Genomic DNA, 144,179 nt, shown 5'->3' with positions numbered 1-144,179 from the left:
AGTCAAAGCTATGGTTTTTCCAGTAGTCATGTACAGATGTAAGAGTTGAACCATAAAGAAGGCTGAGGGCTGAAGAATTGATTCCTTTGAATGTTGGGCTGGAGGAGACTCTTGAGAGTCCCTTGGACTGCAAGGAGATCAAACCAGTCAATCCTAAAGGAGATCAGTCCTGAATATTCATTGGAAGGACTGATGCTGAAGCTGAAACTCTTAATACTTTGGCCACCTGATGTGAAGAGCCAACTCACTGGAAGAGACTCTGATGCTGGGAAAGACTGAAGGCAGGAAGAGAATGAGGCAACAGAGAATGAGACTCAATGGACATGAGTTTGACAAACTCCGGAGATAGTGGAGGCCAGGGAAGCCTGGCGTGCTGCAGTCCATGAGGTCTCAGAGTTAGACATGACTGAGCACCTGAACAACAACAAGGAGAGTGTTAGCTCCTGTTTTCCCAGAAGAAACTATGATTGCTGAAGGAAGGGTTAATGTCAATTAGGCAACTAGAAAAGGGCAATGAGAGAATGGGCTGAGGGCAACAGGGAATACATTTTTGAGGAACTGAAAGAAAGCTGGTGTGCCCGTAACGCAGATAGCAAAAATGACCATCAAACTATCATATATTTTCACAGCACTTTCTCTTTTATATGGACACTTATCACAGTCACTATTTTAACTTTTCTTTTTGTGGTCATTGAGTTAATCATAGCTCTTCTCATAATCTTAAGGTAATAAACATATATTTAAAAATGAATAACAGATTCAAGGAATAAAAGGAAATTTGGGAAAAAATGAGGAACAGGAAATAGGAGAGGTTGAGCTTCCTGTTTGTTTTTGCTTACCATTGTATTCCCACTACTCAAACTCAGCGCCTAGTACCCAACAGAGAAGACTGAAGGCTCAGGGGGACTCTGAACCCACAGGGTCTTATGGGCTCAGCTTCCATTTTCATTCTTGTGCCTTTAACTCAGAAATTTTACCATATATGGGAGAAATGAAGACATTTCCCCCCTTTGTTCACTTAGCACCAAGCTCTGAAGGGAGCAGGTGTGTGTAGCAGTTACTATTGTGGGTGTTTGTGTATATTAGTGTGTGGAGGGGGGAGGTAGTGGCCCCGGTGAATAGGAAGAATCCAGCCCAACACTTGATACATGGAACAATTTTAAAGATAAGTTTAAGACATAAGATTTACCAGTTGTGATTTTGTTCTATTATGTCTTTCAGGGGAGCTAAAGAAACCCAGAAAGACAATTCTAAAGTACATATTTCCTGCATTCCTTCTGGTAACTATTGTTTATTTACTGGTTAACATTTCCTACCTGACTGTTCTGACACCCAAGGAAATTCTCTCTTCAGGTTTGTACATGAATTGCTAAGACAGTAAATAATAATAAAGACAGCATATGTACGTATCCCTTTACCAGTTGGAACTGTTGTTTGCTTTTCACTATTTTATAGAGAATCTATTGTAATTTTTGAAAATGACTGAGGGGACAAAGAGTGTGCTTTGGTTAAGAAAAGAGTTTCACATTTAAGCATGGTAATATGTTTTTTGCTAATACGGAAAAGTATACATAATGCTGACATATGATGCAGACCGATTCAATGTTAGTATTCTTTTCATGATCTCTTCTCACCAGAGTGATGCTGTATAATCAGAGCTTATATCTACTAAAACTTTGACAATGTGAATTTTCCAATATTCTTCTAGGTGACATAACGAATGATAAACTTGAAATACAGGACATTAGCAATTAAAATAATAGATGCTAATGGATGCTAATGTACATAGTTAATATGATAAATATTAATATGCAATATAATGTCATTATTTATCATAAGTAACTCTAAAATATATGGTGGCAAAGGGCCCTGAACATATTGAAAATTTGACTAAAAGATAACTATTTGAGATCCCTAATTGTAGAATAAAAAATGAAATAAGAAAATCTTAAGGAAATAAACATATTTAAAAATGAGCAACAGATTCAAGGAATAAAAGGAAATTTGGGGGAAAAAATGAGGAACAGGAAATATGAGAGACTAGCAATTTCCTCAGACCAGCACTGAACTCGGAGCAGCCACCTTCTGTGATAAGCTGTCAGCCAGTACCTTTGGGACTAATCTCTTTTGAGTAGTTATTACTGCTTTAGTAAATCCTTGGGGCACTGGAAATAAACCTAGGGGAGGTTTAATATAAAACTCCTAACACACTTTGCCTTAGGTCTTGTGTTACTGCCATGTGGGAAGTTGTCACATGCATGGTATCAGCGTTGATTCACAGCAGTCTAGCTCTCTTAGGGAGCTGTACGCTAGAAATAATCAAGATTCTGAGAACTTGTAAGAACAACCTGATTGCTAAATTGGATAAAAGCAAGTAGTGTGTTAGTTGCTCAGTCATGTCCGACTCTTTGCAACACCATGGACCGTAGCCCGCCAGGCTCCTCTGTCCATGGAATTCTCCAGGCAAGAATGCTGGAGTGGGTAGCCATTCCTTTCTCCAGGGGATCTTCCTGACCCAGGGATCAAATCCAGGTCTCTTGCACTGCAGGTGGATTCTTTACCATCTGAGCCACCAGGGAAGCCCTCTACTTGGATTATGTAGAAAATAAATTTACAAACCTAGCTATAGATGTGGTCAGGGCCGTCAGTCAGCTGGCTAGCTGTAATGGTTCACTGAAGCTGACATCTGTTATGGCCAGTGCTCTGGTCATAAAGATTGTGAAAAGTAATGAATATCTCTTCTCAAGTATCATAATAGTTGCAAGATTTTTGTGAGTGGTATAATAATTTTGGTATGTGTGGAAGACTCATGAAGTGTTTTGACTGTATTTGATATGATTCTTTTAGACATATTCTCAGATCTTGTTTAAATTCTGAAATAATATTTTTATTGCTAATATCTATTTTTATTGTATTATGAACTTAAGAAAAAATCAGAGCTATACATGAAAACTGTAGGTACAGGGACAACCATCATAACATTATCTGAGAGAGCAAAAAATTAAAGATCACCAAAATATTCAATAAATTTGAAATAAATAATTTCTAGGAAGTCATATAATAGACCATCCTGAGCTTTTCTAAAGATCGTATTTTTGAAGAATGCTTAAAGTAAAAAGACAATAATGAGAGTATTTCATTATATCTAGCACTAATGCCACCTGAGGGCTTCCCAGGTGCCCTGATGGTAGAGAGCCGACCTGCCAAAGCAGGAGACTTAAGAGAGGTGAGTTCGATCTCTGGGGTAGGAAGATCCCCTGGAAGAGGGCATGGCAACCCACCCAGTATTCTTGCCTGAAGAATCCTGTGGACAGAGGAGCCTGGCGGGCTACAGTCCATAGGGTTGCAAAGAGTCAGACAAGACTGAAGTGATTTAGCAGTGAGAGAAAAGGCAGGATCTACATTACAATATATAACAGAAAGTAAATAGTTAATACTGATCTACAGGTGATTTTTGTTTATTCTTTACCAAATTTTCGGTCATGTCTAACATTGTCAAGTCTGTTCAGCAGAGGTTCCTTTGTTTACTTACACAGCTACCGCTGCATTCCAGCATCTTCCACAGTCAGGGTCAGATTTAGCAGCGGAAATAAGAACAGGCAAGTCTTGCTTTAGGTCACAAGTTATACCATCTCCTCGTCTGAAACGTCAGCTTAACTTGATCACCAACAGATTCTGTCTTTTCATCTTCACTTGCATTTAAACTTCCTTTCGGTCTGGATGAAGAAGGGTTTCACGGGAGCTGCTGCTGCTGCTGCTGCTAAGTCACTCAGTCGTGTCCGACTCTTACAGACCCCATGGACTGCAGCCCACCAGGCTCCTCCGTCCATGGGATTGTCCAGGCAAGAGTACTGGAGTGGGGTGCCATTGCCTTCTCCGAGAGCACCCTTTAGTTATAGGAAAGGAAAGAGGCAACAACTTGACCGCATAAAGATACTATTGGAGAAAGCTGGCCTCATGCTCTAATTATCAGAATAGTAAAATAGTCTTGGTTGGCTAAGCATGTTAAAAGCTTTACTTGGATTATCATATTTAGCCCTTCTATTGTGATTATGTAACTATTACTCCATCTAGTCACGGCTATGGTTTTTCCAGTGGTCACGTATGGATGTGAGAGTTGGATGATGAAGAAAGCTGAGAGCTGCAGAATTGATGCTTTTGAACTGTGGTGTTGGAGAAGACTCTTGAGAGTCCCTTGGACTGCAAGGAGATCCAATCAATCCATCCTAAAGGAGATCAATCCTGGGTGTTCATTGGAAGGACTGATGTTGAAGCTGAAACTCCAATACTTTGGCCACCTCATGCGAAGAGCTGACTCATTGGAAAAGACTCTAATGCTGGGTAGGATTGGGGGCAGGAGGAGAAGGGGACGACAGAGGATGAGATGGTTGGATGGCATCACCGACTTGATGGACATGGGTTTGGGTAGACTCCGGGAGTTGGTGATGGACAGAGAGGCCTGGTGTGCTGCAATTCATGGGGTCGCAAAGAGTTGGACACGACTGAGCGACTGAACTGAACTGAACTGAACTGAACTGATCATGATTGGTCAACAGAAAAATAAAAGAACTCTGTATCACCAAAACTAGGATTTAACAGAAAACTTGTAATCACTTTTTAAAATCCAGATGTATATCAGAATTATCTTGAGTTTTTAAAAATTCAAATGCTCAGGTATTGCTTTTTTCTCCAGAGATCCAGATATATCTCTAATGAGCAGTCATATTTAAAAACAACTGGACTGTATGATGATCTTTTACTTGTATCTAGTTGGTTTCACTTTTTTAATTTCATATTCAGCGCTCCCATTTCGTTTAGCTTATGGTCTCCAGTTTCTCCATCTCTTCTTCTTTTTCATTTTTTAAAAATAATTTTATCTATTTTTGGCTGTGCCAGGTCTTCCCTGCTGCTTGGACTTCTCTCTGGCTGTGGGTGCGGCACGCACCCTTCTCCCCGCGGCGGCTCTCCTCGGGGAGCAGAGGCGTGCGGGCCCGGGTTCCGCAGCTGACGGGCTCCAGAGCGCAGGCTCGGTAGTCCTGGCACCGGCTCACTTGTTCCAGGGCCTGTGGGACCTTCCTGATCAGGAGTCAAACTCGTGTGCCCTGCGCTGGCAAGCGGATTCCTTCCCACTGAGCCCCCAGGGAAGTCCCTCTTGTTTTTCTTTTGTTGGATGTTCTTTCTCAAGCCTTTATCAAGTGTGGTGGAAAAGCTTTTGTGTGTGTGTGTATACACACACACACACACACGCACAGAGATATATATAAATATATATGTATTTATATAAGTTTATATATAAATAAAATATATATTTATATTACATATTTATATCATATAAAGTATTTATATATTTTAATTATATATAAATTATAAAATTTATATAATTTATATATGATATATAAAATAAATAATATATAATGTATTTAATATAGTTATATATTACATATAATATAGAATTATATATTATATATAAATATGTATTTATATATAAGTATATATATGTATAATACATATATTTTAGAAAACATGAATTTTTGCCTAACTAAAAAAATTATGACATTTTGATTGCACTTGTTTGACTTAGTATGAATGGAATGCTAGATTTCTAATTGAAAGATGTGCAACAAGCAACAAAGGCTTATTACTGTACAGCATAAGGAACTATCGTCAGTGTCTTGTAATAACCTATGATGGAAAATAATTTCAAAAGTAATATATGTGTATTTGTGTAACTGAATTGCCTTGCTGTGCACCTGAAACATTGTAAGCCAACTATAGCTCAATAAAATTTAAATATATATCAAAAAAGAACAACAACCTAGCGGGATGGGAAAGGGTGGGAGGTGGGAGGGAGGCCCAGGAGGGAGGGGATATAGGTACACCTATGGTTAATTCATGCTGATGTATGGCAGAAATCAAACAAATATTCTAAAGCAAAACAAATAAACCTTATGAGAAAGGGTAAATTTCAATGCACTTTTGTGTCATGGACCGTGGTTTCTCCCACTTGGTCTCTAGTGCTTTGGGGGCTCATGTAGCAGAATACATACGTATATAAGATACAAATCTACATACAAATCCTATTGGTTCTGTTACCCTAATTTTCTCAGGCGACTCAAATGCCCTATATACTGATCCTATCTTTGGACAGCCCTGTCTTAAAAAAATTTTTTTTGATGATATTTATTTATTTATTTTAACTACATTGAGTCTTGGTTGATGCTTGCCGGCTCTTTGGCCGGCATGCGGACTCTCTGTTGTGGCAGCATACAGGTGGGATCTAGCTCCCCAACCAGAGATTGAACCCGGGCGCCCTGCATTGGGAGCACGGAGTCTTACCCGCTAGACCACCAGGAGGCCCCAGGACACCTCTGTCCTTTCTAAAGCAATTTCCTACTATGAAGCTGAAATGTAACCTCTACCTATTGAATGTCTAACTTTCTTTCCCATTACATCCTTTCAGCTTTTTGGTGATGGCCGTTTCACAGCACTGAGGCTTCTATCCTTTAATTCCTCCGGCATTCAAGAGTTGCTGCTTTTAAGAACTTCCATCTCTCTGCCCCTCACTCAGCTCTTTTTATGGAAAGATATCCCTAAATTTTTATGCTGTACTCAATGCCGATTTTCCAAATATGGTCTGACTATGCCAGGGTAGAGCAGAGATGCCATTTCCCTTATTCTAAATATTGTCATTTTGCCCACTGTTTTGACACCACTCCACACTGAGACCTTTTTAATCTTCCTTATCAATTGTGGCTGAGATCTGCCTCTCCTAAGATTATGTGGGTTACCCACTAGGCAAGTGTGATAAATCAATACAGCTTCTCAGGGAAATTTTATTTCACAACAAGATAAAAACAAATTGACTGCTGATAGCAAAAGCCAGAGTTTAAAATTTCCTCTTTCAAGGAAAACTGCAGCATGCATTTTAAATAGTTTTTATACTTCATTATATATTTTTAAAATGAGGCCTTCTAGGATATTTATATAGAAAGTGTTCTGCTTTTTAATTCCCTTTGCATCACTCCTGACTATCACTGTCTTACATTCCTTGAAGAAGAGTCCATCTTGAAACCATTTATCAAGAATTCCTTTGATGAACTCGAGAAGGGGTTTATTTGCTGTACTCTGAAGCGGAGTTAATGACTCACTTATTTGACCCAGACATAGGGCTGATTCACTTAGTTGTACAGCGGAAACTAATACAACATTGTAAAGCAACTATACTCCAGAAAAAAGAAAGAAAGAAAAAAAAACCCCACAAATTAAACCTGAAGATCATATTCAGGTGATCTCTAGAGCTGGATTATTTTGATTCTGATGTCAGGGTGTTCCAGGAGACAAAAAGAGCCCTGGGAAATCTTGACAAGCAAGAATCTTGATATCGCTACTTACACACACCATGTTTTGTGTCTTGATCAGTGATGTGGTTGTGAAGGAAATATTGGTAATTGTGCGTCAGTGGCTCTTCTGTTTTTCCATTAGACCTAGAAGATGGACGGGGCGTCTCAGAGAACGTCACTTGGAGTTGCTGCAGACTGCAGCTTTGTTCAGTTTCTTGTACATGAAGTCAAAGGAAAAAAAGAAAAGCCATTTTGCTTAAGTGTCAGCTTTTTGACAGTGGCTTAAGCCTGATGGGATATTTCCCAGAGTACAGAGTATGTGCTCACTTAGAAGCATGAGAACCAAACTGTCTGAATGTAGAGAAGTCACACAGTAATTTTTCTAGGGAGCAGAGTTTCGGGATTGTAATTTCTAAGTAAGTGCAATGTCAAAAGATCTTCAGTTTAGATCCCCCAGAGAAGGGAATGGCAACCCACTCCGGTATTCTTGCCTGGAGAATTCCATGGACAGAGGAGCCTGGTGGGCTGCAGCCCATGGGGTCACAAAGAGTCGGACACGACTGAGAGACGAACATTTTAACTTTTTCATTTAGTATTCTGAAGTAGAATTCTGAAATTTTTTCAATTTTTTTTCATTATTTTAAATAATTTTAATTATTAAAAATAATGTTAAAATAAGTAACACTGTACACATATTATAGCAATTCTGTGGTGGGACAGAGTTTTAGAAGTGATAGTGCTCAGTCAAAGCATTAATTTTGAGGTACTGCCTGGTCACCCCCCAATAAGACTTCACTACGCACCTAACTCACACTGTTGTATAGGTGTCTTCTCTAGGAATTTAGCTACACTGGAAATAAAACCATCTGGATTTGGCCAAACAAATAGCTCATATATATTCTGTATTTCTTTGCTTCTTAGGGAGGAGGATTACTCTCTATGTATATATAGTAATATATATATATAGTATATAATATATATAGTAATATATATATACTGCAAAGATTTCCTGCAACTCTGTAGCTTTTGTTTACTTTTGCTTGGTTTTATTTCATTGTTTGCAAAGTTTTTTCTTTATGTGAATTGCTTACATTAGCTTCCTAATATTTTACAGTTTTGTTTTTTAAAACCTAGCTCTTTGGTTTATATAAAACTTGTTTTTATGTATATTTGGAAGAAGTCTTCTAAATGTATCTTCTTTTTTTCTGAGATGAATAGCCAATTACCAGTCTGTTTTGTTTTGATAGTCTTTAATTTTAAAATATATATGGATCTATTTCTGAATGATTTATTCTGTTCTATTAATCTATTCTGTGTTATTATGCAGTTTCTTAAAAATAAGGATGCTTTAGTTACCCTATTGGGTTGAATATTGTCTCCGAAAATTCGTGTCCTTACCTGAAGCTCAGAATGTGAATCTATTTGGAGACCATGATTTTACAGATGTAGTTAGTTAAGAAGAGGTCACAGTGGGTATGGGATGGGCACTTAATCCCACATGATGCTGTCTGTGAAAGCAGAGGAGCAGAGCCGTGCAGAGGGAAGATGTGTGATGGGACGCGGAGAATGTCATGGACCACTGGGGCGGCGTTTGGAGTAATGTATCTGCAAGTTGGGGAAAATGCCAAGAGGGGCCAGAAAGTTGACCCTTCAGAGAAGGCACAGCCCTGCTGGACTTCCCACAGAACTGTGGGAGAGTACATTTCTGTTTATTTCATGTCACCCATTTTCTGGTACTCTATGGCAGCCCTAGGGAACTTATACAGTTTTTAATGCTCTTAAACAAAAGCACTGTTGAGTTATCTGGTGAGTAGGCTCCGGGAGTTGGTGATGGACAGGGAGGCCTGGCGTGCTGCAGTCCATGGGGTCACAAAGAGTTGGACATGACTGAGCGACTGAACTGAACTGAACTGAGCTGAGGGTATGTCAGTTTTCCTCAGTCTTGTAAAAAATAAATATTACTGCCTTTTCATATGCCATAGCAAATTCTGTTTGAGTTTTTATTTTCATTACTTGGTTGTACTGGTTACTTCCAGAAGAACTCACATTTTCCAATACTGAGTCTTTCTTTTCAAGATGATTATCTTGCTATTTATTAGGTTATCTTTATGTCTTCAAAGAAATTTTATAATTTTCTTTACAAAGGTCTTGCAAATTTTTGTTTATTCCTATATATTTCATATTTTCTTTCTTTTTTTTTGACAGCAATTATGTTTGGGATACTTTAATCCCTCATTATTTTTTCCAACTGGTGATTGTTGGTCTTTAGGAAAGCCATTTTTATTGTGGATGATCTTGTATTTGGCTACTTAACTGAACTCTCATTATTCCAATAATTTTTTAGATGAATATTTCTCATTTGCTAGGAAGATAATTGTCATCTTCAGAAAAAAATTTTGTTTCTTCCACTTCAGTTTTTAGATATCGTTTCTATGTTTCGCCTTGTGGCGATGACCAACACCTCCAGAACAAGGGTGAAAACTGTAAAGATATTTGCATCCTTGCTCTGATCTTAACTTCAGTGGAAATAATTTTTATGTTTTGCAATTAACAATAACTAATGCAAGTTTATACATATATGCAATCACATAGGTATTTATAGGAAAATTCTTATTATACATAGTGTCCTTTTCTTACAGTGATAAGCTTTTGTTTAGTTGTTGGCTAAAAGAAAGACATGAGGCTCTCATGAACCCTTAAGCGTAGATGTATATTTCTACATTGCACCATCCTTCTATCTCAAGCATTCCCATCATCACTGCAGACTCATCAAAAGAGATGATGGTTCCAGTGACTTTCCTGTGGTTATCTGTTCACTCTGGAGGGTAAGACAGCTCTACGTATGGTCCTCTGCACTTTTCTAAAATAGTTTCTAACGTGATTCACATGAGATTTCCTTTGTCAGTGTTCTGGGGAATTCTGTTTACCTCCACCTGTTTCTTTTGTCCCATGTATTTCTCTTTTTCAGCTGATTCTTCATTTTGGGAAGGGCATGTTATTTTGTAACTTCATGTAAAAGGTAATGGGAGAAAAATTTCATGAGATATTGCAAGTATGTAAGTGTCTATTTTATTTCCTTACTTGGGTGATAGCTTGCAAGTAATAGAATTCTTTGGAAATAATTTCCCTTCAGAATTTTGAAGGTATTTATCCATTGAATTCTAACTTCCAATATTGCTCTTGACATTTCAAAATCATTTTTAAAATTTCTTGTTTAATTGTTCTGGTTAGACATTCTAGTATATTCTAATTCCTAATCTTATATATGTGGCCAAAGCCCTGTTTTTCCCCCCAGTCTGAAAAATATAGGTACATTTTTGGTCTTCAGTATTTAAAAAAATTTAATGGTAATGGATTTTTATGTGTCTTTATTTTCACCTATTGTGTCAGACCTTCATTAGCCTTTTAAAAATGGAAAATAATTTGGTTTGGGGACATTTTCTTGGATTAATTCATTGATAAATGCCTCCTCTCTATTTCTGTAGGTTTTTCTGGAAGTTTTGTTATTTTGATGTGAGGCTCCTGAACTTGTCTTTTGATTTTCTTATCTCTTGTTTCCTATTTTTAGCCTCTGTTTGTTTGCTTGTTGTTACTTTTTGTTGCCATTTGTTGTTCAGCCAAGTCCAACTCTTTGCAACCCCACGGACGGCAGCATGCCAGGCCTTCCTGTCCATCACCAACTCCCAGAGCTTGCTCAAACTCATGTCCATCGAGTCGGTGATGCCATCCAACCATCTCAGCCTCTGGCGTCCCCTTCTCCTCCTGCCTTCAATCTTTCCCAGCATCAGGGCCTTAATGAGTCAACTCTTCACATCAGATGGCCAAAGTATGGGAGCTTTAGCTTCAGCATCAGTCCTTCCAATGAATATTCAGGACTGATTTCCTTTAGGGTGGACTGATTTGATCTCCTTGCAGTCCAAGGGACTCTCAAGAGTCTTCTCCAACACCATAGTTCAAAAGCATCAATTCTTCAGCGCTTGGTCTTCTTTATAGTCCAACTCTCATATCCATACATGACTTCTGGAAAACCAGTAGTTTTCAGATGTTTTGTGAGCCTTAACTGTCTGCTCATAATTAATAATAACGGACCAAAAAGTTGATGGGAAACTCAAAATGTATACATATAGCTTACATGCTATATATATGGCGATCTGAGTGAACCAATTGTTAAGGCATCATCAAAGTCAGAATCTGTACATCTTTCATCTTGGGCTAGTCAGGTTCTCCAGAGAAGTCTTCTAATCTTCTTAAAGGCAGGACTCCAACTTTCGGGTATTGGGAGCTGAGCTGGGGAATGGGACTAGAGAGCACAGTCTCTGCAGTTAGTAATCAATGAATATAAACTCATCTCATTTTCACAGAGTACCTAGAACTTCAAGTGTGCTGGTATCTCCTATCAATAAATCTGCAGTCATTTGCTATGGTAGCACAGAAGTTGCCTAGCAATTAAGACCAGAACTGGATTCTAGATCATTTCCACATAACCTTCTTTATTTAAGTGTTGTAACTGCCCTGGCACCAGTCAGACCTAGTTCCATTAATTTACATGATGCTTTTGAGCATTCTGCAGAGTAAATCACCTTGTTTCTCAACTTCTCCTGCTTTAAAGACCCACATTTGTAATGCATCTTTAATGCATTTGCTTTCCAGTTTACAATATTTTGGAATATTTTTCTCAGAAAAAAAAAAAAGCTCTTCTCTTTCCCCCCTTCCTCACGGGGTTATTTATTTGAAAATTTTCTTCATTCTGGTTTTACTGGGATTACATAAGAGTGAAAGTACAGCGTTTTGGGCAGAATACTGGAGTGGGTAGCCTTTCCCTTCTCCGGGGGATCTTCCCAACCCAGGGATTGAACCCAGGCTCCTGCATTGCAGGCGGATTTTTTTTTTTACCATCCGAGCCACCAGGGAAGCCCAGAATACTGAAGCGGGTAGCCTATCCCTTTTCCAGTGGATCTTCTGCACCCAGAAGTTGAACCAGAGTCTCCTGCATTGTATTGTAAAACATGTTGTATGCCTTAACATATTTGTTTTATGTAGCTGAATTTAAGAGGCTTCCCTGGTGGCTCAGATGGTTAAGAATCTGCCTGCAATGTAGGAGACCCAGGCTTGAGCCCTGGGTTGGGAAGATCTCCTGGAGAAGGAAATGGCTACCCAGTCCAATATTCTTGGGGCTTCCCTGGTAGCTCAGACAGTAAAGAATCTGACTGAAATGCAGGAGACCCAGGTTCGATCCCTGGGCCAGGAAGATCCCCTGGAGAAGGGAATGGCAACCCCCTCCAGTACTCTTGCCTGGAGAATCCCATGGATGGAGGAGCCCAGTGGGCTACTGTCCATGGGGCTGCAAAGAGTCAGACATGACTGTGCGGCTAACACACACACACACACACACACACACAGAGAAGAGTAGCTTAAATAGGGGCTTCCCAGGTGGCTCAGTGGCAAAGAATCTGCCTGCCAATGTAGGAGATGCAGGAAATGGATTTGATCCCTGGGTTGGGAAGATCTCCTGGGGAAGGAAATGACAACCCACTCCGGTATTCTTGCCTGGAGAATCCCAGGGACAGAGGAGCCTGGCGGACTACAGTCCATGAGGTTGCAAAGAGTTGGACACAACTGAGCATGCACTCACGGCTTAAATAGAAGTTTCTTCAGTCTGACATCTTAAACCTAAGACTTTTTTAAAAAATGTATTGCAAAGATTTTTTTAAACAGGTAATATGTCAGTCAAGAAATCTGAGTTAATCGGACTCATTATTATGAATAAAGTTTAAAGGAAAGGTGTTGAAAGACCTTTGACTTAAAAATATTTGTCTCAGTGATATAAATTATTTTAAAACAAGAATGTGATTAGTCTACATTGTCTTGTTTCATGGTATAGTGCAATATTTTCTTCCTTTTAATGGCTGGCCCCATTCTCAGGCTAAATTTGGTGTCAGGACGTTTACATATGGCACACAAGGCACAACTCTACCGAGATGTCCTGTAGTCTTACCATGCTTCAGTTCCACATGCTCAGGTTAATGGTGCGTTCAAAATTTCTATCTCGGTTAAAATCTTATGGAGGATGATGTGTCTAATGGCAAGTTAGAAAATTCCTTCTTACCTGGAATCTTTGAGCACTTTAATATATAAGGGAGATCCTACAGGTTGTCCCCTTTTCCCTTCCCTTGCCTGATTTTATTCAGGTAAAAGGCAAAATTACCCTCATCTTCAAGGGGGTGAATCGTAATTGATCCTGGCTAACCCCTGTAATCTCATGCTCCTTGTCTGAGATTTGTTTAGGAGTGGGTGTGAGACCAGTTTTTGCCAACAAAGTGTAAGAGAGAGTCTGATGCAGGGCTGATGAGAAATATTGCTTTCTCTGATCAAAAAGAGAAGCCAAAACAAGTTCTCTGTCCTTTCCTTTCTTGGATTTTATCATGTAAACGTGGGATGCTTGAGGCTGTGCTGACCATCTAGTAACCCTGATATGCAAGTCAAGAGAACACGGAGAAATGGAACACTCAACTTGTGAAGCTGAAAACATAACCAGCCCTAGAAATGCCTCCCCCCAGACTTCTTCTTATGTGACTTAATTTAATATGCTATGATTCAAGATACTTTTATCCAGTCTACTTTAAGCCAAAAGTATTTTAACTGGAAAAATGGTAAAATGTGAGGTGTTTGGTGGTCATCAAGTGATGAGATGGTAATCAATATCTTTAAACATGTTTTATCATTCATCAATTGGAGTTAACACTCACCACTTGGGGGTTTATGAGAATTAAATGAGGTAATTTGGATTTAAAATGGGGGTGGGTGGGAAGCATGTCATAAGGAAAAGGATATATGTCTACATACAGCTGATTCACTTTGTTGTAGAACAGAAATTAACACAACATTGTAAGGCAATTATATTCCATAAAAAATAATAAAAACATTTCATAAAGTAAAATAAGGTGCTTTTCTCAGTGTCTGGGACCTGGCAATCTCTAAATAAATAATAGTAAACATTATCTTAAATTAATTAAGACATTTAACTTCTTTCATTTTAATAATTGTCTTAATAACACTCATTTTTTGGCCTAATGAGACTATATACACTTTGGAAGCAAGACCAACCTTATGTATATCTTTTCATGTACAGTATGAGGCACAGGATAAATGTTCCATAAAATTAATGAAACATAGTGAACATAGTAGGCATGCAAGCCTTTTTATTAAATTAATGAATAAAAGGGTGAGTGGGTGAATTAATGTGAATTGTCTGTAGCGTCTGTTGATTACCCTAAATCGTTAGAAGGAAAGGTGCATAGTATCCAGATAAGTTCTGTGAAAACTCTGACAGAGCTCCCGGAGAGAACACGGGACGGGATGGCAATGTGAGCTCTATGTGGACACGGTGTCACGTCCCTTACCACTGACAGAGCGGCTCACTGCATCATGGCAAAGTATCCCGGAGCTGCTCAAGCGAAATCTTTTTGAACTGTGTTAGGACAGAGCTTGTCTCTCACCCTATCTGGGATTTTATCTTAGAATCTTACAGGCTTATGCAGCATTAAATTGCATTTTCTAGGATACACATTTAGCATGTCAATGTATGGCAAAACAAATACAATATTGTAAAGTTAAAAAATAGAAAATAAACTAATTAAAAAAAATAAAACAAGGAGAAAAAAAACAGAACTCTTTAAAACAAATGGAATGTACCAGAGAGGTTTCTACAGAACAAGGTGTTCCTTGTAAAAGCCCATGGCCTCTGTAATTCTCTTCTCTTTCCGAACGGATGGTTCATTCCGGGCACCAAGCAGAGCTCCAAATCCAATGTCATCATCTGCTGGTCCCAATCTTATCACAACAGTTTGTATTTTTAAAGGAAATATGTAAAACTGAAAGATAATATTCTTTTCGTTTGCTCACGGGAAACAAGCATTGTGTTTTTCACTGAAAAATTCTGGCTCGCATAACCCTTGACATCACAACTGATCTCAAAGCCCATTCTTGTTTTGGAATTTTTTAAAAGTTTGATTGCAAGTTCTGCAGAAATCATAATTTAAAAAGCAAGTTTTTGATGCTGGTTCAACAGGATCCAAGGTACCACAGGTCAATGTAAAGGAAATGACTTAAACCAATGGTCAAACTTGTGTAATGTCCTCTAGAAAGAAGTAAATGATTTATGTCTAAATATTTTATGAACCTAGAGGCTGAATCTGAGAGAAACAACTTTGAAAAGCCAAAGTCCTTGAAGAATTAATGGTATCGTTTCTTTGGTTACTCTTCTGGAAAGGCACTGAAAGAGTCTGGGGATAGTGTCGGTGGTTAAGGGGCAGAGCCACTAATGAGACAATGCCATACGATTTCTTCATCTTGTAGATGAGCTGAAAGATGATCCTTGTTGAGTCTTCAAACCCCAGTCATTGGAAGACTCATCTTGTGGTCTGATAAGGAATGTCTGTTCACAGATTTGTGAATCAGTGACGACAGAAGGGAGAGTGTGGTTGACAGGTGGAACCTGACTACATTGAGGAAATTTTCAGCTGTGGTAAAACTAGAAAAAGGAGGTTTTAAACTCCAGCGAGAGACAGTATTCCGCTGAAGAGTCTGTAAAGCAGGGTATGCAAAAAGTTTGAGAATGACAGTGTCACTCTCTGTCCTGAGATGGAGATTTTGTTTGTATGTTTAACACTGATGATGGAGGTGTGCATGACAAAATCTCATCCTCCTAAAATTGTTGCTTAAATGAAATTATGCCTGTAACAAAGACAATGCTTGTCATTATATGTGCAGCAAAAGTAGCTATCAAGCAGAAGCAATTATTTAGATTGTCTTCAGATACTACTCTAAATCAGACAGGTGTGATAGCAGCAAGTCAACCATTCTATCTCAGACATCCATGATTTACTGATTCTGATTTTTATAGCAAGAGAGAATGGACAAAAGAATTTCTGACATGGAAAGAGAGAATTACCTTTCATTTCACATCTATCAAGACTCCTTTAAAAGCACTAGAAAATATCCAGCAAAGTTGAAGCCAGTGCTGATCATTACACTCAGAGTTCATTGACACATAGTGTGTCTGAGATTGTACAGAAGTTACCTGGTGGCCAAGTCTATCTCAAAAACTCTCCCTTCCACTCTTGTCCTCCCCGTTACAGATGGCCAACTTTCTATTGACTTCTTTCAAAATTTCCAACAGAGGTCAGAGATGGTTGGCTACTTGAGAAAAATTGAGTATATTAAAGGACGTGGCTAAGCTACTTACTATTTTCAAAATTTGAAGAGGTACATTTCAGACAGAACAGAGAAAAACAGAAAGAAAAGAAAGCCTTTTAAAGTTGCATGGAGGGGCACAGGAAGATAAGAACCCATCTGCAGAAACAGGAGGATGTGGCACATGGAGTTTTTTACTGGTATTTGAAACTCTGCATGTACAGGATTAAACTTCTTCCCAAGCAAGCCTTCTCTACATTTACCTCTCAGTAAATGGCATCGATATCTTCCCAGCAACGCAGACTCACACTTAAGAGCCATCTTTGAGCCCTTCTCCCTCTCCCTCCCCAATATTCAACAGGCTGTCTAAAATTCTGTTAATTCTATCTTGACAGGGTTTCTCACATTGCTTCTTTCTTTTCCATTGCCACATCTACTTTCCTAGTACAAGTCCTTAACTTCTGACCACCAGTTCTAGAGTGTTTGCCAATATCAACGATCAATTCTCTTTTTTTTTAAAGCAGTTGCTGCCGTACCTTCTTGTGGTTTCCTAGGCAGATGTTTGGTCTTTGGCCCACATCCCTGGCACAGAGCTCCTAAAACCCTTGGATTTTGCTGAGTGATAAGGGTGAAAAAAAAAAAAAAGCTTCTTTTGTTCTAATGAGGTGACTCTTAGGGATCCCTAGATACCTTCAGGATGGTGTTATGTCATCAGAAAGCCCAAGCCTTGATTAGAAGCTTAGAAATTTTAGCTCTGCTTTCCAGTCTCCAGGAAGGGGAGGGTCTGGAGATTAAGTTAACCACCTGTTATTTAGGTTATTATAATAACCTCCTATTATTTAATCAATCATGTTTATGTTATGAAACTCCTAAATGACCGGGTTAGGAGAGCGTCTGGGTTGGTGAACACATCTGTATGCCAGAAGGGGGCACACACCACTCTAAGGGGACGGAAGCTCCCGCACTCAGGACCCTCTGAATCTTGCCCTGGGTGCCTCTTCGCCCGGCTGTTCATTTGTACCTTTATAATACATTTTCTAATAAACCAGTAAACGTAAGTGAAGTGTGTTCCTGAGTTCTGCAAGTCATGCTAGCAGCTAATTGAACCTGAGGAAGGGATTGTGGAAAGCTCTAATTTATAGCTCATTGGTCAGAAGTATGAGAGACCGAGAATTTGCAGTTGGAATCTGAAGTGGAAATGATCTTGTGGATTTTGTGGGTTTTCTGGATCTTCCTGCTAACATTCATGATCCTCCTGAGAGGGCACCCAGACAAATTTTCCACTTATTATCCATCTTCATTTCACATAAAATGCCAGGAACCAGCACCTTCTGAGTCAGTTCAGTTGCTCACTTGTGTCCGACTCTTTGTGACCCAATGGACTGCAGCATGCCAGGCTTCCCTGTCCATCATGAACCTTGTGAATATCAGATTGGAAAATGAGATACCATTCAATACGTATTATTATATCATATATATGTACTATTACTACCATCTAGAAATTATAAAATAAATTAGAAATCTGAAAAAAAAACATAATTAGATAACCCCTAAAAATGTGTTTATTATATGTTCTACTAAATCTAGGCCATATATTGAATTCTAAGCTTATACAGACTGTAACTTTCTTTGGCAGAGTTATTTGAAAATTCTTTAAGTCTCTGAAATGGGCAAACTAAGATCATCTGGTTTTAATTAGCTTATCCAAGACATAGTGAATTATGATGGTCAGTGGAAATTAATACCAGTTTTTAGGGAATAAAGTAAATCATTCTCTGGGCATTGCCAAAATATGTTATTTTGATTGTTTTGACCTCAAATAAGCTAGTTCTCTCAAATGATTCAGTAAATAAACTTGATCTTACTCCAAGCTTCCCAAAAATGTTAACCACAGAAAGCCTTTTAATTGTACTACTTTGTTTTAAAACAAGTGGTATAGAATATGGAAACCTACACACAGATGAAAATAAATTCTCTAACAAAGTAAAAAAGAGATGATTTTTGTATTCAAGGAATGTTTATACAGCCAGGTAAAAACTTTCAAGACTTCAAATGTAATCTAAGGATGGAAATGGGAGATAATCTGATAAATAGGAGGCTACAGTGTTAGAGCCCATTCAACATTTATCTGGTACCCAGAGGAAAGGCCAGTATAGGCTTTACCTGATACAATTTCAGTTGAGATTAAAGACAGAATTACCAGAGAGAACAAGTCAGCTTTGTACCTCATGTAGGGCCAAACATCTCTATAATTGGCCCAGTTAAAAATTGCTTAGCCTGGGCTTCCCTGATAGCTCAATTGGTAAAGAATCCGCCTGCAATGCAGGAGACCCCGGTTTGATTCCTGGGTCGGGAAGATCTGCTGGAGAAGGGATAGGCTACCCACTCCAGTATTTCGGCCTGGAGAATTCCATGGACTGTATGGTCCATGGGGTCATAAAGAATCAGACACGACTGAGTGACTTTCACTTCACTTTACTTCACTTCAACGAATGGATTTACTTAATATATTTATAAAAAGGTAATCCAAGGTTATTGACTTTATGAGGAGAACTCAGATTAACTGGTTTCAGATTAAGAAACTTTTCACAACAGGCTTCCTGCCAAATTGTTAATAAATATCCAGACCCGATCAAATACAAAAGTGGTGTTTCTTTTGTGCAACCTGGCTTGCATCTTCCTGAAAGTTATCGGTGAGGGCATGGCACTGATTTATCTATTGAACCCTTTTATGGGCCAGAGGGCTTTTCAAGGAGATGTGCCCACATGTTACCTTCACAAATCAGAGTCTTGGGAACTGTTCCTAACTGATGTTGACGGTGAGGCTGTCCACGGTCCAGCCCTGCTGGCTAATCCACTTCCAAACAGCAGCTGAGGAGCTGCAGCCAAGGTCCTCCACACAGACCCTTATGCTGATTAGAGGAAGCCCTAGGAGAAGGCTTGGAGTAAAAGGGAGAAAAGTCCAGGCTGATGAGAGACAAATCTGACTTTGGAAGCCTTGCGATCTCATCACCGCCCCTGAAATTCTGCCATGGGGGGAAAATTCATTCCTGCTGGATGAGAAGAAATTAGTGAATTTAATTCATCTTATGTCCTACATTACCATTAGTGTGGTCATCATCAATGTGTAATTACTGAGTGCCTACTGGGTGATAGTGAAGGACAAGGAAGCCTGGTGTGCTGCAGGCCATGGGGTCTCAAAGAGTTGGACACGACTTAGCAACTGAACAACTGGATACATACCCTTTAACTAGGGAATATGCAGCTCTTATAAACCACGGAAAAACAATGGAGAATGCTTAGGAGATTTAACAGAGAAATGAGTAGTCATATATTAAGCATAAAAATTTTAGGTAAATACACACATCTGTGTAAAATGAATGAATTTTGATAGCCAAATGGCTATTTTGGCTTTGAATTAGTGTCCAGATTGGAAATGACATGTTTAAATTGAGAACGGGTGATCTTCAGTATATAGTTAAAGCAATATAATATTTTAAAAGCATTTAGCAGTCTTTTTCAATAGTTATGAATGAACTACTATCACATTAAGCTTAAAAAAATAAGTGCTACTTAATAAAGATAAGTTGTGAAGCTATTTTAGGTCCTCAGAGTACTATGGTCTTTAAATCCAGAGCATTACTGGGGCACTTCCTTCCCATCAGTGATCCCATGAATTTCTGGGACCAATCCGATAACAGAGATAAGCACTGTTTCTTAATATCTGTAAGCTCTCTGGCCTCAAAACATATTTCTTTGGAAATGGCAATATTAAGGACAAAGTGAAGGACAGTTATGGTCCCCTCAGAATTCTGGATCTCTAAACTTCTGGGTAAGTTAGAGCGGATTCAAACAAGGAGGAGGTTAGAGAAGAAACATCTTTTGGGGAAGGAGAGATGCCGTCTTTAATCTGAAGCCCTGCCTCCCTTCTGGGTAAGTTAGAGCGGATTCAAACAAGGAGGAGGTTAGAGAAGAAACATCTTTTGGGGAAGGAGAGATGCCGTCTTTAATCTGAAGCCCTGCCTCCCTTCTGGGTAAGTTAGAGCGGATTCAAACAAGGAGGAGGTTAGAGAAGAAACATCTTTTGGGGAAGGAGAGATGCCGTCTTTAATCTGAAGCCCTGCCTCCCTTCTGTCGGGAAGTGGTCCTCTCATAGCAGCCCTGCCCTGCTCTGGCTCTATCCCAGGCCTGATTAGAAGCCGTGGGCCTCTGTCCACGGTGACCAAGGTGAGCTAGCTTACCTGAGGGCAGGCTAACGCTTCCTTACTGCCGCCCACCATTCAATATCCAGAACAGTTTTCTCAAACCTTGTTACACAGCTCAGCACAATGTACGAGTTGCTAAAGGAAAGGGAAGTCGCTCAGTTGTGTTCGACTCTTTGCGACCCCTGGGACTGTAACCTACCAGGATCCTCTGGTCCATGGGCTTCTCCAGGCAAGAATACTGGACTAGGTTGCCATTTCCTTCTCCAGGGGATCTTCCCAACCCAGGGATCGAACCCAGGTCTCCCACATTGCAGGTAGACTCTTTACTGTTTGAGCCACCAGGGAAGCTACCAAGAGTTACTAAATATACAACAAATATGACTTTCCCAAGGTCCAGAGAGATAGCCACCCAAGAAACTAAAGTCTTCCTGAGGGAACCGCTCCTGGACACATCCATGTTCCTAATCTGGCTCCTTCCATTCCACGCTTCATCTTTCTGACTTCTGCTTTGCAAATCTATCCCCTCCTTTTCGGGAAAGGTGCCTCTTAACCACAGCAGTTGATCTCCTTCCACAATCCGTGCTTCTCTTCCACAGAAGTACTTTTTTTTCATATCTGAGACATTCATGTCAAAGTAAGATACTTGGTAGGTTAGGGAGAGAGTCAATGGTCTGCGCTGACATTTCCTAAGTAGCTTGGCAGCAGCCAGGATGGACATGAGTCCTCCGGTCCTCTCTCAACCTAATTGCACTGGGAGTCCACAAATGGCAGCTTTGTGCAGTGAGGAATATTTAAAGCCCACACACACGTGCATGCACACACACACACACACACACACGCACATACACTCCCAAAGCACATCTCAATTCTGATAACAGTGAATTCCGGTCCTACAATAAAACAGAGAAATATTTTTCTCTTTCATAACCAAACTTCACATTTTTTTAGGCTATACCAAAAATGCTATTTCCTTTCTTTCATTGTTTCCTTTTAATGATTAACAAAGACTTTTCTTCACAAAGACTCTATGGAAGCTTAGCAATTCCTTCAGGTTTTCCTGAGGGTAGAGCAGATTTTATGCTTCAAGTTATCTTTTTTTCCAGTTACATTTTTAGCACAATAACTCAGGAGATTCATTGATTCCTTATTTATTCATTGATTCATTCAACAGACGTTTGCTGAGTGCCACTTGGTTCTTGGGGGGAAATATTGTATAAACATAAACAAGACATGCTTTCAGTCCACAAACAGCTCACAGATTAAGTGTAATACCATGTGGAAAGTGCCTTATAAGGTGCTAAGCGGACATGGAGGAAGTTCCAATTAAATTTTCCTTGGAGAGTCATGGTCCCATTTCTCATTTATTTTGATAATGTGAAGTAGTAGTTCATTTGTGAGAGAACCGTTTCTTTTCTCATGATTCTATATTCATACTGCACTACCTCTCGGAACTCACACTTGGGTTTTGGAGATGTGTGTGTGTTCGCTTCAACAGTCCTCTGTGTTCAACTGGAAGAAGGAACCACCACGCCTTCAACTTAAGAATGATGGGTGGCATCACAAAGGATGACTAGACCCGAGAGACCCCAGTGACCTGGGCATATTCCCAAATATTTTCATTTCATCTTAAGGATTAATGATTCTTACATCGTAAGTATCAGCTAATTTTGTCAACTTCACCCTTGTCAAAAAAAAAAAAAGCTTGTGACCCATGGTGCACATATAGCTACGCTCTCACCCCTGTAACTCTCCTAGGCCTCTTCTTCTGGATTCACAGCTTTCTCAGGTCGGGGGAGAGGAAAGGGTCAAATGTAGGGGAAGGTCAGTGATGGTGTGAATCTAAAATCTATTCATCCGTTTACCCTGTGAATAGCTGTTAAGCACTTTGCTCTGTAGTGGGCTCTGAAGACGTAATGTTCAGTAACAACACACACAGATATTGTGGCGCACGGCTAGTTGTTCCCCAGGTTCAATCTCCTCGTCTTTCTGAGTATAGATGGTTGCGAGGTAACTCCTACCTTTCCCAGGTTTTTTTTTTTGCAATTATTAGTGACCGTGTGAGTAAGCTGTGGCTGATAGGTTGAGCGTGGAAGCAGCCTTTCTTCTTCAGGGACTCGGACTTTTAAAGGACACTGAACACATGCTGCTCTGGCCCTCTCCTCTCCTAACTGGCAGAGAGATCGTAAGACCCTGGCAGCGCTCTTCAGTCAGGACAGAGGCCTGGGCTGAGGAAAGCGGTCATCCCACCAGCCCTAGATTGCCCTCCCCTGGGACGTTACATGAAAGAGAAATAGACGTGCAGCCTGTATGAGCTGCGTTATTTGTGGTTTTCTTTCTTAAAACATTTTAGTCTGTTTCTTCATTAACACAGTCTCTGATAGCTCAGCTGGTAAAGAATCCGCCTGCGGTGCAGAAGTCCCGGTTCAATTCCTGGGTCAGAAAGATTCCCCTGGAGAAGGAATAGGCTACCCACTCCAGTGTTCTTAGGCTTCCCTGGTGGCTCAGATGGTAAAGAATCCGCCTGCAGTGCGGGAGACCTAGGTTTGATCTGTGGGCTGGGAAGACCCCTGGAGAAGGGAAAGGTTACCCACCCCAGTATTCTTGCCTGGATAATTCCATACAAAGGAGCCTGGCAGGCTACCGTCCATGAGGTCACAAAGAATCAGACACGACTGAGCGGCTTTCATTTTCACTTTTTCTGCCTTTGTGGAGTTCACAAACTACAAGAAAATTTAGACATTAATCAAGTAATCTCAAAATAAGCATATTCTTATAAATTGAGATAGAAGTTATGAAAGATAAGAAAGTGGTACTATCAGAGCACATAATAAGGAGACCCCACAGTGTGAGGGGTCAGGGAAGATTCAAGAAAGAACAAGAATGAAGTGAACAAAGCCTTTGACTATTTAAAGATAGTCATTTTACTTAGATCCAGGTTTTGAAGGCTATAACCTAAATATTTTTCTGCATGAATTTTTCTGCCTGATGTGGTCTTTGGACCTGAGGGAGAAATTACAAATGCCTTGTATATAGAATAGTCAAGTAAAGCAATGCAATAAAATGAAAACTATTTAGCATCTTCTAAGACACTGAGTGAAGATGAATTATCAAACAATAGTGTATAAAGTATAAGCTATGTCATATAAAAAAGGAAAAATTCTAAATTCTGAACAGAAAATATTATTAGTATTGAAATTACAATGCTGAACTTAAAAAAACAGAGTAAAATGTTTCTGTAACAAATATCTACATGGGCAAACAAGAGGACACCTGAGGCACATGGAAAATTTAGTCAAAAACTACAAACGTTCCCCTTATTAAGGGAGAGAATGAGGCCAATTTTCATCTAAGTTTTTGGCTTGTTGTCTACAGTGATCAAACACATTGACAGACGCTGCCACTTTCTGTTCCTTGTGCAGACTTAGAGGCAGAGACTAATTACAACTCATAGTGGGTGCTGACAGAGAAGCTGGTGTCAAATTAGAACAGTGCTGCTTGGAAGAACAGGAAACCCTTTTAGGCTGGTGGACACACAGGTGACTTTAGTAAAGTGAGCCACACTCATGCAGTTTTGCAACCACAGGACATTGCATTGCTGTATGGCATCAGGAACAAGGTCAAGAAAATCAGTGACCGACTCATTGATTAAGACCTGAGCACATCTGATTATTCCAGTTTAATTCCATTGTGATCTGAGAACAGACATTGTATGACTTCTATTCTTTTCAAGTTAAGATGTGTTTTATGGCCCAGAATGTGGTCTGTCTGGTGCATGTTCCACGTGAGCTTGAGAGGATGACTCTGTACATGTTTTGCTCCTGTTATATCTCACAGGATGACTCTATACATGTTTTTGTTCCTGTTATATCTCACAGGATGACTCTGTACATGTTTTTGCTCCTGTTATATCTCACAGGTAGACCATTTGTACTTGGAAACAGAGGGAATTGACTAGATCTTGGATGTAAATCTAGAACATATCTACTTAATCACATCTAGTATCGAAATTTTAAAAAACAACCAGTCATCATGGTAAAGAGTGACTATTTACCCCATGTAACTTTTATTTTTTAAAAATATTTAATTGGAGGACAATTGCTTTGCAACCCATATTAATTTTACATATTAAACTTTTCCCATTTTACATCATGATGGAGTACCTTAGTCTCACTAAATTAAGAGGCAATTGTGTAGAAGAAATAGATGTCAAGAAAAACTTACTTTTGTAAAAGTATTGCCTTGGCTAATAAGTTCACATGCTAAATTAAATATGATTTTCATGAACGCTCTTGGGACAAAAGAAAATACTCATACAGAGGAAGAGAGAAGCATGAGAAATATATGGTTAAAAGTACTGATAACAAAATAGCCATTAACATATTAATATTTCTTTTCTATATTAATGGAAAATTCTACCAGTGGATATAATCCTAATAATTATGATGATGATGCAATTTTAACTTCATTAGAAGTTACTGGAAGTGTTTTCCAAGAGATTTCTGGTCATTGAAACAGATTTCTTTTGAGAGGAAATAGATTAACATTATGTTTTAACTACTCCATTGTATAAAGAGGAAGATTATGTGTTTCTGGAAAGCTAAACTTTAAAATAGGAAAGAAGAAATTTCGAAGAATTCATTATAAATATCATCCTTATCTGATAAGTTAAATAACATTAATATCACAGTTCAGTTATGACTCTTTTATTGGAATAAAAATTCATAATTTTGAAAATGAATTGCAATACTATCCTGAGTGGAAAAAGCTAATAAAAATAGAAAGAAATACATTTGTTCAAGAAGCAAAACATATTTTAATCTACTGTCGTATTGATACATTATTTTGTCATGTTTGAGGCATTCTCATTAGTATCACATTGTTTTGAGACAAAAGTTCCACATGAAAGCAGGTGTTTATTCAGTGGCTGTTTATGGAACATCTACTCTGAGCCTGGTAACTTGGTCAGTAAGGAATCCGCCGGCAATGCAGGAGACCAGAATTCAGTACCTGGGCTAGGAAGATTCCCTGGAGAAGGAAATGGCAACCCACTCCAGTATTCTTGCCTGGGAAATCACATGGACAGAGGAGTCTGGAGAGCTACAGTCCATGGGTCGCAAGAGTTGGACACGACTTAGTAACTAAGTCATGAATTTACTTAAGTAGGAAGGAGATTTTTATTATAAGGATCTTCATGATCTCACACTTCTCAAGAGAAAGATTGTTGAATCTCAGGAACAATCAGAAGTGAGAATCTAAATGTTGCTAAGACCCCGACTTTCCCCTTTCTTTCTGCCTTTAATCTCTATCTTCCTCTTAATCCTGATTTCATTTGCCTTTCTGACACATGATGAAAACCATGGCTGCCAACTTACTTTTATAATTTATAGTTTCAACCACTGGAATAAAATTGATAAGCTATTTTTTCTAGTAGGAAACCTGAAACTTCCACTGTAGGAATCCTCTGGCTCACTTTAGTAAATTAGCCACTCCTGATTCATGCAAAGGATTCGTAGGGTTGAGTTTTTTGGACCAGTTTGGGTTTAGGTTTACCCTTGAAGCCATTTCCAGGGGCAGAAAGTCACTCCCTTGTCCCGGTCCCCAAGGCTGCCTCACTCTGCTGCAGCTTTCACGGGGCGCATCCCGGTCTGAGCCCCGATTCTTCACGAGCTCCATCCCGTGACAGGGCGAGCTAACTGATCTCACCTCTCACCTTCCTTTTCACAGCCCTGTTTGTTGAAAGCAAAATCCACATACAACTTCATGTCCCTTAAGATCGGTTTTCTATCTATTTGCAATTTGACTTACATTTTCATCGCTCCGAGAAACTACTTTTGCCCAGGTTGTCATTGATTCAATGAATACTTTTCAATCCTCATCTCGCAAGAACTCTCTTCAGTTCGTGTCACTGTTCACCAGCTCTTGTGTGGTAGAAATTTCCAGTTTTCTTTTAGGATATGTTTTCCCCTCCTTAGTAAAACAGAGCTCTATTTTCAGCTGGGCTTCTGGTTGCCCCAAATTTGATATGCATTTCCCAGCCTCCTTTAAAGGCAGGTGTGTCCACATGGCTAAATTCTGCCAGTAGACAGAAGTGCTGTGTAAAGTGGAGAGTAAGTGTCTTTAGAGGGAAGACTCTCCCTTCTTCAACATGACCTCCTTCCCCTGAGATGCATCTTGAGGAACCAAGTTGGGTTATCAAGATTCCGGGTAAAATGTAGAAGGAACGGATGATAATGAAGCCCCCATACTAGTACCAGCTGCCTAGCTCGACATCCGGTCTACCTGAGAAAGAAGTGTAACCTGCAGCGAAGTCTCATCCTAACCCGTACACACTCTTTCTTAAAACTCCCTTCCCTTTCCTCTGTCTACTTTCTCTTATATCTGCTCTTTACTGGTCTTCTTATTATTCTTGAATTTCCAACTCAGTTCTTTCCTTTGATTCATCCATTAATTATAGTCTCCAAGATTCCATTCTCAGGTCTGTGTTTATTTAAAATATTCTACATATGAAACTCATCAATATCCACATTTTGAATGGCTATCTTGTCCTGTGAACTCAGAAGCATCTCTCTTCTGACTGCAGACATGTGTACGCACTTGGCGTCTCTGATTGGCTTCAGCAGTCTCTTCTTCAGTTCCTCTTCTCAGCTAGCGACCCCGCCATCTAGTTCGCTACCTGAGAAAGGAGACTGGATTTCCCTGGACCTTCCTTTTCTGCTCTGTTGCAAGTTCCATGTAGCCGGTCTTCTCTTGTTCATACTCTTTTCCATTGCTGCCAAAGTGGTCTTTCTAAAAACAACATTGAACATGTCACTCACCCAAATCAAAAATCCTTTACTAACTCTGTGTTGCCTAAAGCATCTGATCCATAGACCTTCATATTATATAATAGAAACATCAGGGGTGTGCCTCTTCCTCCAGACTTATTTTCAGCAACTTCCACTTCAGATCCCCAAACCCCAACAATATTGAACTATTCAAAGCTCTGCAGAGAGCCACGCTGTCTCTTACTTTTACCCTTTGTAGTTATTATGTGCTTTGAAACTGCACTTTTCCTGGAGGGCATGCCTCTCTCTTCATTTCATAATAAAGTCCCACTTATCCTTCAAGACTCAACTCACAACCTATAATAGAAAATAATCTGAAAAAAATGCATAACTGAATCATTTTGCTATACACTTAAAACTAACACAATATTGTACATCAAGTATACTTCAATTAAAAAAAAAGACAGAATAAATAAGAAAAAGAAAAGACCAACTCAAATATTCTTTCCTCTGAAAAGATTTCCCTGACATCTCAGGTGTATGTCAATTGATATTTTTTAAAACTTCTAGTGAAGTGAAAGTTTCTCAGTCATGTCCGACTCTTCGAGACTCTATGGATAGTCCATGGAATTTTCCAGGCCAGAATACTGGAGTCGGTAGCCTTTTCCTTCTCCAGGGGATCTTCCCAACCCAGGGATCAAACATAGGTCTCCAGCATTGCAGGCAGATTCTTAAAGCTTCTAGTAAGTTCCTAAATATTCACAAGCCTGAATTACATCTGTTATGATGCTATTCATTACTTAAACATCTGCATCTCTTACTTGATTGAGAACTTTTTTATACCTGGAGTTTTGTCTTCTCCCTGGCACACTATAGGTATTTAATAAAGTGTTGAAATTATTCAGGAAAACCAATGTTCTGTTTGTAACTCCATGGACCTAGAGCCTGATTATGACTTCAGCAATAACAGTAGATAGAACTGGTGTTGCTGCTCAGTACACAGTGATTCTCTGAATGGCCTTGATCATTTTCCCTTCCCTTTCACTCTGTACCCTTTATCCTTGGCAGTGGCTCTTAACCCAAGGGTAGATATGCTTCCCAGGAGGTGCAGTGGTGAAGAATCTGCCTGTTAATGCAGGAGATGCAAGAGACAAGGGTTCGACCCCTAGGTCAGAAAGTTTTCCTGAAGTAGGAAATGGCAACCGCTCCAGGATTCTTTCCTGGAAAATTCCATGGACAGCAGAGCCTGATGGGCTATAGTCAATGGGGTTGCAGAAGAGTCAAATACAACTGAGGGACTGAACTCAGGTACATGCAGAGATGCTAACTGTGCCTGGGCCAAGAGGATATTTCTTCCCCAGACATTTGACAATGAATGGAGATCTGCAGAAACTGAAGCTTCTCAGAACCGAGTCACCTGATATGAGTGTCCTAGAGAGAATGTTTGTGAGCAACCAACCCCAGTGATTTTCTCCGGATCTGCTCTGATTTCTGTCCTCTGCAAGGTCTGTACTGCCCTTCCTTTGATTTTGCTAGCAACCCTTTAACACACTCTCCTAATTCATTTGGATTAGCCAGAGTCAGTTTCTTTAGCCTGAAAACCAAAGAATCTTAATCAAAGTGCCAATTATAAAAGCATTACAGGACAGCAAACATGATTGGCAGGTCCTCTGTTCCGTGGGTTTGTCATTAGATTCCCATAAACCCACACGGTTAAGTTCTTGGAGCACACTGACCTAATAGCCCTCTAATAGATTAGATTTAAGAGAAATAAAAATGGACAAATACACACAATCTTTTCCACAGACATAATTTAAATTATTTTTTCCTTTTCAGGTGTCCTATTCTCAAGTTTTTCATAAAAATATATTTTTCCCCTTCAAGAAGTTGACTTTTCACTTCAAATTCAAAATGCTTCAACAAGTTAATAAAGAATTTTGGCTTAAGTTGTTCCTAGAACCTAGGTCTGCTTTCCCTCAATGCCAGTTAAAATGACATAGTCGGACAGAATGGAGTCGCTGACGTTTCCATAGCAGCTGGCAATAAGCAGCTATGCTTACTAGTTAGTCTCATGGTACAGTCTGAAATTCCCTTTACCCAAAGACCAGAGGTGAGAAAATATGGCCTTTTTTGTAAACATAACCTTATATGACAGGAAACCAAAATTTATCCGGATGAAACAGAAAGGGGAAATGTGCTCAGCCAAAGTGTTAGATTCAAGCTGACAGTTGGCAGAGCACTGGGAAGAAAATAACCTCCCCCGATTTGTTATCATACACATACTTAGTGGGATACTTAATAATCAGGCTTGTCTTGTAATGCAGTTTGGCAATTGGCATCTCCAGTACCCAAGGTCTTTAAATTTCGTCACAAGACATGATTTAACACTGCTTTAGAGGACATGTCGGTCTGCTGATTCAGCTCCACCACTTCCTGTCAACAAGAACACTAATATTATAAAAAACTCTCCTCACGTACTCAGTGGTTATTTAACAAAGTAATCTAGCTCTCAGGAAATAGAGAATAATCCATCAGGCCAAAGAGTTTACTGGGAATTCAGAGCTGCCTCACAACATCCAGGTACTCAAGTTTACCCTGAATCCTATTTAGGTATCCTTTGGACCCAGTTCTAACTGGTATAAAAGTATGGTTTTATTGCTCCCCTTTGGTGGGCAGCAAATCAGATGTAATAGAAGGAAACCAGGGAAAACTAATAAAAAATAACTTCTATTACACTGACAGTTACAGAAGGGGCAAGAAAATTGCAGAAAAAGCAATCATAAAACTATAAAACATGTACTTGTCTGGAGTCATTTCAAAGACAGGCAAATGAGCTTATTCAGTTTAGTAGCCCTTGAGGCAACCCTGTGTTATTATTATTTTTGGTCTTTTCTACCTCTTTTTATATTCTGAAATTATAAGGAAAAATATTTTCTAACAGTAATAATTTTAGAATGGCAGCTATAAATTTAACTCCTGGACTCAAGTACGTACTGTGCACTGAAAAAAAAAAAGTCACCCACTCGAAGAGGGACTATGGAGAGGTTAGCTACACTTGGTGGGTGCTGGTTTGCGGATGCACCTATGAGTCAGGTGAGAGCATCAGGGTACAGGAGGGTACAGCAGGGCACACTGCAAATGTTGGCTGCTCTCTGGATGCCCTCACCCCTCCTGGTGTAGGGAGGTGCCCTCTGTCCTTGAAAACTAAGCAAAGGCAGGTTTGCTGTCCAAGTCCCCCGGGACCGTTGTTCATCTCAGACTTTGTGATCCGACAGACACTTTCTAAAAACGAAGGCAAGTTATTAAACTATAAATTATGAAGATAAAACAATGAAAAATGGAGAAGTGAGTGGTGGCAGAAAGGATCTCAAGCCACCAAGAAAACTTTCCATCCAGTGTGGAGGCTTCTAGTTAAGAAGATAGGGACATATTTATCCAACTTTCTATTAGCGTCTACTGTAAGACTCAGATGAGGCTTGGGGAGGGGAGGAGACTGAAAAAAGAGGAGCGATGAGTCTCTCAAAAATCACAGGAGACCTGACCCAGGCTAAGCGGGATTGCAGCAGACATGCAGTAAAGGACTGAGAGAGGAAAGGGCAAAGAGCACTGGGAGCAGTAAGTAGAACTGTAAGACCAGAACATGAACCACTCTGGGAGTTTGGGGAAGGGCGGCCACGGCCTGGAAATGGAAGAAATTACTGTACAAAAGAGACCATACAGTGTTGTACAGGTTTAGATGGAAGGCGACAGTCCTCGTTAATTAGAATTAATTGATCTGCAGCCAACCTGGGAATTCAGTAAAATTATTTTGGTCATATATCTATATTATATCAATATCCAGTAGCAAATTTTGATTCTATTTGAAAAGCATGTATGATTTGAACTAATGGAGACACAAAAGCAATTAACAGATGGTCTTCACTTTCCAGATACTTTCAACCTAGTTACTGGAACAGTGGCACGCACAAGTTATTCAGATGCAAGTCTGTCCAAAGGAGGTATCACAGGACATTTATTGAGCTCCTACTTTGTGCCAGGCTGTGTACTAAGCATTTAAACATATTGCTTAATCTGAATTTTGTAGGAATCTTAAGAAGTAGTTGTAATTCTGTCACTCATACAGATAGGGAAGTTCAATCTTTATGTATTTATTTACTTTTGGTTGCACTGGCTCTTTGTTGCTGTGAGGCCTTCTCTAGTTGCAATGAGCAGGGGCTGCTCTTTGCTGCAGTGTATGGGCTTCTTACTGTGATAGCTTCTCTTGCTGTGGAGCACAGGCTCCAGACACATGAACTTCAGTAGTTGCAGCACGCGGGCTCAGCAGTTGTGGCTTGTGGGCTCCAGAGCATGGGCTCAGCGGCTGTGGTTCACAGGCTTTAGTTGCTCTGCAGCACGTGGAATCTTCCTAGATCAGGGGTCAAACCCGTGTCCCCTACGTTAGCAGGCAGATTCTTATCCACTGTACTACCAGAGAAGCCTGAGAAGCTCAAACTTAAAAGTTCAGTAATTTGCCTAAGGCTACAAAGTTCTGGAAACGAGGGAAAGTAGATTCAAATTCCTGACTCATACTCATTTTCTCAAAGGCTTTCCTGCTCTAATCAGTTAATTTCTTAGAGTCTAAGTGTGCTTGTTTGATGCCTAACAAGGCTGAGATATGTATTTATGAGGCCCTTATCTGCTAGAAGAGAGTAAAGGCCTTTGTTTTGAAAGATGGAGCTATGATATTAAGAGGGAAGGACCTCCATGGAATACAGGCTCCTCTCTGCTATCTTGAAGGGTGACTATGGAGGATGAAGTTAACCTTCAAAATCATTTCACATTTTAGTTTTTAAACCCCCACTCCCTGCTACCAGAAAACTACTAGAGTTCATCAATGAATTTGGTAAAGTTGTAGGTTACAGAATTAATGCATAGAAATCTTTTGCATTGCTATACATGAACAGTGAAAGATCAGAGAGAGAAATTCAAGAAACAATTCCATTTACCACTGCATCAAAAAGAATAAAATACCTAGGGATAAATCTACTTAAGGATACAAAAGACCTGCACTTTGAAAACTATAAGACCCTGATGAAAGAAATTGAAGAAGACACAAACAAATGGAAAGATAAATAGTGTTCATGGATTGGAAAAATCAATATTATCAAAATGACTATACTACCCAAGGCAACCTACAGATTCAATGCAGATCCAGAACAAAAAATATTAAAACCTGTTACAAGACACAGAAGATCCCAAATAGCCAAAGCAATCTTGAGAAAGAGAAATGGAACTGGAAGAATCAGGTTCCCTGACTTCAGACTATACTGCAAAGCTACAATAATCAAAACAGCGTGTTACTGGCACAAAAACAGAAATAGAGACCAATGGAACCAGATAGAAAGCCCAGAAATAACCCCATGCACCTATGGTCAATTAATGTCTGACAAAGTAGGAAAGGCTACATAATGTTGGAAAGACAGTCTCTTCAGCAAATGGTATTGGGAAAACAGGACAGACACATGGAAAAAAAAATGAAATCAGATCATTCTTTAACATCATACACAAAAATAAACTTAAAATGGATTAAAGACCTATATGTGAGACTGGACACTATAAAACTCCTAGAGGAAAACATAGGCAGAACACAGACATAAATTCAGCAATATCTTTTCTGACCCATCTCCCAGAATAATGGAAATAAAAACAAACAAATGAGACCTACTTAAACTCAAAAGCTTTTGCACAGAGAAGGAAATAATAAAATGAAAAAACAACCCACCGATTGGGAAAGAATATTTGCAAGTGTGACTGATAAGGGATTAGTGACAGTCAGTCAGTCATGTCTGACTCTGCGACCCCATGGACTATACAGTCCATGGAATTCTCAGGCCAGAACACTGGAGTGGGTAGCCTTTCCCTATTCCAGGGGATCTTCCCAGCCCAGGTTCAAACCCAGGTCTCCTGCATTGCAGGCTGATTCTTTTCCAGCTGAGCCACAAGGGAAGCCAAAGAATACTGGAGTAGGTAGCCCATCCCTTCTCCAGCGGATCTTCCCAACCCAGGTATCAAACCCAGGTCTCCCGCACTGCAGGCGAATTCTTTACCAACTGAGCTATCAGGGAAGTCCTAATAAGGGATTAGTTTCCAAAACAGACAAACAGCTCTCGAGGGTTAACATCAGCAAAGCAAACAATCCAATAAAAAATGAGCAGGAGACCTAAATAGCCGTTTCTCCAAAGAAGACGTACAGATGCCCAAGAGGCACATGAAACTATATTCAACATCAGTAATTATCAGAGAAATGCAAATCAAAACTATAATGAAATATCACCTCACATCAGTCAGAATGGCTATCATCAAAAACTCCACAAACAATAAATGCTGGAGAAAATGCGGAGAGAAGGGAACCGTCCTACACTGTTGGTGGGAGTGTAACTTGGTATAGTCACTATGAAGAACAATATGGAGGCTCCTTAAAAAACTAACAGTGGAGCTACAACATGACCCTGAAATCTCACTCTGGACATACATCTAGAGAAAAACATGATCCAAAAGGATATAGGCACCATAATGTTCATTACAGCACTGTTTATAATAGCCAAGACATGGAAGCAACCTAATTATCCATTGACAGATGAATGGATAAAGAAGATGTGGCCCATAAATACAATGGGATATTATTCAGTCATTAAAAAGAATGGAAAATGCCATTTGCAGCAACATAGATGGACCTAGAGAGTGTCATACTGAGTGAGGTAAGTCAGAGAAGGAGCAATATTGTATAACATCCATTAGATGCAGAATCTAAAAGGAAATGATAAAAATGAACTTATTTACAAAACAGAAAGAGACTCACAGACTTAGAGAATGGATTTATGGTTGCTGGGGGAGAAGAATGGAGGGAAGTGATAGGGAGTTTAGGATGGACATGTACACACTGCTATATTTCAAATGGACATTTCAAATCAACAAGGACTTGCTGTATAGCACAGGGAACTCTGCTCAATGTTATGCGACAGCCTGGATGGCAGGGGAGTTTGGGGAAGAATGGATACATGTCTATATGTGACTGAGTTCCTTTGCTGTCCACCCGAAACAATTATAACATTGTCAATCGGCTATACTCCAATATAAACTAAAAAGTTTTAAAAATAAAGAACACAGAAGGAGAGGATAAAAAGTTAGGAGACTGGACTATCATAAAACTTTACCAAAAAAGTAAAAGAACAGTTTCTCAAAGGACGTGATAATTGAGATAGACCTGGATTGATGGCTAAGACATTTAAAGGGTAAAAAAAAAAAAAAGAAACCTCACAGTGTTCAAGTTAAGGAAATAGTATAAAAGTACACACAAACAAAGAACAGAGGTGGCTGGGTCTGGTTGGCAGACTGGCTCAGAGGAGGATGGGAAAGACACAGTAGTGTAGATGCATCTGACTATTGGGTTCAGATCTTAGAGATCAGAGTTTGGATTCTCTGACATCGACCCTGGGGTGCTAATGAAGGTTTCTGTGGGAATGACCTCAGTGTAAATTCCAAGGAGAGGAAAAGGAAGGTAGAATAGCACTCAGGAGCATTCACGACTGCGTGCCTGATGGACTAGCAGTTCATAGTGCCTCTGACAACCAGGGGGTGTCAGGGAGACTCTGGGGGCAGGGAGGAAAGGGGACAGGAATCTGTAGGACAAATGAATGAAAGCGGAGGAAAGAGAAGGGGGGATTGGACATTCTAGGTGACATGGACGTTTAGGCCACTCTTTCTGGACATAAATTATTGTTAACACTTGTAATACCCCGGACTGAAGGATGTATTAGCTTTCATTCAAGCTGACTAATTCTGCACTGTTCTGTGGTATTTCAAATCAGGAGCAGATGTGAGAAAGGAAGTCAGTGGAGTTGAGGTGGGTGCTAGGTAATCTGAAAAGCAGTTTCTGAACTCACAGAATTGGAAAAAGCCACAAAACCTCAAAAGCGAGGTGGCCAAAAAATCCCTGAAAAAGAACCCTTTTTCAGTCTGGGTATGAGCAGGAGGTGGTGGTCCTGGTAGAAGATCAGATCCAGGGGGTCTTAATCCAGGGGACTCTAGAACAAGTTTTGACTTGGAACAGGTGAATGGATTCCAGGACAATGGGGAACAGAAGAGATGAGCCGTTCGCTGTCTCCTTGCTCCTTGCTGTCCTGTAGGTCTCTCAGCCTTGATGTGCCTCCCACTGACCTCGCTCCCTCCCTTCCTTCCCGCCCCTTCTGAAATCTGTGAGCAGAACAGCAGTGTTTGCTTCCATTCAGTTTTCCCAAGCTCAGTGTCCCTGTGGTCCGTGACTACCTTCACACTCCCCATCATCAGTGGCTGTGAGACCCTGCAGATCTGCCTCCTAAAAATCTTGGGCCTCTGTGCCCACTTCTCCAAGCCAACTGCCACTGTCATCACTGACGTGCTTCCATCTCCTTCCTGACTCACTGCAGCTGGCTTACGGCTGGCATCTTTGCACTGGTCTCTCCTGCACTATGCACCGTGCTAGTCCTACAAACAGATCTGAGCATGTCTCTACTAATATAAAAACATTAACTGGCCTTTCAGTGGCCACAGGGTGAAGTCCACACTGCTTGGCATAGTCTGTAAAAGCACTTATCACCTGGTTTCAACCATCCCCTCCAGCTTTCCACAAACCATCCATGCCACCCCATGCACATACACAGGTTCTGCTCTTCATCGCCATGCAGGGCCTTCTCTGCCTGGATTCTTCCTCCTCTCCAAGGCTGACTGTTGCATAAGACTCAGCCTGAACATGGCCTCCTCCAGAAAATTTCACCAATGCTCAAAAGATCATAGCACTGCATTGTGGTGGGTTCCTTTTCAATTTACAGATTTCCAAAAAAAAAAAAAAAAAGTACTGTTCTCAAAAAAATGTCAATGATATTTTTCAAAGAACTAGAACAAATAACTTTAAAGCTTGTATGCAATGCAAAAGACCATGAAGAGCAAAAACAATCTCGAGAGAAAAAGAACAGACCTAGAGGAATCATGCTCCCTGACTTCAGACTATACTACAAGGATATAGTAATCAAAAGGGAATGGTAATGACACAAAAATAGACATCTAGATCAAAGGAACAGAATACAGAGTCCAGAAAAAAACCCGTACACTTATGGTCAATTAATCTATGACAGAGGAGGCAATAATATATGGTGGAGAAGAGACAGTTTCTTCAATAAGTGGTACCGGGTTGGACAACTAACTACATATAAAAGAATGAAACTAGAACATTATCTAACATCAAGTACAAAAATAAAGTAAAAATGGATTAAAGACTTACTTGTAAGTTAGAATACTATAAAACTCCTGGAGGAAAACATAGACAGAACACTTTCTGACATAAATTGTGACAATATTTTTTTGGATCCATCTCCTACAGTAATGGAAACAAAAGCAAAAATAAACAACTGACCTAATTAAACTTAAAAGCTTTTGCACAGCAAAGGAAACCATCAACAAATCAAAAAGACAACCTAAGGGCTGGGAGAAAATATTTTCAAATGATGCTATTAACATGAGATTAGTCTCCAAAATATACAAATAGCTCGTACTGCTTAATATAAAAAACCAAACAACACAACCAAAAAATGAGCAAAAAATTCAAATAGACATTTCCTCAAAGAGAACATGCTGCTGCTGCTGCTGCTAAGTCGCTTCAGTCGTGTCCGACTCTTTGCAACCCCATAGACGGCAGCCCACCAGGCTTCCCCGTCCCTGGGATTACAGATGGCCAAAAAGCACATGAAAAGGTGCTCAATATTGCTAATTATCAGAGAAATGCAAATCAAAACTACATTGAGGTATCACCTCACACTGGTCAGAATGACCTTCATTAAAAAGTCTGCAAATAACAAATGCTGGAGAGGGTGTGGAGAAAAAGGAACCCTCTTGCACTGTTGGTAGGAATGTAAACTGAGGCAGCTACTATGAAGAACAGTATGAAGGTTCCTTAAAAAATGAAAAATAGAACTACCAAATGATCCAGCAATCCTATTCCTTGGCATATATCTGGAGAAAACTATAATTCAAAAAGACACATGTACCCCAAATTTCATTGCAGTGCTATTTACAGTAGCTAAGACACAGAAGCAACTTAAATGTCCATCAATGAAGGAATAGATAAAGATACGGTACATATATACAATGGAATATTACTCAGTCATAGCAATGAAATAATGTCATTTGCAGCAACACTGTTGGACCTAAAGATTATTGTACTAAGTGAAGTAAGTCAGACAGAGAAAGACAAATATCATGTGATATCACTTATATATAGAATCTAGAAAAAATGTTACATATCAACTTATTAATATTTCTAAAACAGAAACAGACTCACAGTCATAGAAAACAAACTTATGGTTATCAAAGGGGAAGATGTGGGGAGAGAAAAGTTAAGAATTTGGGCTTAACACATACACACCACTATATGTAAAATAGACAGCCTACAAGAACCTCCCATATAGCAGAGAACTATACTTAATATTTTGTACTAACCTATAAGGGAAAAGAACCTGAAAAAAAAAAGGTATATATGTACTTACAATGGAATCACTTTGCTGTACACCTAAAAGTAACACAACATTGCAAATCAACTATAAAAATAACTATAAATCAACTATAAAATCAACTATATAAATCAATAAAAAGCTGTTTGTTTTGACAAAAGAAACCTACTCCCACATAGTATCAAAGCAAATAATAGTCTTTGAGGTATCTCTGTCTTAAAATAGTTCTCCATAACTATGAAGTAAGTTCTGGAGAAAGAACTTAAGACAGATGGTCAGAAAAGCAACAAAAATAATGACCAGAATGACCAAAATGCCTTCATCATGATTACTTTCCTTTACCTAGGGTTGTGTTCCATGTCTTGCTAAGTTTCAGTAAGTTCAACTATTAGGACTATTGAACTGGTTTATTTGGGGAGTGTCTCCTTTGGAATGACTCATTTGAGACTCATTTGGCAGATCAGATTAATTGCTTAAGTACCTAGGAGCAGCAGATGTCAAGGGGGAAGCACAATGCTATTCCTCAGTGAGTGCATTTTCAGCTCTCTCCTCACCTCGAAAAAGAAATTCAAGAGGACAGAGGTCTCACGTCTTCACGGAGCTTTTAGTTTGTCTTTGAGTGTGATTTACTTATCTTACCTACACCTGGAGAAGATCACTGTGGAAATGGCCAGGCTCTCTCTCCACGGGTTACACGTTCAAGTAGAGAAGATTGTTTGGAACAGATGCTTCAATGCCATCTTACCAGGAGACCATACTAAGAGTATGTAATAGATGTGAAACCCCAAGAACAGTTATTTCTCAAAATCTCAACCATTCCTTCAGTTGAAAGTAGCCTTCTCTGAGTGCCTTTCTGTTCCTGATGGAATGAATTGGGTGTGGTTTGGTGCCTGGTGAACAGAGAGACACTAGTATCAGTAACGTCTGGACTTCACAATTAACCTTACATTCCACCTGCAGTTATTTGAAATAATTTTCATTCCTTTCCTTCTTCTAAATATCATTCATCTTTTTCCTTCTTTATATTCCCATTAATTTTCATCACTGAAGTGGAATGTTCTGCACTTTCGCTTTTATCTACATGCCTAGAACTCTTTGAAAGAGAGAGATAACATAATCAGTTGAATAAATGGTACATGGCAAAGTAAACCATGTTTGATAACTCTTTTCAAACAGCGTATAAATGAGGGAAATAACCATTATTTTATGTATTGTAGAGTCCTGTGAGTTTCAAGTTAGATGTTAAAAGAGTCTGAGCAGGCAAGCAAATTGGATTGAGAGGCATTGCCCACATTTATCTCGGTGTGCAGAGAACACCATGGAGCAGTTTTGGTCCATTTACCTGTTCTTCGGGTTTGTCCTCTGTAGACACCTGTGTTTGTAGATGACAGGAAATAGGCTCCATTTAGTTAAGCGGTTCTTGGCTGAAGTGCATTTCTGTGATTGAATTGGCTTGGCTTCTGACTGTGGTTGCTGTGCCAAGTGTGAGTGCAGACAGCGAACTGCAGTCTGGCTGCTCTGACGCTCAGCGAATGCTGTACTTGGTATGGATTCTGGGTCACTTTCCCCCCCTTTGTTGCAAAGGTCAGGGGTGGGTGGTGATGTAATACTTGTTCTGCAGATGGGTTTATTTACTCAACAAATACGTGTTGGATGCCTACTATATGCTGAAGATTTCACTGTGGTCCAGAGGAGCCCCCTGGGTCCCCATCTTTGAGTGTGTTTCTGTTTCATGGACTGAGGTGACATTTTATCAGACTCAGTTGTTTGGGTTTTTAAAAAAATATTCTTGGTCTTCCCTTGTGGCTCAGCTGGTAAAGAATCCACCTGCAAAGCAGGAGACCTGGGTTTGATTCCTGGGTTGGGAAGATCCCCTGGAGAAGGGAAAGGCTACCCACTCCAGTATTCTGGCCTGGAGAAATCTGTGGACTATATAGTCAGTCCATGGGGTCGCAAAGAGCTGGACACAACTGAGTCACTTTCACTGGGCACTGACAATATCTGTGCCCCAAAGGAAATTTATGGGCCCCTGGCCTAGTTATATTTTGGCTTTTCTTTCTTTTAAATTAACTAAACAAGGAGGACATTAGACTGGGCTGGTCTTAAGACCTTAGCAGTCATTGTAAGCAAACCAAAACTTAGACCTATAAAAGCCTCAAGGTTAGGAAATAAAAACCTGAGGACAATCCATAATAAACAGTCAAACAGGCTTCCCCAAACAAGGCAGATGCTTAAGCTATAGCCATTCAAACAATTTCCTTGCTTTTCTTCAGCCTTTTCTCTGTAAGTCTTTCCCCTTAGCTGCTGTCGGTGGAGCACACCTAACTACTTCCAGCATGCAGCTGCCCCAGTGGAATCAATTTTGCTTGAAGAAACTCTTAAAATTGTTAATATGCCTCAGTTCATCTTTTAGCAGTTCTTGATTTGAATCTATGTATTTTGCAGGTGGAAGAATTTGTGCATTCATTCATTAAACAAATATCTATTAAATGCTGCCATATGCCAGGCTCTGTGCCAAATACTGAATACATTAATATAATGATGATCAAAAAAACAAATTTTCTGCTCTCACAGACCATAAACAAATCTATTATGGTTACAAATTGTGGTAAGATATAAAAGGTAAGGAACAGGATGCTTTTAGAGAGACAATACAAGGTACCTCTTTAAAACTGAAAAAAGTCTTTGAGAAGCTGAATATATATGAACATCGTGTACTGGTGGTTTGCACAACTTCAAAGATATGAAAAGTGCCTGCTGGAACTGGGCAATGTGACAAAATCATGTTAAAACCTGAAGGAAAGGAGCCAGCCTTGGGAGAATCCAGTGGGAAAAAATTCTATGTAGAGAGAGGAACATGATAGCCCTAAATGGGAACAAATTTGGAGTCCTGAAAATATGAAAGAAGGACAGTGAGCTTGGTAGTGGACAGAGGAAGTCAGTGGAAAGATAGCAAAGGCCTGACCTTTCTAGGCCTTGTAGATCATGGTAAAGTTCTGATTTTATTTCAAATATAAGGGGAAATGATAGGAGAATTTTTGTGTTGCTTTAAAGGGTGATAAGGTCTTAGGTTTCTAAAAGCTCTCTCAGTGGCAGTGGGATGACAGCGAGACAGTTAGAGGTTTATGGACCTAACCTACAAAAAAGATGATGAAGTATTGGACTTATGTGATGAATTAAAGAGATGTTTTTGTTAGCAGAATTGGGAGAATTTACTTACAGGTTGCATATTATGGGTAATGGAGATTAAAGTGTCATGATATAACGTAGCTAATAACACTTTATATTTAAAATGTTAATAAAGCAAAGTTTTGATAATAATTTTACACTCAGTACACTTCAGTCGCTCAGTTGTGTCCAACTCTTTGCAACTCCATGGACTGCAGCACGCCAGGCCTCCCTGTCCATCACCAACTCCCCGAGCTTGCTCAAACTCATGTCCAAAATTTGGCAGTTAGTGTTGGATGAAATGGCAAAATTATTTTCAGAGTTACACTGTGCATGATATGGCCTGGTACTCAGTAAGGGCTCAGGGTCTAAATGATTAAAATCATTTGATAAAATAAGCAGTGTTTCTACTATTCTAATAATTTGCATAAGCTAGAATCAAGATTGCCAGGAGAAACATCAATAACCTCAGATATGCAGATGACACCACCCTTATGGCAGAAAGTGAAGAGAAACTAAAAAGCCTCTTGATGAAAGTGAAAGAGGAGAGTGAAAAAGTTGGCTTAAAGCTCAACATTCAGAAAACTAAGATTATGGCATCTGGTCCCATCACTTCATGGGAAATAGATGGGGAAACAGTGGAAACAGTGTCAGACTTTATTTTTTGTGTGTTCCAAAATCACTGCAGATGGTGACTGCAGCCATGAAATTAAAAGACGCTCACTCCTTGGAAGGAAAGTTATGACCAGCCTAGATAGCATGTTAAAAAGCAGAGCCATTACTTTACCAACAAAGGTCTGTCTAGTCAAGGCTATGGTTTTTCCAGTGGTCATGTATGGATGTGAGAGTTGGACTATAAAGAAAGCTGAGCACCAAAGAACTGATGCTTTTGAACTGTGGTGTTGGAGAAGACTCTTCAGATTCCCTTGGACTGCAAGGAGATCCAACCAGTCCATCCTAAAGTAGATCAGTCCTGGGTGTTCATTGGAAGGACTGATGTTGAAGCTGAAACTCCAATACTTTGGCCACCTGATGCAAAGAGCTGACTCATTGGAAAAGACCCCGATGCTGGGAAAGATTGAGGGCAGGAGGAGAAGGGGATGACAGAGGATGAGATGGCTGGATGGCATTACCAACTCGAGGGACATGGGTTTATGTGGACTCCGGGAGCTGGTGATGGACAGGGAGGCCTGGTGTGCTGCGATTCACGGGGTCGCAAAGAGTCAGACACGACTGAGTGACTGAACTGAAATGAACTGAATAATTTATAAAAATAAATTAACAAATTTAAAAAAATGCTTCCTCAATTCTCAAATACTAACAAAATGATAAAAATTATAATTGCAAAGACTTACATGAAATGCCTTGTCAGGTCAGTCACTGTCGAATCCAGAACATTTGTTGCTATTGGATTAGAGGAACATTTTCTGCTAGGCTGGGCTGCTGCTTGTCATCTCTGACATGACATGGGGAAGACAGATAATTTTTAATGATATCTTTGAAGCCCTGGATCCAGTTCTATGAGCTCTGCAAATTCCCAAAGACATGAGATGGTTTCCTTCTCATAATATGAAGTTTGGTAGGATTTCTGTCATTTTTCACAGGACATATTTGGAACAAACAGAAATCTTAGTCTTAAACTGGAGGCAATAACTTAAAGAGAAACTTAAAAAAAAAAAATTTCTACTATCTCTAAGAAAGGTAGTAACTTAAAGCCTATAACTTAAAGAGAAAATTAAAAACTTGTGTACTACCTCTAAGAAAGTAGAATATCTATATCTATCTATCTATGTATCTATCTAAGATGGAAGACACAGAACACTTGAGACCTAGTTTTGACTCCTATTCTTAGCTCTTCTGACTATAGTTTCCTTATCTGGAAAACTAGTGCCCATTCTCGTTCTGCAATTCTGCATACCCATTTTATGCCTGTCTTTCAGTATCCAGCCTAAATTATCCATTTTATTTTATTTTTTTAGGCTAGATACAACAGATGTAGACATGTTTCTTAGATGGCTATATTGAATAAGGAACATTTAGCCTGATGTACTAAATTAGTCAGAGAAATCCAATTAAAAAAAATTGTCAGAGCAAGATATGGCCATTAGACAGATTTACTGTAGAAAGTTAATGGACCATACACATATGTCAATTTATTTTCAGAGCCATTGTGCTGACATTCAGTTTGAATTTGTGCTGTAAGACCTACCTTCAGAGACTGTGGAGAATACCAATTTCTCTGGAGCATACAAATCAAATTACGCTGCATATTTTCTTCAGGTAAGTTATTTCTTGAAGTGCACTATTCTCAGGGCTTCAATCCAGAGCTGATATTGAACGGTCATTTTCTCTGTGGACTGCAGATATCTGCTTCATTTTCACACAAGCATCCCTTTTTTCCTTGCTGTTCCTTTCCCATATTGTAAAACTGCTCCTGTCTTAAGTCAGCTGATGCTCTCCGCGTGGTTCAGTACAGGCTGGCAGTGTGTCCAGCTGTTTTTGATTTATACATAATCTCTCCAGGGTCTTGCCTGAAAATGGTCCCATCAGTGCAGGATAGCACAGGCTACTTCCTGAATATAAAGATGTACGTTTTCTTCTAGAAAACACCGATTTAAATTTCCACCTGCTCTTCCTAGATTTATAATATTTACTAAAGAGGTTCTGCATCTGTCCTGCCCACTCTTCATTACTCCACTTGACTTATTTAGTTGGCTTTAAGCAATAAAGGATGACTTTTATATAAATAAAAGAAGACAGAAATGATTCATTTCTAGGTGCCATGAGAAAATGTGAAGGCACAATTTTCTTCTATTACACTGAAGGTGCTGTATACTAATTTTTCCCATTTGATCATTCCATCCTGAAAACAGGCTTCAGGAAATATCAGGTGGGCAGATGTATTTAGGTCTTTAAGACAATTAACAGCGGTTTTAGGCTTCCAACAAAATTGAGAGGGAGTCCCAGAGATTTTCCATGCCCCACACATGCAGCGTCTCCCCCATCATCAACATCCTTCAGCAGAACAGCACGTTTTTCATCAAGGATGAACCTACGTTAACACAGCGTAATCTCTCCAAGTCCATGGTTTACCTTAGCGTTCAGGCTTGGCGTTGCGCATTGCATGGGTTTACACAAATGTATAATGACATACGTCCATCAGCAGAATATCACAGAGAGTCACTGACCTAAAAATCCTCTGAGCTGGGCCTATTTATCTCTCCCCCCCCCCACCCCTGCCAAACACCAATCTTTTTATTGCCTTCATAATTTTGCTTTTTCCAGAATGTCATATAGTTGGAATCATTCAGTATGTCGTCCCTTTCTATTGGCTTATGTCACTTAATAATATGCATTTAGGATAGCCCATGGGGTCGCAAAGGGCTTCCCTCATAGGTCAGTTGGTAAAGAATCTGCCTGCACGGCAGGCAGGAGACCTGGGGTTCAATTCCTGCATCAGGAAGATCCCCTGGAGAAGGAAATGGCAACCCATTCCAGTATTCCTGCCTGGAGAATCCCATGGACAGAGGAGCCTGGCAGGCCACAGTCCACGGGGTCACAAGAGTCGGACACGACTGAGCGACTTTCACTTTTCAAGTTTCCTCCAGATCTTTTCATGGCTTAGTGTGGGATTAACACTCCATTGTCTGGATGCCCTGCTGTTTATCTGTTTACCTACTGAAGGACATCTTGGTTGCTTCCAAGTTTAGGCAGTTATGAATAAAGCTGCTACAACCATCTGTGTATAGGTTTTTGTGTGGACATAAACTTCCGACTCCTTTGGGAAGATACCAAGGGGGGAGGTGATTGCCAGTTAGTTTTGTAAGAAATCACTAAACTGTCTTCCAGAGTGGCCATACCATCTTGCATCCCCACTAGCAATGAATGAGAGTTCTTTTCACTCCACCCCCCAGCCAGCATTTGGTGTGTGAATCCTGGACCTTGGCCATTCTAGTAGGTGTGTAGTAGTATCTCATTGTTGCTTTAATTTGCATTTCCCTAATGATCTATGACGTGGAGTGTCTTCACATATGCTTATTTGCCATTTATGCATCTTCCTTGGTGAAAGGTCTTTTTTTAACCATGTTGTTTATTTTCTTAGTGTGGAGTTTTAAGAGTTCTTTGTATGTTTTGCATAACAGTGCTTTATCAGGTGTGTCTTTGCTGATATTTTACCCTAGTCTATAGTTTGCCTTGTTATTCTCTTGATATTGGCTTTTGCAGATTTAAGTGAATGTGTAATGTCTATTATTCTTAGGGAAGCTGTCCATCGTGTTCATCAGATTCTTAAAGAATTATTTGAACTTAAATGATTAGGGCCACGGTTAATGACTCATGTTAAAGTTGGTGCTCAGGTAATCTTGGTATTTCACAGCATTACCTCCAGCACAGGGAACAGTTCAATATGAACTGATTATTCCCTATGATATGGTTTATGTTTATTTATTTGCACGTGTGGTTCTTGCATAACTTTCTTCCAGTCTTTCCACTGAAAGCCTTTCAGGTTCTGAAAGATTTGTTCAATATAAACCTCTCATCACAGCACCAGGGTGAATCCTTGCACACAACCATGTGATCTGGACACTCAGAGCTAGAACTGATGGTCACCCAAACTTCCATGTTTCCAGATATCTTAAGAAACAGATTGAGTTAAAATATATCTAATCATGATCACTAAGGGGCTTCCCTGATAGCTCAGACAGTAAAGAATCCATCTACAATGCAGGAGACCTGGGTTTGATTCCTGGGTTGGGAAGATGCCCTGGTGAAGGGCATGGCAAAACACTCCAGTATTCTTGCCTGGAGAATCCCATGGACAGAAGAGCCTGGTAGGCCACAGCCCATGGGGTGGCAAAGAGTCAGACATGACTGAGCAACTAACACAACCACAACAGCCAACAATCATGATCACTAAAATCTTACCTATAGATTTCCTTTTAATTTTCACTTACATTTGGGGAAAAAAAGAAGTCAATCTCATAGAAACAGAGAGTAGAAAAGTGACTAACAGGGGCAGGGAGTGGTACAAATAGGGAGAAGTTGGTAAAAAGGTCCAAACCTTTGGTTATAAGATGAATAAGGTCTTATTAATAGAATCTAATGTGTTACATGGTGACTATAGTTGATAACATTGTATTGCATATTTGAAATTTGCTAAGAGTAGAACCTAAATATTCTCTCGCATACAAGAATGAAAGTGTTAAGGTGATGGGAGGAATCCTTTCACAGTGTGTGTCTGTGCATATCAAATCATACTGTGCACTAAAAGGTCTTACAATTTTGTCAATTATACTTCAAAAAACTGAAAAAAAGAAAATCTGTTAATTTAAATAATTCCTGATGTTGCAGAAATGAACTGTAATATGTTAGCATTTCATTCATTTTTTAAAAAATCAGAAAATTAAAAATGAAACACTAAAACAAACCAAAAATTTAAAAAGTGAACATCTTATACAACAAAATATGTATATCATCAGCATTAAGAGTTGAATACAGAATGAACTGCTTTAATTTTTAAAAACTTACAAAAGAAGAATCTGAAAATGTTTAAATAGTTTAAAATCTAAAATTGCTGTTTGTTCAAAAAATGACAAAGGTAACAATGACTATCACCTCTGAAGAGCTAGACACAGTGTCAGTGACTCAGGTGCTGCTGCTGCTGCTGCTAAGTCGCTTCAGTCATGTCCGACTCTGTGCGACCCCATAGACGGCAGCCCACTAGGCTCCCCCGTCCCTGGGATTCTCCAGGCAAGAACACTGAAGTGGGTTGCCATTTCCTTCTCCAATGCGTGAAAATGAAAAGTGAAAGTGAAGCTGCTCAGTAGTGTGTGACTCTTTGAGCTGCCAGACCTTATTGGAAAGCAAGATGCTACACTGTCTCCTGGAGTTGCTTGCTCCTATCTGGCCTTGGGCATGACATTTCTGCCTTCAAATGGCACAGAAGTAGTCCCTCCGGGTCAGAGTCAAGACTCATTTGCAGGTGATATATGTAGAAAACCATACCTACCCCAACTACCTGCAAAGATGATTGGAGAGTGGATGACCTCGGCAGGCCTAAGAAAGGACTTCAGAGTTGGCCGCAGACACTGCAGGACGTGTCAGTGGGTGACTACTGAGCACCATTGTTCCATTTGTACTACTGTATAAAAGTACCCCCGATTTAGCGGTTCAAAGCAACAACTCTTTATCAAGCTCAAGGATACTGTGGGTCAGTAATTTAGGACAGGACTTGTCCAGGTAGTTCTCCACTGGGATCTCATGCAGTTGTGGTCAGGTATTGGGTTGAGCTTTAGCATCTGAAGACTGGCCTAGGCTAGACATGGCGGTCTAGACATGATATTATTGGTTGGAGTTCAACTGGGATTGTCATACTTGAATACACCTTGCTTCTCCATATTGTCTGAGTGTCTAAACTTGGCTGCTGTATGTGGCTTGGCTTCCTCACCGTATGGAAGGCTCAGGGAAGCTGGACTACTTATATGGTAGCTCAGGACTTAATATCCAGTAAGCAAAGGGAACTGAATAACCTTGGAAGGCATTCAGCACTCCTTTTCTGGATTTGTTTGGTTATGAGTAAGTCACTAAAAATAGCTTATGTACAAGGAGAAGGGAAAAAGACTCCCATTTCTAGATGGAGGAGTTTTAAAGAATGTGAAGACATATGCAACCTTGCAGTAAAGACACTTCAACCAGTCTTAATGACAGCCTGTTCTATTGATAGGGAGTCTGGTACTTGCTTCCTGAAATGAGATCTAATAATTTCTTATTTATTTATTTATAAAACTTGCTTCCAACTTTGTCAATAAGAGACAAACACTAACTGGAATGTTAACAACATTCTTACAGATATCAGAAGTCTGCAAAGAGCTACCAATGTACTTTTATAGCTTGTCAATGATCACAGTCTTTAAATGACATTTTGTGGATCTGGACAGAATGATAATTTTCTGGGGACAATTTCCAATATATTGATTGACACTTGATTCTATGTGCATCTTCTTAGTGTATTCTCTTTTCTTTTCAAAGAAAATTCCAACTTGCCTTCTCTGGGATAAGCAGCCGGATGTTCTCATTCAGCAGTGCTCTGACCAACTGTATTTCACTTAGTGATCAAGTTGGTTGTGGAAGCTGGAAATTGCAGCACAAAGTGACTGAGGAGAAAGTGGAAAAGTAATTGATGGGAGGCCAGACAGTAATGAAGATGTAAAAGAGGAAAATGAGGATGGGAAATTGCTCAGGGCAGGTGGTTTGGCCCTTATGATAGTTTCTGCAGCCTATTTTCTTATTTATAAAGCTCATACATTTTGTAACTATGCAGCAATCCAAAATGACATAAAAACTCCCAATATCAGATCTTGCCACAATGCAGGAGATGTGGGTTGGATCCTTGGGTTGGGAAGATCCCTTGTATTCTTGCCTGGAGAATTCCATGGACAGCAGAGCCTGGCTGGCTACAGTCCATAGGATCGCAAAGAATCAGACATGACTGAGTGACTAACACTTTCACATATATCTACATCTTACCTGTGAGATCTGACATTACCAGCATTTTCAAGTGGTAGGTTAAAAGTTATTACTGATGAAACCTCTCAAATCTGATCACCAAGTCTTTCTTCTCTCTACAAAGTTTTATTTATCTTTCTTAATGTCTTATTAAGTTGCTGCCATGCTAGGGGGAAGGGTTAACTCAACTTGTCCAATATTCAGCAAGATAGCCTTAGGGGAAATTCACCCAGATTCAGAATGGTCCTTTTTATTTGCTCTCAGCATTCCTAAAGCATTGCAACAAATCAAAGGACTGCATTACCCCCCCGCCCCGCCCCCGCTCAGATAGTCTCCAAATTTCCTGAGAACTGCAACTGCTGATTTTGAATCCCCAAGCACCGCAAATTCTCCTGACTGCAAAACTTTCTTAGAGATTAACAGGTTCCTGCCCACGGATAGACTGATAAATGACTTTGGAACCTTTGAGAAGGACGCGAAAGGCGGTGGGAGTGGCCGGAAGTCTGACTGTGGCGCAGGCGGGCCCGGTGCAAACTGTGAGCAGCTCTGGGTGTAGAATCCCTTGGAATACAGTGTGCCAAGACCAACGTCAGCCGATTATAGAGGAGGAAATCGGAGACTGATGGAATACTGCTGGGAGGTGGGTGCTAAAGGGATGACAAGGAGCCTCAGCTTCCACCACTTGGGAAACGAGGATGCATTTTTGCCTCGTGTTTTTTTTTGTGTTGCTCTATGTACCTGATTCGCTGGCCTCGTTTCCAAAGGTCCCCGAGGTATGACAGAGCAATCGGATCCCAGCCACACTTAAAGGCTGCAACTTCGAAGCCAAGTTTTTCCAAGGGCAGAGTGTGCGCCCCCTCTCTAGCAGGGCACATCCTACAGTAGGTGCCTCATGAGGTGACAGGAAATTCCTTTCTCTTCTGTCCACACGATGGTTAGACTTGGTGGCTGGGGAGGGGTTCGGGGGGCTGGCGGCTTCATTACTCGCATGGAGGTGATGAGACGTAACCGCAGCCCGCAGCCCTGGGGCAGGTGAAGGCCCCACACGGGTCATGAAAGGCGGGTGGGAGGGGCCTGGTCTGAGAAAGCACTTGGCTTTCTCTAAGGGGCCGCTTTGCAACCAGCATCTTTGCCCTCAACCCCTACGGATGCCCAGTCTTACCAGTCTCCCCCGCCGCAGACACCCTGGGTGGAAATGTAGTGTACAGGCGTCTCCTGGCCTCCGGGCTTCGGAGGGGAAGACGGCAGCCGCAGGTAGGGGCAGAGGCGAGCCGGGGACGAGGCTTTCCAGAGGCTGCCCCCGGAGCAGCTCCCGGGTCCGGCCTGCACAGCGCGGCCTCCGCGTGGGCACACGGGCCGGGCCCCGAGAGGAGAGGCACCTGCCTCCCTGACTCCCTGCGCCGCTGTTTTTCCTCGTGCTTAGAAATTCTTGTCACTGAAATTAGAAAATATTTTATGAGAAGTTGAATTTTTTTTCCCCCAAAATGGATTTACTTCTTGGTCTTTGTGCCTAACTCAGTATAGGTATACTCGCTGTGTATACCTGGACTTCCCTGGTGGCTCAGACGGTAAAGTGTCTGCCTACGGTGCAGGAGACCTGGGTTGGATCCCTGGGTCGGGAAGATCCCCTGGAGAAGGGCATGGCAACCCACGCCAGTGTTCTTGCCTGGAGAAGCCCACGGACGGAGGAGCCTGGGGGGCGGCAGTCCACGGGGTCACAAAGAGTCGGGCCCTGAGCGACTTCACTTTCTGACTTAACTTTCTATACTCTCTGTAAATATTCTTACTTGAAGAACTTTCAAATGTAAAGATATGTTTACCTTTTAAAATATAACAAAAAACCCAGATATTTTTATTTTTAAAGAAAGCACTGGAGCAGTGTTTGTTGATTTTTCTTTCTCTGGTAAACTGGAGTTTTATAGAGAATTCATATCCTGTGAACCTGTGATTTATGTTTCTGAATGAATAAAATATAACAACTTTTTCTTCTCAAAGTATTAATATGAAGAAACTGTAAGAAAGAGAGGTGTACCTTTTATTTCATGAAAGTTGTGAGAAAATAAATTATAATTGGTAGCCTTAATAAGAAATTTAACACTGCCGGCACCTATGCAATATGATTTGGAACTGTGTAGCTTTCTCAAGCCTACCAGATCAAAGTGTATTAGAAAAACATAGTGTTTTCCACCATGTGTGGTCCATGACGCTTATGTACTATTCTGGATTTTTGTGGACATAGATAAGGAATGGACAGTTAACCAGTAAAGGAGACACTCAGTATTTGGGCCTGTGGATAAACATGGGGAAGCAAAACACTTTTTAATAGATTTGATTTTATAAGAAGAAAAAGAGAATAGGGAAAGTACCACAGGTTAATTAAAATTAATGTCTAAGGCCCAGTGAAGAATGAGACGTAACAAGATTTAAGGCTCCTGGAAAAAGACATGCTTTGTTTCAGGATTGGTTTGCTGTGTTTCCAGTGGGTGTACAATTCATGAAGTGCAGCGTCGCTTACTTTTGTATGATCTAGATAATACAACACAACTCCTTTATTTCCCTCATAACTTCCTCTTAACATTTATGATTTTCTGCATTTCAGGCCCCTCACTGGGTTATAAGATTGGAATGTAACTGTTAATTTTAGTTCGTTGTCTTTGTGAAATGCATTCGGCTATCCACACGATATTTCTCATTTCTTGTTCCTTCAGCTTGGTGTATGCATAAAACACGCCATAGTGGAATTGCCTGTTAAATGCCAGCACGTTCATCTGCACCTGAGGAAGGGAAAAAAAAACACGGACCATCAGCTTACATGGAACATACTACAGTAATGAAATATACGAGGCTACAGACCAGCTCCTGCTTGTTTGGTGCTTATCTGTATTTAAAGAGACAATTTCCAACGTGGGTCAAAGAAAGGGAAACAGCAGGAAGTTTAGCAAGTCTAAAGGGAGAGTGTCACTTTGCAGAGAAAGGTGGACAACCAGCAGTTTAAGAAGTAAGTTTGTAAAATTATAAGACAAGCTCCAAGTCTCAGTAGCGGTACTGGCACCGATTCCTAGGAGGGCTTCAGCTGTGTGTGTGTGTGAGTGAGTGAGTAACTTGGTAGTGATACTGATTTGGCTTCTAGCTAGTGGGCTTCTCTCATTTAGATAAGATATTTTTCCTTGGCCACGACGTTTACAATTTTCAAGTAGTTTTTAGGCTATTGAACTGCTTTTCAGGGCAATGTCATACAGGACTCTGGAATCTGGACCAGGTGACGCTATGAGTTTCCTTAGAAACTTGACATATAGTTAAGCTGTTAAAAGAAAATTTTCAAAACAATTTTTTTTTAACTAGGGTACAGTCTGAAATGGAACAATCCCTTTATTCTTTTCCATTTAGGAAAAAGAAGAGGTACCAAGTCCCTTACTCAGTTCTGAAAACCTCAAGCAAAGCTGTCAGGAAGGGGAGGCTGCCCACTGTCAGGAACAGGCAGGCATTTCTCCTGCCAAGGGGGCCCCTTTAACAGCCGTCTTTACAGCAGGGGTGCAAGAGTGTGGGCTTTTAAAACATCCCTAATATATGAAACAACTTGCATTGTTTTCACTTCCTTCTAAAGTGTCTAGAGTAGGACTTACAGGAAGACTCTCATACTGCTTTCTGGAGCCAGTCTAACCCTGGAGTGTGGCTAAATTTCAGGCTTCTCTCCAACACCAGTGGTTTTAGGGAAATGAATAAAACACACTGTAAAAAATTCTCCAGATGTGGGGGACCCCCCATCGGGCTACCTGCCCAAAGTCCTCTTGTTGCACGTTCTAGTAGCCCACGAACTGGCTATAAGATTAAAGTACTCTTCTGCCTTTTCAGGGAAACAGAATAATCTAGACTGGATGGATTTCCATGCAAATAATTCCTAAGTGTTGTAACTGCACAGGAGTGATAAATGCGCCTTGAAGAAGGGATGGGTTCGAGGGTATGCACGTAACCGAGTGTGCTCCATGACAACAGCCAACACGCGATCATGAGGGCATCCTAGCTTTGTTTCTCTAGGGAGTTATGGACGAGCTGCCTCACTTCCATATTCTTGCCTGGAGAATCCCCTGGACAGAGGATGCTGGTGGGCTACAGCCCAGGGGGTTGCAGAGTCGGGCACGACTGAAGCGACTTAGCACAGCACGGCACAGCTGGCTCACTCCCGGAACTTCACTATGAGCACACCTGTCTGGATGTGACAATCCCACAAGAAGCCATCGTTTGTGAACCTCAGGGCCTTGACGCTCCAAGGCAGAGACACTAACTAATACCTGTCCAAGCTACAAACGTGCCAGTTGGCCTGGTCAACTGTAAAAAGAAAACCCAAGGCATTAAAAAAAAAAACAAAACTAAAACCCAGAGTATGAGAAAAAGGGTGTATATGCTAGGAGCATTCCCATTTCCATACCTCACGCTCATAAAACACATCCTCCAATGTCTTTCCCCCACTGCTATCACTTACAGCCTCAAACAAAGGCTTGTATACCTGAAAAACAAAGACGTTTTTTTAAACAAGTTTTCACTTTTTATAAGTATAAAAATTATATCTTTCCAGCGACACAAGAATTGCACATCTATTTTAGAAAATCTCTCCAGAAGGCCTGAATGTTTTTTGTAGGCTCTTTGGTCTCTTGAGGAAATAACAAAAAAAATCCAAACAAGGAGAGTAGGGATGGAATTCCATTTTGTTGGCTTACTCAGGCCTACAGGGCAGGAGGCGAAAACAGTTCTACTCTCTGCACGCGGTTTGAGCTGATTTCCACGTTTGTCTCTTAGGGCCGGTTAGACACCTTATAGAGGCTAAGTGAGTGCTCGTGGTTTAATCAGCATGGCTTCACGGGTTCTTTGAGATGACAACTGATAAAATTCACATGGAATTTTAAGTGAGGAAGGGGTGAAAACTAGGGAGAAGCTCAAATTTTAGGATTATGCTCAAGAGCCTGTTGCAATGACACAAGAAAAGTTACAAAGGTTCATGCATTATTTGTTGGCTTCTCTTTCCTTGGTGGCAAAACTCCATAGGCCAAGATGAGAGGGGGGGTCATTCTAGTTCTGGAAAAGCTCCCTGAAGGGTCTGTGTGTTACTGGCTGCAGGTCAGAAGGGAGGGTGCCCGGGATGAGGTTATAACCTTGAGCTGAGAAGCTTCAGTCTGTAAGCCTGCGGGCGCCGCAGTAAGAGGGGACAGGGCGGCCGTCCTTCCTGAGTGCTGGCCACCGGGCAAAGGGAGTGCTATAAACAGTGTGACCATTTTCTGTCCTTTGAGGAGACATTCTGTACCTAGCACTGTTTGTCCAGTGGGTGCTTGAAAGGGCGGCTGGGGCAGGCTCTTTCACATAACTCTGACATGAGCTCACATTTCCGCTGCACCAGTCCCATGGGGAATTTGCTCTATCAAGCACTTTATAAAAAAAAAAAAAGGCTCAAATGACCATCCCCTGGATATTTAAACGAGTACTTGCTTGGCAGGAATCTTAAAAAACACACTAGCTTGGGTTAGAAACTCGGTGTATTTCTTTGGGAGAGACATCATAGCAAGAGATACCGCCTTCTAGCCTATAAACATTATAACCGCGTTAGATAAAGTGCAAATGTGACGTGTGGACTTTCTAAAGCACGCGAGACGAAATCACACGAGACATTCTGGGACAAGCACGTACTCCGTAATTGTCCGCTACCCTCTTCATCTGCTCGAAGTCCTCGGCTTGGGCCAGCAGGCGCAGCCCCTCGGGGAAGAGCTTGCCGCAGGTCGGGTAGAGGGTCTCCCGGTCCTCTTTGCTCAACTCGGTGCCAAAGGAGTTCAGAGTGATGATAAAAGCACGTCGGTCAGCCTCAAACTGAATTTGCAAGACATCAGAGTCAGTGAAATTGGACCATCTACTAAATGCTCTAGACAAATTCATTTTCAAAACGATCTGCCTTCTTTCCAATCTATGGCTAATTATAATGTGGACATGTGTTATTAATGTTCCCATAGTCTCTTCCTGGCACGGAGCAACTCCGCTTGCCAGAGAAGGGGCACACAGCTGTGACGACAGCCCAGGAGGCCAGGGCATCCCACTAAACCTCAGTTCCCAGGCTCTCTGTTATAAGTTACTGAAGCGTTTCTCTCGCGTAGGCTCCTAGAGTCTCAAATGTCCCTTCCATAAAAATCAGAGTAAGACCTACTTGCTGGGATCGATTCAGAGATAGGACAAGATAATGCGGATAGAAGGTCCTGGCAAAGTGTTTAGAACCTAAAGTGCATGTCATACAAGTTAACATCCCTTTCTGAATGCTGACATCAGTACGATCTTTAAAACAAACTGGGAAACTTAGCATTTGTTTGTACTTTCCTGGTATTGGTTTTCTTCTTTCAAGTCCTAGGGTAGATATCAATAAATCTAAGCCTGTCGCTAAGGATAATGGGACTCGGGACAGGTGACTTTCCTCTCAGTGTCCGTATTTGTAAATGGTGAGGTCTGACCACATGCTCTCTCAGGCGGGGTCAGTCTGCTCCCAACCAGTCTCCTCTGTGCTCAGTCCTACTGGACACTGAGCTCCCAGCCCCGCGTCCCGCCTCCCTGTCTCATCTAACCACCAAATCCTGCTCGAAATCGCCTTCTATTTCTTCACACTCCTCTTGGTTCTGCTTCTCCCCACTCTGACCCTTTCATCTCAGTCCGTCCCCCACAGGTACCTCCTCTGCTCGCCAGGGGAATCTGCCATGATGTCCTTGGGCTAAGCAGACCTTCTCCATCTACCCAAAGCAACCTGCCCTTACCACATTATTCTAAAATCTCTGCACTCTAAAATCTTTGAGGAGTCATGTCTGTCTTGTTCCTTATTTCTGAATATCTAGTCCCTGACACAGGAAGATCTTAAATGTCTACCAACTCCAACAAAATGGTCCACTATTCTACCACTCTAAAATTCTCTAATATTCTCTACCATAACGTGGTACCGGAGGTGTGTTTCAAGGATTCTTAGCTTTGTCATCACTGGGAAGCTTGGTAGAAGTTCAGAAGCTTAGACTGTAGTCCAAACCTAGTGAACTAGAATCTGCATTTGAAATGAGATCCCAAGCTTGCTCATATGCACATCAGAGCTGAAATGAATTGTTCTACGGTATTATTTTTTTACTAATTAAGCAATAGCAAATTCAGACTTACAACAGATCTTACTGGAACTGTTTTGTTGGAACAGGTGTTTCCTTATCAGTAAAGTGAGAGTTGGTTTCTTCTGATACTTTCGATTGCTCTCATGGAAATTATGCATGCGTCAGAAGCCAGGGGAGGCCTTATAAGGAAGCAAAGGCAACTGCCTCTGGCTACTGAATCTAACCAATCCTGTCAGTAATCTTAGACCTTCCAAGGATAAGAAAAGAAATGCAAGAGGGAGATTTCGTGGCAGTAAGAAACCTTGAAAATAACCCGCAGGGCAGGCGGAGCTCATCGTCCCAGATGTTCTTCAGTGTCCTTTCTAGGGCTAAAGTGTTAGAATAACAAGGAGGGAAACAGGGCGGGGTGGGCAACACTGCAGCACACAAGGCAGGGAGGAGGTCACAGGGGGGCAGAGCGTGTGACATCGTGGGGGAGTGGCAAGCTCAGAGTCCAGGGGCGCAGCTGGAGAGGTGGCATGGACAGGGAGCTGGCAGGGAACAGGAGAGGCTTCACAAGCCTTGCCAAGGAGAGAGGACTTTGATGGACGCGGCTGGTTATCTGCACACGCCGCTCACTTTCCAACTTCTGGTCCTTGTTAGCACTTGTCCCCTTTGCCTACGGAGCACACACACCATCCCATAACTCTCTAGGTTGAAATTACACCTGCCTTTGAGGATCTCATCAAATACAATCTTTTTTCATCTGAAGTCCTTCTCTCTTCTCTCTAATCGGATTTGATTTCCTTTCATGCCTTATTATATTTTAATTTCCCTTTTATTATAAGTGTCTATCTACTGCTTTCTTCTAGCCTAGAGGCTGTGTGTGTTTCTGTGTGTATTCTCTTCGTGAAAAGAACTATAATTTTTGAATTGTAAAGAGGCCATCCTGTCTCTGACCGTCCCTAAGCAGACACTTTGCCATGACACCTGATTATGGGGGCAAGTAGCTGGGGTGGTACTAGTTTCCGTAAGCCCTGTATCACTTGCAGAGGGTAACCAGCCTGTGGGGTACAGCGGACCTTAAACATCCTGTCTTTCCTTTCCCTGCAGACACTCAGGCATTGTAAAACCGTAACTTATTTTTTGTTGTTGTTGCAAAAGAAAACTAGGCACTGTTGACAGATTCAAAACCCTTATCCGTTGCTTATGACAGAGTGGGGCTGATTAGTTTGAAAATTCTTGCCAGTTCCTTACAGGAGGAAGGGTCTCCCTGGTGGGAGCAGTGGCTAGAGGGCTCGATGGCAGAGGAAGAGAGTGAAGTGAACTGGGACCAGCCCCTCCTTATCAGCATGTGTCCTGGCCCAGGGAGGTGAAACAAACATACTCTGTGCTTATTTTCACCGCGTCATTAACCTTGCAGATCATCAGCAAAGCAGGAATGAGGCAAACAGCACACTGCAGCACATCTGTCTGGGATGTAAGTCAATTTCTTTTTCTAAATATGAAGCCACAATCTCGTAATTAGGTCATATTTTCACCTGCAAGCCTAGGTGTATGTCCTCCTCCACTACATTCAATCTTTTGAAATCTCTAGTCAAATCAGATCAAGTGAGAATATATACGGAAGAACTTCGAAATTCTAAGTGCTCTATGGTTGTGCAAAGAAAAGGGGAAGTAATTACATGACCTGGGATATTGACATAAAACTGACACACTTCTTCTGATCATCTCGTTAGACATGTAATAATTGCACACCATGTGTAACTGATATTTTTACTTAAGTGTATAAAGATAGTTAAATGGATTTTTATTTTTAACACTGCTTGAAAAAAAATCCAATAAGGTAGTATCATGGGTATTGCAAAAGGACAAAGAGAACGCAGGGTATATAGTATTTTGACCAAACCCTCCTGGCGATAAGGATTCTTCTAATACTGTGCTGCCCTTTCCACATTACCAAGGATGACAAAAACATAATTCTTATTTGCTTCTGGTTTTTAAAGCACGTGGAGTATGATCTTGCTTAAGAATTAGCACTTAGCTTTATATAGAAGAGCTGCAGGTGAATTTGATGTAGAGGTGATCTAGCACAATAAACACATAAGAACTGAAGCCAGACAACCTGTGTTCAGATCCTGACACTACCACTTACTAGCTCTTTGACATCAGGCAACTTACTAGCCTTCTCTGTGCCTCAGTTGTCCCCTCTGAAAAAGAGGTCCTAAGCTACACATCTCAATGTGCTATTTCGAAGTCCAAGTGAATTTGTATATATAAAGCACCTAGGACAGTATCTGGTATATAATAAGTGTTAGCTATTAATAGTGCTATTGTATACCTCTGTAAGGTTATTATTTTTCTTTTTTAGTAAAAGAAAGATTATTCTATAGTGCTTTATGATTTTCAAGTTTCACATTTCATATAATCCCATAATAACGCTTCCCCCTTCCCCTATTCTGCTCCTCCTCCTTCACTCACTTCACTGGTAACCACTAGTTTCTTCTCTTTATCCACCAGTCTGCTTCTTTTTTGTTTTATTCACTGGTTTGTTTTATTTTTAGATTCCACATATAAAATAACATACAGTACTTGTCTTTCTCTGTCTTATTTCACTTAGCATAATACCCTCCAAATCCATCCAAATTGCTGCAAATGGCAAGATTTCATCCTTTTTCATGGCTAAGTAGTATTCCATTGTATATACGTACTACATCTTCTTTACCTTTTCATCTGTTGATGGACATTTAGGTTGCTTCCATACCTTGGAAATTGTAAATAATGCTACTATGTATGTATGTATCTTTTCAAATTAGTATCTTTGCTTTTTTCAGGTTCATATCCAGGAGTAGAACTGCTGGGTCACATGGTATTTCTAGTTTCAGGGTTTTTGAGAAACCCCATACCATTTTCCACAGTAGCTGCACCAATTTATATTCCTAACAGCAGTGATGATGGTTTCCTTTTCTCCTCATCCTTGCCAACATTTGTTGTTTATATTCTTTTTGGTGATAGTCATTTTGACAGATGTGAAGGTTATTAATCTTAACATAACTCTTTTCCACATATTTGGTAGGTACAAAGTACATGAATAATTGCTAAGCCACAGGAATTATGCCGTGTAGAATCTATACTTTTGAGCCATAGATAATACGGCTTTTTAAAGTGTGGCTAGTAGTTAAATTTATGAAAAGAAAGTGAGCTGCTTCAGAGGGTCACTAGGCTGCTTGTGTTATGTGATCAGCATGTCTGGAACTCACTTTTTGACAACTGGCATGCCTTGAAAAAATCTTTTTTGATGCCCACTGCCTATGTAACACAGATAGAGATAAAAAATATTTTTGGAGTCCTCCAAAGAGTTCTTACTTCAAGGACTGCTTTGACTTTAAATTTTCAACAGTATCTTTAACTATAAAAGTTTAATAATTAGATATTTGAAGGGAATTACTTTTATCAAGGGCTTCCCAGGTGGCACTAGTGGTAAAGAACTTGAACTGCTAATGCAGGAGATGTAAGAGATGTGGTTTGATCCCTGGGTCAGGAAGATCCCCTGGAGGAGGGCATGATAACCCACTCCAGTATTCTTGCCTGGAGAATCCCAAGGACAGAGGAGCTGGTGGGGTACAGTCTATAAGGTCGCAGAGCTGGACACGACTGAAGCAACTAAGCACACACACACTTTTATCAAATGCAGTATCAGAACATTAGGTTGGAATATGTGCAGATGAAGTTATTTCAGTTTTTTCTCTTCTTCTTCAATGAGTAGTTCTTATCAGACTTTTCTTGAAATCAGAAGTCATTCAAATATGTAAATATTAATATCTACCCACCAATGAAGCCAATATAACTGATAATCTAATGATTAAGGATATTCTTTAGACAAAACTTCTTTCCACAGGGCAAAGCGAGAGTTTTCTAAGCCCAATAAGTCTTTTTTGTTTTGTTTTTTGGCTGTGCCACATGGCTTCAGGATCTTAGTTCCCCAACCAAGGATTGAACCTGTGCTCTTAGCAGTGAAAGCGCAGAATCCTACCACTGGGGGATACCTTATTATTATTATTATTATTATTATTATTATTATTATTATTATTATTTTAAGATCCAAGTGAAATAGTAAGTCATGAGGAGAGACCCGGGTAAAACACTCAGTGCAAACTACGCCCAGAATTCCCCTCCGATCCCTTGATCTCTGGCCTGAGTCTCCTGTGTGTGAGCAGATTGACATTTGCAAGCAAGAGGGCCTCTGGGCACAGATGAAACCTGTGATGACGAAGAGGAATTAAAGGGAGTATAACATCAGTTAGAGAGGTGGGCACCAATGGTGGCATCTGCCACTCTGTGAGGAGTAAGTGGGCACGCCAACTGTGAATCACCACCCCTGGTCTTTCTGCTGGGAGCAGTGGTGCTCAAGGGTTGCTCGTGGAGGGCTTTATTTTAGGATTTACATGAGGAACGCCACCCACAGTGGGTTTTGTTGACAAGCTGTGAGGTTCCCAACAGGCCCAATGCGGGGAGGGAACTTGGTGATTGTTATGGGTACCTATAGTGCACCAGTTTTCCAAAGCATACTCAATTTTTAACACATTAAAATCTGCTTCCTTCATACTACATCCAAGTAGATCACGATCAAACTTCTATAAGCATTATTCTTTTTTAATTCCCAAATAAGCTCTTCCCTGTAGAAAACTAGGAAAATGCCACTCTTATTTGAAGACATCATATGATACATATAATAAAATATATTGCTATTTTATTTCTAGATAGAAGAACTTCTAAGAATAAAAAAATGGTACGATTATATAAATAAAAAGCGTGTAAGCCCGTTATTTCACATAAAAAAGTCAAGGTCTCTTTCTTACCTCCAGAATGGGACACATGACTTCCGCCGTGACATCACCATGATTCTTACAGAATTTATAGAATGCCTCGATGTAGGACTTAAAAAGAAGAAAGATCCCAAAACAAGAAAATGAACATATTTTCCTTTTGGAAATTTCTAGATCAGCTTTTCATGACTTATTAAACTGTTTAATGAAAATTGAATTACTTCTCCCACAGGGAGATATTTTATAACACATTTGATGCAAACTTTCACCTTGCAGTGCATTGCTCAGCCTACAGAGGAGAACGCCACAAAAGAAGAAAACTGAATTTACCATAGCTTGAAATAACTTATCAAGCACTTTTTTGCACGGCTCTTGGATGATTTCATAGTTAATTCTCACTATTCTAACAAGAGTACGAAACTCTCTTATGAGCTCAGCAGATAAGTCCAGAATGGGTCCTATGAAAAAGTGAAAGCTCAGGAGACACATCTGGGATGGCACTGAGCAAGGACAATACACAGGGAAGGCCGAGTCTAGGCTGTAGGGTCAGGGAGTCTGTGTTTGAATCTCAGCTCCATTACCTACTAGCTCGCTGACTTCTGCCAACTCAGTTTCAGTTTTCTCATCTGGGGAGCGGGGATGGCACGTAGTTTTGCTGAGTAGATTAAATGAACTAATGTCTAGAAACGCTTACAACAGTGGCTCCTGTTAGCTGTATCTCAGGGATGCCTCCTCTAAAGCCCATAAGTCTCTTTATAAAAAGGAAAGTGCTGCAGTGCAGTGCCTTGGAGAGGTTTCATATGTTTCAGCATAAGCAGCTAGATAGAGGGCATATTCATTCAGTTGCTCTGTGAGGGTGTCTAAAGGTGCTGCGGTTGCATGGGGGGAAATGGACAGCCCATATTACGCAGAGCATCTCCGAGGGCGGCAGCATGGTCCAGGCAGACGGTCACACAGCACAACGTGGTGTCTGTGCTGTTGTGTGCACAGGTCAGTCATCCTGGTGTGCACACTGTCAGTAAATTAAAACTGTGTGCACAGGTTCACTGTGAGATTCACAGACTCTGTAACAGGGTTGAGGACAGAGATGAAAACTACATCACACAGGGTTCACTGCGTGTGCTGCTGCTTTTGAATTGGATTGATGTTCACCCCACTCATCTATCTACCTACCCATCCATCCATCCAGCTGACACCTTTTAGGTGCCAGGCACCACGTAAGAGCTAAGGATACAGAGAAGAATGGGATCATCTCAAGAATCTTGCTGGATGGGAGAAGTTGACATGCTTGTATTTAACTAGAAGACAGGTCAGGACTAAAAAGAGCTTTGTTCCCATTATGCCTAACCTCATAATTCAGAAGCTGGATAGCAAGAGCTAGTGCTAGCGCTAAGTCGCTTTCAGTCATGTCCGACTCTGTGCGTCCCCATGGACTGTAGCCCGCCAGGCTCCTGTGTCCACGGGATTCTCCAGGCAAGAATACTGGAGTGGGTTGCCATTTCCTTCTCCACGGGATCTTCCTGACCCAGGGATGGAACCTGGGTCTCCTGCTTTGCAGGTGAATTCTCTACCAGCTGAGCCGCTAGCAAGTAAGTAACATCTGATGAAGTACTCTGGTTACAATGTATTATGTGATAAAGAAGAACATTATATTTAGAGAAACAGTTACCTTGTACAGTTTATTACGCAGGATTTCAATATTCAGTTCATCTAGAGCATTTTCAGATGTACAGTCTTGAAAGAACGGAGCTGAAAGCAGAAATTATCATACAAAATAAAACAGGATTTTGCACTGTAGAAAATGTTTCCTGAATGTACCACCCCCTGCTCACCCCTAACTAGGACACTGTGAAGTGACAGGCAATTGACAGCCTCAATGAAGCTAACAATGACGGCGACGGGGGAGTGATTACTGAGGAAGCATTTGCTCTGTGCAACCCCCAGTAAACACTGGATACACTTGAACGTATTTAATCCTCCCAACCTTGAACTACTCACTTTATAGTTTCCGCTTTTGAAGTCCCTCCCCACATCAGCCAGTCATATTTACCATTTACAACCTTACTATGTGACAAATATGGAGCTGTATTAAAACTGTCCTAGTTGGAAACAGTGGCTGACTTTATTTTTCTGGGCTCCAAAATCACTGCAGATGGTGACTGCAGCCATGAAATTAAAAGATGCTTACTCCTTGGAAGGAAAGTTATGACCAACCTAGACAGCATATTAAAAAGCAGAGACATTACTTTGTCAACAAAGGTCCGTCTAGTCAAGGCTATTGTTTTCCAGTGGCCATGTATGGATGTGAGAGTTGGACTATAAAAAAGGCTGAGCGCCGAAGAATTGATGCTTTTGAACTGTGGTGTTGGAGAAGACTCTTGAGAGTCCTTTGGACTGCAAGGAGATCCAACCAGTCTATCCTAAGGGAGATCAGCCTTGGGTGTTCATTGGAAGGACTGATGTTGAAGCTGAAACTCCAATATTTTGGACACCTCATGCCAAGAGCTGACTCATTGGAAAAGACCCTGATGCTGGGAAGGATTGGGGGCAGTAGGAGAAGGGGATGACAGAGGATGAGATGGTTGGATGGCATCACCGACTCAATGGACATGGGTTTGGGTGGACTCCAGGATAGGAAGAGATTATTGTTTTCAAAATGAGGAAACTGGAGTAAAATGAATTGTTCCCAGTCCCTTGGTTGGGGGCGCCAGGGCCTGGCTTCATGTTTTCGGACCTGGGCTTTTAGACTCACGGTCTTTCGGCCACACTATGCTCCTGGAGCACTCGACACTTAATAATGATGCAGCTACTTTTCTTTTTAAAGTTTGTTTTAAATGGCAACTATTATGATGAATGATCAAGGGTGAACTGCTATTATCTAGGTTTCCTGACAATGGAGGTACAAAATGATTCCTTCAGCATTTTAAATGCTGCAACTATTGTCAGTGCCAAAGCATGATGACGTTAACATTTATTGTATCACTGCTTCAGGTCATTTGACAGACACTCCTGAGCGTCTCAGAAAAAAAGGCATTTCCAAACTTCCTAAAACAAATGTTTCCCAGACTCAGACTTATACAGACAGAAATTAAAAATGAAAAGGTAAGGAACTAATCACCTAAAATCCAGCTAGAAAATCTTTTGAAAAATTACAAGTTTTATCATTTATTTGCTATGATCAGGGATGAAGCCCAAGGGTTTGGAGGTTGGAGAAGGAGCCCTGGCCCTGCTCGGCTACCAATGGTCTGCGTGGGATCTGGGGCGCTATTACACCACTCGTCTTGATCTGAAAAAGGCGGGAGCTGGACCGGATGATTCTGCAATGTCCCCTCCGCTTCGAGGAATCTGTATAGTATGACGCTGCGTTCATGGAGACAGCTGTGACTTGCAAGTGCATTTTCTAATATTGTGATAACACACAAAAGCAGCCGCACGGTTCCTTAGGCATTCGTACCTAGCGGAGTCTCGACCAGAATGGCGTGGAAGAGGTCAGAAGGCGTCTCTGCAATGCTGACTGCTTCCATTTCCGTGAAATGGCCCAGCGGGTGGCACTTCGCCAGAACGTCTTTCACAGGCTTGCTCTGCAGGGCGCCGTTCATCAGGAGAATCACATTGTCTATCATGTAACTGCACCTGGTGTGGAAGGAAGACTCGGCCGTTAGGAAAATGATTTTATGAGGATAAGAAGCATCCCGCAGGGTAAACGGAAGCAACACACCCCATTCGGGCACATCCTCGTTCACGAAGGAAGTAATCTCCTTTTATTTTAAGCTCTGGTGTATGAGAGATGTGGGTGGGGTGAAATACCTGCCTCTCAGAGGGAGCTACAGTTTGGAAAACCATATTCATAGTTATAATAACTGACCGGTGAACCACGTAGAAGATGACCCTACTCACTAATGTGGGGGGTGGGGCTGGGCAGAGAGCCATGAGGGTGTAAGATTGTTTGATTTCTCATGATGGACTATGGACTGCAAAAGTTGAGAAACACAGAACTGAAGGGTTTCTTTCTACTTTAAAAACTGACTGTTGAAATCTGTGATGGAGCCCATCACTGAGGATTCAAAGTTTTAAGTATTTAAAATAAAAAGGAATAAAATTAACATATTCATTTTAAAACTAAAATGTTTTATTTATTAAAAATTAGACTGTTCCCGGTCTTTTCCTCTTATGAGACAGTCAGCTTTCTAATCTCTTCCCCCTCCCAGAACCCCAAGAGTCCATAGATTCACACTTGATGTGTTTGCTTTCTTCAATACAAAGCCCTATATTCCAAAGATGTTCCAAACAATGAGGTGGAGAAGTAAGAGAGACACAGTAGCCTCCTTTGTAGAGAACGCAGCTTAAGGGAGGTACTGGAAAAGGATCCACTGGGATGCACAGGCTGCATAGAGATTGCAGGGTGGTGTGGGACCTCAGAGCCAGGCGTTTAAGCCCGTCTGGTATCAGACTGATGAGATGTGGGATGGCATCACCGACTCGATGGACATGAGTTTGGGTAAACTCCGGGAGTTGGTGATGGACAGGGAGGTCTGGCATACTGCAGTCCATGGGGTCGCAGAGAGTTGGACACGACTGAGGAACTGAACTGAACTGAACTGGGATCAGACTTGCTAGGGAGTGACTTTAGGCTGCAACTTGCAGAATGAGTAAGAGCTGTCCAGGAAAAAGCGGCTGGGAATGGGGCGAAAGAGTGCTTCCAGGCAGGAGGGAGACCGCGTGGAAAGCCCCAGAGGCAGAGAGCCAGGAACAAGGACATCCTTTGGCCTGAGGCTGAGTACCGGAGGTGGGGCCCAGACTGAGTGTGCCGGGTCCTGAAGGATAAGATGAGGAATTTAGATCGAGGGCCATGGGAGATGCTGAGTGCCTTTAAGGACAGGGGAGAATTATGATCTATGTAGACAGAATAGGCATCAAAACAAGAGGGAAACACACATATAGCAAAGTGCTTTATAAAGTTATACTTCATTTTTATTTAATTATGATAATCACACTGTGATGATAATAGGTACTATTATTAATGAAATTTTACAGATGAGCCACTAGAGGCCCAGACAGGTAAACATCTCAGCCATGATGATACAGCTAACAAATGAGAGAGCCGTGCGTCAAACTCCTGGAACCTTTCTCTGAACGCTCAGATTATGTTGTGTTAAGTTGTAAGGATGACGCATTGGTTTCTAGTTTTAACAGTTAGAAGCTGGAGCCATTTATTGAGATGAGAGCGTTGGAGGAAGAGCAGGTTATAATAGGAGCAGGTTTCGGGCAGAGTGAGCTCAGATGCCCAGGAGGAGATACCAGGCAGGCTTCAGGCATCTGAGTCCTGAAGACAGCGGCGGGGCAGAGACGGTCAGGGGACCGAGTACAGCGTGGGGTGGGTGGCGGGCGGTTTAAAGGTAGAAGCAGATGTTTGGGCATGCTTGAGGTCACAGCTTCGAGTGCACCTCAAGAGTTCCGTCCTGAGAACTCTGGGGAACCCCAGCATTCAAGGCCCTGGACGGGACCTCAGCAGGAATGAGCAGACGGTAGGAGGAGAGCCACAGAAGGGAGTTCTAGGACGTTTTAGAAAGAAGAAGTCAAAGGCCACAGGAAAATCAAGGTGAAGTGGAGTCGCTCAGTCGTGTCCGACTCTCTGTGACCCCATGGACTGTTGCCCACCAGGCTCCTCCGTCCATGGGATTTTCCAGGCAAGAGTACCGGAGTGGGTTGCCAGTTCCTTCTCCAGAGGATCTTCCCGACCCAGGGATCGAACCCAGCTCTCCCACATTGTAGGCAGATGCTTTACCCTCTGAGCCAGCAGGGAAAATCAAGGTAGACACTAAAGCCAAGTGTTTTCAGGATGCACCCACCAAGAGGCCTTCTAACACCAGAGCAAACACACATTCAGGGGGGTTTGCTTGTGGAAGAGAAAGGGAAGAAGGCAGAAACCTGCCCACGGTGTGTTTAAAACGAGAGGGAAGTAGAGGTTTCGTTCGTTTTGTTTTTTAAAAGAGTTCACACTACAGGGCAGCGGAAGGTAACTATATGGAGACCTAGGGGCTGAAGGAAGTTTGGACTTTCAGTTTGGGTGGGTTTTTTTTGAAGATGGGAGCGAAAAGAATGTGTTTAAGAGCTGAGGGGAAAGAGGCAGCGAGAGGCTGAGGTGGAAGAGACGGAAGGGACAGCTATGCGATGAGACACAGTCCTCAGGTTTGACAGCGATGGCAACCACTGCACAGTTTAAGCTTGAAAATAAAACACCTTTCAGGACTTCCCCTGGTGGTCCAGTGGTTGAGAATCTGCTTTGCAATGCACAGGACGCGAGCCTTCATCCCTGGTCAGAGAACCAAGATCCCATATGCGACAGGGCAACTAAGCTCACGCACCTCAACCAGAGAGTCTGTGTGCTGGAAACTACGGAGGCCACGCACTCCAGAGCCACGCCACAACCACAGAGGCCCATGCAGAAGATCCCGCAGGTTGCAACTGAGACCGGACGTAGCCAAAACTGAATAAATAAATATGAAAAAAAACCCACCGTTCACTGGATGAAAATTAACCTGGCCACTCAGAAGCACAGTCATTGGTGTCTGGCTGCCTGGGTTACAGACTTCCTGGGCAAGAATGCATTTCCAGCAGGAGAATAGTCTCCTACATGGCAACTGAGCTTCTAAAAGTTATCCCAATAAAATTTTTACCTAAAGAAGTTTAGATGAAGGCACGTATCCCTTCATGAAATTGTGTAACCATAAAGTTTCTTCACCCCCTCCAAACAGCAGTGCCAAATTTAGACATTATGGAATTTGAGAATCCTTTTTATCTCCTGAAAATGATATTAAAATGGAAGTGCTTATTTAACTGTCCCTTTATGGCTCAGAAGCTATTATCTGAGAGGGGAATTGCCAGCACTTAATAATCTTAGCAGACTCCAGATATTTAATTGTTCCCCACAGCACCCCTGCGATGTAAAAGCAGGTGAGCCGCCAACATTCCCAATTTGCAGAGGACAATCAGACCGACGCTGACGGGGGCGAACAAAGTCAGTGCTGTGAGACTTCAGCCCACAGGAAACAAAACTCAGGCCCACGTCTGTATAGTGCCTGTGGGCTTGTGCACACGTGTGTGTGTGCGGATGTGTGTGTATTGGGTGCTTTTTTCTTTTAAGTTACTGGAGAGCCTGGGTCCTACATTGCAAAGAGAAAGCCGTATGGAGATTGAATTGTTTTATTTCAACTCATTTAAGTGGCCTTGTTTCCAAGACAGGATAATAATAGCAGTTCTCAGTTTTGTTCAGAAAACGAAGTGAGAATCAAGATCGGACCACGGCAGGGGCGCGCCGTCTCGTCCCCACCTCCATCACACAGGCAGCAGGCGCATAATGAGTGGCGGTTTGGGGTGGAAGGGGATAATATGCCTAGAAGATAACCTGTTCTCTCCAGACTAGGATCCTGATAACCATCAGGGCCATGCCTCCAGTGGTTAGGAATGAAATCTCTAATGGGTTGCTTGAGTAATATTTTCTCTATAACTCTGACATCGGCATCTGTGAAAATCATGAAGTGAAGTGAAGCGAAAGTTGCTTAGCCATGTCTGACTCTTTGTGACCCCATGTCCATGGATTTCTCCCCACCAGGATGGAGAGTGGGTAGCCTTTCCCTTCTCCAGGGGATCTTCCCAACCCAGGGATCGAACCCAGGTCTCCCGCACTGCAGGCGGATTCTTTACCAGCTGAGCCACTGGGGAAGCGCATGAATTGACCTAAAATTGTGAGAGTAAATGACACAATTTCAGAAAGTTTAGGTTTTAAAAAGACTAATTTTTTCAAATGCCAACCTTTCTTGAGGCTGTTAATGTGTCAGGCATTACATGCAATGCATGCATGGTTCTACTCAAGACTCCCCACCAGTCAGTGCTTAAGGATGACTTTACACGGAGGAAAGAGCCTGTGTGGGTTCCATAACCTTGTCCAAGGTCACACTGCTGGAGAGGGGCGGGATTGGGACCCCACCGCCAAAGCCTGGCTCCATGTTGGAATTAGATAAAGCAGCTTCACCCAGGAGATATTTTAGCATTTCCTCTTGGACTTAGCGCTGTTCTTTTTCCTTCTGCTCCCAAAGTTATTTAAGGACCTCGAAGCTAACTAAATTAACTTTCCTGTGATATAACTATCAAGTTCTGGGCTAATGTAACAGTTGCTAAATGGTCAGACACAAGAGACCATAATTCGGTGTTAGTGGAACTGTTCTATGAATAAAAGTTTTAAGTACTTAAGTGTCATTAGCAGCAGCTGAGAAATGACTGTCATGCCCTAAGCACTCTGGCATGAGACAGCCAGGCAGAGAGAGAGCTCTTCTGAGAATATAGTTGGGAGAGGTTCAGAAGAAAGTGTCCGGTCCTTTCTGAAGACACATCTACTAAGATGGTAGGCACAGGGAAAATCAGCGGATTTTACAAATCCTTTAGGCTCCTCTGGTCAGATTTTGGTTTGAGCACATCATGCACCATTTGACCCTCCCCCGCCCAAACCATATTAATATTCAAGATATATGAAAAGGAAAGCATTCATCAATAGAGTGAAATGAGGGGAAAAAGAGATTTTAGTAAATTTCTGGAAGATATCAAACAAATAGAATTTTATGATGGCTTCAGAGCAGAAGTCCCTGATCGGAATGTACATGTGATGAAACAGCTGCAGAGTTGGGAAATTGCCATGAAAGGTGTCAGGCTTGGACTGGTTCAGGAACAGCGACAATTGGTTCAAGGCTGTAAGGCAAGGGTCAGGGCAATTAACGACAATAATTTTCCAGAGACGTGACCTCCCAGGTGGGGTAAGGCAGCAAGTCTTAAGAGCACTGCCATGGAGCCACATGAGACAATTGCTGAAAACAATGCACTAGCTCATTTACTTTAAGTTGATACGTAAAAACTTTTATTGTAAGCTTAAATACTGCAAAGATATTTCTTGTATATCATAGATGTCAGTATTTAAAATGAAACTGTTAAATCAGTCAAATTAAATTATTCAGTGAAGTGTCTGGATACTCACCTGCCATAGGCTGATTTTTGTCCTCTGAAAATTCATGTTGAATGAAATTCCAGCAGAACTATTCAAATCCCTAAAGGATGATGCCATCAAGGTTTTGCTTTCATTATGTCAGCAAATCTAGAAGACCCAGCAGTGGCCATGGACTGGAAAAGGTCAATCCTTATTCCAGTTCCCAAGAAGGGCAGTACTAACAAATGTGCGAAGCATCGGACAGTTGCACTCATCTCCCAGGCTAGTAAGGTTATGCTTAAAATCTTGCATGCTAGGCTTCAGCATTATTCAAACCAAGAACTTCCAGATGTCCAGGCTGGGTTTAGGAAAGGAAGAGGAACTAGAGATCAAACTGCCAACTTTCGCTGGATCATAGAGAAAGCAAGGGAATTTCAGAAAAACATCTATCTCTGTATCATAGAGATAAAGCCTTTCACACTAAAGTCTTTGTGTGGATCATGACAAACTTGGAAAGCTCTCAGCGAGATAAGAATACCTGTACGCAGGTCAAGAAGCAACAGTTAGAACCCTGTATGGAACAACCGATTGGTTCAAGACTGAAAAAGGAGTACCACAGGGCTGTCTGCTGTCACCTGTTTGTTTAACCTATACACTGAGCACGTCATGAGAAATGCTGGGCTGGATGAGTTACAAGCTGGAATCAAGACAGCTGGGGGAAACATCAATAACCTCAGATATGCGGATGATAACGACTCTAACGGCAGAAAGTGAAGAGGAGCTAAACACCCTCCCTCTCGATGAGGGTGAAGGAGGAAAGTGAAAGAGCCGGCTCAAGACTAAATATTAAAAAAACTAACATCATGGCATCTGACCCCATTTTGGCAGGGCAAATAGAGAGGGAAAAGGTGGAAGTAGTGACTGATTTCCTCTTCTTGGGCTCCAAAATCACTGTGGACAGTGACTGCAGCCATGAAATCAGAAGATGATTGCTTCTTGGCAGAAAAGCGATGACAAACCTAGACAGTATGTTGAAAAGCAGAGACATTACTCTGCCAACAAAGGTCCATATAGTCAAGGCTATGGTCTTCCCAGTGGTCAGGTATGGTTGTGAGAGCTGGACTGTAAAGAAGGCAGAGCACCAAAGAATTGATGCGTTTGAATTGTGGTGCTGGAGAAGACTCCTGAAAGTCCCTTGGACAGCAAGGAGATCCAACCAGTCAACCTCAAGGGAGATCAACCCTGAATATTCACTGGAAAGATTGATGCTGAAGCTGAAGCTCCAGCAGTTTGGTCATCTGATGCAAACAGATGACTCATTGGAAAAGTCCCTGATGCTGGGAAAGATTGAGGGCAGAAGGAGAAGAGGGTGTCAGAGGATGAGATGTCTGGACGGCATCACTGATGCAATGAGCATGAGCTTGGGCAAACTCCGGGAGATGGTGAGGGACAGGGAGGCCTGGTGTGCAGCAGTCCGTGGGGTTGCAAAGAGTCAGACACGACTGGGTGACTAAACAACAAAAAATTCATGTTGAAGCCCTAGCCCCAGGGGGAGGGTACATGGAGTTGGGGCCACTGGGGCTGTTAATTAAGTGAGGTCATGAGGTTGGGGCTGGTATGATGGGATTAGTGCCCTTCTGAGGACAGACACCCAGCATCTTGCTCTCTCTCCTTCTGCTGTGTGAGGACACAGTGAGGAATAGAGCCTTCACCAGGGAACCAAACTGAATGGCACCTTAATTTTGGACTTTCGTGCCTCCAAAACTGTAAGAAATAAAGTCCAATTATTCAAGTCACCAAGTCTGTGCCATTTTGTTATAGAAACTCAAGCTCACTAAGACAGCACCACTATTCAATTACAAATACAGAAAGAAATTATGTTGTTCGTTTTTTTTCTGGAAATGTTATTTCTACTCCAATTCTCTGATGAAATTTTACACTAATATAGCATTTATGCCTTTATTTTGAAAGTCTTATGTCTCTCTATAACTCTGTATACATATAATTAAGCACTAATTTTTCATTTCCTGTGATCACAGGCTTCAGATGTTAGAAGAAATTCTATGAGTTATTGTTACTGTTACTACTATGTGGATACAACAATATGGAATACATTTTTAAAGCTTTTTATCTTGAAATAATTATAGATTCTCTAGGAAGTTGAAAAAATAGTACAGAGAGGTCCTACGTCCTCTTCACCCAGTTTCCACCAGGGGTTACATCTTCATAGCTATAATGTTGGACAGTTGACATTGATCCTCTGCATGTGGATAGTTCTGTGTTACTTTATCCCGTGTGTAGACTGGTGCAGTCACCACCACAGTCAAGGCACGGAACTCCCTTGTCATCTACAGATCTCCAGTGTGCCACCCCTTCATCGTCACACCCTTTCCCATCAACCATCTCCTGCGCTCCTCTGTCCATGGGATTCTCCAGGCCAATAATACCGGAGTGGGTTGCCATGCCCTCCTCCAGGGGGTCTTCCCAACCCAGGGTTTGAACCCAAGTCTCTTGCATCGCAGGTGGATTCTTTACCATCTGAGCCACCTGGGAAGCCCATCTCCAAACCTCTGGCAAATACTAATTTGTTCTTGCTATAAGTTTGCCATTTTTGTGAATAATAGGAATTGTATTTAATATATGTGAATTTAATAGGCATTGTATATTATGTGACATTTTGAGATTGGCTATTTTAATTCGGCTTATTGTCGCTCAGCTGGTAAAGAATCTGCCTGCAATGCGGGAGACCTGGGTTCAATCTCTGGGTTGGGGAGACCCCCTGGAGAAGATCCCCACTCCAGTATTCTGGCCTGGGGAATTCCATGGACTGTATAGTCCATGGGGTCGCAGAGAGTCGGACACGACTGAGTGACTTTCACTTTCACTGATTCCCTTGAGATACATGTAATACATACAAGTTGTTGCCTGTAAATAATGTAAATATGTACACTTGTGTGTCAGTTTTTATGTAGAAATAAATTTCAATTTATCTGGAATAATGCTTAGAAGTGCAATTTGAGTTGTATGGTAGAGTATGTTTAGTTTTTTTAGAAACTGCATAAATCTTCTCTCTTAAAATTTTCCCTTACCTTCCCTACTTATAAGAGAACTGTCTTAAATATTTCCTCCATATACAGACCACATCAGAAAAATATTAATTTTTGCTTCAACTGTCAAATATAATATAGAAAATCAAGAGGAGAAAATCTATTGTATTTACCCACGTTTTCCTCCCGTTTTGTTGTTCTTTTCCTGTTGTTTTCAGATTCCTTCTTTTATCATTTCCTTTCTGCTTCAAGGACTTTGTTCAGCCATTCTTTTAGGGTAGGTCTATGGGCCACAAATTGTTAGTTTTCATTCTTCTGAGGCTGTTTTGAGTCACCCTTCATTCTTGAAAGATGCCTTCATTGTATATAGAATTCTGGGTTAACATTTCTCTCCCTTTAGCATTAAACAATGTTATAAGCCTTCCTTCTGAACACGATGGTTTCCAATGAGAAATTCACCGTTGTTCACGTTGCTTTTACCCCACAAGTATCACAGCTTTCAGGCATTTTTGTGTTTGTCTTTCAGAAGTTTGACTGACATATCTTGGCTTGGATTTCACTGGGTTTCTCTTATTTGGGGTTCATTTTAGTTCTTGAATCAATAGGTTTGTGTCTTTTGCCAAATACTGAGGGTTTTCAGTCATTGCTTCTTTGAATAGTTTTTCACCCTTTCCAGTCTTCTCTCCTTTGGGACTCACTGCTGCTTTGCATTGAGTCCCAGGTGTGGGAAGTGGAGCTGGGGGAGTCTTAATCTTAAAGGGTGCAGAGGGAAAAGTTGGAAGCTTGAAATCCAGAAGCTTGGAGAAGAGCTTGAAATCCACAAGCTTGGAGAAGGGCCCTGCCCCCCCACAGCACCCCCCACACACACACCAGTCACCCCTGCATAGTTCTGCACCTCCACCTGCAAAGCAGAAGCCGGAGGAGCCAATGCCATTGCATTCTATCCAAGGAGCCTCCTAGCAGCATAGCTCACGACTGCCTGTGTCATCACGAGCACCCGGCTGAGGCAGTGTTTGCCAGACCCTGAGAAGGCCCTGCCTCCTCTTTCCATGTTGTACTCTTTGGAAGTCAAGCATAAGAGAGGTGGGAACTATGGTAGCCCCGCTTGAAGATGGAGCATCTAGACAAATCATTCTGTAAGGGAGACGTGTCCCTTCTCCCTCATTTTTAGGTTAGTCAATCATTTATTTAGACCAGGATGGTCTTAAAAAATATTTACTTTATATTTTGGATGATAATTCAGTACAACTTCCTTTAATTCGCTGCTCAGATTGCTCCAGCTTTGGCCCCTGGGAGCCCTTGCAGTGGCTCCCGTATGCTCCTTTAGCGCACCCCAAACCACAGCACACCCCAAACCACTGCACACCCCAAACCACAGCACACCCCAAACCACTGCAGGGTTTGTTGTTTTGTTTCATTTTTCACATCCTCATATTCTGGTATTACAAGATAGCTCAAGTTCATCTTGTATATTTCTTGCTCCAGTCCTAGAATAGCTGTTTCTGCAAGGAATATCACTTCCCTTTATGGGGGAATGGTTTTAGAAACCAAGATCTAACAAAAGAGCTGAAAATATACCCATTAGACTTAGCAACTAGAGTGGGTTTGAGGGCATGGTAGGGTAGCAAATAAGACTGAGGTGGGTTGAGAAAATAAGTGACAAGATAGGAGTAGAGACCATCCCTTTTTAAGAAGCTTGGCATCAAGGGGTTGGAGAAGGCAATGGCAACCCACTCCAGTACTCTTGCCTGGAGAATCCCATGGATGGGGGAGCCTGGTGGGCTGCAGTCCATGGGGTCGCACAGAGTCGGACATGACTGAAGTGACTTAGCAGCAGCAGCAGCAGCATCAAGGGGTGGGAAAGGGCAGAATATCATTGTCTTCACACAATTGCTGTGCAAACTAAATCAAATCACACATATGAAAACAGTTTGTAAATATCAATTATAACAGTAAAAGCAGGCCAAGCTTTGAAATAGATAAGCCTAATTCTAAGCCCAGCTCTGTTACTTACAAACCAGTTTAAAAAGAGCTCCATTTCCTCAGTCTCAAATGGAAATATTTATTCAACTTGAATTGCTGGCAGCAGGATTAGTCATACATATGAAAACACTAGTACAGTGCCTCCAGTAAAGAAGAAGAGTCATATGCCCTTAGAAGAAGCTAATTCCCTATAGACTGGACCTTGGAGGAAAAAATTAGAAGCTGTATATATAATATTCAGTGTAAAAAATATGCAATGTTAATACTCTTTCATCAAGCCTGAGATTTCTGTATCTCTGTACTTTTACACTTAGTTCTAGTTAATAGAATCCTTTTAAAATTTACCTATTGCTCTTAGAAGACAAGGGATTAACCCTTGGTATGGCATGATAGATATGAGGCTGAGGGCTACAGTCATCTGGGAGACAGAACATCCACAGGACATAAACCATGATACTTGTTGGGATATTGGCCCTCAGGTCTGATTTACACCTTTTGCAAAATCTGTTACCAAACTGTTCTGTATCTTATAGCCCTAGAATTATCCTTGTGCGGTCATCGTTTCATACGATGTGTCCGTTAAGATATCTGAACTTCAAAATGTTTAATGTTTTCTCTTTGGAAATGTAATCATTAATTTCAGAACATGCTGGTTAACACATCATAAATGACAGCTGCTTTTATGTATAAAAAAGCCTGAGCCCCTTAGCCATGACTCAGACTGAACTCCCCTCTCCAGGCACGACTGGATAGGAAATAACTTAGTGAACTTGGAGATGGGCAATAGATTCATCATCTCAAAGCACTGTGACTAAGGTTTGGCTTCATCACAGGAGACACACCCTGATATCAAGACTGGTTCCTTCTACCTAAGTGGCCGGGTCAGCATCCTTTCATTGCAACACATAATACGGTGCTCTCAGCGTCAGTAACTCTGTTCTGGGTGAGCAGGACTGCAATATGTTTCTAGGTCACACTTGTACATATGGAAAATACAGGAAGAGGGACATAAAGTGCACAATTCATGGAAAGTATGGGGGGAGGGCTCGTGAAATATATTAGGTGCACTTATTTCATTCCTCAGCAACACTCCTCAGTGAAAGGTGCTGATCCACCTTAACAAGCCCGCCAGTTCTTCACTGTGACATAGACAATAGGGCTGGGCTCAGGTGGAAGAACCTGCCTGCCAGTGCAAGAGACGTAAGAGACATGGGTTCGATCCCCTGGAGGAGGGCATGGCGACCCACTCCACTATTCTTGCCTGGGGAATCCCACGGTCAGAGGAGCCTGGCGGGCTACAGTCCATGGGGTCACAAAGAGTCGGACATGACTGAAGCGACTGAGCACAAAAGCAGATGATAGGGCCACGTAGGAGGTATTTTCCAATGTGTTAATTTTCAAATGAAAGCTTTTCTTGACTGCACTGATAAACGTTTCTGTGTTACCCCAGACAGATTCAATCCAGTGCTAATCCCATATGTTCAGGTGGGGCAGCCCTGCATCTAATCTGATTTCCTAAACAGGCTGTTGAGATTTAGAATCTCCCCATAAATATTCTGTTCCTTCTTCAAACTGGACATTTGGGGTAACATTCCTTACTCCCCTGAAGTTTCCCACTTTTTAAATAGAGGAAGTGAAAATTTAGGCAATTTTTAAAAGCAATTCATTTTGCTGTCACGAGCATTTTTTTTCCCATCTAGGAAAATAAAATATTGAAAAACGATTCCAAAGTCAGCATTGCTGGAACAGCACATTTTGAACAAGAATGCTGATCACTATGCATTTCTCAAACCCTTGGTAGCTCTGGAATCTTTAGCACTCTTCCCTAGTACTTAAGACTCTCGACAATCTTGGTCTAACCCATTTGTTTGGGTTAAAAATTCTTCAAACTCATTCGTCCTTTTCTATATCAGTGTCTTTGTTCCTACTCCTCTTTACATGGAAAAAGTATCTGTTCCCCACCAATCGCTAAATGCTGAAATCCTTCCCATCCTTTAAGGCCAATATTCAAATATTTATTTTAAGCTTTTAAAATATCTCTAGCTAGAAGTGATATCTTTCTTCTGTCTCTAAAGCCCTGTATTTACATTTATCTTGGTGTGAAGTTAATTTTCAATATACGTTGGCAGGAGCCATGGCGAACACGGGGAGGAGCTAGCTCATTCATTCACAAATATTTATTATATATCTAAGGAGCTAAGACCTGGATTCAGCATGAACTCTGTCACTATGCAATTGTGTAATCTTGGGTAAGTGATTTCACATGTTCGTTTCAAATGTAATTATTTACAGATAATTCCTACTTATCTTTATTACTTACAATATCCTTAGAGACTCTGTTCATTTTTTGTGGTCTCCAAGAGGCCTGAACTGCCCTTGCCCAGAACAAGGGCCCAGTGATGTTTTCCCTCAATGGATGAATATGTTTTCTCCTATGTTCAGACAAGTATGTTAACTCTGATAGTCACTGGGTAAAAAGGATGAAGGAGAAAACGGGTACTTTTCCTAGGGATCATAGCTGCTTATTCCTTGCTTTTCCTATATTTTTCTATTGAGAAGAATAACATTAGCGAGATGGCGTCAATGCTGCCTCTTCTGTAGCAGTGTATGTCAATATTACAGAAATTGATAGGAAAACGCCAATGGGGTGATGGTTCTGCTTGTCCATTAGACAGTTAAACGTGCTGTGAGTGTCTAGTACAGGCTGTTCTCCATCTGGTCAAGAACAGTGACTGGTGAATCTCATGTTTATTATATTAAAAACACCAGTCACAACGGGTTTTGGAGAATCTTATTTCTTCCAATGAGGAAAGAAAAAAAGAAACAGCTGAGAAGATAGGGAGAGGAACAAAACATTCCAAATTCTTGGAGTATGAGAGAGTAATCTGCTAATAACTAACAAAATCTAGAACCTACACAGTTATGGACAAAGCAATTTCACTTCTGGAAATCCCTCGTCTTACTTGAAATAACAAAGAAATAAAATAAACTATATGGACAAAAGAGGGAACGGAATACAATGTATGCTTTAAAATAAGATAGATCTGTGTGAGTTAGGGGCTTTCCAGGTGGCTCAGTGGTAAAGAATCTGCCTGCCAATGCAGGAGACAGGAGTTTGATCTCTGGGTCAAAAAGATCCCCTAGAGAAGGAAATGGCAACCCACTAAAGTATTCTTGACTGGAAAGTCCCATGGACAGAGGAGACTGGTGAGCTACAGTCCATGGGGTCACAAAAGAGTCAGATACGACTTAGCCACTAAACAACAACATCTGTAGAAAATTCTTAATATCAATAGGTTACACTAAAAAAAAGACACATTGTAAACAAAACATCATATAATATAACTGTTCTAAAAAAATTAAAACCAACTATGTATATTTTATATATTGGTTTAGATATAAATATATGCATACATGTACACTTTTTTCATGTTGAGAGAAATTCGAAAAGGTGTACATAAAATTTATGAGTGCTTCCTTCTGGGCTTTGGGAAATAGGTACTGAAGTATAGTCTTCACGTATAAAACCTCTGTTCCATGTTTCTAAAAAGCCCCCTCAGAGGACTGTTGTGAGAATTAAATTTCATGCATGAATAGTGACCGTAGGGCTTCCCAGGGGGCTCAGTGGTAGAGAATCCACCTGCCAATGCAGGGAACTGGGGTTCGACTCCTGGGCGAGGAAGATGCCCTGGAGAAGGAAATGGCAGCACATCCCAGTATTCTTGCCCGGGAAATCGCATGGACAGGAGCCTGGCAGGCCATTCCATGGGCTCTCAAAGAGTCAGACATGACTTTAGCAGCTAGACAGCAACAAAGTGACTGTCAAATTGTTGGGTTTGCAGAGAGCACTAAATACATTTTTTAATAAAAGCTATTTTTAAAAATACAGGTGCTTCATTTTAAATTAAAAAAATAAAATAAACAAGATAAAATACAACTAAGGCAGCGGTTATCTGAATTAGAACCAGGGTTATGGGACAGGCTCAAGTCTTACAACAATTGCCGGGGAAGGAGCCGAGTCGGAAAATAGGGTTCCTGGGGGGTCAATCGCGCCCCCTGGTGGTTGACTGCCGCCTAGCCAGAATGCATCTACCTTGATTTCTCCCTCTGGGGAGAACTGTTGTAGCATCCTAGGGTCTTTTACGCCCATGACCTTAGCATCCTTAATCTTTAGACACTACTTTTGCTGTTATCAGTTAAGTGGCATGGGCAACCCAGCAGCAGTACTGGTTAAGCCTATGTCTCTGCTCTCTCCGCTAGCTTTTTCCCTCCTGGCCGTGTACAAACAGGGTCCCATCCTTCCAACCTCAGTCTCAGCATTATCTCCTTTATGCAAACTTTTCTCACTTTCACGGGTGATAAGGCCTTAATGTGTAAAGCTAGCTGTATTGAGCAAATGTATGTAGATGTACTGTGTGTGTGGATTTATTTATATATGATCTATGTACAAATTTTTCAGTGAGCTTCCCCAATGGCACTAGTGGTAAAGAATCCACCTGTCAATGCAGGAGACGCAAGAGACACGGGTTCCATCCTTGGGTTGGGGAGATCCCGTGGAGGAGGGCACAGCAATCCACTCCAGTATTCTTGCCTGGAGAATCCCATGGACAGAGGAGCCTGGCGGGTTACGGTCCATGGGGTCACAAAAGTTGGGCACAACTTAGCTACTAACCCATCACCATGCTTGGTTTAATTCTCTGCTGTTGGTCTCTTGAAATTACTGTTTTTTAACAAGGGCCATGTATTTTCATTTCACTGGGCCTCATGAAACACATAACTTTCAATTAACACTTAGACTCTATATTATATATGTGTTTTTTAGTTAAACTTGCAACTCTATTGTATATAATTATTATTTTAGATGAGGAAAAGGCTTTGACTGACTAAGGAACTTTTCTGGTGTGTTATGGACTCAGAGCCTACCTACTGGCTGTAAGAATTTCTCATGTACATCAGGGTCACCAGAGGGCCTACTGAAAGTATAGATTCCTACGTTGCAGTCCAGGACTTACTAAAACCTGATTTTTAGAGACAAGATCTCAGAATCTACGCCTTAAGTAACTCTTCCACTGGCTTAGAGAAGCAAGTCCGTATTCAATTCATCTCCAGTCTTAGAACCTAGCATAAGCCTTCACTCATAGCAGTCACTTAATAAAGGTCACGCTGATTAATTAGGCTTCCCTTATGGCTCGGCTGGTAAAGAATCTGTCTGCAATGAGGGAGACCTGGGTTCGGTCCCTGGGTTGGGAAGATCCCCTGGAGAAGGGAAAGGCTACCCACTCCAGTATTCTGGCCTGGAGAATTCTCAAAGAGTTGGACACCATGGAGTGACTTTTACTCACTCACTCATGCTGATTAAGTATCATTCAGTTACAGAAAGACCAAGTATTGCTTTTGTAGAACAGCACCCGTGTTTTCAATTCCAGCACTTGGAGAATTTTACACAAAGAAGGTCTCATCAGCAGCTGGACTAGAGACATTTCTGCTTCTCCCATTGAACACTCACATAGAATCTCTGGATATAAAACCTTTAAGTTGGTGCAATCTGTAAAATTTCAGAAGACCTTTTCTGGCTAAAGAGTCAGTATCACAAATACACAGTGCTGTCAGTTGGATACTATTCAACCTGATAATTTTATTGGGACTGTTATTCTTGAAATCAGAATTTAACAAATTAAATACTTTGCAGACTTGGAGGTAAGGAAGAAATAAAACACATCTGGAATGCCTATACAGTCATTTAAAAATACTAGAAAAAAACTTTTGACTTGAAAAAATTCTGGTAATAGATATTAAAGCTTAAGTTATTTTACAGAGTGATCTTAATTCTTTTAAAATGTATGAGTATAAAAATATGTCAAATCATGGTGAGACTAAGGATAATTTATTAACTTAATTTTATCTAACTGAAACAGGCTTCTTATTCTTTTTGATTAGAAATAAAACAAAACCCTTTATCTTATTTGCAAATGCTTTTCTCCCTCAGCTTAGGATCCCAGGAATCATTGATTGTCTTCTCTCATTGCATCATAAGTCAAGATGCTAAATTCTGTCAGGTCTACGTATCAAATGCGTCTAACCACTGTCTCCTTCTTCCTATCTCTACTATCGATATTTTCAATATTTAAAATAGCTTCCTCTATAGTTTCTCTGCTTCAGGTCTCATTTCTTCAATGCATCTTTCACAATACCAGCAGAATCATCTTCCTAAAATATGTAGTGGATCATTCGCCTTTACTTTTCAAGACAATGAGAGTTGAAAAGCAAAAACAAACAAGAAAAAGTAGCATCTTTGAAATGCTCTTTGGAAAACCTAATGTCACATCGGAGAAGGAAATGGCAACCCACTCCAGTACTCTTGCCTGGAAAATTCCACGGATGGAGGAGCCCCGTAGGCTAGAGTCCATGGGGTCGCAAAGAGTCGGACACGACTGAGCGACTTCACTTTCTTTCTTTCTATAGTTCCTTTTGGAGAGGGAAATGGCAACTCACTCCAGTGTTCTTGCCTGGAGAATCCCATGGACGGGGGTCCTGGTGGGCTGCAATCTGTGGGGTTGCAAAGAGTTGGACACGACTAAGCAACTAACACACACACACACAATGTCACATCTTAGGGTCTCTATTACTTACTAACAAAAAGGACGTGGGTGTTTGAAGCAGGAGGAGGTAGCACCCTTCCTGAAAAGCTTCCCTCGACTGACTGTCGCTGGTGGAGACAGGTCAGGGCCCTGCATCGGCCAGCCTCTTGTCTCACTCCCCAGTCATGCTCCTGCTCTTGTCTGGGCTCCAGCCGCGCCTGAGACGACTTTTCACCTCCAGGTACACAGTCTTCTCATGTCTCACTTACGCAGTGTATTCTTTCAATCTGATGCCCACCTGACATACCGGTTCAAATTCTACATTCTCTGCAAAATCTTTCAAAATCAGGATTAGTCATTTCACCCTCCAGATTCCTCCAGTTGGATGTTCAAGTCTCTATTACAGCTGCCCTGTAATTCTGTCATCTTTCACCCTTTGTGGACACATATACCTGCTCCATTAGAATGTGAGTTCTTATTGACCCAGAATTATGTTATTCATGTTTTGACTAACAAGTGATGGGGTAACCAAGTTTGTGATCCAGTTTGTGGAGGACTCTGGTGAAGAATCTGCCTGCAATGCAGGGGACCCCAGTTCAATTTCTGGGTCGGGAAGATCCGCTGGAGAAGGGATAGCCTACCTACTCCAGTATTCTTGCCTGGAGTGTTCCATGGACTGTATGGTCCATGGGGTCGCGAAGAGTCAGACACGATTGAGCGACTTTCACTTCCTCATCTTAGCACCAAAAGACGTGATTCTGAGAAACCTTTTAGGGCAAACCGAGCTGTACAGCCAAAGTACAACACAATGCAAAACCCGTGGAGAGTTAAAGTGTCACTGAGAGAGTCAAGGAGTTTTGATTCACGTTTATAAATGAATCTCTAAGGATTTCTTCACTGTGTGGATCTTAACCTATGATTCTTGGTTGATGTTACTGTGAAGTATTGAAGATTATATTTCCTTGGTTATCCTATGTTGAGAAAATTCATTTTAAGGATTAATAAAATTTAAAGCTTAAAAAATTCAATTAGTATTTTGAATATTAAAATATTTTAATCAGAGAGCTAATCTCAAAAGATCGAAGTTGAAATGCTGCTGGAAAGTGTTGAGTAGGAGGGAAGAAAAACAAAACAATCCAAGCCTATATTACATAGTCTCTTCATTAAAATGCTATAGGATTCATTCCTTTGTTTCACACCACTGTGTATAATTATAGTACACAAAACCTCCAGATCTTCCTGCGATTAGGCATTTTAAAATACCCATTCCAGATTTTCCAAATGAGTTTCACATATACGGTAATTATATCACATCAATGTACAATGCTTGTAAATTCATATTGCATTTATCATACCACTTAAAATATAGACCATTTCTATTAGAGTTGGCTTAATCATTTTCATAATGATACCCTGGGAATTTCCTAGTAGGGCAGGAAGTAAGCCTACTTGATGGCAGTTCACAGGTGCTAGAGAGACACTTGACTTTGCAATACGTTGTAAAAGAGAAATAAGAAAAACTTTCAGAACTATTGAACACTTGTCCTGCGCACATACACCTTTTGTTTTGGTAACATATCTCCGGGCACTGCTGGATGCTGGCAGGCCACATGAATGGTGGGGGAAACCATGGACCGAGATTCAGAAGACCTAGGCTTCGGTGTGATTCCTTTGGTCTCTGACAAGAAGATAACGCTATTCATTGTAATGAACTGTGGCAAAAGACTCATGAGAAGAATTGTGAAAGTGCCGTCCAAGTCATAAGGTTGGGGCACCGTAATGGGACATTTTCAATTAGGGGTGCACATCTGAATAACCCCTGTGCCTTCCAAAATACAGGTGGGCCCCACCCCCAGGTCAGCGAGGTCAGAATCTCCTGGGAGAGGGATCAGGAATATACTTCTGTTCTAAAGGCCCACAGATACTTCTGATTTGCTTGCCTTTTTACAAACTATGGAGTGAGTGCAGGACCATCAGCTTTCTAGAATGATGGACCTACACCAAATGCTTTCCAAATCTCTTAATAATGCTCTGACTTTGAAATACACATCGATTCATTGAGCCTCTGCTTCTCTAATTTAAAAACTGGAGGTATAAACACTTCTTTGCATGGTTCTGGTGCAAAGATGTAGGTAAAACATCTAGGTCTGATGTCTGATAAGAAACCTAAACATCTGGGGTCTGATAAGTAATTTAAATACCTGAAGATAATAAGACAGAAGGGAGCGTTAGAGACCGTGGCTAACTGGAGAATGCGAGCCTTAATGAGACATATTTTTTAATATTACTGTAAAGACTACCCTAGTCACATAAATGGAGAAGGCACTGGCGACCCACTCCAGTACTCTTGCCTGGAAAATCCCATGGACAGAGGAGCCTGGGGTCTAAGAGTCGGACACGACTGAGCGACTTCACTTTCCCTTTTCCCTTTCATGCATTGGAGAAGGAAATGGCAACCCACTCCAGTGTTCTTGCCTGGAGAATCCCAGGGATGGTGGAGCCTGGTGGGCTGCCGTCTATGGGGTCACACAGAGTGGGACACGACTGAAGCGACTTAGCAGCAGCAGCAGCAGCAGCAGCAGCAGCAGCAGTCACATAAAACACATCTATAGGAATGACATCTGGTTTTTAGCCCTAACATACCGTTCAATAAATAACCAATCCTCAAGTACCATACATTAATTAAATGTAAGATATAAAATCCTGAATTGTCTGAAAGTATGTTTCTATATGCAGGTGTAGGATGCTGCTAGATACAGGATTATATATTGATTCAGCAAATATTCAGTGTTCATTATTTACTAATGAGTCCAGATAGAGATGCTTAAAAGAACTAGTTCAAAGAGTTTACCATCAAGAGAGAGAAAGAGAGAGAGGAAGAAGATGAATTAAAACATTTCCATTACTAACAATACTAATACTGCCAAAACTATGCTTCCGTGTCCATTTTTGCATTAACATTCTACCCAGGTATCTGTGACTATCTATACATACTTATATACAGCTTTTAAATATCACTAATGACTAAAATATTTGGAGTTTTAAGTAACTATTTTTAGAAACAGTATATTTTAACTAGATCTATATGATAGTTTGTTGGAAATAAGAAGGCTTCCTTAATTAATCTAAGGTTCCTTCTAGGTTTAAGATTCTATAGTTAGAAAACAATAAATCATGGAACCATCACATAAGAGGAACCACTGACCAAATGACTCAGAGTCATTCTTAGAGCATTTCTTAGAGCATTTGGGGAAAATTTTCATCATGTGAGATTGTATCTCAACCTAAAAAGTACAAAACCTGGCAGCTTTCTGATTTAGTTAAGATTGGACTTCCCTCTGTCTTCATCACAGGTCAGCTTTTCCACACTCATCTAAAATCTGAGCAAAATAATTCTGCAAAGCCTACTGCTAACATTTATTTCAAATCACTTTTTAGTGATTTGGGCAAGTTCCTGATCTTAAGTTTTCATTTCCTCATCCTTAAAACGGTGATGACCAGAACTGAGTAAGACTTGTCACTGAAGACTCCATAATCTGACTGGAATTTTCTCCCCTAGCCTCCCTTCCCCATTCCTCTCCTCTTTCTGCACAGCCTGCTCCAGCCAAAACTGACCGGTTCTTACTCACGCAGCGGCCTTCCCAGGCCTTCCCTGAGGCTTCAACCTCAGCCTTCTCCCAAATCTCCAATTTCTACTCCATTTCCAGCCTTGGCAACAACGTCGGCCCTTCTGGGAAACCTTTCCAGAATCTTTCTCAAAAAAAATGCTTGGGCTTTGGACTGAGTCAGACCCAGGTTCATATCTGATTTTCATTCTCACTAGTTGTTTATTGGTGGATTCTCTTAAAACGTCAGCATCTATATCTTGTCTATAAACAAAATCCCAGACTGTTAGGAGGCTAGATTGCACAAACAAGGAACACAGGTGCTAACAACATGTCTCAAGTACATCAATGATTACTTCCTGCCTTGAACTGTGATCATTCCTTCTAACTGCTTACTGGATCGTTATTTTGGAAAAACAATTTGAGCTGGATCCCTGCTCTCATTCTTCACACCAAAATAAATTTTAGATGAATCAAAATTTTAAATGTAAAAAGTGAAACAACAACAACAAAAGAATGGAAGAAAAGACAGGTGAATTTACTGATGCTTTGGAGTGAAGGCTTTTCTAAGCAGGACACAATAATCAAAAGATTGTACAATAAAAAGACTGATGGTAACTAAATAAAAAATTTCAATATTCCTACAGCAAACAATTTAAAAAAAATTAAGTTATATCAAACTGATGAAGGGCTAACTTTCTTAATTTATAAAGAGTCCTCATATATCAACAAAAAAATGCTGCATACTCTAATAAGAAAAATAGACAAAGAATTTGCTCAGGTAGCAAATACACATGACTAGTAAGTGTGAAAAGATATTCCTTTTTGCCAATAAAGAAATATGAAAAGTGAAAGTCAGTTGTGTCCGACTCTTTGCCACCCCATGGATTGTATCCTGCCTTTGTCCAAAGAATTCTCCAGGCAAGAATACTGGAGGGGGTAGCTAGTCCCTTCATTCCCTTCTCCAGGGGATCTTCCCAACCCAGGGATCGAACCCAGGTCTCCCACATTACAGGTGGAGTCTTTAGGCCCTGAGCTACCAGGGAAGCCCAAGAATATTGGAGTGGGTAGCCTATTCCTTCTCCAGGGGATCTTCCTGACCTAGGAATTGAACCGGGGTCTTCTGTATTATAGGTCGATTTTTTTTTACCAGCTGAGCTACCAGGGAAGCCCATAAAGAAATATAAATTAAAGCAAAGAGATAGTTTTTAACCTATCGTTAGGGTAAAAATGAAAAAGATAATATCTGATGTTGGTAATGGTGTAGGGGCACAGGCCTTCTCATGCACTGTTTTGGGGGTACAAATTGGTGCTACTTCTGTGGCGTTCAACTTAGCAAATTTTCTAAAATAAACAAAGGGACATTCCTTTGACTCACTCCTTGCACTGCTAGAAATTAAGCTTAGAAATAAATTCAAGACCTACACTATAATGAGTTAGAGCTAGTTGCAAAACTTTTGGTAATAGAAAAAAAAGTTATTTGTTAATCAGTTCAGTCGCTCAGTCATGTCTGACTCTCTGTGACCCCATGGACTGCAGCACACCAGGCCTCTCTGTCCATCACCAACTCCCAGAGTCTACTCAAACTCATAATAACGCCTGATAAATTGAGTTAGAATGCATACCAAACATGGACTTCTACACAGTTATTAAAAATGCATGACATGGATGAGGATATTTCTAACAAATATTAAGCGGGAAAAAAACTGATATCATCTGTATGAATTGAAATGCGGGAGTAGGGAGTAATGTGGGAGTAGTATGTATCAACATACATACACAATGCAATTTTTTTTTAGAAAAATTATACGAAACTAAGAAGTGCTTACTTTTAGGGAGAATTGTGTGGGGAGGAAGGGGATAGGCTGAATGGAGGGATATTTTTATTATATGCCTTTCTCAACCAGTCTATGGCCTGGATGTAGTAATCATAGCTGTATATTAATCTAAATTATATGTACATGATAGACAGCTCATCCGTTGTGGGCGTTCCTTCTCAGCTTATCAGCTAAGGCAACTAAAGGGGCCCAAAGTTTTGAGCACCGGATATAGTTTGTTAACTAGTTTGAGAAATACAATTTACTATTGTGTAGAAATTCAAACACTTTTTAGAAAGAATGGCCTTCACACCGAAAGACTGGAACCACTGCTGACGGCGAGGGATAAAAATAAGACGCGTCTAACTATGATGGGAGTGCCTTATTCTGTTGAAGGGGTACGTTTGACTTTAAGAAAGATCTGTGATATTTCAACCCCACCCTGACAAGCGATCTGAAAATGTGGCGTAGTATCTACCTTTAGTTCCAACAGCTGGAATGTTCCAAGCACCAGCAGCCCTTACCACTGCTTAGAGTGAATGACCATCACCACCTACCTAATCATGTTTATAAGCAAATGAAATAAATAAATGAAATCTATTTTCTAACAGTGAAAATGTGGCTCTATGCTCTTCCCTGGTAGCTCAGACGGTAAAGAATCTGCCAGCAATATGGGAGACCTGGGTTTGATCTCTGGGTCGGGAAGATCCCCTGGAGAAGGGAATGGCCACCCACTCCAGTATTCTTGCCTGGAGAATTCCGTGGGCGGAGGAGCCTGGCGGGCTACAGTCCATGGGGTCGCAAAGAGACTGGGGACGGAAGATAAGACACGCTCTTATCAGTTCTCAGATCTGAATGCATTCAAACTTACAAACAGCAGACGTGGTCTTGAACTTCAGGCCAGCCTAACCCCACCCGGAACTCTTAGGGGTCGTTTGCACTCATCCTGGGGAGGAGCAAGGCCCCCGGTGTCACTTACGTCATGTATGTGAAAAAGGTGCTTAGCGGCTCCAGGGAGTGGTTCCGGAAATAGGCAAACTCGCCGCACAGCTTTTTCCTCATCTCCGTGTCAATAACGGAAACAGTAAGAGGAGTGGCTTGATTAGCCAAGAAGTTGCCATAATCCGTGGTCTGGAGGTGAATTTTCAGATCTGAAATTAAATAAAGCACCAGATCAGGCTAAATTTGGAACATGCATGAAAAAGCTTTACAACACTGACTGAATTTACGGTAACTTTATGACAGTTTATTGACTGTTTATTATTTATTTGGTTGCACTGTTCTTCGTTGCTGCCTGTGGGTTTTCTCTAGTTGTGGTGACTTTTCCTGCTGCAGAGCACAGGCTCTGGCGCATGGGCTTCAGGAGCTACAGCCCGTGGGCTCAGGAGCTGTGACTTGCAGGGCCCAGGGCATGCAGGCTTCAGTAGTTGTGACTCAGGGGCTTAGCTTCTCCCCAGCATGTGGAATCTTCCCGGACCAGGGATGGAACTCCTGTCTCCTGCATTAGCAGGTGGGTTCTTATCCACTCTACCACCAGGCAAGTCTGAAAATGCATATTTAATTATTACTATCCTATTAGACCTTAATATAAGGTCTACATATGATTTAGACTTGAATGTTAATCTCTAAAGCAATAAAAGATTCACTGTTAATGCAGATAATTGAAAACAATTTTTAATTACATAAGGACTCTAGAATTATTTAGCACAGTTGAAAAGAACATTAGAAACCACCTAGTCCAGAGATTGCAAATTGGTTTTAACTGAGCCAACGTAGTCGTCTGGAAATAGTGCCAGGAAAACTGTTTGAGGATACTAAGCCTCCATCCCAGCTTGATGGCAAAGGAAAGTTTATTACTGATATTTACCCTGCAGATGAAGAAATCGAGTCTCAGTGGGTCTAACTGGGTTTTAACATCAAAAAACGAAGATCATGGCATCTGGTCCCATCACTTCATCAATCATGTTGAGAAACTGACTCAAAGCCAGTATCATACCTTAAAAAAATCTGTATTTTATTACCAATCAATTAAATCAGATTATCAGTTATTCTGTTACTTAATTCTGTCTGGTGGAATTATTTAACCTCACTCATCTGAATTTCAAAATACCTGGATAATACTTCTGGCACACCTCCTGTCCTGGGATATTACAAAGTCTTAATATGTTAACTCCAAAGGGGCAGTTCCAGTTTCTTAGTAATACCTTTTATCTTTTGGTTCCTTGTGTGATACCCAACATAAGTGTCTTAAGTATCTGAACATCAGAAATGTCTTTGGCACCATCTAGCACATGACTGGAGTCAATAGAGCATCCTAGACCTTATTGTAATTTTCATTCAAACATTTATTGAGTATCTATTATGTGCTGTTACCACAGGAGACAAGACATATTCCTCATCTTCAAGGAAACTCATAATCTGGTGGAGGTAGAGGCACGAAAAAACAGATGATGCAACCAAGTAAGTTCAGGGGTAAAGATAAGAACCTTGATTTATGGGAACATAGAAAATGACTCGATGGACATGAGTTTGGGTAAACTCCGGGACTTGGTGATGGACAGGGAGGCCTGGCGTGCTGCCGTCCATGGGGTCGCAAAGAGTCGGACACGACTGAGCGACTGAACTGAGCTGAGAAAATGAGAGCAAGACTCAGAGGATGAAAGGCCAAGGGGAGCTTCCAGAAGAAGGTTAAGCCGGAGACAAGCCTTCAAGCGCTACGCAAGAGTGCAAGGAAGGCCTTCCATGCATTCGTGCAGGTGGGGAGGGGGCAAGCAATTCACAGCAGCTCAGTGCTGTTGAGGAGCTGAGTAGGAGAGAAGGAGGGGTAAAGAAATGAAGCCAGAGACATACGCAGGGGCTGTCCCCAGGAAGACTTGGTGTGACATCCTTGACCCTGAGGATAACGGGGAGCCCCTGTGGGTGATGAGCTAATCGCTCTGGTAGCTGATGGGGGAGGGGCATTTGCGCTCAAGTGGTTCTTGAGTCTCAGCAGACAGGCATTCTTTAGGGTCTGGAGTAGATCATGCATCAGAAATGCTCTTCATCTGACTGACCGCAGAATTTATTTGCTCAATTACCTATTTAATTAGCTTAATTCAAAAAAAAAAAGTACTCTTTTGCTATGTCTTGCTTGGCTTTTATTTTGACAGTCCAGATTTTTATACAGTTTGACAGTGTGCAGTCTCAGCATGGAGAAATATTTGCCCACAAGAGTGACACAAATGGTATTTCTTCCAAAACCGTGATATATGGCTCACGCGACATACGTTTCTCTTAAGCAAAATAACTTCCAAACCTTTCAGCAGCCAGTGAGATTCTGAAATTAAATGTCTCAAGTGTTTCAGACCCTGCTTAAGCAAGCTTGTAAAACTGTGGTTGGTGGAGAGACAGTTAAGATAAGAGGAGCCTCGCCTCCCCACCCCAAGGTGATCCAAGGGACCCTTGAAATCAGATCCGGAGAAAATCCTAGCTTGAAACATCTGCTCTGAGTTAGTATCATTATCTTTCAATGATAACAGTCATGCTGACACCTTTATAGTTTTAAAAATGGGGTCACATTTTTTTCCTCACATTTCCCCAAGTGCTTATCTAAACGTGTGTGCCTACGGGCTCAGTCGTGTCCGACTCTTTGCGATCCCACGGACTGCAATCCACCAGGCTCCTCTGTCCGTGGGACTTTTCTAGGCAAGAATACTGGAGTGGGTTGCCATTTCCTGCTCCAGGGGATCTTTGCCAAGCCAGGGGTAGAACTGGCGTCTCCTGCATCTCCTATACTGGCAGGGTGATTCTCGCTGAGCCACCTGGGAAGCCATGCTTATCTTAAGAGGTATGTGATAAATAGAGCTTTGTGGTCAGATACATTTGGAATAAATAAGCTTAACTGCAGGAACTGAAAGCCTTTATAACATTAACTTGAAAGACTTCTTTGGAAAGAGTTTGGTACACAACTTCCCAAGCCACTAGAAAACAATGCAGCCACCCACTGAGCACACTTGGGAAAATTACACTCTTTTTTTATCCAGAGTCGTGTGGCAAGTGGCACTTTTTCTTTTTTATTCAAATGAGGAACTATGAGATCACTGCCAACTAAATCCGTTTTATAGGTCCCAAACACAATAGCACGACGGGAATAGATTCAGCTATTATAACAAATATCTGAGTATATCACACAGAGTATAATAGCATATATGCTTATGTGCCTGCATGCGTGTACAAAGAGTCATAATGTGAAAATGCTTCCTCTGTGGGTTGCAGTCACTGGGTTCAGGGAATTACCTAAGATCTCTTGACTAGAGAGGAAGGAAAACTCTCTGGTTGCTATCTTTTCTCTGTTGGTTTGTTGGGTAGTTCATTTTTCTTTCCTGTGCAGGTTCCTGTGGGAGCTCTTTAAAAATGAATGTCCAGACTGTTCACACTCCAGGTAGGTTTATGCCAAGGCAGCACCTGTACTTGTGAAGGATGCTATCTTTGAGCAGCCCCCTAACTCTTCCCCACACTCTGCTTGATGCTGAACTTATGGAAATTACCTGACCTTTCTGAACTCAGTTTTCTCACCTTCAAAATGGGTTAGAATGTATGCTTTTTGGGTTACAGTGGGGCTTTACAAAGATATTGTAGATGAAGACCTTCTTTCCCCCCTTACTTGTACCTATCTACTTCCAAAATAATTTGACTTGGTTGGCTAAGACTTTGATTTTTATTCCCTAACAATATATTACCATCATACCTTAAATTAGTTACTTAAATTTGAATAAATCTATCAGCATTTTTAAAGCCGGATGCTTCTTCCTTCATTTTTGCTAAGGTATTGCCGTTCTCACGGTGATAAAACTTCAAGTCCTCTTTGAAGATTTATTAACTCCAAATCCCCTGCACTGTTTCTGAATATCTTCCCAGATTTCCTCTCCTTATATCCCCAGTTTAGAACGACCATATCATAAACCTAGACCTCCGTGGCAATCTCTTAATAGATTCTCCCAGGTTTGTTTCCCTTCTGTACTCCATGCCTCAAACTTTAATCTTTCCTAAGAAATGTTTGGATTTTAGAATGAACCTCTAAGTAGCGTGGAGCTACTGAATTTTAGGCAGATTAAAAGCAACTTGCAAATTATTTCTATTTTACCACTGACAGATGATTTTAACATACAATATAAGCCTTAACAATAATCCCCGTTTTATAGATGAAGAAGCCAAGACTCAGAGAAATAACTTGTACATCTTTCCATGCATACAAGTATTTGACTGAAGATTCGGACATGCCTCTCTCCTCTCTCAATATTCTGAAGCTCCATAATTAGATCTTCTGTGGCCCTCAAAACTTTTCCCAGCCTAAACTCCTGCGTTATTGTAGTGCTCTAGTATCATGGGCAACCGCTTTACCCTCACCAGTATGCTTTTATGTTTTTCTATTTATAGTCCATTAATTCTCCCCAAGAGCCTAGAACGTCTTATCTCAACTCCCCTGACCCCACCTCCAGTTCCCCATTTCACTGGCATTGTCCCAACCCACTGTCCTTCAAGATTCAGTTTACTTTCAAATATGTCCTCTATCTATAAACTCTTCTTAAATTTTAATAGTTTTTATGTATTTATAGATGCTTGTTTCCAAAACAAACCAGTGCTCTTTGAAGGAGAGCAGAATCAACAACAGAGTCATACACCAAACACGATCACCCACCACCGAGATCACCCACCACCGAGAGACGAGACGGGAAGGGTCATTTTAGAAATTCGAAGGGCTAGAAGAAGAGGGTAAATTAATTCTTGTTGTATATACGCAGCAGTTCAGGCGGTGTTCTTATGACTCCCTGGGAATTCTCATGATCTACAGTTTACAAAACATTTTCAGAAATTTCTGATTCCCTCAGTAACTGGGAGTTAGGCCAGGGAGATACCATCTACCAGAGAGGAAAGCCCCATGGCTAAAAGTTAAGCAGCCGGCTTAATATCCCAGGGCCAGAAAGCAGAGTCAGGACTTAAACATGCAGACATGTCTGTTGTGTATTTTCAGATTCTTACTAAGCAAAACACAGCCTTAGGGTGGGGAAGCTAAGAGATTAAAAAGGATATGGTGTGGTTTCTAGCCTTTAAAAAAAGTCTTTAAGTTCAGTTTTATCAAGGTATAACCAACGAATAAAATTCTAAGGCATTTAAAGTATCCATCGTGGTGATCTGATAGACTCTATCGGGGTGAAAGGATTCTCCCACCTCTATGAGCAGACGCATTTATAGTGTCTGCCCTTGAGAAGCCTATAATTTAGGAGGAGATAGGTTCATTTATTCATTCAGGAGTTAAGCCCTTAACTGTGACCACTCAGGGGACTAGACAGATAAATGAGGCACATGTCCTGTCCCAGAGCGAAATACTTATGCACATATCACAGAAGCTGCACAGAATTAGGTACATTACACGGCAGAGTAAAGCACAAAATTGAGACTTGTCGATTGTATCCCAATAGGGATGAGTAGAAAAGGGTTTATAGAGAAAGTGACTTCGAACGGAGACTTCAAAGAGGAATGGGCATTCTCCGGGCAAGTAAGACGCAGAATGGAATTTGTGGCTGAAGGAATAACTCTAGAGAAAGGCAGAAGGGCTCTGAGGAAACGCTTACCAGGTAGAGACGGGATGGTAACTGGCCAGTTAGCTCAGTTGGTTAGCTGCTGCTGCTCAGCTGCTCCAATCGTGTCCGACTCTGTGCGACCCCATCGACTGCAGCCCGCCAGGCTCCTCTGTCCATGGGATTCTCTAGGCAAGAGTACTAGAGTGGGTTGCCATGCCCTCTTCCAGGGGATCTTCCAGACCCAAGAATCATACCCAAGTCTCCTGCATTGCAGGCAGATTCTTTACTGTCTGAGCCACCAGAGAAGCCACACTTGGTTAGAGTGTGGTGCTGATAACGCCAAGGTTGCTGGTTTGATCCTCGTACAGGCCAAGCTGTCTAGCCTTTAAACTAAGTTAAGTTTATCCTGCCTGATGAAAGTATTTTTGAACACTGACAGTATTACATATGCATTTTTAATACAAGGGAGAGAAAATAAGTACTGTAATTAGGGCTTCCTGGGTAGCTCAAATAGTAAAGAATCTGCCTGCAATTCGAGAGACCTGGGTTCCATCCCTGAGTTGGGACGATGCCCTGGAGAAGGGCATGGCAACCCACTCCAGTATCCTTGCCTGGAGAATCCCACGGACAGAGGAGCCTGGTGGGCCCCAGTCCATGGGGTCCCAAAGAGTTGGGCATGCCTGAGTGACTGACACCTTCATTTTCACATAATTAGAGGTACAAATAATGTGTAAAGGAGACTGGTGAAAGCCCTTTGAAATAAGAGTCTTCCTTCTATAAGAGTTTTTTTAAAATTTAGACTACCTTTTAATAGATAGTCGGTATAAGGTCTCCTACTTGTCAACTACGTATCCACACCCCTGCCACTCATTACTAGCCCCAGTAGCTACTATTTTTAGTTCCATATGAATCCTTTCACAATTTCTTATTTCTTCTCTTTTTTTTGTAGTTGTAGGATATTACATTACATAACTGTTCCATAATTTATTTAACCAGCTCCCTTACAGTGGACATTTATTTTTCATTTTCTGCCATTCCCAACGGTGCTACATGAAGTCCCAGGCCAAGTGTACATGCATTTAGAATTTTGAGGCCCAACCGCTCTCATTAAGGGGTTCTTATTCTTTCAATATTTTTATTCTTTAGAGTGGGAGCCCTTTTAGGGCAGGGCATTCTTTTTCATCTTTCCTTCCTTGGCTCTAACTAGAAGGTGCTTAGTACATGCATTAATTCCCACATGAAGGCATAGTTGGAAAGGAATGAAGGTCATGTCCCTTGAAAAGGAAGCATTAATAATTATCTGTAAGCTGTAATCAGCTCCTCTCATTCAGTTCCCAAAAATGACGGCAGAGAGGACAAGGTAAAGGCTGGGCCCAGGCCTCTCACCATACCCGAGAGCCAGGGGTCACTTTTACCATGTATTTTAGAGAAAGCTTGTTGTTGTTTGTTGTTTAGTTGCAACCCTGTAGACTGCAGCCCGCCAGGCTCCTCTGTCCATGGGATTCTCCAGGCAGCAAGACTGGAGTGGGTGGCCATTTCCTTCTCCAGGGGATCTTCCCAACCTCGGGATCCAACCTGCGTCTCCAGCATTGCAGGTGGATTCTTTACCTCTGAGCCACCAGGGAAGGCTATTTCTTACTAAATTTTTAAGCTCTGAAGTATTAATCTTGCCACTTTGTCTTTTTTTAAAGAGGAAAGAATACTTACAACAGTCTGGTTTGTAATTTAAAAATCTAATGAAAATAGTAGTGTTGCCATGAAAAGACATGAAGGAGCCTCAAATGTATGTTATCAAGTGAAAGAAACCAGTCTGGAAAAGTTACATACTTAATGATCCCAACTGTGTGACATTCTGGAAAAGACCAAACTAGGGGAACAGCACAATGGCCAGTGGTTCCTGCAGGGGGTCACAGACATGAGAACAGTCAGAGCACAGAATAATTTCAAGGCAGTGAAAGTACTCTGCATAATGTAGCAGTGCTGGATGCATGGTGTACATTTGTCCACTCCCATAGAATATGAAAGAGGAGAGTGAAAAATCTGGCTCAAAACTCAACGGTCAAAAAAACTAAGATCACAGTGTCTGTCCCATCACTTCACGGCAAACAGATGGGGAAACAGTGGAAACAGTGAGAGACTTTATTTTCTGGGCTCCAAAATCACTGCAGATGGTGACGGCAGCCCTGAGATTAGAAGACGCTTGCTCCTTGGGAGAAAAACTATGACCAACCTCGACAGGATATAAAAAGCAGAGACATTACTTTGCCAACCAAAGCTATGGTTTTTCTGATAGTCATGTGTGGATGTGAGAGTTGGACCACAAAGAAAGCTGAGTGCTGAAGAATTGATGCTTTTGAACTGTGGTGTTGGAGAAGACTCTTGAGAGTCCCTGGGACTATAAGGAGATCCAACCAGTCCGTCCTAAAGGAGATCAGTCCTGGGTGTTCATTGGCAGGACTGATGCTGAAGCTGAAGCTCCAATATTTTGGCCACCTCATGAGGACAGCTGACTCATTAGAAAAGACCGTGATGCTGGGAAAGATTGAGGGCAGGAGGAGAAGGGGACGACAGAGAGATGGTTGGATGGCATCACTGACTCAGTGGACACGAGTTTGAGAAAGCTCTGGGAGATGCTGAAGGACAGAGAAACCTGGCGTGCTGCAGTCCACGAGGTCACAAAGAGTCGGACACGACTGAGCGACGGAACAACAACATAGAATGTATAAGAGTGACTGCAAGGTAAACTCTGGACTCTGCGTGATTATGATGCATAGAGCATAGGCTCCGGATTATAAACAATGCACCTCTCTAGTGCAGGACGCTGATAATGGGGGAGGCTATGCATGTGTGGGAACAGGGGTTATATAAAAAATCTCTGTACTTTCTCCTAAATTTTGCTGTGAACCTATAGGTGCTCTAAAAAAAAAAAAAAATTAAAAATTAGCAGTGTTAATTCTTCTAAAGACTATTTTATGCCCCTTTCACATTATTATTTTGGTTCAAATTAATTTGAAATAACTTTTTAAAAAAATCACTTTTTAGGAATTTTCTATGTGCAGTACCAGTGATACAGGCTATGCGAACTGGCTTCTCCTATTCCTGGGAAGGACTGAGTCAGACAGGGTCCTAAAATAGAGGGTCCTAGTGACTGGTTCAGGTGACTGTTAGTCAGGGTTAGATCTTGGAGCAGATGAATATTTCTGACCACACTCACTTGCACAATCATAAATACCAGGATTTTTCAAAGCTTTTGTGGACAATCTTCATATTTCTCTCTTCCAGAATGACCTAAAACCTCCTGTGTTCCTGGTAAGTAGTTCTAAAACAATTCGTTGGTGTCAGAATACTTTTCTTTTAAAGACTAGAGAAATTTAAAAGACTAAAGGCAAATTTAATCTTTGCCAAATTAGCTTTCCTTTACAGTAAGTGCCTACTCCAATACACAGTACTATCCCGACACTGTTTTACCTGCCCTTCTTTACCCATCATTTGTATGGTGAATATTATGTGCAAAAGTAAACAGAAATCCTAAAGTCCTTAACTTCCGTCCCAATGAGTGTCATGATTTCTCTCTGCGTGTTTTAAACCAGCTGGGAAGGTGGCTGGGTTTCTCTCAGTAAATTCACAGATGCAATAGCTGAGTTGCTTTTCACAAGTGCCTTATTTCCCAACATCCTATAAGATAAACAGGCAAGGCAGACCTTATTATTTCCTATATCAAAATGGATCTGAGAGCAACATCGACCTACTCATGGATCTTCCATTCATGCTCAGGAGGCAGACATTTTAGTGGAAAAAGTATAACAGATGCAGATGTCTGCATACCTCACCCCTGGTGAGGTGGTTGGATTGGTCATAGCCACTCCAAGCCTCAGAGTCTTCAACTGAAGACATGAAACCTTTATTTAGATTGATTTTCTCAGTAGTCACTATTACCTGCAGTCTGAGGGCATATTTGGTATTTCCAAGAGTCTCCAAAAAGATTGGAAAGAGATTCAAACACAGTTGTGAAATGAATGGCTGAAAAAGAAATATTTCTGGGAGAAAAGAAAAGTAGAAACCATGAGATATAAGGAAAATAATGAATGGTGTACATAGGAAGGTTTCTTATTCAGGGTTCAGTATGACTTCAGGTGTTCCATGACCTGACTCCTTGATACCATCAAGGAGACTCCTTGATATTCTCTGTGTGTGCACCTGTGCGTATTTTTCTAAGAAATTCACTCTCCAGGTCTTCAAGAAAGAGTCTGAAACCTTTCCTTCCCCCCCACCCCATATTGAAGCTGAGGGTGGTTTCTCTCTGAATTCTTTAGTGAGTAGGCCTAAACCTTGCTTTGTATCATGAAGATATTTATGTATGGTTTGTGTTTAAATCTGCGTTCCTCAACTCATTTAAAAGCTCGCCTGAAAACTACTGAATCCATCCAAATGGCTTCTCTCAGAAGCATTCATTCTGCCTTGTGTTCATTAATTTTTTCTGCCTCAATTTATGCTTATTTTCTATATTTTCTTATTAACATTCGCCAGGCACCAAACTCCAAATGAAATATGCTGAAATGATTTAGGATTTGGAATTATATTGCAATTATTTGTAGCCAACAGAATTAGTTATCATCTACAAGATTTGTCAAGCCATTTCCATCGCTAATGAAAAGAGAGGATCTCCCTTAACTTAAGGTTAAGGCAGCTCTGCCTTAACTCTGGCTGGCTTTACCCTCAGCCCTGCTTGAGAAGCCTACAAAGTCACCATGTTTTTTGTTTCGTTTTCACTTTCTGATACTCTTCCTGGCAGTTTATTACTGTCTTGCTTTTTCTAGAACCATCTAGACATTTTAAAGCACCCTATTATTGGCATTATAATGATTTTATGAGCATGTTTCAAAGTTAGCAAATGTAGCCTTTTTTAATAATAAAAACACTATCTTATAGATGTGAAATCTTTGGTAAGGCTTTGAAAACACTGTAGTTTAATTTCCAGAGAGGAAGCGGAAATCGGGAGGTACTAGTGAAAGGTATGCAGTGTTGGTTACACCAGACAAATAAGTCCTAGAGACCTGCTGCAGAGCATAGAGCCTGTAGTTTTCACACACACGGATAACAATAGAGGGCAGGAGAAAACTTTTAGAGGCGTCAGATGGGTTTATGGAGCAGACCGTGGTGATTTCCCAGGTGTACACTTATCCCTAAACTCATCAAGCTGTATACATTAAATATGTACAGCTTTTGTATGTCAACCATATCTCAGTAAAGCGGTTTACAAAAAAAAAAGATAATGGCCTTTGTAGAGTCCTAAAGGAAATCAACCTTGAATGTTCACTGGAAGGACTGATGCTGAAGCTGAAGCTCCGATACTTTGGTCACCTGATTTGAAGAGCTGATTAATTGGAAGAAAAAGACCCTGATGCTAGGAAAGATTGAGGGCAGGAGGAGAAGGGGATGACAGATGGTTGGATGGCATCACCAACTCAATGGACATGAGCTTGAGCAAACTCTGGGAAGTGGTGAAGAACAGGGAAGCCTGCCGTGCTGCAGTCCATGGGGTCACAAAGAGTCAGACCATCTTAGCGACCAGACAACAACAAGAGGGCTTCACAGCTCTTCACACACTCTCTTCTGTGTTGCCTTATTCATCTGTCCAAACAACTCACCAAAGCAGGCAGCATTACCATCCAGCTTTAGAAATAAGGAATCAGGCTCGGAGGCTTTGAGCCTCAGGTCACCTACGGATCCTTAGCAGAGGTCAAAGTCAGGACTTCTGAATCCAAGATGGCCTCACCACATGCCTGTCTCTTGATTTTTTTCTTAAGCTCCAGTGAAGACAAATCTCAAATACACATGCCCTCATATTAATAGACACAGAGAAAAAGGATAGAATAAAATTCTCTAGACCAAGGTTTGGGGGTGGGGGGCGGGAATTAAGGCTGTAGATTCCTGAAGAGTTTGGTGACACCCTTCTCCAAATATTTATAAATATATAGAATGAAAGTATATAGAATTACAAAGAAAAAATATATCAAAATATAGCTACTAAGATATTGTAAAATGTGTAACAACGAGCTTCTTTATTAAGACAGTAAATATCAAGGATCAATATCTAACGTACTTTTAAGTAGTAAAAGCATAAATGATATTCCAAGTCATCTGCAAGAACTGTAAGAGGATATGAAAACACTGAATTTCTATTCAAAGTGCTAACCAGCTGTGATTTGTTGCCTACATTCATAATGAAAGGAAATGCTAAATTTCACTTAGAGACTATCGAAAAATAGAGATGCAATCTTTTTTTTCCCCTCGTCCAAATTCAGGACCCCTGAAGTCTGGATCTTGGGCTGAAGACACTGCCCCGGACTCTAGGCCAGGGGGACACAGGCCCTGGCCCGCGCTTCCTTCCAGCAGGCGTCTTCAGCCCCTTTTTTCCCTTTTAAAGAGCGGCGCTTACCTTCCAGGTTCTCACACTGGACCAGGTTGACGTAGTCCCGCCGGGTCAGGAGGCCTGCCTTGCAGCCGCGCACCAAGCCCTCCAGGTAGCCATGGTCGGCGTTGAAGTTCAGCTCTGCGCGCTCGAGCATCGCGGGAGCGGAGGCCAGAGGCTGCAGGGGCGCTCGGGTCTGCAGGGGCGCTCGGGTCTGGAGGGGCGCTTGGGTCTGGAAGCGTGCGCGCGGTTCTCCCGAGTGGCCAGGAGGCGATCTCTCAGCTGATAGTCACGGTCTGGTGACCGGTTTCCTCCGCTTTCAGCGGCTTTCCACACAGCCGGCCCAGCCCTGTTTTTCCATCCACAGAGGACAGGCCAGATAACCCGAGGGGGACCCGGGAGCAAAGCCCTGCAGGGAGAGAGGGGTCTTGGGAGGGACGGAGGGTCAGACGCCCGGTCCCTGCCCAGCTCTGCTATTGCAACCCGGCTACACCTGAATGTTGCGCAAACAGTCCTCCCCCACCCGAGCTTCTGTGCTTTCAATTGTAAATTACATTCCTCTTAAAAGTCTTGAGGGCTACTAAGAGAGGGGTTTCACACACACACACTTTATATGACTAGATCGAATGTGAGCAGGCGGTTTGGAGAACCCCGAGAAGCTCATTTGGCAGCACAGTGTTTGTAAAACAAAACTAGCAATGCCTTGTGCTTAGCAGCTCAGTCGTGTCCGCTTCTTTGTGACCCCATGGACTGTAGCCCACCAGGCTCCTCTGTCCATGGGATTCTCCAGGCAAGAATACTGGAGTGGGTTGCCATGCCCTCCTCCAGGGAATCTTCCTGACCCAGGATTCAAACCCAGGTCTCCCGCATTGCCGGCTGATTCTTTACCCTTTGAGCCACCAGGGAAGCCCCAATAATGCCTTACCCTGCTCCAAGTTTCCTAACTGCTTCCCTCTCGGCCCGGTCCTGGGGCAGAAACCAGAAGGCAATCCTGGAAGCAGGTACATAGCACTGTGATTCTATAATAATAAGCCACTGTCTTTGCAAAATCTGAGTGTTTAGGAGGTGCTCTTCATTCTCTTTTTCCCTTTTAGATCTCAGGATTTACTCAGAGGAGTATCTGGACTGATCCTATTACTGAGGCCAGTCCTGTCCTGCTCTTTACTGTAGCCCCTCCAGGCTCCTCTGTCCAGGGAATTTTCTAGGCAAGAATGCTGGACTGGGTTGCCATTTACTACTCCAGGGGGATGTAGCCCTACTCCTGGGGCTTCCCTCACACCTCAGTCAGTAAAGAATCCGCCTGCAATGCAGGAGACCTGGGTTCAATCTCTGGGTGGGGAAGATTCCCTGGAGACGGGAATGGCAGCCCACTCCAGGATTCTTGCCTGGAGGATTCAATGGACAGATGAGCCTGACGGGCTATATAGTCCATGGGGTTGCAAGAGTCAGACCTGACTTAGCCACTTAACCACCACCACCTCTCCAGGGGATCTGACCCACCCAGGGCTCCAACCCAGTCTCTGGTGTCTCCTGCATTGGCAGGCGGATTCTTTACCACTGTGCCACCTGGAGTGTTGGTGTGGTTTAGTGGCTAAGTCCTCTTGGACTCTTTGTGACCCCAGAGATCAAATGCACAGAAGCCATAGTATTGTTTTCCAAATCACAAATAAGGAACTGACTCTCAGAAGTTGGGAGGCAGCTCAGGAAGCACAGCATAATTAAGCCAGGATGTAGTTGCTGTTTCCTGCTCCCAAAAGGAACGCTGGTTCTCCCTTAAACCTAGATCAAAAATTGTGCCAAGTATCCTGAACTTAATTTTACACATGTTTTATTTCACTGTTATATATATTATGTCAGATTCTTAACTGAAGTTAAAGTGTCAGAAACTCTCCAGTATTTCTAAGTATTTCTCAGTCTTCTAAGACCACGTGCCATGAAGCAGGGCAGCCCTCTCGGGTTCCCTTACCCTGACGCCCTCCAGCCTCCTCCCAATAAGTCTTTTGCTTTGTCAGTACGTGTGTCTCCTTGGACAATTTATTTCCCAATGTCACCCAAGAGCCCACTCTTGGGCTCTGAGAGGGGTGCCCCTTCTGATAACAGTTACATTGTGAATTGCAAAAAATTCGAAGAAATAGTCTTTCAGTATTCAAAAACGATCGACTACTTCTTTTTTTCAACAAAGAAGCCAGTCATGTTACATATGTCTTCATTGTTTCATTTTTGTCCTACTCATTACTGTAAATAAAAATACCAGCCAACCCTCACTGGAACTACATTTGTTTGTCAGTTGCAACCAAATGTTGGCAACAGATACTAGAGCTGAACAAAAATCAATGAAAGCATACTGTGAAAATCAATAGGCTAAATGGAATTTATGTGAAAAAACATTATTTTATTGTTATTTGTAAGTTGGGTGATGCACATCCATTACATCACAAAATTTATGAGAAACATATGTACCTATTTTGGAGGGAGAGCCAATTTTTAAGCATTTATAGTGCAACACAAAATCTTCATAATTTTGCTGAGAACTAGCCCTGAATGTCGGCACGCTCAAAGAAGAATGGATTTTGTGTGTGTGCGAAAACGTGTTTCTCATATTTTATGTTCATAAGCAGGTAAGTTCCAATGCGTCCTTAAAATTATATACATTTACTTTCTCTACTTTTATGAAATTGGCGGATGAGGTAAGCAAAGTATTTCCCTTTTTCTTGGATGAGCAGACATGTCTTATTCTTGCTAAAGATACTTATAAAAAAATGAGATCAAACTCATGGGATGTGAGAGGAAACCCAGTCCAGTGACAATAAGCTAGAGCTTCTTCTTAAATGGGTCCTTCTGGTGGAAACATAGTAAAAATGTTCACTTCAGTGTTTAAACTACCAGTGATGTTTCAGAGAATGGGCTTCAGCGTGTGACAGAACATGAGCTTAAACGACTTCTTTTCTCTCAGTGCCAGCGTTTTCCTGTCTAAAAGGAAGATAATAACACCTCGGCTTGTTGTAAGTATTAAATGAGATGCAATCCTAAATACACTTAGCAAGTGTGGGTATCTGTGCTAAGAAGCTACTGCAATCGCTTCTCCTCTTCCTCTTGTTACTGTAAAATGCTGTCATTTCAGTTCCTCAACCAGACTGCATTCCTGAAAGCCAGCATCGGTATCTTATTCACCCTGCTGTCTCTCAAGTGCCCAGCAGCATGCCTTGAGGGAAGCAGACACTCAGTAGCTGTCTACTGCATAAAATTATGCTTAACAGAATCTTTGGCTCCATGTGTCTCTAGGAAACCCTATATTTGGCAATTGTATTTGAAGAATGAAGGTATTTTGTGGTTTTCTAGCATGCTATACATCAATGTATATGTGTATGTATGCCTATCTATACAGAATATATAGGACTTATTACAACTTTCTACTAATTTTAAGAGCTCCCAAGAGTCATTAGTTTTGCAGCCATTAGAAGGTCAACTTATTCTACTAAAGAATGGAGTTACTTTTTAGAGATGTGCAATGTCTATTCTCCTAAGCAGAAAATGGTTGTCTGTTTTTAGAGGTAGTAGGCTCTTGAGAGGACTGGGAGGAAGCAAAGAGGATCTAGACCCCTTCCCACCAGCATCCCTCTGGATGTTGCCATGCAGTTGACCAAAGCTAGCCAAGGCTAAACTCTGAGGTCGCTGTGGGCAGCCACACTCACCCTCAAACTCCCTCAGGGTGTCTTTAAGGGCCGCCTTGTGTAGGATTCACCCTGGGGTGGGCCCAGGGTGCCATCCTCAATGGCAAAGTCAAAGGCCAAGTCGAAGGCCTTTCTTAAAGTTATCAGCACTTAAAACAAACAGTCTCTGTTGCAACTATTCACCTCAGCCTTTGCAGCAGTCCTAGATCACATAAGCAAATGAGCTTGACTGTTTTCCAGTAAAACTTCACCAAAAAGACGTGGTGACCCAGATTTGGCCTCTGGATGACAGTTTCTGGGTCTGCTCTATAACATCACCCATCTCCTCCCTTCCCTGAATGACTGTCAAGGAAACCCAACGTATCATATGTCTTGTCCATAAATATGTCAGTATTTCCAAAAGACACAAATCCTTTAGTAATAATATAACAATGTTATGTGAGTGTGTGTGTTAGTCACTGAGTTGTATCCAACGTTTTGTGATACCATGAACTGTAGCCCATCAGGCTCCTCTGTCCATGGAATTTTCCAGACAAGAAGACTAGAGTGGGTAACAATTGCTTCTCCAGGGGATCTTCCCAAACAAGGGATCAAACCTGGGTCTCCTGCATTGCAGTCAGATTCTTTACCATCTGAGCCACCAGGGAAGTCCATGGATATATGTACTATATTAAATCTTAATGACCTGGATAACTACAATGGTGCGGTTACTCACCTAGAACTTAACTTCCTAGAGTGTGAAGTCAAGTGAGGCTTAGGAAGAATTACTACAAAAAAAGCTAGTGGAGGTGATGGAATTTCAGCTGAGCTATTTCAAATCCTAAGAGATGATGCCGTTAAAGTGCTGCACTCAATATGCCAGCAAATTTGGAAAACTCAGCAGTGGCCACAGGACTGGAAAAAGTCAATTTTCATTCCAATCCCGAAGAAAGGCAATGCCAAAGAATGCTCAAACTATTGCACACCAGCACTCATTTCACATGCTAGCAAGGTAATGCTCAAAATCCTTCAAGCTAGACTTCAGTAGTATGTGAACCGAGAACTTCCAGATGTACAACTTGGATCTAGAAAAGGCAGAGGAATCAGAGATCAAAAGGCTAATATCAGTTGGATCATAAAAAGCAAGGAAATTCCAGAGAATCATCTTCTTCTGCTTCATTGACTACGCCAAAGCCTCTGAACCGTGTGGATCACAACAAACTGTTGAAAATTCTTTAAGAGATGGGAATACGAGCCCACCTTAGCTGTCTCTTGAGAACTCTGTATGCAGGTCAAGAAGCAGCAGTTAGAACCAGACATGGAACCATGGACTGGTTCCAAATTGGGAAAGGACTATGTCAAGGCTGTATACTGTCACCCTGCTTATTTAATTTCTATACAGAGTACATCATGAGAAATGCAAGGCTAGATGAAGCACAAGCTGGAATCAAGATTGCCAGAAGAAATATCAATAGCCTCAGATACACAGATGATACCACTCTAATGGCAGAAAGTGAAGAGGAACTAAAGAGCCTCTAAAGGAAGGTGAAAGTGGAGAGTGAAAAAGCTGGCTTAAAACTCAGCATTCAAAAAGCTAAGATCGTAGCATCTGGTCCCATCACTTCATGGCAAATAGATGGGGAAACAATGGAAACAGTGACAGACTTTATTTTCTTGGGCTCCAGAATCACTGTGGAAGGTGACTGCAACCATGAAATTAAAAAAATGCTTGCTCTTGGAAGAAAAGCTATGACCAACCTAGACAGCATATTAAGAAGCAGATACAACTCTCAGCTGACAAAATTTTGTGTATTGAAGCCATGATTTTTCCAGTAGTCATGTAAAGATAAAAGAGTTGGACCATAAAGAAGGCTGAGTGCCAAAGAATTGATGCTTTTGGAACTGTGGTGTTGAGAAGACTCTTGAGAGTCCCTTGGACTGCAAGGAGATCCAACCAGTCCATCCTAAAGGAAATCAGTCCTGAATATTCATTGGAAGGATTGATGGTGAAGCTGAAGCTCCAGTACTTTGGCCACCTGATGTAAAGAACTGACTCATTTGAAAAGACCCTGATGCTGGGAAAGATTGAGGGCGGGAGGAGAAGGGGGTGACAGAGGATGAGATGATTGAATGGCATCACTGATTCAATGTACCTGAGTTTAAGCAAACTCTGGGAGATGGTAAAGGACAGGGAAGCCTGGAGTGCTGCAGTCCATGGGGTTGCAAAGAGTTCGACATGACTTAGCGATTGAACAACAAATATTATATATTATAAGATAATCATAATTATATTATACTTGAAGTTATTCCTTAATATTAAAAATCCAGTCAATGTTCAAATTTTCTCAAGGTAATGATCTTTTACACTTGGTTTGCTTTAATGAAGAGACATTACAGTTGGATTTGATGTATCTTAATTTCCTTTTAGGTACACCTTCTCTCCGTTAGCTTTGTATTTTGTTTAAGAAACCTGGTCACAGAATCTAGAGCGTTTTCCACAGTTTGGAATTTGCTGATTACTTCCTGGAGTGTCATTGAACTTGTTGCCCTATCTCCTGTTATTCCTACAAATTGGTAGTTAAATCTGGCGGCTTGATCACTTTCATGTTAAAGTTTTTGTAAGAACACTTCACAGCAGTATTGACTACTTCTATCAGGATGCATGTAACACGTCTTTTTTTTTTAATTTCACCTGCCATTTATGATTGCTACTGAGATCCACTGTCTCACTGTCACAGAATGATTATATTTTAGACTATCATTCCTTCTTCATTTATTAGCTGGAGAACTTATATAAGAAGAGACTTTGCAACGTCAACTGTTGGTCACCTTAGCTTGCATTTCATTTAAGAAAAATAGGAAAGGGGACTTCCCTGGTGGGTCAAGAACCTGCCTTCCAGTGGAGGGGACATAGGTTTGATCCCTGGCTGGAGAACTCAGATCCCACATGTGCAGGATGGCTAGGCCCGTGTGCTCCAATTGGAGAAGCCTGCCCGCTGCACCTGCCGAACCCCACACACTCTAGAGCCTGTGCTCGGACACAAGATAAGCCTGCACCCTGCAGCTAGAGGAAGCCAGTGTGCTGCAGTGGAGACCCGGCACCGCCAAAAAAAAAAAAAAAAGGCTGGATAAATGCTTAACTCATTCCATTTACCAGCTTTCCAAATAATGTGTCGGTTCCCTAGAATCCTCCAAAAGCGACCAATAAAGGTTTTTCTTTTTATTTAATTTTTTTTAATTGGAGGCTAATTATAATATTGTGGTGGGTTTTGCCATACATTGACATGAATCAGCCATGGGTGTACATGTGTCCCCATCCTGAAACCCCCTCCCACCTCCCTCCCCATCCCATCCCTCAGGGTCATTCCAGTGCACCGGCCCTGAGCACCGTGTCTCAGGCATCGAACCTGGACTGGTCATCTATTTCATTCTCCCAAATCATCCCACCCTTGCCTTCTCCCACAGAGTCCAAAAGTCTGTTCTTTACATCTGTGTCTCTTTTGCTGCCTTGCATATAGGGTCATTGTTACCATCTTTCCAAGTTCCATATATATGTGTTAGTATACTGTATTGGTGTTTTTCTTTCTGACTTACTTCACTCTGTATAATAGGCTCCATCCACCTCATTAGAACTGATTCAAATGTATTCTTTTTAATGGCTAAGAGTATTCTTGCCTGGAGAATCCCAAGGACGGTGGAGCCTGGTGGGCTGCCGTCTATGGGGTCACACAGAGTCGGACACGACTGAAGTGACTTCGCAGCAATATTCCATTGTGTAAATGTACCACAGCTTTCTTATCCATTCGTCTGCTGATGGACATCTAGGTTGCTTCCATGTCCTGGCTATTATAAACAGTGCTGCGATGAACATTGGGGTACACGTCTCTCTTTCAATTCTGGTTTCCTCGGTGTGTAAGCCCAGCAGTGGGATTGCTGGGTCATATGGCAGTTTTATTTCCAGTTTTTTAAGGAATCTCCACAGTGTTCTCCATAGTGGCTGTACTAGTTTGCATTCCCACCAACAGTGTAAGAGGATTCCCTTTTCTCCACACCCTCTCCAGCATTTATTGTTTGTAGACTTTTTGATAGCAGCCATTCTGACCGGCGTGAGAGGGTACCTCATTGTGGTTTTGATTGCATTTCTCTCATAATGAGTGATATTGAGCATCTTTTCATATGTTTGTTAGCCATCTGTATGTCTTCTTTGGAGAAATGTCTGTTTAGTTCTTTGGCCCACTTTTTGATTAGGTCATTTATTTTTCTGGAATTGAGCTGCATGAGCTGCTTGTATATTTTTAAGATTAATTCTTTGTCAGTTGCTTCTGTTGCCATTATTTTCTCCCATTTTGAAGGCTGTCTTTTCACCTTGTTTATAGTTTCCTTCATTGTGCAAAAGCTTTTAAGTTTAATTAGGTCCCATTTGTTGATTTTTGCTTTTATTTCCATTACTCTGGGAGGTGGGTCATAGAGGATCCTGCTGTGATTTATGTCAGAGAGTGTTTTGCCTATGTTTTCGAAACTCTAGGAGTTTTATAGTTTCTGGTCTTACATTTAGATCTTTAATCCATTTTGAGTTTATTTTTGTGCATGATGTTAGAAAGTGTTGTAGTTTCATTCATTTACAGATGGTTGACCAGTTTTCCCAGCACCACTTGTCAAAGAGATTGTCTTTTCTCCTTTGTATATTCTTGCCTCCTTTGTCAAAGATAAGGTGTCCATAGGTGTGTGGATTTACCCATAGGTGTGTGGGGTTTTCTTTTTGATAAAAATATTATTATTAACACATAGATTTAAGCATAGTCGTCATCTTCTTCTTTTTAAATATTTACTTTTTTATTTGGCTGTACCAGTGTCTTAGTTGCAGCACGTGGGATCTAGTTCCCTGACCAGGGATCAAACCCAGGCTCTCTGCATTGACAGCCCAGAGTCTCTGCCCCTGGACCACTAGGGAAGTCCTCATCATGTTCTTTTGACTTAACCCTAGTAGTCTTTGACAACTGCCTTGCTTTCTGTAATGACAGGCTGGTCCATGCTTATTTTGTTCCATTTTTACCCAGACCTAGAATCAGCTATTTCTCCAAGGAGCTCTGGTTTAACACTGCAGTTCAGAAAAGAGTATGCAGAGAAAAAGCACATTCTCTGCAGTGGGGTGGAGAGTGTGCTCAGTGGTGTGATAGCCCCACACTGCTCACCGGAAGCTAAGGTTAGTCCATGCAGGTGGGTGATTTCTAAGAGCACGTGGACCAGTAGAGGCAATGCGTGTGTAGATGGGTTTGCGGTTACCTCTGCTTAACTGTTTTCTCCAGTACTTAGGCTCTCCAATTAGAACATGTGAACATAAACGCAAACTTCCCACATCAGTCCAAAAATTCCCATCATGATGAAAAATTGAGTTTTGAGGCCACATGAACTTAGCTTCCGTGTATGTTCTTCAAGAATCTCAACTGGATTAAAGGGGGTTACAGTGAGACACTGCAGAAAGCATGTGACTGAATTCAGTACAAGGACTCCGCAGGTGAAGCAAGATTGCTCCCTTGACATTGATTCAGAACAGCTATTGTGTTGCTCAGCCCGGGTGTGCTCCTGGTTTAACTCTCTTAAAAGCGGGAGGATTTGCCAGCTGTCATCAGCATCATTGCCTTTCTGGGCCACTTGGGTCAGGAGACTCTCTTGTTTAAGGTTAAAAGTGGGCTTATTTTTGCTTTGTTGGCTTTGGCTAATTTAAAGTTTTAAGGATGTTTTAATATTTTTCTTCTTGCTGAAGAGAAGACTAAAAGTAATTCACATGTTGGCTGGTGATGACATCTGTTTTGTCAGGGATTTGTAATGTGCTATTTGCCCTAATGATTTATCTTTTATACTTTATCAAAATAATATTCTTTATACGTTAATTAAGCCTGGACCTGATATAATATGTGTCTTCTTTCGTGATATCTTACTGTTCTTCAGTGACCCTATTTAATGTCTTATTACAAAATCTGTTCTAGGGAAAAAATTTTAGTCTGATTAGAAAAGTACAAAAATGAATCATCACTCATAATATTTAGATAAAATGCTTATATATGTCTAAAGCAAAGGTAAAAGGCCCCAAATCCTGTTTATGTACTGTCACCCAGATTCTATGTTTGGACTTGCAGAGAAATGAATATCTACCCGAGAAGGGTGATTGTTTTCCCTTATATTTTGACTATTACAGAAATATATAAGATGAAAGTCCCTCTAATACCACTCTGAAGAGATAACCACTGACAATAGTATGGGGAAACATTGAAGTCTAAGTCTAAGTCGCTTCAGTCGTGTCCGACTCTGTGCGACCCCATAGACAGCAGCCCACCAGGCTCTGCCGTCCCTGGGATTCTCCAGGCAAGAACACTGGAGTGGGTTGCCATTTCCTTCTCCAGTGCATGAAAGGAAAAAGTGAAAGTGAAAGTGAAGTCGTGTCCGACTCTTAGCAACCCCATGGACCATAGCCCACCAGGCTCCTCCGTCCACGGGACGGAAACATTGAAAGGAGTTACTTAAACTCTGAGATACTTGCTGCTCGTGGTGCCAGGGTTAATTTTTCAAAGGATCATTTTGACTTTGAACCACAAGAGGTCATCATAACATTAAAGCAAGCATCTTTTCATTTGATTCACCAGTCAAAAACCAATTCAACTGAGTATCTCTGAAGGTGTAATTAGCTCTATTCAACAACTCATGAACCAGGAAGGATTCCATCTGGTAACTAGAAGGGCACTCCAGGAGGCCAGAGGCAGTGCAAGGCAGAAGGCTTTTATAGAAAGCAGGATGGGGTGAGGAAGTCATTAGTAAAAGAAAAGAAAGGATTATTGGGGGCCAGGACAACTTCTTTTTGGAAGGAAGAGACCCAAGGGTTTTATCATGTGATTCCCTCTTCTTCCTACTGGGTGGTGTCAGGGAGAAGGCCCATGTGCTGACTCAGTGCAGTCACTTCAGTCACTCAGTCGTGTCCAACTCTTTGTGACCCCATGGACCGCAGCACACCAGGCCTCCCTGTCCATCATCAACCCCTGGAGCGTACTCAAACTCATGTCCATTGAGTCGGTGATGCCGTCCAACCATCTCATCCTCTGTCATCCCCTTCTGTTCTCCTCCCACCTTCAAATCTTTCCCAGCCTCAGGGTCTTTTCAAATGAGTCAGTTCTTCGCATCAGGTGGCTAGAGCGTTGGAGTTTCAGCTTCAGCATCAGTCCTTCCAATGAATATTCAGGACTGATCTCCTTTAGGATGGACTGGTTGGATCTCCTTGCAGTCCAAGGGGCTCTCAAGAGTCTTCTCCAACACCACAGTTCAAAAGGATCAATTCTTCGGCGCTCAGCTTTCTTCACCGTCCAACTCTCACATCCATACATGACTACTGGAAAAACCATAGCTTTGACTAGATGGACTTTTGTCGGCAAAGTAATGTCTCTGCTTTTTAATATGCTGTCTAGCTTTTATATGCTTTTATATGCTTTTTTAATATGCTGGTCATAGCTTTTCTTCCTAGGAGGAAGTGTCTTTTAATTTCATCACTGTGATCACCATCTGCAGTGATTTTGGAACCCAAAAAGATAAAGTCTCTCACTGTTTCCATTGTTTCCCCATCTATTTACTATGAAGTGATGGGACCGGATGCCATGATCTTAGTTTTCTGAATGTTGAGCTTTAAGCAACTTTTTCACTCTCCTCTTTCACTTTCATCAAGAAGCTCTTTAGTTCTTCTTCACTTTCTGCCGTAAACGTGGTGTCATCTGCATATCTGAGGTTATTGATGTTTCTCCCGGCAATCTTGATTCCAGCTTGTGCTTCATCCAGCCCAGCATTTCTCATGATGTACTCTGCATATAAGTTAAATAAGCAGGGTGACATACAGCTTTGACATACTTCATTCCTGATTTGGAACCAGTCTGTTGTTCCATGTCCAGTTCTAACTGTTGCTTCTTGACCTGCATACAGACTTCTCAGGAGGCAGGTAAAGTGATCTGATATTCCCATCTCTTGCAGAATTTTCCACAGTTTTTTGTGATCCATACAGTCAAAGGCTTTGGCATAGTCAATAAAGCAGAAGTAGATGTTTTTATGGAACTCTCTTGCTTTTTTGATGATCCGGCGGATGTTGGCAATTTGACCTCTGGTTCCTCTGCCTTTTCTAAATCCAGCTTGAACATCTGGAAGTTCACAGTTCATGTATTGCTGAAGACTGGCTTGGAGAATTTTGAGCTTCACTTTACTAGCGTGTGAGATGAGTGCAGTTGTGAGGTAGTTTGAGCATTCTTTGGCATTGTCTTTCTTTAGGATTGGAGTGAAAATTGACCTTTTCTAGTCCTGTGGCCACTGCTGAGTTTTCCAAATTTGCTGGCATAGCGAGTGCAGCACTTTCACAGCATCACCTTTGAGGATTTGAAATAGCTCCACTGGAATTCCATCACCTCCACTAGCTTTGTTGGTAGTGATGCTTTCTAAGACCCACTTGACTTTGAATTCCAGGATGTCTGGTTCTAGGTGAGTGATCACACCATCATGATTATCTGGGTCATGAAGATCTTTTTTGTACAGTTCTTCTTATATTCTTGCAACCTCTTCTTAATATCTTCTGCTTCTGTTAGGTCCATACCATTTCTGTCCTTTATTGAGCTCATCTTTGCATGAAGTGTTCCCTTGATATCTCTAATTTTCTTGAAGAGATCTCTAGACTTTCCAGTCTATTGTTTTCCTCTATTTCTTTGCACTGATCTCTGAGGAAGGCTTTCTTATCTCTCCTTGCTATTCTTTGGAACTATGCATTCAAATGGGTATAACTTTCCTTTTCTCCTTTGCCTTTCACTTCTTTTCTCAGCTATTTGTAAGGCCTCCTCAGACAACCATTTTGCCTTTTTGCATTCATTTTTCTTGGGGATGGTCTTGATCACTTCCTCCTGTACAATGTCACAAGCCTCTGTCCATAGTTCTTCAGGCACCCTGTCCATCAGATCTAGTCCCTTAAATCTATTTCTCACTTCCAGTGTATAATCGTAAGGGATTTGATTTAGATCATACCTGATTGGTCTAGTGGTTTTCCCTAGTTTCTTCAGTTAAGTCTGAATTTGACAATAAGGAGTTCATGATCTTAGCTACAGTCAGCTCCCGGTCTTGTTTTTGCTGACTGTATAGAGCTTCTCCATCTTTGGCTGCAAAGAATATAATCAATCTGATTTTGGTGTTGACCATCCGGTGATGTCCATGTGTAGAGTCTTCTCTTGTATTGCTGGAAGAGGGTGTGTGTGTGTGTGGTTAGCAATAATCTTTCATCAAGATGTATGCTTGACTACACATATTTTCCAGCCTCAAATTCACATATATATTGGCGGCTCTTTCTCTACCTCTTCTGAGCCATTCTTCAGAGCTATCTGAGAGTGTGTCTCCTGGGCTACAGTCCTCAGTAATGTTCCCAAATAAAACTGAAACTCACTGCTTTTAAATTGTGATTTTGCTTTTCTATTTTTTATTTTCAGTCGATATTTCCTTGAGAGATGTTCTATGGTGGAAAGAAAAGCTCTGTGAACAAACAGGTTAGATAGTACACCCCAACTTGGACAATCAAAATGCATGCTAACATGCTGAAGTCTCTGAGAAGTCCTTTGGTGATTAGAGCCATTTAACTTGAAGAGAGCATTTTCCAAACAATTGATTGGACAATGGCTCCCTTTGTTTGGGTAACTACATGTCTTTAGTGATTTGAAGAAGTAGTATTCTTTTGAATAGTATTTGAAAAATTCTGATTTATAACATTAATTATTTTAAAAAGTTATAAAACTCATATAGCAAACAATTGTATAAATATTCATGTTTTTACTTGAAGAAATTATCTATTTTTGAATTCACACACATTTTAAAATGTAATAGCCTTACAGTGTTTTTCTTCTCCGTTCCAAATGTTTCTGGTTTTTCATTTTTTTCTGTCTTGATGGCAGAGATCCTAGGACTTGTTTTGCTACAATTGTAAGCTTGCTTGGTAATTACAAGAACTAATGATGGAAAATTCACCAGTGGGAATAATAAATGGCATTGTTATACTGAGAACATTATTTCTATGAGAAAATATGAACTAAGAAAAAATGAATTATTAGGTAGAAAGGTCATTCTTTTACATTATTACAGAGGTCATTATTATACATTATATTTACACTTTTAAAAATGTCACAGAAGAAAGATTTGTAATCAGAAATAGTTTTATACATACAAACCTTATAATCTTAGCATAGGAAGGGATGTTATCAGAGAAAATTTGATAGGATGTCATGCCAACTGAAGAAATATGGAGACACTCATGGGTTTTTGTGGCTAATTCTTTAAAGAATCTGGAAAAGAAATTTCTTCATTTGAGCTATCCTAGTGCCCCATTTCATAAGATTATAAAACATACTGGAAATTATAAAGAACTTCGGAACATCAAAAACAGTCTTCTTGGGCTTCTCTAGTGGACCAGGAGTTAAGAATCTGCTTTGCAATGCAGGGGACACTGGCTAGCTCTCCCGTCCAGGAAGCTCCCACCTGTCACGGGACAACTTAGCCCAAGGGCCACAGCTACTGGCCCGCACTGTGGAGGCTGAGCTGCAGCTGCTGAGCCCACATCCTGGAGCCTGTGCTCCACCTCAGGAGAAGCTACTGCAAAGAGAAGCCTGTAGAGAGTAGTCCCCACTCTCCACAACTAGTGAAAGGGAGAGTGAAGTCGCTCAGTCAGGTCCGACTCTTTGCGACCCCATGGACTGTAGCCCACCAGGCTCCTCAGTCCATGGAAATTTCCCAGGCAGGAATACTGGAGTGGGTTGCCATCTCCTTCTCCAGGGGATCTTCCCAATCCAGGGATCGAACCCAGGTCTCCCGCATTGCGGGCAGATTCTTTACCATCTGAGCCACCAGGGAAGCCCTCTACAACTAGAGAACCAGAGAAAGTCTGCTCACAACAACCAAGACCCAACATAGTCAAAAACAAACAAACAAATATGAAAAAACACACAAAACCCCACCTTCTTACCTCAAAGAAAGGGAGGCCCAGCTTCAAAAAAGTTAAGGATTAAAAAAAAAAGAGCAGGTATTACAAATCAATAATTGCAAATCTGGAGATAAAGACATTCTGACTCTAGGTTTATGATTCATTCTACTATTTAAAAAGTGATTTATAAATTATTCACATTGTTGTTTGCTGTTGTTTAGTCGCTGTCATGTCTGAGTCTTTGTGACCCCATGGATTGTAGCCAGACTCCTCTGTCCATGGGATTTCCCAGGCAAGAATACCGGAGTGCGTTACCATTTCCTTCTCCAGGGGATCTTCCCGATCTTTGAACCTGCGTCTCCTGCATTGGCAGGTGGATTCTGTACCACAGAACCACCTGGGAAGCCCCCATAAACTAGTCATGCGTGCGTATGTGCTCAGTGGCTTCAGTCGTGTCTGGTTCTTTGCAACCCTGTGGACTGTAGCCCACCAGGTTCTTCTGTCCACGGGATTCTCCAGGCAAGGATACTGGAGTGAGTTGCCATGCCTTCCTCCAGGGTATCTTCCCCACCCAGGGACTGAACCCAAATCTCCTGTGTCTCCTGCATTGCAGGTAGATTCTTTACTGCTGAGCCACCAGGGAAGCCTGTTCACAGTTTTATACAAATATGAAGTTATTGCTGGAGTGACCTTAGAGCTGTATTGTTAAATGGGATTATTCTCTAAGGGAGAAAAAACCTTCACTTCTCTATTTCCACCACTAGATAGCAGACTACTGAATAACACACAGTATGGGACTTCACAGGTCGAGAGTGTAAGCAGGGTCAATAAGAAGAACGGCAAGTTGCAAAGTCACAAAAGATAGGAAGTTATAAACAAGTCTGGTGCATTGGGATTTACCCGAGGAGAATGAGGCCATAACTTTCCCCTACTTTACTTCTAAGGCAGTGAGAGCCAGGTCTAACAACTCTTGAACCCTGAGATATAATTTGCTTCGGTGATCTCCAGCCTGTGTCATGGGTGGAAAATAAGAAACTGATTAAAAGTACAAAGGCCGATTGCACAGTGCATTTCTACATCACAATGCATCCAGTTTGGGAGTCCTTTCTGAGTACAATGCAAAAAGCAGAAACAATAAAGGAAAAAACTTAAAAGACTTCAACACAAATATCTAAAATATCTACATGCTGGGATTTCACTGGTGGTACAGTGGTTAAGAATCTGCTTTGCCATGCAGGGGAGGTAGGTTTGATCCCTGGTCGGGGAACTAAGATCCAGCAGCAACTAAGGCTGCACACCACAACTACAGAGTTAACGCATTAAAACAAAAGATCCACATGATGTAGCGAAGACCCTGCATGCTGCAACTGAAACGCTGCAGTCAAATCAATCAATCAATCACTATTAAAAATAAATAAAGTGAACATCTGTGTTGACAGACATAGTGGTAGCACATCCCACATCCACCACACAGTGGGACGAAATATTCAGTGACAAAGGAATATTTAGATTGCGGAATATCTACATGATAGAATGCTGGTTAGTCATTTAAAATAATTGTTTAGATGATTTTTTACATAGGAAATAAAGATACTGATAGGTGGAAAAAAGTTACCTTATAGTTATATCAATATAGACCATAATATTTTTAGGGAATAATAATAAATAAAAATGAAAAATAATGACATTTATTTACATCCATAAATCAAAGTTCTTTTTAAAGTTCAGCTTTCTTTTTATGTTTTCAAAAGTGTTGCACTAAGCATGTATTATCTCTGAAGCTGAAAGACAACAAAAGTAAACATTTAACAGAAAGGTTGGTAAAGCAACTCCTTTATCCCGGCACTCCTGCTGTCCAAGCCGCTGAGAGCTTGCTCTGTCCCCCCTCTCTCTTTTTCTCTCTCCTTCTCCTGCTAATGGTGGTGACTGGAAAATCCCATGGACGGAGGAGCCTGGTAGGCTACAGTCCATGGGGTCTCGAAGAGTTGGACACGACTGAGCGACTTCAATTCACTTCACTTCACTTCACTTCTGCTAATGGTGGTGACTACCTAATACCTGATGTCTCTGGAGGTGATGGCACTGGGGTGGTGTCTATGAGTTCGCCGTGTAGGCGGTCAGTTTTGCCATTCATGAGTAATAGTACTGAATATAGTTATCATTCTTTGGTTTAAATTGCAATGACTTTTAGTTTTGAATGTCCAAATATTTTCAAACTGTGGTTTATAGACCACCTTGCATTGGTTTGTTAAAAATGCAGATTCTTGGGCTTTTCCCCAGGCTCAATGAATCTGAAATTTTGGAAAAAGTGTTCTGAATTTTCATTTTTAACCAACTCCTTGAGTTATTTTTATGCATATTGAAATTTGAGAGCAGTTGGTAATGGTTGGGATCAAGTGTGAGAAGAACTAGAGTGAAAATATTAAACTAGGGAAACTTTCAAAGTCTGAATATTTATCAGACGTCTCATCTGAGCTATGTTTTCCAACAGATGCTTATATATTCAATATTTTTAAAGGCACAAACATATAGTGACCAACTAATAATAATAACTTTAATAACCTGAGCGCTTCCCCACCCGTCATCAAAAATATGCTGCTTCACAAAAGCACCCAGCATGTATGTGGAAATTGCAGTAAATAAACCAAGAAGCAATGTCTTAAAAAAAACCAAAGTGAAACAAAATAGCATTTCAGAAATAAACTTCACATAGTGGAGGAATAAATCCGGATTTAGACATTCTCTGCTATTGCTGAAGTCAAATGACACCTGACAAATTTGGATGCCAGAGGCATTGATGACAGGGTGAAGAGCTCAGGTCTTGAAAGCTTTCACAGCTGGTTTCAGCTAAACCCTGGGCTCCTCCAGGCGGGAAGGTTGTGTCCTACATTCTGAGACTGACGTTTGCAAGGAAACGGTGACCTCCGACTTCAATCCGCAGCAGGTTTCAACAAAATGTCGGAGAGAGAAAATTAGTCACAGACCAACAGTTGGAGAGAGAAGCACTGCCGAGGATACAGTTGACAGTGTCCGAGGATGAGAAAGCTATTTCCCTGGTGAGAGAGGCTTATGTGGGAATAACAGAGAAGTATCACGTTGTGGAAATACCTTGAAAGCACAAGTCAATAAATAACCAAGGTTCTTGTCCCTGTTGACTTTTTTATAGAGTCTTGTTTGAATTAAATATCGCAGCGGGGAAATCCAGAGCATGTTTCAGTAAATAGTTAAGAAATTGGGATTTATTCAAATTAGGAATCAGTCTCCAGGTCACTGGTTTTTGAAATGTTTATGAAAACTGCGCAAACTTTCTTGGAATAAACGTTTTGATTTGCGGGGCTTCCCTGGTGGCTCAATGGTGGAGATTCTGCCCACAAATGCGAGAGACACGGGTTCGATCCCTAGTGCGGGCAGATCCCACATGCTGCAGGCAGTCGAGCCCGAGGCTACAGCTACTGAGCCTGTCTGCGCTCTAAGAGCCCAGGAGCCGCAACGACTGAGCCCATGCGCCCTAAAGATTGTGCTTCCCAAGAGAAGACTCTGCAAAGCCAAGCTTGCGCCCCACAACCGGAGGGGAGCCTCCGCTCGCCGCAACTAGAGACAAGCCCGCTCAGTGACGAAGACGCAGCACGGCCAAAGCTAAATACGTGCACATTAAAAAAAAAAAACACAAGTTTTGAGTTTTGTTTGTTAAAAAGCTCATTTCAAAGTTGTTTAGCTGTTGAAATGCGGCTTTCTTTTCATAATAACTGTCTTGATGCTTGATTACCTGTGGCAGCCATGAGAACTGCATGTTGAGAACTTCCCACTGGACGGACCGGACTGACGGAGGGTCAGGATCAGACCGATGTGCATTTTCACAGACCTGCGCGGCTGCCCCGCCTGCTAGGCGCGCTCAGATGGACGTAGTCCTGAGAGATGGCGGGTGCTTCTCCGCCGACTTTGTTGTTTGAAAGCAGCTAAATTTGGAGATGTGTTATGAAACAAGAGATAGCTTACACAATGCCTTAAAGCCATTTATTTAGGCTAGCTTTTAGTGAACTATGTAATTATTATGGGGCTTCCCTTGTGGCTCAGACGGTAAAGGGTCTGCCTGTAGTGAGACCGGTTTTGATCCCTGGGTCAGGAAGATCCCCTAGAGAAGGAAACGGCAACCCACTCCAGTATTCTTGCCTGGAAAATCCCATGGATGGAGGAGCCTGGTGGGCTACAGCCCATGGGGTCGCAAAGAGTTGGGCTTGACTGACCAACTTCACTTAGCCAAAAGTGGCTAAATTTGGAGATAACTAACACAATCCCTTAAAGCCCTTTATTTCGGCTAGTTTTTAGTAAACTATATAATGATTATATATAATATGTTACAATAATGATATTTATTGAGCATTTATAATGTTCTAGGTAACTGTTCTAAGAGCTTTACATGAATGAAGTTATTCACAGCAACCTTATGATATTTGTGATGCTATGATTTCAAATTCATGGATAAAGGAGGGGGAACAGACAGGCCAGGTAACTTTCCTGAGGTCATAGCGCTGGTGAGTGGTGTTAACAGGACTTGAACTTGGAAGTCTACTTTCAGAGCCAAGCTTTCCCGAAGTGGCATCAAGCTGTCATCTGGGGCTGTAGTCGTCTCGAGGCTCAGCTGGGGACGGGGAAGCTGTTCCCAGGCTGTGTCACACAGGTGTCAGCAGGCCTTGGTTCCTTGCTGTTTGATATTTGGCTGGAGGCTTCCTTCCACACCACAGGAACTTATCTCATTAGTGAGTTTACAAACGAGATCACACTATATAGGGTTTCTTTTTTATCTTTTCCCCACCCAGAAATATTAATATATTATAAACATTTTTCCCTGTAACTAAACTAATTTCTAATCATTATTTTTTTTTAAAGGCTTTGGATACAATTTGTCAACTTACAAATGCAGAATTCTTTGGGGCAAATCATTTAAAATATTATAGAAAAACTCACTTTATCTTCTGTGATTTATGCACTAAACTTCACTCACAGTTGGCTGTTGGCTTCTTTGATTCATTACTATTTAAAAAAAAAGAAAAAAATGGTGTTTTTATTTGACAGCAGAGATCTTACCCGTAATTTATTGCTGTATTTTAACATTTATCTTCTTTTTGTAATTATTGAAATTCTACAAAAATGAAATACTCTTTTTCAGTGCTAAATGTAGAGCTATGCAAATTAACAGGAATGACTCACTACTATAGTGGAGGCAAAATATTTAAGGTAATTAAAAATTTCTTGCTGACTTGTCTGAATTGTTATGATTTTTTTAATGTGTGTGTGTGTTGTGATAATGAAAAATAGTCTGCCGGGGTAGCAGGAACATTCTTCTCATCTCTAAATTTCACACAAAGGCATCCTACTTAATGGTTCTTTATTATTGGTTTTATGGAAAGAAAGCTCAGTGGAGTTTTGCACTGTTGGTTCCACACTTCACTGCGTATGGGAAATTGACTTAAAAGAGCCCCATTCTAGTCCTCATTACAAACACAGATCCTGCACCTTGGGAAATTGGAAGTCAAGAAGATGAACACCTTCAAATTGATGTTTCAGGCATGAGTTCATTCTAGGAAAATTAACCCCAATAGGGGGGCTCTAAAAAGAAGGAAAAGTTGAAAAACAACAAAATTGCAGCTATTCCAAAAACAACCCATCCCAAATGCAGCAAATTCCTCATTTTTATCTGTTAAATACATCTTTTGGTTATATCTTTTTATTCTTAGTGTAAAGAGGAGGTTATAGAATTGTAGGATTTCCCGGTGCGTCACTTTTTGTGACACCCCTAATTTCTTGTGTCGCTCTCTTTCCTTTAGTGAAGTATACTAAAGACTGACAATAGAAGAGAATCCAAAATTTGTATTATTTTTCTGTGTTTTTCACCAATATTGTCCATGTAAGAGAGAAATGAATTTTCCCTAAATGATAGTCTTAGTCTTTAATTAGCTTTTGATTTGGCATAATTCCATATATCCTTTCAATGGCTTCCCAGGTGACTCAGTGGTAAAGAATCTGCCTGCCAGTGCAGGAGAGTGAAGGAGACATGCATTCAGTCCCTGGGTGGGGAAGGTCCCCTGGAGGAGGAAATAGGAACCCACTCCAATATTCCTGCCTGGAAAATCCCATGGACAGAGGAACCTGTTGGGCTACAGTCCGTGGGGTTGCAAAGGGTCAGACACACAAGTTCTCTTAAATCCTTTCAGTGCAATATTCCTTAGGGACTGGATTATAATTTGTTGAGTATATCTTGCACACATCAAGTTGCTTAATCGAGAATCTCTGTTGCCTAGGATTCCCTGTGCCCTTCTAACTCGACTTTTTGAAAACTGGGTATAGGAGAGAACCCAGCACTGAGTGACTGGTGCAGTGTATTACATATTGTTTTGAATGTTATGATCAACTATTTAGTAAGACTTTGTGACTTGGGGGTAATGAGTGGGAGTTGAGGATGAGGTCAGATTTTTTTCTTTAGAAACTAGAGGTTCAGTTTATTTCATACTCTTCAGAAAACATCACTGGAGAAAAATCTAGCACCAGAACCAGATGTTAAACACCATCGTCCTTCTTCAACTGGTGTGAGTCTCATTGGAAGCCGTTTATAAGCACCAAACACAGGAACATAAAAATAAAATTTCAGTTAAAATGAGCCTTATGTCTAAAACTTACTTCAACAGTTGTATTACTTCAATTAGGATAAAATATATAATTTAAATAACTATAAATAATTAATGTGTAAATAGCATGTGATCCCAAACAATGTTTTGCATGGTTTCGAAGACAATAAAGCAATTATGACAACAAAGAGAGATACACACAGGAGCCCCTGCGGTCGGATGCTATTCTACACAATGCCGGTTCTTTCCCAGGGGTTAGATAGGCTACCAGAACACGCTGACGACATGTGTTGAATATTTTGACATTTCGATGCTTGGTGAAAACCCGTAAAAGTTTTGACTACTTAAGTAGTTAAATTTTGTCTCCTGGCATGGAATTTATATTTTCAACAACACTTTTAGTTATTAACAATAATTGGGGCTTTCCAAAAGAGAACTGATCAGTGGTTTCTATTTACTGTTTTCATTTTTAAAGGGCTTTAAAAGCCAGTGATCGTATTAGCCAATTTCAAGGAAAGTCCGGGCTTAGCAGTAGGCTCTTGATGAGGCTCACCACAGGGCGGCCAGCTCCTTAGAGGGACAGCCTCGGGGAGCTGCGGGAGGCTGTCTTCGCGGCCCGGGGCCCGGATTTAGGAGGGCGTTTCCTGTGCCCTGGGCCGCCCCCCACATCCTCAGCTCACAGTTCCGGGCTCCCGAGCCGCGAGCTGGCTCCTTGAGCAGCCTCTAAACGCTTTATTTCTCTCCATCAGCGCCCCTTTCTTCTCTTTCTCGTTCCGCGTCTTTCAGTCTTTTGCCTATTCTGCCAATTCAATCAAAAGCCTGAAACGCAGAAGCACAAATTCTTGACTGGCTTACTATCAACCTTCTCTCTTTGTCCCCCAGTACCTGGAGAATTCTGCAGGTTCTTTTTCGTGAAACGTCTGTTTATCTGTCGCTTAAGCTCCCTCTGCAGGATGGGCTCCTTTTCTCTAAGCTACACCCAAGTCATATTTTAAAGTTTCCTTCAAAATACAATTAGTTCTTCTGGGCAAATCCAGGACGAATTAACCCCTCACAGATGTTCCCTGTTAAGACAGACCAAGTGTTGTCTGAGGGTCGCTCAGTCCTATCCGGCTCTTTTGTGACCCCATGGACTGTAGTCCGCCAGGCTCCTCTGTCCATGGGGTTTTCCAGACAAGAATACTGGAGTGGGTTGCCATCTCCTTCTCCAGGGGACCTTCCTGACCCAGGGACTGAACCCACGTCTCCTGCTTGGCAGGCGGATTCTTTACCACTGAGCCATCTGGGAAGCTCAAGGTTAACTGAAATTAGAAAAGAAATGACCACTGAAAGAGCACTAAACTGGGAAACTTGGCCTCCAGTTCTGGCTCTATAACCTGCGAGGGGTGTCTGATCTTCACTGAATTTCACTCCCTACACATCATTTAAGTAAACTTTATCAATATAAATAATATAAAATCAACATATTGATATATAACCCAAACTTAAAATATCATTTATTAAAATACTTATAATATGTACAAACACATAAAACCAATTATGAATGTAAGAATGAAATAGACAAAACAGAAGATTATATATATATAATAACAATTATAACACAATTAATTAATATTCTGTATAATTATTAACATCTGAGCCTCATATCTCAGTCAGTAAAGAATCAGCCTGCAATTCAGGAGACCCTGGTTCAATCCCTGGGTCAGGGAGATCCCCTGGAGAAGGAAATGGCTACCCACTCCAGTATTCTTGCCTGGAAAATCCCATGGACAGAGGAGCCTGGCAGGCTACAGTACAGGGGGTTGCAAGAGTCAGATGTGATTTAGCGACTAAACCACTGCATAATTATTAAAACAATTTCCCCCCATAGATTTTATCCTGATGTTTGCATAGTGTACCGCACTTAGTTCTAGATATCTGGTTTTGCCCAGAGTTTTTGCGTCCCAGATGCCTCACTGGGAGAGTGTAGCTCATGTCTCTTCTGGCTGTAGGAGCTAGCCGAGTGCCAGATACGGACTAGAGTGTGCAACTAACGCAAAGACTACAGTGATGTTTTACACTTTAAATATTACGAGCTCTTAGAGCTTAAAAATAGCACATTTAAAAGTTCATATCATCTTAATATGAGTGGGCTCTGCTTTGGAGACAGGAAAAGTCCTTTAGAGGGAAGCTATACTTTATAGATATAACCTCGTATGTTCACGTCCCCATTTCACAGACCAGAAAACTGAGGCTCCTACCTTCTCCTCCACCTTGCTTTTACCATCTCTAAATCTACTAGGGTAAGTGGTCAGCACGGATCAAGGCAGCCTGACGTCCGCAAGGCCTTCTTCCCAGCAAGGACTCCCGGGCCGGGCTCTCTGTACCACCTGCCGTGAGGTTCCCGCGATAAGTGGGCGGCCACCCCCTGAGAAGCCAGCCCCCGCTCCCTGCCTTGGCCCTGGGTTGCAGTGCCAGCAGGAAGGTGCACATTCCAGGGTGCCTGCAACAGCCGGGGTGCAGTGAGAGGGTCAAGGCCAAGGCCACTTTGGAAGACCCCGACCCATGGCCACGCGCTGGATGCAAGCTGCCTGCTTCTGCGCCAAGTTACAGCCCCGAGGCCTCACCAGGTAAAGCGCAGTGCAGCTCCGGGGGAGCGGCAGGGTTGCAGAGGGGCAGAGAAAGGTAACCGGTGACCCACGGCCTTGCCATTCTCCTAGGCTTGCCAGAACCCTGGTGAAAGTTGCTCGGTCGTGTCCGACTCTCTGCGACCCCACGGACTATACAGTCCATGGAATTCTCCAGGCCAGAATCCTGGAGTGGGTAGCCCTTCCCTTCTCCAGGGGATCTTCCCAACCCAGAGATGGAACCGAGGTCTCCCGCTTTGCAGGCGGATTCTCGACCAGCTGAGGCACAAGGGAAGCCAGGACCCTAAGGTCTTCTGATAAAAGGCCCCTGACCTCCCTAAAATCTCCGCCCCTTTGAGATGTAAATGTTCTACAACCCAGGAATGTCTTTCTCCAGGACTTGGGCCGTGCTTTCTTTTGAAATACAATCATCAAGAAAGATAGCGTTGAAACGTGTATATTATCATATGTGAAGCTGATCGCTGGTCCAGGTTCATGCATGAGACAGGGTGCTCAGGGCCGGTGCACTGGGATGACCCTGAGGGATGGGATGGGGAGGGAGGTGGGAGGGGGGTTCAGGATGCGGGGCACATGTACACCCGTGGCTGATTCATGTCAATGTACGGCAAAAACCACTACAATATTGTAAAGTAATTAGCCTCCAATTAAAATAAATTAATTAATTTTTTTAAAAAGTAAATCCTGGAAACAAAAAAAAAAAAATAAAAAGAAAGATCCTGGCCTTATCAACCCGCCTGTATGGGAGTCCGAAATCTGACTCCCAGTCACCCCTCCTCCACGGCCTCTACTGTTGATAATTGTCTACAAGCTGGCTCCAGCCTCACACCCTCCTGCCGCGTCTTTGTGTCCACAGTTGAATTCAGCCGTTCTTTACCAGCACAGTAGTTTTGACCCCTGTTGCAGTCATCTGGAATAAAATCGTCTTTGCTCTTTTAGCCAGTGTCTCTTTGAAAGAGTGGGGAGGGCAGAGGATAGGGAGACTAAAAGGAAGGAGGAACCACAAGGAGGAAAGGGAGGGACTCCCTGATCTCAGAGTCCAGGGGCAGGAGGAAGGTCTCCCACCCACAGCGCCGGGAAGGGGTGGGGCGTAGGGGGATTCGGTGGAGGGGGTGTAGTTGTTGTTCAGTGGCACAGTCGTGTCCAACTCTTTGCAACCCCGTGGACTGCAGCACGCCAGGCCTCCCTGTCCTTCACCAACTCCTGGAGCTTGCTCAAACTCATGTCCATTGAGTTGAGTCAGTGATGCCATCCAACCATCTCACCCTCTGTCATCCCCTTCTCCTCCTGCCTTCAGTCTTTCCCAGCATCAGGGTCTTTTCTAATGAGTTAGTTCTTCAAATCAGGTGGTCAAAGTATTGGAGCTTCAGCTTCAGCATCAATGAATGAAGAGTCCTTCCAATGAATATTTAGGATTGGTTTCCTTTAGGATGGACTGGTTTGGATCGCCTTGCAGTCCAAGGGACTCTCAAGAGTCTGCTCCAACACCACAGTTCAAAAGCATCAATTCTTCAGCACTCAGCCTTCTTTATGGTCCAACTCTCACATCCATACATGACTACTGGAAAAACCATAGCTTTGACTAGATGGACCTTTGTTGGCAGTAATATCTCTGCTTTTTAATATGCTGTCTAGGTTGGTCATACCTTTTCTTCCCAGGAGCAAACGTCTTTTCATTTCATGGCTGCAATCACCATCTGCAGTGGCAGTGAGGAGGACCTTGCTTTGGATACATGGGGGCTGGGGTGTGTGAAGGATCTTCTGTTACAGTCTGTTAGAGTAATAAAAACAGGGCTTTGACTCAACTAGGATTGAGATCTACTCCTGTCTTTTCTATTGTGTGTCTTCGGGAATGTTCCTTAGCCTTTCTCCTTGTTCAGTTTCCACTCTGTAAAATGGGAATAATAATAAATACCTGCCTCGTAAGAATGGACTGTAAAAAAGGCAGAGCACCGAAGTATTGGTTCCTTTGAACTGTGGTGCTTGAGAACACTCCTGAAAGTCCCTTGAACAGCAAAGACATCAAACCAATCAATCTTAATGGAAATCAACTCTGAATACTTGTTGGAAGGACTGATTCTAAAGCTGAAGCTCCAGTATTTTTGTCATCTGGTGTGAACGGCCGACTCATTGGAGAAGTCCCTGATGCTAAGAAATATTGAGGGCAGAAGAAGGGGGTGTCAGAGGATGAGATGGCTGGATGGCATCACTGATGCAATGGATATGAACTTGGGCAAGCTTGGGAGATGGTGTGGGACAGGGAGGCCTGGTGTGATGCAGTCCATGGGGTCACAAAGAGTCGGACTCGACTGAGTGACTGAACTGGACTGAAGGTAGACCTAAGATCTAACTGACGTGTAAGTAATGAGCAAGGAAGGCCAGTTAGTTGGTTGGCCTGAGAAGAAGGCCAGCCCGGGTTGGCCAAGCGGAGGAAGGTCATCATGGAATCCTCTCCATTCTGCAGCGTTTGGTGGAACACAGTGTGGGCGACCCAACTGGATTCTAGTCCTGGGGTTATTTGCTTGCTTCTTCACAGTGCTCTGACCAGAGTCTATGCAGAATCATTTCCTGCCCTCCATGGGAAGTTCTGGCACAAAGATGACTTGATGATTAGTCTAGTATCCGCTAAGCTTAGAGAGGAACAAAGTTGGCTGATGCAACTGAACTTGAATTAGAAGGGACATGGGATCTTGCCAAGCCTGAAACGGTTAGGTGGGATCTCTAGTCATCTGTAGCCAGGGGTCTCTGGTCTAGCCTTTATCTACCCTTGTAACTCAGCTCCTTACAGTATGAAAGGGTCATAGAAGGAGAGGATCTCAACACTGGAAGCAATTTAGAGACTAACTCAAGGCTTTTCTTTAACCAGCGAGGAGATGAACCCCAGAAGATTAAGTGACTAGTCCAAGTTGGTAGCAGAATTAGGTCTAGAAAACAATTGTCTTTCCTCTCTGTTGTGAGCCTGCAGGGAGAGATAGATGATAGAATTTAAGTCTGACTATATTCACTTTCTTCTTGGGAATTCATTACAATTGTTTCTGTCAAATAGGTATTATTGTCTTTTCCATTATTTTTTTTAAATCATGTTCAGAAAATTCCCAGTTTGTAGCAGCTGAGGTCAAACTAATAATTTGTTTCCTAAAATCTCTGAGATGATGACCTACAAAAAGCAAAGGAGAAAAGGAAATATATACCCATTTGAATGCAGAGTTCCAAAGAATAGCAAGGAGAGATAAGAAAGCCTTCCTCAGCAATCAATGCAAAGAAATAGAGGAAAACAATAGACTGGGAAAGACTAGAGATCTCTTCAAGAAAATTAGAGATATCAAGGGAACATTTCATGCAAAGATGGGCTCAATAAAGGACAGAAATGGCATGGACCTAACAGAAGCAGAAGATATTAAGAAGAGGTGGCAAGAGTACACAGAAGAACTGTACAAAAAAGATCTTCACGACCCAGATAATCACGGTGGTGTGATCACTCACCTACAGCCGGACATCCTGGAATGGGAAGTCAAGTGGGCCTTAGAAAGCATCACTATGAACAAAGCTAGTGGAGGTGATGGAATTCCAGTTGAGCTATTTCAAATCCTGAAAGATGACGCTGTGAAAGTGCTGCACTCAATATGTCAGCAAATTTGGAAAACTCAGCAGTGGCCACAGGACTGGAAAAGGTCAGTTTTCATTCCAATCCCAAAGAAAGGCAATGCCAAAGAATTCTCAAACTACTGCACAATTGCACTCATCTCACACGCTAGTAAAGTAATGCTTAAGATTCTCCAAGCCAGGCTTCAGCAATACGTGAACCGTGAACTTCCAGATGTTCAAGCTGGTTTTAGAAAAGGCAGAGGAACCAGAGATCAAATTGCCAACATTCGCTGTATCATCAAAAAAGCAAGAGAGTTTCAGAAAAACATCTCTTTCTGCTTTATTGACTATGCCAAAGCCTTTGACTGTGTGGATCACAATAAACTGTGGAAAATCCTGAAAGAGATGGGAATACCAGACCACCTGACCTGCCTCTTGAGAAACCTGCATGCAGGTCAGGAAGCAACAGTTAGAACTGGACATGGAACTACAGACTAGTTCCAAATAGGAAAAGGAGTACGTCAAAGCTGTATATTGTCACCCTGCTTATTTAACTTCTGTGCAGAGTACATCATGAGAAACGCTGGGCTGGAAGAAGCACAAGCTGGAATCAAGATTGCCGGGAGAAATATCAATAACCTCAGATATGTGGATGACACCACCCTTATGGCAGAAAGTGAAGAAGAACTAAAGAGCCTCTTGATGAAAGTGAAAGAGGAGAGAGAAAAAGTTGGCTTAAAGCTCAACGTTCAGAAAACTAAGATCATGGCATCCGATCCCATCACTTCATGGCAGATAAATGGGCAGTGGAAACAGTGGCTGACTTTATTTTTCTGGGCTCCAAAATCACTGCAGATGGTGATTGCAGCCATGAAATTAAAAGACACTTACTCCTTGGAAGAAAAGTTATGACCAACTTAGACAGCATATTAAAAAGCAGAGACATTACTTTGCCAACAAAGGTCTGTCTAGTCAAGGCTATGGTTTTTCCAGTAGTCATGTATGGATGTGAGAGACGGACTATAAAGAAAGCTCAGCACCAAAGAATTGATGCTTTTGAACTGTGGTGTTGGAGAAGACTCTTGAGAGTCCTTTGGACTGCAAGGAGATCCAACCAATCCATCCTAAAGGAGATCATTCCCGGGTGTTCATTGTGAGGACTGATGTTGAAGCTGAAACTCCAATACTTTGGCCACCTGATGTGCAGAGGTGACTCACTGGAAAAGACCCTGATGCTGGGAAGGATTGGGGGCAGGAGGAGAAGGGGACGACAGAGGATGAGATGGTTGGATGGCATCATTGACTCAATGGACATGGGTTTGGGTGGACTCAGGGAGTTGGTGGTGGACAAGGAGGCCTGGTGTGCTGCGATTCATGGGGTTGCAAAGAGTCGGACACGACTGAGCGACTGAACTGAACTGAACTGATGACCTACAAAACTATTTTGCGGGCTGCTTTGTGGGAGGGTGGGGATGGAGGGTGGGAGTGGAGGAGGTGGACTGGCCTTGTAGATGCATTCTCCCATGCCTGATTCCTTTCTTAATGTTTTCAAAATACAAGTGAAAATTAGAAATAATAAGCATTCAGTGAATGGGTCTCTCATTCAACATTTATTGCTGACCCCTTTGTGTCAGGCGCTGCACAAGATATAGCCACCCAAGTCATAACAATAGTCACCATCCTCATAAAAATAGTCACCATCCGTGGCCATCAGTGGTTCCCAAGCAAGGCCACAGCTTCCAACTTGTTATGGGACATTTATTTTCTAAAACCATTTCTTTCCACAACTCTAAATTTTGGCTTAAAGCTTACTGTTTCTTCCAATGCCAAATTGCTAGCATTTTTTTTTTTTTCAAATTGTTGGTGTATAAAAGCATGTAACAGTGTTGAGTAAAGCTTCTTTTATTTGAGTAAGAGAGTGGTTCCTCAGAAATGGTAATTTCTGATAGCTGATGATTAATCCCAGGAGCAAATGAATTTTCCTGTAGTTTTGAGGGCAGAGTGATAAATTAGTATTTGCAAAATGCTTTCATCCACATTAGAGGTAATGTGTTCATCTACAAACCAAAAGAATTTGAAATGCTTGTGATTATCTTCAAAATCACACTGGGAGTGCATGCGAATAAAAATAACAGAGCTGGCAAGAGAAGAAGGGGCAGAATCCATTTAAGATTGCTAAATTTCTATCTGTTTTGATAAGGTAATTGGCCAGAAAATTAAATGCACTGTATAGAACAAAGCTATTTCCTGTAAACTGGTACAGACAAATGCAATTTTTATTCAGCAAGCACAGGAATACAAGGAATAAGTAAGTAGATCAAACCAAAAAGAAATTAGAGGAAGAATAAATTCAGCAAAAAGAAATAAGATTATTTAAAGTACAGATTGATATTTACATTTGAATCTTTGGTATTGAGTATGTGTCTAAAAAAATTATCTTTTCCCTGCACCCTCTCTGAGTACATTTCATTTGTTGAAATCCTTACTTGGGAGAAATTTTAATAAAGTAGGAAAAGCGCCAAATTATGATACAGGTAGAGACACCTAGGTTCAAGTCCTCACAGCTTAGCCAATCAGCTAACCTGATCTTCAAATGTCTTCATTGCTAAAATGAGAGATTGGATGAAATCATTCTCTAATATTCTTTCCAGCTGTAAAATCATGATTCTAAGTCAAGCACTTTCTCAACATTTCTTAAATAAAGATAGAAGATTAAATGCTGATAGGAGTCTTAAACTTACATAGACATTAACACAGATAATTCAAGTTGAAGAGCATTAGCCTTTGAAATCCATTTGACTTCCTGGTCTTTCTGAGAGATGATTGCACATTACTGACGCATGTCCTAGGTTAAAATTCTGTTGGCTCCTTAAATGTTGCAAGTGCAGGGGAGTCAGGTCAGGGAAACAATGACAGCTGCTGGCTGCAGGGACGTCCTGATACCACCCCCCTACCCCCCTTTCAATAGCACAGCCACGTTGGCTTTCTTAGTGGTCATCCACTAAGGAGCATCTCTGGGCGAAAACTTGAGCGAGATACGAAATGAGCCTGGGACTGAGAGCTCACAGTCAAGCAACCTAAGGAAGCCTACTGTTTGTACTCTGCCCCCTGATATGGTTTACTCCCGCTTTGGAGAAGTTATAAATAGGACTAAGTTTCTTTTTTATTTTCTCCACCTGGTTTGGTGGTTGCTGTTGCAGAATGATAAAAATAAAGAGTTGGAGGGAGGAGAGAAAATGGTAGATGGAGGTCCCAAAATTCTTCAAGGAAAATTTGGAGCAATACATTTGAAGGAATTAGATTTCAATTCCATCTATTGCAACTGTATAGCCTTGGGAAATCACTTAACTTTTTAATATCACCCAGTAGGAATTTTATTGGATAGAATTAAAAAAAAGATCCTAGCACATAATAAATGCGTAATAAATGGTAGTTATTGTTATTGAGATTGTTTGTCTTTCTACCAACTAATTACTTTTATATCCCTTGCTTCCATTTCAAAAGAGGATTTGAGGGGATTTTTAAAAATAATGAACACAAGTAAGGAAACTGGATGCGGGAAAGTAAAGCTAGAAAAATTGATGTAAAACATCGAGTTAAATCATCTTTAAAATTGTCACTTGAGAGAATAGCAGATTTATTTGACTTTTCTTCCAACAGATATGATATTGAGACTTTTATTGGGATCGGCAGTTTCAAGAAGTGGTCAGGGTGGAGTCGAAGACCACCAAGAAAGCTCTTGCAATACAAGTGATGGAAACCAGAATGAGAGAAGGCTGAGAGGTGTGTGAGTCTGAGCTGCCCGTCCTATCGGGGGTCAGCCACTGTTCCATCATCCAGCTCCTGGAGATCTTTGGGGCCCAAGATGGGTTTACATGGTGATGGGGTTGGCTCCAAAAAGGGAGTTCTTTGATTGACTCATCTCTCGGGGATCCTTTACAGAGCAGGATGATGTCAGAGTCCCCCACGTGTTTGCTGATGGCATGAGGTATGTGCATGCATTGAGAATAACTCAACAGGGACCTAAAGCCTGCAAAGCTCTTTTGCGATCACCCAGGAGTAGACTCAAACATTTTAATCACAGACTCTGATTTGGCACACAGTAGGAACAAAAGTGGTGACTGGACAGTGAGGATGCTCTGTGGGACCCCAGAGTACATAGCCTCTGAAATTTTTCTGAGAAAATCTTATACCAGCTCAGTTGACACGTGGACTTTTGGCCTAATCGAGTGTGTGTTACTTGGCAGATTCCTGTCTTTTGATGATGAAAGCCATGTGAGGCTTTATAGGAAGATTCTGAAAGGCAAAGGTAGTTACACAGGAAAGGTAAGAGCTCAGTTTCTTCCCATTGACTTGGTCTTGAATAGATTTTCTTTTAAAAAAAAATTATTTTATTTTTGGTTGTACGGGGTCTTTGTTGCTGCGTGCAGACTTTCTCTAGTTGCCGTGTGCAGGCTTCTTATTGAGGTGGCTTCTCGGTTGCAGAGCACAGCCTCTAGGTGCGTGGGTTTCAGCAGCTGCAACGCGTGGGTTCAGTCGTTGTGACTTGTGGGCTCTAGAGCTCGGGTCAGTAGCTGTGGTGCGTGGGCTTAGCTACCCCGCGGCGTGTGGGGTCTTCCCGAGCCAGGGTTTGAACCTGTGTCCCCTGCATTGGCAGGCAGTTGAACAGAGTTTCTCAGTTTCAACGCTATTGGTATTTGCCGCAGGATGATTCTTTACTGGAGTGAGGCGGGGGGAGGTGATGCGGTTGGGCTGTCCTGTGCACAGTAGGGTGCTAAGCCTACCAGCGAGGTACCAGGAGATACACTACTAGCAGATTCTGGTAGATACTGGTATCCAGTAGCTAAGCTAGATACACACCTTCCCCCAAGTTGTGACAATTAGCATTGTCTTCAGACATTCTTAAATGGCCCCTATGGGGCAAAAATCACCCCTGATTGAGAGCCATGTCTTAAGGTAGCCAAGGGCCTCAATGACCAAGCTGTCTGTGGCTAGCACATAACGCTGACAATCAAGTAGGTAAGTGAGTTTGCCACATCTTTGGTCTTCATGCAGAGCCTGAGCCCCCTGTGTAGACTAATGTGTCCCCAGAGGCTCAGAGTGATGCATGGGTGTTGGGTGAGACATTTTCTGCCTTGATTCTAGATGATCCAAGCCCTTTGTGAGTTGCAGTGTTTTCTCAGTCAAATGTTTAACCTTGCAGTTTGTGTAAAATATTTATCCATTGTTTAAACTTGGAACTCACAGCGCTTATGAATGTGTTAATGTTTCGTTGTTTTGTTTAGGAAAGGAAAGTTGCCAACGCCTCTAGTGTGGGAAGCCTGACAAAACAGGAGATTTACTTCTTATTGAGCAAGTGACCAAATTTATTTTATGTTGAATGATGAAAGGGCTTTTTTTTTTTCTCATACAGAAAAGTATTGATAGTTTGATTGTACATACTTGAAGTGTAACATCTATACGTTTAACATCTTAAGCAAAATTAAAAGTTAAATAGCAAGTTGAAAAATAATATTTTCTATCCTCTTGCAGATTTAACGTCTTATTGTACATGTATTTGTTTGAATACAAATTAGTAATTGAGAACTGAGATTTACACAGGGAGGTAGGAAAGGATGGAAAGAATTCACAGAAAACGCAAATCATGAAAAGCTTTAAAAAAAATGTCTAGTTTCACTAATGCCCAAAGAAATGCAAATGAAGACAACCATATCTTTTCTTTGTCTTTCAAACTAATAAAAATTAAAAAAAAAAAAATGCTCAATTTTACTCATTGCCACTAAGAGTACTAAGAGATTAGGCCTCTTATCCACTGTTGGTAGGGGAAGAATTGTTACAGATTTCTTGAAAAGTAGTTTGAAATATACATCTAGAACAGAGACTGCACCCACGAAATTAAAACACACTTGCTCCTTAGAAGGAAAGCTATGACAAACCTAGACATCATATTAAAAATCAGAGACATCATTTTGCTGACAAAGGTCCATGTAGTCAAAGCAATGGTTTTTTCCAGTAGTCATGTATAGATGTGAGAGGTGGACCATAAAGAAGGCTCAGCATCAAAGAATTGTTGCTTTTGAAGTGTGGTGTTAGAGAAGACTCTTTAGAGTCCCTTTGATTAACTTGCATATATTGAAGAATCCTTGTGTTCTTGGGGTAAATTCCATTTGATCATGTTGTGTGATCCTTTAAATGTGTTCTTGGATTTTGTTTGCTAGTATCTTGTTGAGGATTTTTGTGTCTATGTTCATCAGTGATATTGGCCTGTAATTTTCACTTTTTGTGGCATCTTTGTCTGGTTTTGGTATCTGGGTGATGGTTGCCTCAGAAAAAAATTGAGAGTATTCTTCCTTCTGCAACTTTTGGAAGAGTTTGAGCATGATAGGTATTATATTTTCTCTAAATGTTTGCTAGAATTCACCTGTGAAGCCATCTGGTCCTGGACTTTTTTGTTTGTTGGAAGATTTTAAATTACAGTTTCAATTTCAGTGCTTGTGGTCTATCTGTTTATATTTTCTAATTATTTCTGGTTCAGTCTTAGAAGATTGTACCTTTCCAAGAATTTGTCCATTTCTTTCAGGTTGTCAATTTTATTGGCATATAGTTGCTTGTAGTAGTCTCTTATGATCCTTTGTATTTCCATGGTGTCAGTTACGATTTCTCCTTTTTCATTTCTAATTTTATTGAGTTCTCTCCCTTTTTCCTTGAAGAGTCTGGCTAAAGGTTTATCAATTTTGTTTATCATCTCAAAAAACTAACTTTTACTTTTATTGATCTTTGATATTGCTTTCTTCATTTCTATTTCATTTATTTCTGCTCTGACCTTTATGATTTCTTTCTTTGTACTGACTTTGGGTTTTCTTTGTTCTTCTTTCTCTAGCTGCTTTAGGTGTAGGGTCGGATTTTTTCCTTGAGATTTTTCTTGTTTCTTGAGGTGAGACTGAATTGATATAAACTTCCCTCTTAGAACTGCTTTTGCGTCCCATAGGTTTTGGGTCATCATGTTTTCACTGTCGTTTGTTTCTATGTATTTCTGTATTTCTTCAGTTCTTTAATTTCTGCAGTAATCACTTGGTTATTTACCTACACACTGTCTAGTCTCCATGTATATTTGTGTTTTTTAAGGACTTCTTTCCCTTAACTGAATTCTAATTTCACAGCAGTGTTGTCAGAAAAGATGACTGATACAATTTCTATTTTCTTAAATTTTCCAAGGCTTGATTTGTGACCCAAAATGTGGTCTTTCCTGAAGAATTGAGAAGAAAGTTTATTCTGCTGCTTTTGAGTGGAATGTCCTATAAATATCAATTAAATCTACCTGGTCTATTGTGTTATTTAAAGCTTGTGTTTCCTTATTTATTTTCTGTCTAGATGATCTGTCCATTGGTGTAAGTGGGCTATTAAAGTCCCACACTACTGTTGTGTTACTGCCAATTTCTTCTTTTATGGTTGTTAGCACTTGTCTTATGTATTTAGGGGTTCCTATATTGGGTGCATAAATGTGTATAATTGTTATATCTTCTTGGATTGATCCCTTTTCACAAATAATTCAATTTTTAAATTTATTTCTGGCTGTGCTGAGTCTCTGCTGCTGCTGCACGGGTTTTCTCTAGTTGCAGTGCATGGGCTTCTCACTCCAGTGGCTTCTCTTGTTGCAGAGCACAGGCTTCAGGGCGCTTGGGTTTCAGGAGCTGCAGTGCGTGAGGTCAGGAGTTGCAGCTCCTGGGCTCTAGAGTGCAGGCTCAGCGGTTGTGACATGCAGGCCTAGTTGCTCCCTGGCACGCGGGCTCTTCCCAGATCAGGGATCTGTGTCTCCCGCATTGGCAGGCAGATCCTTTACCACCGAGCCATCAGGGGAGCCCTGCCCAACGCTTTTAGCTTCAGTGCTCTCTTTAAATGGCAGCCCACTCCAGTGTTCTTGCCTGGAGAATCCCAGGGACGGGGGAGCCTGGTGGGCTGCCGTCTATGGGGTCGCACAGAGTTGGACACAACTGAAGCGACTTAGCAGCAGCAGCAGCAGCAGCTCTCTTTATAAGTGAAGAACTGAAATCATCCTTCCTCTCATGTCAAGAGCCTCTTAAACTTAGAAAAATATCCTCTCTATGAGCTCTGTGTAGGATCAATTGGCTCTTTCTCTGTTTTTTAATTAGATGTCACCTATAATTAACTTGTGAATGTCTATTTGCTCTTTCTAGGGTTTACAAGTGTCCCAACAGATAGAGCATTCTGACTTAGTCAAAGCTTGATTTTGAGTAGTTTCAGTTTTGGCAAATATAAGACACAATTTGAAGTCTTCTTTGAATATTGGGAAGAGACAAAGCTTAAATATCTATGATATAAAGATGATGTACAAAATCTCTTGCTTTTTGAAATGAGGAAGAACAATTTTGCCCAGTCTACTATTAACAATGTTATAGAGAGTTAATCAGTACTTTGGGACACATTTACATAAAATTTAGCTGCAAATGAAATCCTACCAAAACTGCAGGCTAATGTTCAAAGAAGGAAGGGAAATGCTAGTTAGAGGGTTATCATCAGGAGAAATTTTAATAAAAACCACTGTTTTTGAGGAAACTAATGCTACTTTGAGTGGTCCTAGTCTAAGGATATGAATGATAGCTTAACCATCTACTTAAAAAAATGAATGTTTGTAGTTTTATGAAAACTTATAATTAAATCCATCAATAATTACCCTATAGTTCTATAAGCTCTTCTATTTATCGAGTTCAACATCAATTATAATCATTACATTTTTTTCTTCCTGTTTTATCGAGGTCTCATTGACATACAGCACTGTATGAGTTTAAGGCATCCAGCATGATTATTTGACTTACATGTATCATGAAATGATTATCACAATAAGTTTAGTGAATAGTCATCATCTCATATAGATACAGAGTAAAAGAAAAAAATGTTTTCCTTGTGCTGAGGACTCTTAGGATTTACTCTTTTAAACAACTTTCACATATAACATACAGCAGTATTACTTATTTAATCTTGTTGTACATCCTCAATACGTATTGATATTGTAACTAGAATGTTCTGCCTTTTGACCACCTTCATCCAATTCCTCTTCTGCCCTCCCACCTGCCTCTGGTTTCCAGAAATCAGCTCTCTCTTCCTATGAGTTTGTTTTTAAAGTATAATTGTCCCACAACAATGTGTTAGCTCCTAACACAACGTAGCAATTTGATATTTCTGTGCATCATAAAATGATCACCCCTACAATCTTTAAAATTTAAGATGTTTCATCTAGAATTGTAGGTACTGTATCTATATTGTGTCCATGTATGCTTGTAATGTCTGGGTTTTTAATTATGGTTTAAAATAATAATTCTCTGTGAGAATGCCTCAAAGGAACCAAGAAATATGAAAGTTTGGCTAGTCATGGGACTATTATTCATTTCATAAACTAGTTACTTTGTTTTTGGAAGCAGCTATGCTAACCACTGTATGACCAATGCCTCAGTCAGATGTTGTATATTTTTTAAGCCAGCCACGTGGTTCAGTGGTAAAGAATCTGCCTGCCAATGCCGGAGCCGCAGGAGATATGGGTTTGATTCCTAGGTCAGGAAGATCCCCTGGAGAAGGACATGGCAACCCACTGCAGTTTTCTTGCTTGGAGAATCCCATGGACAAAGGAGCCTGGAGGGCTAAAATCCATGGGATCGCAAAGAGTCAGGCACGACTGAGCGGCTAAGCATGCACAACATCTGCACAAGCTACTATTTTGGCTTTATTAGCTGGTGTTCATTAAAAGGAGAGAATGAATGTGGGAATCTGGAAGGTAGGACTGTTGTCTCTTGCAGAGGAGGCTGGGAATCTCCATGGAGAATCCTGGGCATCAAGTCTGGGAGAATGAAGGAGACTGCAGGATCCAAAGCTATGCGTAAACCCTAGGGAAGAGAACCTTGTATGAAGGATTTAATTTGGGAGCTGAGGCAGAAAATCAGAGATGAAAGTAGGGCCTGTTTGTCAGAACGAGGAAGAAGGGCAGTACAGGATGGGGTGGAGGACAGAGCCGGTGAACGGAGCCCTGCAGAGGGGCCCAGGGGAGCTGGCGGACTCTGCAGGACGGCAAGCCTGTGAGGCCCTCAGCAGGGCCGGCTCCGCGGGCCAGCCCCTCGCAAAGCCCTGCACCAGGTCACACCGAAAGAGAATTATTCACCAGCAAATTGGAAAGCAGAACGCTACAGTCATTCTCGGCTTCTCGTTTAGAGGCAAAAGAGGAAAGACGTGAATAGAATAGGTACCATTGCTTCTGTTGCTCAGTCGCTCAGTCGTGTCCGACTCTCTGCGACCCCACGGACTGCAGCACGCCCGGCCTCCCTGTCCGTCACCACCTCCCGGAGCTGGCCCAGACTCCTGTCCATTGAGTCGGTGATGCCATGCAGCCATCTCGCCCTCTGTCGCCCCCTTCTCCTCCTGCCCTCAATCTTTCCCAGGAATCTTTCCCATTGCTCTCCATTTCTTATTTCTCCAAAGGTAAGAGTGCAATTTCTGATACTCGGTTTCAGTTTTCTGCCTTCTTTGTTGTTGTTTTGTACAGTTTAGCTAGTTTCTATTACAGAGGACAGAGAAAGAGGCAAAGATAAGGAAAGGGACAAGAAAGGAGAAAAAGGCCCCAACTGTTCATGAATATTACAATGTACTTGTAACTAACTGGATGAGCCTGGGATAAAAGCAAAGGGCTGTCTTTGTCTTTACTTGCTTCATTACCTCTTCACACAGAATGCTGTTTTTATTTTTATTTTTGAGGGCACATATTTGTCACAGTAATAGTAAGTGAAATAGGTCTGAGAACTTTTGGACAATTTTCATCTTCTAGTCCTCTAAATGTTGTTAGTGAAACGTATCTATAAAAGAGTCACATGGTGATTTAATAGTAACTAGAACAATCGAGGTAATATTTTATAATTTCTTATAATTTGAAATATATTTTATAATTATTTTAATAATTATAATTATGAAATATTTTATAATTTGAAAATCATTTTTCACATACCTTTTTCTTTGGTCCTAACAGCAAATCTTTTCTTTTATTTATTTTTTTTCTTTTTCGATGTTTCTTATGTATTTGCCTGCGTCGGGTCTCAGATGTGGCATGCGAGATCTCCCCTGCATCATGTGAGATCTCTCTCTGCAGCGCACAGACTCTCTTGTGGGGGCACACGGGCTCCAGAGCTATCTGGCTCAGTAGTTGCGGATTGTGGGCTTAGATGCTCTTTGGCAGGTGGGATCTTAGTTCCCAGACCAGGGATCGAACCTGCATCTCCTGCAGTGCAAGGGGGATTCTTAACCACTGGACCCCCAGCGAAGTCCCCTAATGGCAATCTTATGAAAGAGAGCTGGTGATCCCCACTTTTCTGGTGCAGAAACCAAGCCCTTGCAGTTTAGATTTGAGTGTGGCCACTCAGCCTCTCTGATCCAGACCCACTGACCTCAGTCCCCAGCTCTTTCCACGTGACGGCGGGTTGACAGGCTAGTTGACAGCGTTGTCTTCCTGAGGCCGAGGAGAAAAGCCAGATGGGAATTTTCCATCCTAAGAGTGGACATGGCCAGCTCTCAGGAGAGGAATGATGCAGACAGCCTCAGTGGCTGTCACGTGGGTGTGAAAGCTGCTGCGGGGCTGAATGACCTCTCCAGGTGACAGTCCAGAGGAGGAAACTGATTAAACCTGTGGTCCCGTGAGCTGATCCTTTTGTGTCACATTACACTATTCAAAAAGTTTGAGCCTGCAGGCTGTTTTTATGCATTTCTAGAATATATACATGGATGCATATTAATCTGTTTTGTCCTTTATGAAACATAGGCAAAAATAAAATTTAGATTTAGAAGATAAAAATATAGCAGATGTTCTGACATTTTTCCCTTGTACTTATTGTTTTCTAATATGCAACATGAAATCGTCTCCTATATACTCTCCAGCTGTTCTTTATGGCTCAGGGATTCTGTCATTTATAACGTGTGTTTGAATAATGAGCTTTCTTTGAAGAATTTTTTTCCAGGACACCAGTTACCTTATTTTCTGCATTTTCAATGTGTGTTCATTTGGTCATCTTAATGAGCTCTCTATAAGTCTCACTGGACATATTTTGTATTCTTTCCAGCTTTCAGTGGCTTGTTGCATTATAATGTTCCACTGAAGACAAATGATTTAACTTTCAGCAGCCTTGAACCTAGATTAATATGTATGGATCCAGGACCAAATAAATGTCTAGTCAGAATCAGAGGACATGCCATCATGAGTGTCAGCCACTGACATTTTTGGTCTAGACTTACAAGGTTTATGTTTGATTTTCCCTGTGTTTGAGTATTTGGAAAACACATACATTCATTTCAAGAATTTTATTTTGGGGAAAAATATTTCTCACATATCATCTATCTAAATAAACTGAAGAAAAAAAAGAAAAATAATTCTTTTACTGGTTTCTTTGACCCAAACTTTCAGAATGCTAAGAGATTGGAGGATGTAATGTTTATGTATGGAATTTGATTTTTTGTTCGTCACAAGAACAAAGGCAATAGTTTGTAAGAACTCCCTTATTTATCTTGAGATTTACAAAATTTAAAAAGTACACATCAACTAGAAATTGTTGTTTGAGATCTGGCAAATATATGTGCAGTTTTCTCAATCTCTCTCCTTTGTAGATGAGGAGGGATACAAAATCATAGTTTTCTTTTTTTTTTTTCTAGACACATGCTACGCCTTGGTAGGTAACACAGAAAATGGTTTGAGAAAAAGCAACTGTCCTTTTGTCCCCGTGCTCAGAAAAGTCACTGTGATTTTCTGCCATTGTGCTTAAGTGCGAAAGCTGTAGACTTTGCCAGAATATGTCCCTGAAACCTCTGATAGCTGAATGCACATGTCATATCTCTGCTACAGATTGAATTGCACTTGTAGGCAGCCACCTGGAGCAGCGAGGCTGATGTGCTCAGAGGAAATGCACTGTGGCGGCTTCTCCCCTGCAGCCCCCTTCTCTCTCCGTACTGGAGATGTAGGCGTAGTGGGTCCAGAGTAAGCTTTCCTCTTGTTGCTGCTGTTGTTTTGTTTTAATTTTTTTAATTTATTTTTTAATTGGAGGAAAATTACTTTATAATGGTGTGTTTGTTTCTGCTGTATAACAGTGTGAATCAGCCATAATTACACATATATCACCTCCCTCTTGCGCTTTCCTCCACTCCCCGCCCCCCACCACCCCTGTAGGTCCTCAGAGAGGGCCAGGCTGGGCTCTCTGTGTTACACAGCACCTTCCCACCAGCTGTCTGTTTTCCATGAGGTTGTGTATATGGGCAATAGAATAAAAATAAATGGCAGTGTTACTTCAAACTAAAAAGCTTCTACACAGCAAACTACAAAGCAAAAGACAACGCACAAGATAGGAGAGAGTATGTGCAAACCATGTGTCTGATAAGAGGTTCATCTCCAATATAAAAGAGACTTCTATAGGTCAATAGTAAAAAACAAAACACAACAAAAAAACTAGCACAGGTTTTAAAATGGGCTAAAGACTTGAACAGACATCTCTCTGAGATGACAGACAGATGGCTGTTGAGTACATAAAAAGGTGCTCAGTGTCACTGATCATCAGGGAAACGCAAATCAAAACCACAACAACACCTGACACCAGTCACTAACAAAGCAAAAGACGACAAGTGTTTGCGAGGATGTGGAGAAAAGGGGGTTCGTGGACAGTGCTGGTGGACACGTACATTGGCACAGCTACCATGGCAAACAGTGTGGTGGTTTTCGGGTTTAGGAGAGGCAGGGCTGGCTGGGAGGAACAACAGAAGGGAGTGTGGGATCCAGGGAGGCGGTCTGGGGCAGCGGGGCCCAGACCAGAAGGACCGGGAACCCAGGTGGAGGGAGGCAGGAAGGACTCGGTACCCAGGAGAGGAGCTTGACCCCGGGCCCACGGCTCCCCGGGGCAGAGCGCTTGTTTCCACGGTGACTGGGGACCATTGGTGAGAGACCCCACAGAATAGAAGGACCCAGGGGGATCGTGGCTCGTGTGATTCGTGTCTCCTACATTTGCAACTTATGAAGAGCAGGGACCAGACCGTACTTGCTTCTGAAACCCCAGAGCCTGGTCGTCTGCACTTAGCAGGCACACGCTGTTTGAAAGTGAAGTGTGGACTGGTCTCCCCCTGCCCTGTCCCAAGCGGTTCCCACTGAAAAACCAAAGTCCCTGCTGATCTAAATCTCTTAGTCATCTGTAGACACTGGGTGGATGAGACGGGAAGGGCTTGAGCTGTCCAGCAGGGTGGACGCCGGGGGTTTTCATGAGCAGAAGAAACACCCTTCTCTCTCCTGCTGGCTACTCGTGGGCCCCCGCTCGCTGTCCCTGACCCGATAAAGGATTTTGAATGGAAGGCTGCGATTTGGGTAAGTCCCTTTCGTTCCAGCTTTCGTAAAGTTCCTACAAATCAGCTTACTTTGTTTTCAGTTGTCTCTCTGAAACAGTCCATGGGGTGGCAAAGAGTCGGACACGACTGCGAGACTAACACCTTCACTGAGAAATTCATGAACTCCTTCACAGGCTCGCTTCCCTCTTCCGTTGGTTTGTGTGACCAGGAGCTTGTAGGCTGTGTTCTGATGTCCAGGGTGTTCTTCCCACCTCCTCTCTCCACCGCAAACAGACTGATGAGCCAATCAACCAAAATCCCAGCAGTATCATCTTCTGAAATGCTAGTTTTGAATAAAAAGATGTTTATTTATTTATTTATGGCAGCGCTGGGTCTTCATTGCGGTGCTGGGGCCCGCTTAGCTGTCTCATGGCATGTGGGATCTTCCCGGACCAGGGATCGAACCCTCGTCCCCTGCATGCCAGGCATGTTGTTAATACCACGGGACCACCAGGGAAGCCCCGAGCAAAATGATTCTGACAGTTCTACAAATCGTGGAACTTTGCTGTGAGCTCCTGAGAGAAAAACACGAATTAGCCTTTTTCATCTGTTTTGACCCTCTCCTGCCATCCTCTGGTGAAATGAGGTATTGCAAACCGATTTCTAAAGATTTGAATCTTTACTTAAACGTGCTTAATATGAACTGAGTGAGAAGAACACAGCTGATTTTATAAAAGATACGTTGTCTCATATTTCCTTTTACATTTCTTCTTTTATTACTTTTATGAAATTGTTTCTATTTTTCTGATAGAGAAAAAAGATTTATCCTGAATAATGATATCAATTTCCTCTTTTATCATTGTCTACTATCCATTTAGATTGTCTTGTATTATTATTTGTCCCGAGTTTCTTATCTAAATATTTTCTCTCTTACTCTTTCTCCTGGCCTCCTGGTGGTTATGTGACTGTTTACTATTATCTTTGCTTGCATGTTTTAAAAATGTTTGTCAAAAAAGATCTACTTTCTATGATATAAGGTTGATAACTATATTTCAAGGAGTTCAATGTTTGTTTGATATAATCTGAATAATAGAATTCATGCACATATGAGCCATATTTTTTTATTCTATTGCATATCATAGCATTATTTATTAAAACACATCATATAAAAATGTAATGGCGAATAGCCTTCAAGTGTACAAACTTCTGGAAAGTTAAAACACTTAAGCTACAATGAAAACATCTTCAACTGGGTATGTGGGATAATTACAGATTTGTGTCTGAAATTTTTTTTTTTGAAGTGAAGAAGTTTCACTTTCAAAAAGGCACTTTAACCAAGAGTTAAATTCACAGAGAAAGATTCTGAAACCTGAAACATGGATTGGTGTGAATGTGAATCTGGAGTCTTAAGATGGTGCATCAATTTCCCAGGGCTGCTGGGTCAAATGACCACAAACTGAGTGGCTCAAAATCACAGGAATGTGCTCTGGAGACCAGAGTCTGAAACCCGGGTCCCTGTGGGTTTGAGTCCTTGTGGAGGCTCTCGGGGGAATCGGCTCCCTGCCGCTTTCCTGGCTTCCGCGGGCTGCGGGCGACGCTTGGCGCGCCTCGGCCCGGGGCTGCCTTCCGGCTTCCGCCTCGGTCTTCACACGGATTCTCTCTGTGTCTCTGTCTCCTTCTCCGTCTTTTATAAGGACACCCATCACCAGATTTACCGCCTTAATTTAGGGTGATCTCATCTCTGGATCTTTACCTTGATTATATTTTAAAACACTCTTAATCCAAACAAGATCATGTTCTGAAGTTCTGCTTGGACATATGTTTTAGGGTCACCATTCAACCCACTACAGATGGAAATCGTCACCTCTGTCTGTGGCCCTGAGGTCACACGTGGGGTCCTCCGTTAGATCTGCCTTCCTAAATCATCGTCTTCCTCTTTCTGTTGCCAGTGGCCCTGGCCTTGGGCTCCGCTTCCAATCTTTCATGAAATGGTGCTCTGAGTATTATTAGCTAGTGGATTTGTTTGAAGCAATGTTCTATGGAATTGTCCCAATTCTATAAAATTGCATAATTCCATTCTATTTCCTAGTATATCAATTCAGGGAAAGGGAACAGTTAAATTTTGCCTCTGAGAAATAAAGTACCAGATATACCAATCTTTATTATTTTATCCATTTCCTGCTTCAAAGGTTTTTAGGTATCTTACGTAAGTAGATAAAAAATGAGGTAAAAATAAATTTGAATTAAGTGGAAGAGGAAATCTGGAAAAAGGCAAATGGGAGCAGAAGGGATACGAAGAAGCTAGAAGGTAAGATTTTTGCATAAAATGTATAAGTAAAAATATTAAAAACCATAGATTGTAGAGGGTGATTTGCTAAAGATAAACTTCAAATTTGACTCTCAGTTTTCTAGGAGTCGATTCAAAGAAGAAAACAGGTACATGCTTCAAAGTCCCCACAAAATTAAAGCAAATAACTTTTAATTAGTTGCTTGGAGGGAGCACATTCATTTCTGACTCTGGGACTCAAAAGAAAATTTCTTATGGGATCTCCCGGAGAGGATGCGTCGTGTAATTAGCAAGTGCAATACGATAGCAGCACCTTTAGAGTAAACACAGTGAGAAGTTTCAACAAGTTTCTTGTTCATGACGTCCCTTAATATAAACCAGTGAGTGATTTGGTGAAGATTGTTCTTGGGAGCTCCAAAGCTCCAGGTACCGAGCTCACACGTTTGTCTGGATTGCTGGAGAGAGGGAACTGTGAGACAATCAAAAGGAAGCGGTATCTCA

General features: G+C 41.5%; 2 protein-coding genes, 1 long non-coding RNA gene and 1 pseudogene across 3 annotated transcripts; 3 read left to right on the top strand and 1 right to left on the bottom strand.

The window, feature by feature from the left end:
• Positions 1–1,755, top strand: part of LOC145509424 (solute carrier family 7 member 13-like) — a 5,712-nt pseudogene extending 3,957 nt beyond the window's left edge.
• Positions 1,756–49,066: 47,311 nt separating this feature from the next.
• Positions 49,067–53,059, top strand: LOC145511292 (uncharacterized). The gene is made up of 3 exons (XR_014057747.1): positions 49,067–49,332; positions 51,401–51,690; positions 52,545–53,059. It is a non-coding gene; the product is annotated as an uncharacterized LOC145511292 (long non-coding RNA).
• On the bottom strand, positions 51,224–100,135 carry ATP6V0D2 (ATPase H+ transporting V0 subunit d2). The gene is made up of 8 exons (XM_081504286.1): positions 99,616–100,135; positions 87,596–87,767; positions 64,067–64,245; positions 62,282–62,361; positions 60,646–60,723; positions 54,369–54,545; positions 53,119–53,196; positions 51,224–51,466 (listed from the first exon to the last, which is right to left on the bottom strand). The coding sequence occupies exons 1-8, from the start codon at positions 99,743–99,745 to the stop codon at positions 51,305–51,307; spliced, it is 1,056 nt and encodes a 351-aa protein (XP_081360412.1). The 5' UTR covers positions 99,746–100,135; the 3' UTR covers positions 51,224–51,304.
• A 23,245-nt stretch (positions 100,136–123,380) lies between these two features.
• Positions 123,381–132,405, top strand: PSKH2 (protein serine kinase H2). Its single transcript, XM_081498047.1, is given in 6 exon segments — positions 123,381–123,445; positions 130,706–130,740; positions 130,743–130,910; positions 130,913–131,058; positions 131,060–131,371; positions 132,331–132,405. Coding segments are annotated over 6 exon segments (801 nt in total).
• The last annotated feature ends 11,774 nt before the right edge of the window (positions 132,406–144,179 follow it).

This window comes from Giraffa tippelskirchi, chromosome 6 (genome assembly GCF_054371585.1).
Source record: "Giraffa tippelskirchi isolate mGirTip1 chromosome 6, T2T-mGirTip1v1.2.pri, whole genome shotgun sequence".
NCBI lineage: Eukaryota > Metazoa > Chordata > Mammalia > Artiodactyla > Giraffidae > Giraffa > Giraffa tippelskirchi.
Note: the sequence above shows the minus strand (reverse complement) of the source record. Positions and strands in the feature narration are given on the sequence as shown.

Bases quoted from the DNA above. Each gene is read 5' to 3' on its own strand.
- ATP6V0D2 (XM_081504286.1), bottom strand. From the start codon at position 99,745: ATGCTCGAGCGCGCAGAGCTGAACTTCAACGCCGACCATGGCTACCTG. The intron at 87,768-99,615 runs GTAAGCGCCGCT...ATTTAATTTCAG, and splicing joins CCAGTGTGAGAACCTGGAAG to ATCTGAAAATTCACCTCCAG. The intron at 60,724-62,281 runs GTAACTGTTTCT...CTTCTTTTTAAG, and splicing joins TGCGTAATAAACTGTACAAG to TCCTACATCGAGGCATTCTA.